Here is a 144,179-nt window from a genome sequence, read left to right as displayed (position 1 = left end):
AGTCTGAAGAAGACAGAAGTTCTCCACCAGCCTGCACCCCAGGAAGATTATCACCCTCCCTGCATCACTGTGGGTGAATCAGTTCTGAAGACAGTCCAGCAGTTCAGCTACCTAGGGTGCATCATCTCCTCAGATGCCAAGATCGACAAGGAGATTGACAACAGGCTGGCAAAGGCAAACCGTGCATTTGGCCGACTGCACAAAAGAGTGTGGAGCAACAAGCATCTGAAAAAAGGCACAAAGATCAATGTTTACAAAGCGGTTGTGATGACAACCCTCATCTATGGCTCCGAATCGTGGGTTTTATACCGTCATCACCTGCGACTCCTTGAGCGCTTTCATCAGCGCTGCCTTCGCACCATCCTCAACATCCACTGGAGTGACTTTGTGACCAACACTGAAGTCCTCAAGCGGGCAGAGGTTACCAGCATCGAGGCACTGCTGTTGAAGACGCAGCTGCGCTGGGCAGGGCATATTTCTAGGATGGAAAACCACCGCCTTCCCAAGATTGCCCTGTATGGCGAACTCTCCACCGGCCATCGAAATAGAGGGGCACCAAAGAAGAGGTACAAGGACTCCTTGAAGAAATCCCTTAGCACCTGTCACATCAACCATCACCAGTGGTCTGACCTAGCCTCAGATCGCAAAGCATGGAGGCACACCATCCACCAGGCTGTCTCTTCCTTTGAGAACACACGCATAGCTGGTCTTGAGGACAAAAGGAGATTGAGGAAGAATCGCACTGCTACAGCACCAACCCCAAATCAGACTTTTCCCTGCAGCCGCTGTGGCCGGACCTGCCTGTCCCACATTGGTCTTGTCAGCCACCAGCGAGCCTGCAGCAAACGTGGACTATTGCACCCTTCTTAAATCTTCGTTCGCGAAGCCAAGCCGAGAGAGAGAGAGAGAGAGAGAGCTTAGAGTTCCATGCCTCTCAGGTATGCTGGGCCATATTCTATGCATTCATTCCATCCACTGCTTCAGTTGTTCCCAGCTTTTCTCCCCAATGTGGATCACAACTGGGCTTGCCAGCCCCCAGGTAGGCCCCAGCAGGGGATTCCCTGGTTTTGCAGGCTCCTCCCTATCTCTAGCCAGCTGGCCAGTAGGGGAAAGCCCTGCCCCAACAGCCACAATGTGCCTGTAAACCTCAGCAGGCTTAAAACAACATTGCAAACTGCTTGTGTTTTGGACTGTGTGTGTGCCTTTAAATCTCAGCTGGAGGAAAGTTGGATAGGCGGGGCAAGCAAGCAGAGCCACATGGCTCTTCTCAGTGAGTGTGTGAACCATGTGAGAAAGGAAGAGAAGCTAGTACAGTCCCTTTGTTTTGAATTGGTTTCAGAAGTATGTATAGTAAAATTGAGTTAACTAGAACCAGATTATGGGATAGAGGAAAACTCCACCCCCTGGACTGCTCTCCTTTCATTTTCCTGTTAACCTGAAGAAGTTGGTTGAAATACAGCAGATGGTTACATTCAGCAACTCCTATGAGTAAATTGCCCCAGTGAGATAAGCTGCTTTCAAGCTGTTTATTTTGGTTTCTTTGTGAGGAAATGAAGACTGTATTCAGGGGATGAGAAAATGAAGACTGTGTTCAGGGGAACTGCACTGCTGTATTTTTTTTTTTTTAATTTTAGGGAATGGGAAAGTTTCCTGACTCCGTCACCAAAGTCCCCGGATATTTTCTGAGTTGGACCTGGCAACCCTATCCTCTTCTCTATTTCATCTTCATGATAACCCCATGAGTTGGGTTAGTCTGAGAATATGTTACTGGTTCAAGGTTACCTACCAAGCTTCCATGACAGATTAGAGAAATGAAACCTGGATCACCAAGATCCTAGCTCAACGCTCAAGCTTCAGCAGACCATGGCTTTGGTTATGACCATAGCACAAGTGTTTCAGCCTCTCCTCCTTCAAATGGTTCAAGGGTGCTCTTCACAGTTATTTCCTCCTCTTGTGCAAACTTATATGTAGCCATTGTGGCATATATGTTTCCCAGTGGAGCAAACAGCAGCTTCTCAGGGCTGTTTCAACTTGCAAAGACAACATAGTGGGGAAAGCTAAAGTCCCGTCTCCATGCATACTACCAGAATTTTGCCCCCACATACCTGGGGAGCAGAGGGCTTTTATTGCACAGAATGGGGTGTATCCTGCACCTGTCGTAATACTTTGCTGAGCAAATTCTGAAGCTTTTCTCCAACCAAAGTAATCTTCCCCCAACTGAAATGGTTCGTCTGTTAGACAAAGAGCCAATGAATTTGGAAGAAGTTTCCTTAGATTGGAGGAAGGCACCTTGGTGGATGGTTGGATCCACTCCAGTGTCCTCATGGCAGCTACAGGGCTATGTGTCAATTGAATCTAGACTGATCTCTTGAGCTTAGGTAATTCGTTCGTCTAAGTTAGTTTCCAGCAATATTTCAACTAGAGCAAACTTTGAAGGTGAATTTCAAGGTTCCTTTGGGGGTGGGGGATAAAACATTTGAGGAATTTAAAGAGAAGCTAGAAGATTTTTGATATGTAGTAAAATTTCTCAGGGGAAAGGGCTTGTTGCCACTGAATTTTGCCTGGAATGAGATGAATTTGAAGGTTCTAAGGGATTCTGAAAAGTGGAAAAATGCATAAAGAGTTTCAATAAGACTTAAGAAAATTTCTCAGGGGAATTTTACAGCTCATTAATATTGAGAGTCATTGGCTGGGCCTGGTCTCATGAAATATTTTAGATTCCTGTGACTGGTTTGTCTCTCAATAGGAATGCCAATGCAGAGCCTTGAAGGATGCTACAGTGCCTTTTATGCATGTAAGTGGAGCAGGATATTACCATCTGAGATTTTCACTGAAGAATAACCAAATACCTATCCATCACACTTATAAGTGCATGAGGAAAAAAGCAGAGACCTTCACAGACTTGCGCGAGCTTTCCTTCCACCCCAGTATTGCTGCAGCCATGAACAATTTAAAAGTGAATCCTAAGGTCAGATGCATGGAAGAGGCGGCGGCGGCCGCTGCCGCCAAGACCGAGCAGGTGACGATCTGGGTGGCGCCTCTTCCATGCATCTGCCGCGCCTCCAGCCCCCTCCCCTCCAGCAGATGCCACAGCAGCCCCCAGCCCAGCCGGTCACCATCCTCCAGCAGCCGCCCCCCTCCAGGCCATGCAGCAGCCCTCCCTGCAGCAGAAGGTGCGCCTCAACCTGCAGACGCCCCCGCCCCCCCTGCAGATCAAGATCTTGCCACCGCCTGCCTTGCAGATCCAGCCCTAAAATCTATTTAATAAAAAAAAAAGTGAATCCTAAGGTCAGAACACTCCTAGGTGTGCCAAACTCCTGCTTGGGGCAGGCAATTCCCTGGTTTGGGGGGCCACAACTCACCAGCATGGAGCAGCCCATCAGAGGGATCCCCACACCCAAAGAGCCCCATTGTTGCATATGTGTCCTGTGTGATGACTTCACCTGGAAGTGATATCATCACACAGGGCATATTGTGCAAGGATGCTCTAGGATTCATGGTAAAACTCTGTGGTACCATAGAGCAACACTAGGACTGCAGAGGGACTTGGCAACTCTAAACACTCCTCAGAAATAGTGTGAGGGAATATAGTATAGAACAGGAAAACTGTAATGGCAGAAATCCCTGTTTAGCCCTTTCCAACCATGAAGAATGGGGTTAGAGCCAGCAGAATAGGCTCTTTCATACATTACATTTCTGGTGTTCCTTCCCCACAATTTTGGATAACAAAGAAGAATCCTGCTGGATCAGACCAGTGGTCCTTCTAGTCCAGCATACTGTTTCGCACAGTGGCCAACCAATTGCTCTCTAGCGTCTAGAAGGACAACAAATAGCATAAAGGTTTTCTTGATGCTGCCTTCTAGCACTGGCATTGAGGAGGGTGATGGAGGGCTACCACAGAAGGTAGGGGGGATTGCGCCCTCTTGTACATGTGGACCTGTTCAATGGAATCCAACCCACTTGCTGAATGTGACTGAGATTTTAATCCTCAAAAAGTGGTAACCAGAATGAAACCTGCAGCCTAGCCATATTTTTCAAATGAAGCACATTAGGCTGAATGCAATATCTTGCTTTCTCTTTGAATGGTTTTCTTGCAGTGGAGGTACACCTCACTTGACAGAGACAAAGGTCGTAAACATTTGTTGGTCCCTAGGAATATATATATATATATATATATATATATATATATATATATATATATATATATATATATATATATATTTTAAAAAGTAGCTTAATATCTTTTAATTAGGACCACTAACATAATCACTCACCTCTAAGCACACTCTTGAGTTCTTCATCAATGTTGCGTATGAAAAACAATAAAATGGGAAGGGAAAATCATAATGCAGGAGCTCTAGTTTGCAGCCAGTAGTGCCATAAAACAGAATTACAGTGTCAACTGAAGCCAGGCATGGCCAGACATTGCTTAGTGGGTGGAACAAGTATCCCCCATAAGCACTTTCTGTCTTCAGGTTTCTTGGTCTACTTTACTTCACACTGGTCAGGCTGGTACTCTGTCTTCTCTTTTTCCATTCACATGACTGTGATGTCACATGCCTGCCTGCTTTGTGGGTCCTTTGCTACCACACTTAGGACTGCCAACTAGAGTTCTCCCAGAATTATCTGATCCCCAAGTTACAGCTACCAGTTCTCCTGGAGGAAACTGCAGATTCAGAGGTGGCATTACATCCTTAGTGAGCGCCCTTTCTTCCCCAAAATCTGCTTTCTTCATTAAAGGGATTGCTTCCAAATCTCCAGGAATTCCTCAAGCTGGAGGACAACACTAGCCATGGGTCTTGAAGACTACAGCTTTAGGTGTCTTATATGAAGGTGGCTTATACTGAAGAGGATCATTGGTCTACCTAACTCAGTGTCTGCCAGGGCTTTTCTGTAGAAAAAAAGCCCAGCAGGAACTGATTTACAAACTAGGCCACACCCCCTGACATCACCATTGTTCTGCGCAGGACTTTTTTGTAGAAAAAGCCCGGCAGGAAGTTATTTGCATATTAGACCACACACCCAACACTAAGACAGCTGGAACTGCATTCCTGTGCATTCCTGCTGAAAAAAAAGCCCTGTCACTGCTAGTCTGGCTAGCAGCAGTTATCTGGAGCCCAGCAAGAGAAAGGTCTTACCTAAGGTTGCCAGGTCTGGGTTGGGAAAGAGCTGCATATTTGGGGGATGGGGCTTGGAGAGGGGAGGGGTATCACTGGGTATAATGCCATAGAGTTCACCTTCCAAAGTGGCCATTTTCTCCAGGTGAACTGATCTCTCTTGCCTAATTCCAGGACATCTCTAGCTACTAACTGGAGGTTGGCAACCTTACTCTCACCCAATAACTATTCCCTTGGGTCCTTCAACCAGAGATTTCAAGGACTGAAACTGTGGGACTATGGCATGCAAAATGTGAGATGTACCACTGAGCCAAATGACAAAATGAATTGTGGGTTGTTGCTGCTGTAAGCAACAATTCCTTCACTTTCTTCTCATCCCTCTTCCTCTCTCCTCCTTTCCCCCTGCCTACAGGTCATCATTAGAGACAGGGTGAGTAGGCCTGTGATTTAGAAATCATGACTTATTAAACTGCCAATTGCTTGTTTTATAAAGGATCACGGGAGGCACCGGCTTTACTGAAACTTCACGGGGACTTAAATTAAAATCAATGGGAAGCATGTGACTAAATCCCTAATGGAATTCTTTGCAAATTTAAGGGTTATTTTTAATTTGCTGGCAACTGCTTTATCCACTTTAGAGTGGGGCCTCATCATCTGCTGACTTCAGTTCTTTATCACTGTCTTCCCGCTGAAGCTTCGTCAGGCTCTTTTATTCAGTGTGTGTTATTTTCCCTGCTCCTGCAGTGTTAAATCACTTGCTATGACTTCTTTTTCCATATCTATAGCTTGGGCCTTCATGGTGAATCATGAGGAACTTCACCCACTCCAAACTCTTTCCCTCTCTTTTGACTCTTTAATCTGTCATGGACTGACTGTGACTAGACTTCCCTAACGGTTTCTCATCCAAGTACAAACCAGGGTCGACCCTGCTTAGCTTCTGAGATGTGACAAGATCAGAGTAGTCTGGGCTGTCTAGGTAAGGGTATGTGAGACTCTGACCTTTTCCACACCTCAGTGTGGCCACTGTTCCCTGGTGAGTTGAAGCCTCAATGGACACTCTGACTTTGTGGCACCCCTTCTGCAAAAGGGCATTTGTTTGGGGGGATTTTTTCTCGAATCCGGACCCGACCTTCCTCATATGTTCTGCACCTCCTTCGAAAAGGGGTTGTACAGCTGTGTCATAATGCACTTCAGCAAAGATGGAACCTCCATTTTTGTGCATATGCAGTAATGTTATAACATCATAATATTGTTTAAAAGGATGGATGTATCATGAGACTGGCATGGTTGCTGCCATTTCAGAGGTCCCCAGCTCCTCCTTCATCGTCAACTAACAAAATGGCAGGTGATCTTCAAACTGGGTATTCGAATTCATAATAGGATTGTTCAGTAATGATGAAGCTTGCTAAATGTGTTATCATGTACTTTGTCAACGACGGAACCGTCTTTTTTTGCATATGCAGTAATCGTATAACATTGTAAAAAAAAAAAAGAGCTGGGTGTATCAGCATGGTATCAGCTGGGTGTATCAGTTGCCACAATTTCAGAGGTCCCCTGCTCCTCCTTAGTCACCAAGAAAATTACCTGTGAAGATTTCCACAAAATCCTAATGAAAATAGTATTCCGTTTGCAATCGTGGAACTGGACACACCAATTCATAGCGGTGTTAATTATGAGGCACCCTACATGGAAACACTGCACGTGTTGAGTTTCCATGATTATCAAATCAATTATATAATTTAATTCCATTATTTTTAGATGTTTAACAACTGAATTGTCATTAAAAACACACTGGGAGCTATAGGGGTAGAGAACGGAAACGGGAGAATGAAGAAACAATGCAAGTGCAAGGCGACATAACCTACACACACACTAGGGTTGCCAAGTCCCCTGCAGCCTCCAGTGGGCGACTTTTTTCACGCATAATATTGTACCATAGATTTTTCCCTCCCAAATTGCTAGAGCATCCAGAAAAAACATAGGGCGTTTTCGCACTGACCTTAATCAGCAGCGACGCCCCTCTTCACCGCGCAGGATCGGCGCGGATTTCGCACTAATTGCCGCGGAGCACCCGGAAGAGCCGGAAAGTCCCGCGGCTTTTGCGGCGCAAACGGAAACCGCCAAAAACCAGTTTCCATTTGCGCCGCAAAAGCCGCGGGACTTTCCGGCTCTTCCGGGTGCTCCACGGCAATTAGTGCGAAATCCGCGCCGATCCTGCGCGGTGAAGAGGGGCGTCGCTGCTGATTAAGGTCAGTGCAAAAACAGCCATAGAGTTTTCCTGGAAACAACTAGAGCGGCTGGCATGCAGCATCACTGGCATGATGAAGGGAAGGGGTGAACACACAACACTGATGGCACAAAAGAGTGGCGGGAAACCAAATTTGAAATCAGGAATTCCTCGCTGGAAAAAAAAATCATGGGAAATGTGTATTTGGAAAACTCAAGGTAACAGGACACTAAATTCAGATCTACTCCTGAAGAGGCAAAAAGTTGTGCAGAAGGTTTTACAGATGATAATTAATAAAGAAAGCCAATGCAGAGGTTTGCACTTGTGTGGAAATGATCTGTACCTAGTATTTATGCACCATTTTATGGAGTTGCAGTATCCTTACAGGAGGCTTTAAGGTTTGCATGTTATATACCTGAAACCTGACTCAAGGTTCTCAGCTCTGTGTAGGTATAGGTTCTGCATTTTTCAGTTAATAAGTTTTTGCACAGGGATGCAAACCTCCCCCGCCCCCCGCTCTGTGCAGATACAAGCATAAAATGGCTTCAGAGCCATGGTAAACAATGACTGGTTGGTTCAGGAAACACATCAAGTAGGTTGACCTGATTTCCTGTGGCATAGTTTTGGTGGCTCAGGACCACCAGTTGTTTGCTGACCAGCTGCAATCTAATTTTTGGGTCTCTTTAGCAAGGCTTCATGAATGTCCAAGTGGATGATTCAACTAGGGTTGCCAATCCCCAGGTGGGGGCAGGGGATCCCCCGGTTTGTAGGCCCTCCCCCTGCTTCAGGGTAATCAGAAAGAGGGGGGGGGAGGGAAATGTCTGCTGGGAACTCATGATCCCTATGGAGGCTTATTCCCATAGAAAATAATGGAGAATTGATCAGCAGGTATCTGGGGCTCTGGGGGCCCTGTTTTTTTGAGGAAAAGGCACCAGATTTTCAGTATAGCATCCAGTGACTCTCCCCAATACACTCCCTAAGTTTCAAAAAGTTTGGACCAGGGGGTCCAATTCTATGAGCCCCCAAAGAAAGTGCCCCTATACTTCATTATTTCCTATGGAAGGAAGGCATTTAAAAGGTGTGCGGTCCCTTGAAATGTGATGGCCAGAACTCCCTTTGGAGTTCAATTATGCTTGTCACACCCTTGCTCCTGGCTCTGCCTCAATGTCTCCTGGCTCCACCCCCAAAGTCCCCAGATATTTCATGAATTGGACTTGGCAACCCTAAATTCAACACATGTCCAACTAGGATTGCCAGGTCTGTGTTGGAAAATACTTAGAGCCTTGGGAGTGGATCTGGGAGAGGGTGGGGCTTGGGGAGGGGAGGGGCATCAGCAGAGTAGAATGCCATAGAGTCCACCCTTCAAAGCAGCCATTTTCTCCAGAGGAACTGATCTCTGCTAGCTGGAGATCAGTTGGAGGCTGGCAATCTTATGTTCAGCTGCCAAAGTTGTTGATGCAACCATCTTAAGTCTTTAGAACATTTGTGTCTGTGCCTGGCAATTAGGTTCTATCTACAGCATCCCATCCCAAACAGATGCCTCCGCCTGGAAAGTACCTGTGTTAAATACTGGCTTCGATGCATGAGGAGGCTCGTAGCATAGTGATCACAGCTCTTTATTAGTGATTATAGCATTGCGCTGGAAACTAAGGCTGACTACTGGGCCAATAAGGCCAACTTATATACTGATCAGGTTCCCGTGCTAAGATGCCATTGGATCATTCGAACCAGCAGGGGGCTATCTATTGGTCCAGGGAAGTGAAGATTTGGATCCGGCTCTCCAATGTCTCAGCGTCCCCAAGCTCAGTCCTAGCGGCTCCAATGGGCCAGGCAGGAACTAACAAACACCTTAACTCCACATACATAACAACCTGACATTCTGGTTTGGCTGACCATTGGTGTTCCTGAGTGTTACTGAATGAAAACTGTTGGCCTAGCTTGTAAACTCCATGGTCTGGAAATCATTTCCAGGCTTGGCTGTTGTAGCTAACAGTTCTGGGGCCATCTTCATAAATAATATCCAGAAAAAGCAAACTTAGCATCTTCATGATGTCTGCTTTCTCTAGAATCAAGCACAGATGATCTGTTCTCCATTTAAAAGGAACATAATTTTGAGTTTGTCTCTGTGCTGTTAGTGGCGTTCTCTAGCACATCAGTGGTCAGGCATTGTTGGGTTATGCTCAGAACATATTGGGTTGATGGGTTTAGTGGAACTTGTAGTTTTCTTGGTCCTTTGATTACACTTGTGAGGCTGAAAAAGTTAGGGGGCCTTTTTAAAAATTCAGGGGGCATTCAAAATTTTTTAAATCCCCCAACCTAAAAAAAGAAATGCTGGCTATGCCTCTGAGAGGTGGGGCTGGCAGGTCGGGTCTTCCCACTTCTCATAGCTAGCTGGCTGTGAAAGCACAAAGACCTGCCACAGCCGCCTCTCGCCCCCCCCCTTCCTGCTTTGCTGGGTTGGGGGCCTGGAGACAGGGTGCCTCACCTGGAAGTTGGGGTGGGGGCCCCCAGAGACCTCCTCCATAGTGACGGGCCTGGGAAGAAACTACAATTCTCATGAATCTTGACAGGCAAATCATGCTGGGGACAATTGGCACAAGTTAATGCACAGGAATGGTAAACCTTCACTGAGACTGTCCATTGTTTACAGAGGTACTTTTGAGCACTACTTTTGATCATCCCTTCAGGAAAGTAGTAGGTTGGATCAGACAAGCTGTTTCCATTGATTAAAAAAGGAGAGGATCACCTTTGATTTCCCCCCCCCCCCCCACACCAGACTATGTTGGGGCTCCTGGGAGTTCCATGTACAGAAGCTGTGCGTTATGGGGGCTGTAGCAAGGCGGGGAATTGGATAGGACCAGGTCTCGGATTCAGTGGGAGCTCCTGAACCTTTCTGAGAGTTCCACCTCCTCCCTCTGAGAGCTCCACCTCCTTGTCCATTGAATAGTATGTGCAGCTGCATAACAATCCCTGGATGAGCTTCACTATTTTTCTACAAAACAACCCCTGGATAGGACTGAGTGAAAAACCTGGCTGGATCTAACCCTACACACACACACAATGTCTGGATAATAGTTTTTTCCCTAATTTCCATCTGATCAAAGCTCTTTGTTTACCCAGTTCAGCCTGGTAAACAGGAATAATCTTTTTAAGTCTCTGTATTATTTGTAGCTTTGTTTGTTTTCCTTGATATACTACCCTAATGTGGGTTCATTACAAATGTATCAACAAAAAAATGATCATCGTAGAATCAATTTTGGCTTTGACGTATTGTTATCCAGAACCAATTTGGAAAAGCTCATTCTTTTATTTCTGTCCGGATTAACTAGCATAAATCTTCTTTTCTCTAGCGTCCCCGAGAGGTGCACTCTAAAGGCAGCCTCCATTCCGAATTCTGCAGCATGCTTCAAATCCTATCAGAAATACCCTGAATCCTTAGATTAGCTCTTGATGAGGTATCTACCGTAACTGATTGCAAAGACTGGTTGCTTGCATACCACATCCCCTCTGCCTCTCCTGACAGCAAGGATTTTGTACTTCCCCCTCCCCATCCTTTGCTTTCCAACAACATCAGCCTTGTAGAAGTGAGAACATCTACAAGGGCTGTATTGCAGTCTGCATTTAAAGAAAAGTCTCCAGTTAGACAGCCATTGCTGTTAATCAAATGACTGATATCATGCCTGAGTGCTTTTGCAGAAGCATTAAAAGGCATACAATCAAATCAAGGGCCACATTTGGGCTACCTGCACCACAGGTAAAAAGGTGGCAGATGGACTCATCCTGTTCTGGGCCACTTAAAAAACAATGACAAACTAAGTACAGTTGAATGCCACAAGGGTATGCCAATGGATACCATTGAATAGCCAATAGGAGCAGTATGCTGTAGTGGCTAGAGCACACAGGTCTGAATCCCTCCTCTGACATGGAAGCTTGCTGGATGACCTTGGGCCAATCACTTTCTCAACATGACCTACCTCACAGGGTTGTTGTCAGGACTCTTTTGCAGAAAAGGCCCAGCAGGAATTTATCTGCATATTAGGCCACACACCCCTAACATCACCATTGTTTCACATAGGGCTTTTTGTAGGAAAAGCCCAGCAGGAACAAATTTGCATATTAGGACACAGCCCCTGGTGCCAAGCCAGCTTGAACTGTGTTCCTGTGCATTCCTGTTCAAAAAAAAAAAGCCTGGTGGTTGTTATAAGGATAAAATGGAGGTGAGGGAAATATGATGCTGTTACCTATAGATCTCTTGATGCTGTTACCTATAGATCTCTGTCACATTTATAGCCTTGGAGTTTTCTTTTTGCATGAAATCATTCTCAGATGCAGGCCTCAGATTCAGCAGGAGCTCACAGGAGTGCAGCTCCTGAACCTTTCTGAGGGTTCCACCTCCTCCTCCCCACCTTGTCCATTGAATAGTAGGTGCAGCTGCATAACAATCCCTGGATGAGCTCGACCACCTATTTTTCTACAAAATGACCCCTGCTCAGATGTATTAGACAAAGTGGTTTAAATTCTTAAAAGCTTCTGTCCTGGAAATCTTGTTGATCTTAAGGTTCTACTGGTCTTGAATCTTGCTCTTCTACTGCAGCCCAACATGGCTACTCACCTGAAGCTCTCAAAGAGAAGCCAAGGTGGCATCACTGTAAAGTGCTGAGTAAGAATGGGAGAGATTCAGGTTTAAACCACTGCTCAGCTATGAAGCTCACTAGGTGTCTTTGTAGACTTGCTCAAAACATAAGAACATAAGAGAAGCCATGTTGGATCAGGCCAAAGGTCCATTCAGTCCAGCACTCTGTCATACAGTGGCCAAAAACCCCCAGGTACCATCATATCACCTCAATTTGACTCAGGTCTTTCAACACCCCTCCCAAAATCAGTGGTTCTGGAATAGGCTAGCACTTCTCATCTTCCATAGTGAAGACGGAGGCAAAATATGCATTCAGCTTTTCCCTATCATCCTTCAGTAATCCTTTTACCCCTTGGTCATCCAAGGGATCCACTGCTACCCTGGCTGGTTTCCTTCATCTAAGGTATTTGAAGAAATTTTTATTGTTGGTCTTTATGTATTTTGCAATATGCTCCTCCTATCCCTTTTTGCCTGCCTGATCACAGTCTTACATTTTATTTGCCACAGTCTGTGTTCCCTTTTATTAACCTTACTTGAACTTTTCACTGCTTAAAGGACTCCTTCTTGCCTTTTACAGCTTCCATTACTTGGTTTGTTAACCATGTAGCCCTTTTTCTATACCTATTTGTGCCTTTCCTGATCTGCAATATATATTTTATCTGAGCTTCTAGGATTGCAGTTTTAAATAGTCTCCAAGCTTCCCCAAGAGTTTTGACCCTTTTTACCTTTCCTTTCAGTTTTCTCTTCACAAGCCCCCTCATCTCAATGAATTTACCCCTTTTAAAGTTAAAAGTGATTATGTTGGTCTTTTTGGGCAACTCCCAATTTATACAAATGTTGAATTAAATGACATTATGGTCACTGTTCCCAAGCAGTGCAGTCACTTTTACATCTCTCACTAGGTCTTAGAAATTACTTAGGACCAAGTCCAAGATTGCCTCTCCCCTGGTAGGTTCTGTGACCATCTGGTCCATAGCACAGTCATTGAGAGTGTCTAGAAACTCAATCTCTTTCTCTCAACTTGAATACATATTGACCCAATCAATGTGTGGGTAGTTAAAATCATGTATTACTACATGGTTATTTTGTCTTGCTGCTATCTTTCATCATTTTATAATCATCCTATATCTTTTGATCTGGTGGGCGATAACAAACTCACAGAGTTAAGCTTCCTTTTGGGCCCACTATTTCAACCCATAGCATTTCTAGAAGCGAATCTAATTCTCTTACCTTCTTAGTGTTACTGAACTTTATACCCTCTCTGACATACAGAGCCACAACACTTCCCCCCCAATTTTTCTGATTTTCAGGAATCACCGTGCCCCACTGATTTTCTTCATCCCACCAAGTTTCTGAAATGCCCATGATGTCTATGTTTTCCCTCCAGCACTAAGACTGATTTTGCATTCACCCTTCGCCGCTCTGACATTCATCCTTTCAGTGCGATGTCCTTCCAATTTCCCACTATCTGCCCCGGGGCTTCAGCCTGCATCGCCGTTTTTGCATGGCAAAGAGAAACTGCTAAAAATCAGTTTCTCTTTGCCACGCAAAAACAGCAATGCAGGATGAAGCCCTGGGGCAGATAGTGGGAAATTGGAAGGACGCCGCGCTGAAAAGAGGAATGTCAGAGCGGTGAAGGGTGAGTGTGAAATCGCTCTAAGTATTCCAACTCCCCAGTTTTACCTAGGACACTTCTAGCATTTGTATATAAACATCTATGATTTCCCAGGCATGTAAGACCCGCAACCTTCCTCCAGCTGCCTTGAGATCTTTCCAGGTAGTTCATATTGTTTGTCACTGTCTCAGTGGACAACTCTAATCCATTGCCCTGTAGAAAAGTAAGAGCTAACCCTTCATCTCTTTGAGATGAGCCATCCCGAACCAGAGACATTTCATCTCCTGTTGGCTTCCCCCCAGTTCCTCTCTCAGTGACACAGAAGAACAGTTTAGACCTCTGAGTAATTATGCTAATTGAAATCAATTGCCTCGGGCTGTACTTAACCCTTTCCCTCATGGTAAATGACCTTGGATGAACCTTCTTCCACACTGCAGTGCCATCCTTAAAGAACAGCTGTCTTACTATTTTTTTTTAAGTTAGAAATATCAATTTTCACTAGGGTTGCCAGGGCAAATCTGTCAACTGGTGAGAGGATTTGGGGCAGGGGCATCATGGAGGGGCACTATCATTGGCATAACGGTATCAGTTCTGAAGAAAACCCAGAAGTGATGGTGCATAGCTTTTGGAATAGCTGGAAACACTGGTAAAAGAGTTTCTGGCAATTCCTAGAACTACCTGCTATCACTTTGGGGGTTTCCCTTCAAAGTTTAACAACTCCTCCTGCCTCTCCAAGCAGTGGCAGGCAATTGGAGCTTGGGACTGGGGTTTCTGTGTCCCAAGTTGGGGCTTGGCAGCCCTAATAGATCTCTGAGTATATGGGCTGGCCTTTATTTTCTGTTCTGTGCTTAAATTCAGCGTGCAGCAGATTTTGACCTAATATTCCAGTGACAATGATAGTGATTGCTATGTGAAGTGCATTGTATAAAACAGTTTACCATATAAGCTAAAATGCTACACTGCAGGGTTTTTTGTTTGCTATTTCCACACACACAGAGTTGTTTGGATGTATGCCAAAAATGCAACATCCTGGGTGGTTTAGTAGCTCCCCCCACCCTGGTCAAATGTAAGGCTTTGTTCAAATGACCCTTTTGCTGTGCAGCTGAACATTACCATATGTCTCTACCCACTTGCAAAGCTCCTATTTGTGACCCAAGAGGAGTGAAAACAAATGCTTAGGAGCCCTTTTGGCTCCCTCAACTCCACACTGCCCCAGTTGCACAGGAAGCAGCAGGAGCTGTTTTGTTCTCCTACAAAGAGATACAAATATAGATGGCTAACAGGGGAGATGTGTGAGTCATCAAAGCTGTCAGGCTGAATTGTCAGGGAGGCATCCTAAGACCTGCTCATCACACTACACAGAATGCCTTGCAAGAGTTATTGGGCTGTAGAAGCAGGAGGGAAGCATGTGCCTTCCTACCCATTAACAAGGTGGCAACTAAAGGCTCCCTGAAAACCTTTGGGAAGTCCTAGTTGACTGCATGCAGGGAAATATTAACCAGAGATAACATACCGATCCCCCGCACCCAGTAGTCAGATACTTCCCATCTAGGGTTGCCAACCTCCAGATGGTGGCTGGGTATGGTTGCCAAGTTCAATTCAAGAAATATCTGGGGACTTTGGGGGTGGAGCCAGGAGCAAGGTTGTAACAAGCATAATTGAACTCCAAAGGGAGCTCTGGCCATCACATGTAAAGGGACCGCACACTTTTTAAATGCCTTCCCTCCATGTGGAAATAATGAAGGATAGGGACACCTTCTTTTGGGGCTCATAGAATTGGACCCACTGGTCCAATGTTTTTGAAACTTGGAGGCTCTTTTGGGGAGAGGCACCGGATGCTATCCTGAAAATTTGATTCTTCTACTTTAAAAAACACCCCCCCGAACCCCAGATACCCACAGATCAATTCTCAATTATACCCTAAGGCAGGGGTCCTCAAACTTTTTAAATAGGGGGCCAGTTCACTGTCCCTCAGACTGTTGAAGGGCCGGACTGCCGTTACTGTACAAGGCCGCGGGCCGTCAGTTCTCCGTCTTCTGCATCTCTCTCCCTTCCCCACACCACACACCCCGGCCTGGGAATTCACCTCACCTCGGTATCACCTCACACTCTGTCTCCGCTGCCTCAGCCCAGTGTCGGAAGTGTGCGTTGCTAACGCGAGTTTAGGTCGAACGTCACTTCCGGTCTGATTTTGCTATAACCCGGCGGGCCGCATAAACGTCCTCAGCGGGCCGCATCTGGCCCGCGGGCCGTAGTTTGAGGACCTCTGCCCTAAGGGAATCGGTCTCCACAGGGAATAATGGAGTGTCTAGAAGAAGATATTGGATTAATATCCCACACTCCACTCTGAATCGCAGAATCTCAGAGTGGCTCACAATCTCCATTATCTTCCACCCCCACAACAGACACCCTGTGCGGTGGGTGGGGCTGAAAGGACAACCTCTGCCACAGCTATGGCTGACCCAAGGCCATTCCAGCAGGTGCAAATAGAGGAGTGGGGAATCGAACCTGGTTATCCCAGATAAGAGTCCGCGCACTTCACCACTATACCAAACTGGCTGACATTTCCCTCCCCCCCTTGCTTTCTGATGTCCCTGAAGCGGAAGGAGGGCCTTCAGATAGGGGGAGCCCCTGTCCCCACTTGGGGATTGGCAACCCCATGGCTGGGGATCTCTTGCTACAACCACTTGATATCCAGGTGACAGAGATCAGTTCCCCTGGAGAAAATGGCTGCTTTGGAAGATGGACTCTATGACATTATACCTCATTGAAACCTCCACTCCCCAAGCTGCACCTTCTGCAGGCTCCACTCCCAAAATCTCCTGAGGTTTGCAACCTGAAGCTAGGAACCATATTCTTATCCCTTGTGCACAGAGCTTTAAGAGCTGTGAGAAGATTTCTGCAATGTGAAATATTATAGCTTTGAATGCCTGCCATCTCCTGGCTGTTATTTATATTTTAAAAGTCAGCTTTCTTTCCTCTGTTAAATCCATGTTAAAGAGTTTGAAAAGAGATGATAGAGAAGAACCCTCAGAAATAAGATTCCTGCAAGACGGTCACCTTTCTCCAAACCAACCCCAGAGCCATTTGAAGTATAGGCAAAAAGGATACTTTGCTCTCAGTATGAGGTAGTGATGAATAGTAACCACCACTATTAAATCAGCTTACTGCTCAAGAGCATTGGGTTGAATGAGTAGTTTCCTTTAAGTATTTTAAATACATACATTGATTTTAAAAAGTAGGTTAAAAAAAGTTATCAAATCAGCAGATGTAATCCAGGGTACAACCAAAGTCAAAACGCTTGAATGGTTGTGTCTTTGGTGGTGCAGGTCAATCCACCCAGCATGCCATCTTGTTGAAAGCAATGCTGATGACACATTTCAATTTCTGACCTTCCAGCCTAAAGAAGCATTTTGGCAGACTTTTCTTCTTCTTGCTTCATTTATTTACGTCATCCATAGAATTTCAAGACAGTATCTAGTCTAGATAAATCATAATTCAATAAATAATCCCTTCAGTGCCCGGATCAAACTAAAACAAGAGTAAAACCAATTTATCAAAATTATCAACAACAGTAAATGGAAGCTCAGAACAATATAAGAGACATAATGGCTGCTAACAGATGGGCAGTTTGGGGTGCATGGGAGGCATCCCAAATTGAGCTTCCTCAGAGAAAAAAAAAAAAAGAAGCGTCCTAACCCATCCACTTGCTCCCCCACAAGCTGTTCCCATCCCATCTGCGAGGCATTATCCCTTAGCTTGGTTTGGGTTTGTTTTTAAATTAAAAGCAGCAATTGGGATCAACCTGAAGTAGAACTATGGAACTACAGAAGGTAGGTTACCACTTATTCCTGATATGGAACCAACCCCCCAACACCATAGGTTATTTCTTTAAAAAAATGGAGACATCTAATATCAGTAGATGGAGCATTGAGTAGAGAGACCATGAGCACCCATCTTGTGGTTATCTGAATTTTTTTGATTTTGAAAAACAAAGTATTTATTGTTGCAATTCCATCAGGTCCGCAGAAAAATTACAGACTACAATGACAATTATATATGTCAGCATATATAGCATATATGTTAGCATAACACTGGTAATTAATGACCATCTTAAAACAAGTACCAGATAATACAGTTCACTGTGATGATGCCCTTCCTTTCTTCATACAATCCAGAATTTATATTAAGAAAATCTCTGATATGATGCAAACCCAGATATTTTATTGACTCTTCTTGTTTTGGTTCTGCCAAAATGCATCCATATCCCCTAAGCTTGCTTAAATGAAACTATTCATTTGACCAAATGGCCTTGAGTAGTACCACACTAATAGGGTTAAAAACAATCCTAATAATCTGACTCGAGATTCACTCATTTATTTATTCATATTAGGGCTTTTTTTGAGCAGGCATGCACAGGAACACAGTTCTGGCTGGCTTGGCATCAGAGGGTGCGGCCTAATATGCAAATGAATTCCTGCCTGGCTTTTTGGTAGAAAAAGCCCTGTATGAAGCAACGATGATGTCAGGGGTGTGGCCTAATATGCAAATGAGTTCCTGCTGGGCTTTTTCTACAAAAAGAGCCCTGCTATTATTATGCCTTGCTCTAGCTTGGGAAACAACTCTGCAGCAGCCACGGTGACCTTGTGTTCAATACCTGCTCTCAGTTTCTCTCCAATAAAGCAATATGAGTAACACTTGGGGATATTTTTGTTCCTGGAGTAAGTTGTGTTAACTCCAACGGACTTGTGTCAGATTTTGCATCTAGCACTTTGTTTTGAGTTTCAAAGTGACTCTGAGAAACACCAGGTATAAAATCACTGAGTTTGGAAACGGACATTTTTTTTTCCTGTGGTGAAGACAGTATACAGTTTGTATTGCTTTATGAAATAATGCAACTGAATCTTTCCAAATTGTAAACAAGTTTATTTTCCATAATTCTTGTGCACAGTAGTTTTTGTTTTTCTGTTCTCTCAGCTTCTCTCCAGCAGTAGGTCTATTTGTTCTCCCTTGAAAAAGTGGCAAAATCCATAATTATCTTATAACTGAATAAAACCCACATTCCAATGTATCAGTTCACTCCAATTGACCAAATATAATCCTATTCGAGTAAGGATGCCCCTTATAGCAACTATCTATTACCTGAGAAGATATGTCAGAAAATCCCTTATATCTCACACTGTGTCTGACCTGGAAATGGCTTGGGTGAGCCCCAACCATTACAGTCAGTTGCCGGAGCGGGCGGGAGGGGGGGAGCATTTGTCGGGCTGTGCTTCAGCCTGGGTCTATTCAGCCCAGCCAAGTCCATCTGAAAGTAGTTAGTTTAGCAACGCCAAGCATGGACCCAGCCAAATGGTTTTGTGGAGCTCTGCCAAAGGAAGGCAAGAACAGGGACTTGTATGTTTTTGAGATGAAAGAAGGGCTTAAAAAAGAAAAGAAAAGAACAGAATCGGAAAGAAGTGTAAGTAAAATTGCAGCTCCTTCACCACAGGAAGACATAATAATGCCAGGTTTTCTACCCCCTTTCATATCAAACTTCTCAGAGATTCATGCAAGTTAAAATTTAGCTTTACAATTATATGTATTAACCTTTAAGTGGAACTTTCCCCCACTTTAAATGTCAAGTCTGCTATCAGGGCTACGCATGTGGGTTAATTGGCTTCTGCTTTATTCTCACAACAGTGTAGGAACAGGGAGGCTTAGTTTCAAAATTCCCCATCAAAAATGAGGGTTGCTGAGTGACCTTGGGACAGTCATTCTCCTTCAGCCTAATCTCCTCACAAGGATATTATTGTGAGGATGATACACAGGAGAAGAGAGCTCTGTACATTGCCTTGAGTGCCTTGGAGGAACAGGAGACTAAAGATGTGAGAAATGGAGGTATGTTAGGTTGGGAGAGATCTCAGAAGCTAAGCAGGGTCAGGTCCTGGTTAGTATCTGGATGGGAGAACACCAAGGAAGTTCAGGGTTGCTACACAGAGACAGGCTATGGCAAACCACCTCTGAATGTCTCTTGCATTGAAAACCCTACATAGTTACCATAAATCTGTTGTGACTTGAAATCACCATCATATTGGGATAAGTTTGTTGTAGTCTCTGTGGCCTGGGCAATTGATAACCAGAGCTAATGCTCAGGAACAAAACAAATAAATTGAGCTTCATTTATTGCCAACAATTTATATGGTGATTTTAGGGCTGCCATCCCCCCAGTCCAGGCAGGGAATCTCCACGGGAGGTTTGCAACCTGCTGGCCCACATTGGGCCAGCAGGGGGAACGTCTCCCTGTGATGCCGTCACCCAGAAGTGATGTCAAAATGGCAGCCCCCCCCCCCCCCCCGTGCAGGGCCACTCTAGGTGTTTCCGGGAAAACCATAGAATTTTCCCGCAAGCGCCTAGACCAGCCCCACATGGGGGGCGCCATTTTGATGATGTCACTTCCAGGTGACGGCATTCGTCATGCACACGTCGCGTGCGTGAATGTCCCCGCCAGGAGTTGAAGAGGATTTGGCAACCCTAGGTGATTTTTCGTTTTGTGAATGAATGCGTTAGGTTGTAGCACATTGCAGGGAGGGAGAATGATGGATTGATTATGTCAGTACTTTTTTAAAAGAAAAAGTCCAGAAGGAACTCATTTGTATAATAGGCCACAGCCCCTGACACCAAGCCAGCTGGAACTGGGTTCCTGTGTGTTCCTACTCAAAAAAAGCCTGGATAATGTGTTGTACTTAAAGAACTGGATCTAGCCAGTCTTTTTGTATCCAGGTACTTGAGGGAGAAGAAGCCTTGGGGGAGGGCAGAAAGTGATGCAATCAGCAGCCCAGCATCTCTGGGAGAATTGGTTGTAATGAAAAGAGGAAGTCTCCTATTTAATTAGGGAAATTGGCTGAAGGCAATAGACCAAAAGGCGGGTAACTGGGATCGTCACCAATGTATACTGGGATTTATTCCCTTTAAGAAAATTCTTGAATAAACCAAGCAGATGTTCAGCCAGAATGTTTTTTTTTTTTAAATTGAAAATAAATAGAAATGAGAAAAACACATACACAAACAAACTGAAAATATGCACAGGGCTAGCAAAGAGGAAATCAGGGAGAAGAGGGGAAATAGCTGAGGGGGAAAAGGGCCATAATTGCCAGATCTTGTAGAGGTCCACAGAAGCAGCAGCAAAACAACCAGTGTTTCACAGGGAATAGAGATGAAACTTGATAGGTTTTTCAGAGTTGGACAATGATTTGGGAAATCTTGATGGATTTACCTGAGGGTAGTGATTCTCAATGACACTGTAAGCATGGGACAGGAAAAGCATCAAGTTTTGTGAGTTGTGTTAAGAGTTACCCCCATTTAGTGTAAATGGCTGAGGAGAAGTAAGGCTGGGTACAAGGTGAGGCAAGATGTTTGTGGGAAACCCTTTGTCCTAAACTGTGCATCTCATTAGAGTGGTGAAGAGGAGGTCAGCTGCTCTTTTTCACACTTCTAACTATATATGTCCAGACTTGTCCCCGGCTGGTATCCATTTTTTTTGTCCTTTTCACCTCAGACAGTGCTTTGTAGCTTATGATATTTGAGCTTCTCTATATATGGAAGGGTGTTTATGATTTTCTAGCTATCAACTGCCCCCCAGTCAGAGCAGGGGTCTGACCACTAACAAGGATTGCCAACTTTGAGGTGGGGCCTGGAGTTTTTGCAGAATTATGACAGTTCTCCAAACTATATAAATTAACTCCTGTAGGGAAAATGGTAGCTTTAGAAGATGAACTTTATGACATCACATCTCTGGTGAACACCAACCCAGGCATTTCCCCAGTCTCCAGATATTTCCCAAGCCAGATGACCAAGTTGTGGCCTTCCAACTTGAGGTTTCCATGTACAGCCCCAAGCTTCAAAGTCTTCAGCTCTGCAGCTGTACCTCACTGAGTTCTAGGGATGTCAGCCTCCAGGTGGGATCCGGGTTTGCCCCAGAATTACAGCTCACCTCCAGACTATAGTTATTAGCCTCCTGGAGAAAATGAATGCTTTGGAGAGTGGACTCTATGGCATTACACAATAGAATGTATGAATTTAGCAGGACATTGTGCGTTGATTTCAACAGAGTTTTTTTTCCCCCTGTTGTGGAAAACAGGAAGGAGAAGGCCAACAAAAAAATTATTCTAGAGATCCTGGGATCTGTATCAACAGAAATCATGTGAGATGGGACAGTAGTAAGGAAGGGAACTGGATGAGTCTGATGACTCAATCCAATGCTTTGAGCAGGATTATGCAGAAATTAGGTAGCAAAACCAGGTGATGTGTTTAGCTGGCTGATAACTTGACTTAGACCAGCAGGACTAGGGGGAGGGGGGGGAAAGTATTATTTCTAGAACAATGTGTTCAAGGTCAATCTAAACTGCAAGCTCAGTTCTAAGGGTGCAGGTGTGACTTCAAAGTGTGGTTGAGCATGCACATTGCATTACGTGCCCATGCACATTGGTCCTCGAAGCATTCCCAGTAGGTGTGGCCACATCTTGTCCCCCGAAACCACTGATTTCTTAATTATATTCAAAATCTTCTGGTTTGCACATATTCCTCATGCGTTCAGGATAATTGCGAGATTTCCATGTTCTCTCTAATAAACTGAGAGACAGAAACCAATTTTGCACTCACCGTACACTGCTCTGATGTTCTTTTCAGTGCAGCATCCTTCCGATTTCCCACTATCTGCCCCAGGGCTTCAGCGTGCATCACTGTTTTTGTGTGGCAAAGAGAAACTGGTTTTTAGAGTGGCGTAGGGTGAGTGTGAAATCGGTCAGAGAGACAGAGAGACTATGAATATAAGCACATCTGTAGAGTAATGTAGAGAAAAATAGGAGAGCAGTGGAGGGGAAAGCAAAGATCTTGTAGATTCCATGCTCCTTGTTTCTCTTGTTGGTCTATTCATGCCAGCAAATATACCACAAAGCTGTGAATATTTATTTAGTTCTCATAATAGTTTTCCCCCCTAATAGGGAATTATTTGAAGACAATGAAAGACATTTGTAAATTAAGCAGATAAGCCCTGTGGCAGACAAGGAATGTTTTGTTCAAGACAAGAATTGCATTGTCCATTGCCTCACTTGTCAAGAGCCCAGAGCGCTGAGGATTTATGAGGATGCTACAATGGCCTTTTCAGTGCACCGTCTACAAAGCTGTGAGATTCGGGATCCTCTGCTTTTCAGACTCTAATCTTTTTATCATGCAAAGACAATGCAGGATTCAGATGGTTCTTGGGACCCAGGACTGTCCTTTTAACATCAGGCACTGTGAAGTAATTACCATGGGGGACAATGGACTTCTCTGACCCTTTTTCGCATCCCAATTTGGCAAGAGTTTTAGTATCTCTATGGTTGCCACATTGTGTAAACCAACTCCTTTAGACCATGGCATATTTTACAAGAGAAATAGATAATCTTGTTGTTGTTTTTTTTTGGGGGGGAGTAGCTGTATGTCAAATCTATTGGGAATGTGAAGGTTGTTTATTGGTGATTTAATGATGATTTTCTGGAGGTTATATTTGAGCTTTGAACACTGCATTCGGAATTCTCTGGACTGTTCAATTAAAAAAAACTAGTGCTAATATAAATCTTCAAAGCAGTGCTTGAAAACAACAACAAACACCAGTGGTTTTTTCTTACAAGAGAGTGGAGAATTTAAAGATGTTAAATTAAAATAAAGTGGTAAGGACCAGGAGATGCTCTTTTAGAAGATGTAATAGGCATCTAAAAATAATAGTTGCAGAAATAATATCAGCAATTCCCCCCCTTCCCCTGGAGACAATGGAACTACAGAAGATCCAAAATGCAGTTTTCAATTGATTATGAGAAATTATTGACTTTCCTTTTGCCCTAGGGGAGATTCTAGTGGTTAGGTGGGATTTATTAAAAGGAAATACCAGTATTAGTAATAAAGCTCCAAGTCAAGATAAAGGGGAAGGGGGGGAAATCCATGTTTTCCAGTCTGAACTCCTTAGAAGAATGGAATAAAAACATGCTAAATAAATAAACTCAGGGAGTAGTAGAAGGACAGTAGAACAGAATACCATATAGCTGTGCAGGAATTGTGGTAGAAATGACTTCTGCCAGAACATCTCCATGTTACTGGCAATGTGTTGACATCACTTCCTATGTGCCGGAAGTGACATTATCACCTTGCTGGCAATGCTGACACAGGTCTCTAGTTGCTGCTGGTAATTCCTCCTAACCACATACATACCAGACAGTTGCCTGGGGGTACCTGGCGACCCTATGGGACATGGCCCAAGTAAATCAAGCATCTTTAATCACCTGCAGGTAGGGTTCCAACCTCAATGTAGGGACTAGAATTATTTTAGAATTACAACTGATATTCACATTACATCTCTCTCTCTCTCTCTCGGCTTGACTTCGCATACAAAGATCTAAGAAGGGTGCAGTAGTCCACATCTGCTGCAGGCTCACTGGTGGCTGACAAGACCAATGAGGGACAGGCAGATCCGGCCACATTGGCTGCAGGGAAAAGTCTGATTTGGGGTTGGTGCTGTAACAGTGCGATTCTTCCTCAATCTCCTTTTGTCCTCAAGACCAGCTATGCGTGCGTTCTCAAAGGAAGAGACAGCCTGGTGGATGGTATGCCTCCATGCTTTGCGATCTGAGGCTAGGTCAGACCACTGGTGATGGTTGATGCGACAGGTGCCAAGGGATTTCTTCAAGGAGTCCTTGTACCTCTTCTTTGGTGCCCCTCTATTTCGATGGCCGGTGGAAAGTTCGCCATACAGAGCAATCTTGGGAAGGCGGTGGTTTTCCATCCTAGAAATATGCCCTGCCCAGCACAGCTGCATCTTCAACAGCAGTGCCTCGATGCTTGTAACCTCCGCCCTCTTGAGGACTTCAGTGTTGGTCACAAAGTCACTCCAGTGGATGTTGAGGATGGTGCGAAGGCAGCGCTGATGAAAGCGCTCAAGGAGTTGCAGGTGATGACGGTATAAAACTCACGATTCGGAGCCGTAGATGAGGGTTGTCATCACAACCGCTTTGTAAACATTGATCTTTGTGCCTTTTTTCAGATGCTTGTTGCTCCACACTCTTTTGTGCAGTCGGCCAAATGCACGGTTTGCCTTTGCCAGCCTGTTGTCAATCTCCTGGAAGATTACACATATCAGTCTCCCTGGAAGTAGGCTTCCTGTTTGCTTGGTAGCAGTGCACAGTAGGGTTGCCAAGTCCCGATGGTGCACCAGAAGTGGGTGAGAGGGACCTTTTTGGGAGTGCAGAGCAGCACTGCTGCAAATGACGTAGGCACATTATGGTTATTTCCAGCTTATTGGAGGTAGCCATACTTTGTGAAAGTGGGTTTAACATATGTAATGAGATAAAAGATTGGTGGGGGGGGGGATGAGTGCCTGAAGGCAGAAGACCTCCACATGGACCAGGGGTTCTGGCAACCCTAGTGCATGGTCTCCAGACCACGATCACAGTTCCCTGCCCTTGATCATGTGAGGAGTGGGAGAAAACATGGGGAAGGGAATGGTGATCTTGAGAAATTTTCCACAGACTCTTGGAAGATTCCTAGAACAACATCTGGGAGTAGCATCACATCCATCTACCCTCCACCTGGAAGTGAAATTACATCCTCCATGCCACTCCATACAGATAGGGGAAATTCCCAAAGCATTTCTCAGAAGCAGGGGTGGAATTCTAGCAGGAGCTCCTTTGCATATTAGGCCACACATCCCTGATGTAGCCAATCCTCCAAGAGCTTACAAAAAAGAGCCTTGTAAGGTCTTGGAAGATTGGCTACATCAGGGGTGTGTGGCCTAATATGCAAAGGAGCTCCTGCTTCCATCCCTGCTCAGAAGTTACATCAGAACTCACCCCACGGCTGTTTTTTGTAGCAGGAAATCCTTTACATATTAGGCCACACACCCCTGATGTAACCAATCCTCCAAGAGCCCTGTAAGCTCTTGGAGGATTGGATATATCAGGCGTGTATGGCTTAATATGCAAAGGAGTTCCTGCTACACACACACAAAAAAGCCCTGCTTCACCAGAATTCTACCCTCCACAGGCACCTCCTAAAATCTCCTGGCATTTGCCAGCATAGGGCTAGCAACACTATTTAAAAGGTGGACTTTATGACAGACATCGTATCCCTGCTGAGATTCCTCCTCAACATCTGCCCACCCCAGCATCTTCAAAATCCTGTTTACAGGCATTCAGAAGCTTTCATCCATTTGATAGGATGTTAATGCACTGCAAAAGCAAGTTAGTTGATTGAAAGTAATAGAAAGAAATATTGGATGAAGGAGGCACTAGTTCCTTCTTGCTCCTCAGTAGAATTATTAATTATTCTATTGCTAATAAGTCTGGATCAAAATGAGGGCATTTCTTTCCCGGAAGTTTTTCCTGTCCAACTAATTTACCTTTTAGTGTGTTGCATAAATATATACATAATTCTAGTTTGCCATTAGAAGAAAAATACATTAAAATATAGCAGAAGATGGGTTTAGTATATGTATGGTGCATTCACACTACACTAGATAATGCATTTTACATCTGGATTTTTGCTATTCTTACACAGTAAAAATCCGGATGTAAAACACATTATTTAGTGTAGTGTGAATGCACCCGTAATGAGATAAACAGTCAATATCCCTTGTTTGAGTATGTCAGTACAAAATCATTGTTCTGATACACTATCCTAAAAGAGAAATACACTGGAATAATGTGGATATATAGCCATACTTGGTGAAAGTGGGTTTAGCATATGTAATGAGATTTTTTTTAAAAAACAATATCCCTGTTCAGTCCTGGGGAGGTGTTTGTTCCAAGTTTCATTATAATTTGTAATTCAGGAATTTCGCTCTCCATTCTGTTCTTGAAGTTCTTGGATCTATCAACATTATATGCTTAGAATAGGGTTTCCAGATCTCCTGCTATGGCAGGATACTGCCTGCAGCTGCTCTGTTGGCCAGTGGGAGAAAAAAATAAAGTTAAAAATTGCTATTGGCACCATGACATTATGTCACTTCTGAGGAAAACCTGGAAGTGATCTCATACCTCTCTAGGATTCACTGGAATTTCGGTGGTCTTACACAGAAAAACAGAATGGAGAGTTGTTGTAAGAAAAGAACAACCTTACCCTTGAAATAATGTTTGTGGCACATTCGACTAGGAAACAAAATCACCCATGCATACACATTGTCTTGTCTCTCTCCCTAATAAATCACAAACACTTACTCTGTGAAATCCCCCTGTAAAAACAGAGGCAGCTTCTTTGAAGGATCTTTCTGCTGCATGGCGGGCTGATTAACATATCCATCACCAAGTCATCACTCAGTGGTTGATTGTTCAGGCCCTGTTGACAGATTTACCATTCTGGCAATTGTGTACATGACACAGGGGGATGAAACTAGATACCAGTTGATGTCTTGCTGGAGAGCTGAGTCTTGATAACTTCTGTGCCCTGCATCCTAATATATTAGCTCAGGAGTGTCAAACTCATTTCTTATGAGGGCCGAATCTGACATCAGTGAGACTTTGTCGGGTGAGGCCACTGTCATAAAATGTAATGCCAGGGAGCAGAGATATAAACTTTATAAAGGATGCAGACAAACACAATAAAAAAATAAAATAAAACATGCTTACAACGTTAGCACTTGGTGATATTAAAGGTACTTCCTTTGTATCTCTCCCATGGGATCCAGGGAACTGGATAAAGGAAGCTCTGGATCCTTCCTTCCTTCCCCAGGGGACCAGGAGGGGGAGGAGCCTCAGCCAATAGAAGGGAAAAAGGCTTGGTTCAATAGCTGTGCTGTGCAATTGAGAGAGTCTGACAAAGCAAGCTTCCCCACTTTTCTCCCCAAGGGAGGATCTAGCCAATGGAGAAAATGAGGTTTTGCTCTGTAGCTTCGGTGTGATTGAGCAAGCCTGGCAAAGCAAGCTGTGATGCAGAAGGAAGCAAGAGAGAGGGAGAAGGGTGCAGATGACAGCCAGTTCCTCAGGGGGCTGATAGGAGCCATCCAGGGGCCTGATTTTGATCCTGGACCACATGTTTGACACCCCTGTATTTGCTGGTTCGGGGCTAATCCCACTGCTATTCATCTATAAAACGGCAATAGTCACTGGGTGCTCCAGTGGGCTCTTTGTGTGTGATTCTTTTGATGTCAGCATTTCTAATGTTGACTACCTAATATAGGTTTTTGTTCTTTTGTAAGCAGATCTTCCCAGTTTGTAACTCCAAGAGGCTGCCATATTGTGAACCTTTTGTGTGTGTGTGTGGGGGGGGGGGTAATGTCTAATTTGTATTAATGGGCTGTAATGTTCTTTAAAAAGAAGCTTGATTACATAAACCTGATGCTTTCTCGCGCTTGTATAGTTAGAAATAGGGCTTTTTTTGGTAGCATATTAGGCCACACACCCCTGATGTATAGGCTTGCCAATCCCCAGGTCCCACCGGGGATTCTTCTGCTTTCCCAGGCTCCTTCTCGCCCCCAGTCAGCTGGTCGATGGGGGGAAGCCCTGCCCCCACATCCACCATGTGACTTTCCACCTCTGGAGGCTTCAGTTTCCAATTGGAAAGGCTTCCTCTTGGGATGGTGTGTCTGTGTTACTGTGAAGAAGTTGGCAGCAACTCGTGAGTAGAGATGCCAATCCCCCGCTTCAAAGTCGCCAGAAATGGGGGGGGGAGGGGGGGGAGGAAAGAAGGAAATGTCTGCTGGGCACTTCATTATTCCCTATGTGGAGATCGATTCTCATAGGGTATAATCGGGAATTGATCTGGAGGTATCGGGGGCTCTGGGGGGGGGCTGTTCTTGAGGTAGAGGCACCAAATTTTCAGCATAGCATTCAGTGCCACTCCGCAAAGTACCAGCCAAGTTTCAAAATTATTGGACAAGGGGATCTAATTCTGTGAGCCCCAAAAGAAGGTGCCCCATCCATTATTTCCTATGAAAGGAAGGCATTTAAAAAGGTGCACAATCCCTTTAAATGTGATGGCCAGAACTCCCTTGGAGTTCAATTATGCTTGTCACACCCTTGCTCTTGGCTCCACCCCCAATGTCTCCTGGCTCCACCCCTAAAGTCCCCAGATATTTCTTGAATTGGACTTGGCAACCTTAGCTGGGCACTTCATTATTCCCTATGTGGAGATCGATTCTCATAGGGTATAATGGGGAATTGATCTAGAGGTATTGAGGGCTCTGGGGGGGCTGTTTTTAGAGGTAGAGGCACCAAATTTTCAGTATAGTATCTAGTGCCTCTCCCCAAAATACCCCCCAGGTTTCAAAACGATTGGACTAGGGGTCCAATTCTATGAGCCCCAGAAGAAGGTGCCCCTATCCTTCATTATTTCCTACAAAAGGAAGGCATTTAAAAAGGTGTGTTATCCCTTTAAATGTGATGGCCAGAACTCCCTTGGAGTTCAATTATCTCCCTTTGCTCCTGACTCCACCTCCAATGTCTTCTGGCTCCACCACCAAAGTCCCCAGATATTTCTTGAATTGGACTTGGCAACCCTACTGATGTAGCCAATCCTCCAAGAGCTTACAGGGCCAACTGTAGACTCTTGGAGGACTGGCTACATCAGGGGTGTGTGGCCTAATATGCAAAGGAGTTCCTGCTGAGGTTAGAAACATAACCAGTATATTGCTCCGCATGGCCCCACTCAGGCCTTTTTTTTGAGCAGGAATGCAGTTCAGGCTGGCTTGGTGTCAGAGGGTGTGGTCTAATATGCAAACGATTCCTGCTGGGATTTTTCTACAAAAAAGCCCTATGTGAAACAATGGTGCCATCAGGGTGTGTGACCTAATATGCAAATGAGTCCCTGCCTGGTTTTTTCTACAAAAAAGCCCTGACACCACCTATTGAAGTACTACACCATTGGCTTGGTGGAACTACTGAAATGCGTAGCATAGTGCCACTGGGACATGGGAGATATGAATGCTGGATATGAAGGAGAGGAAACACAACAGCACGGATGCCATTTTTGCCAGCAGCCCCATGTTCATCACAGCATGTTCTTTTGCCGCGAGCACAGATATGAAACTAGATCTCCATGGTACAGACATAAAAGCCGCATCCCACATAGGGTTCTTGATTGTTTAGGTAAATGCTTCAGTTCAGACAAAAGAACAAACTGGGTTACACAAATTTGCCTTCCAGCACTTAAAAAAGTCTGGAGCCAGCAATATCTTCGAATCGGCTGCCGATTCCTAGCAGTGAGATTCTTTGCTTTTATTTTATTTTATTTACAATATTTTTTTCTTGTGGTGTCTTTTACACATGGTAATGTTCCCTGAGTGCATTTTCTTTCATGAGACTCTGCTTGTCTTGAAGAACAACATGTGGGATATTGACATGGCATCCAGCACTTTAATTATAGGAACATTCCCCCCCCCCCCAATAATGCATCTGTATTGGTTGCTTGTTAACGCTATTCTTGGCATATAGATATTCTTCCTTCTCTGCAGTCTCCCTAGGGTCCAGGGGGTAACTGTAAAGGCTTGCTTCTCTTTAATGCACATGTATTGTCACTTTGGATTGCATTTGCAACTAAGCTTTTCATTTTTTGTTTGCTTTTCATTCCTGTTTTTGCAGCAAGGTTTAGACTCTTGGATTTGTGGCAGCACCGAACAAGAAACATCTCTTGACACCACCGGCTTGCTCCAATGGGTAGAATATGCTTCTTCAATTGGCAGCAGGTTTCCAGTGGGTAAAGGTAAGATGCCTGATCACAAAAACTTGCCCTTGCCAATGCAATTTTACATATAGAATATTAGAATATTCAGGGATTTTTTTGTAGCAGAAACTCCTTTGCATATTAGGCTGCATCCCTCTGATGTAGCCAGTCCTCCAAGAGCTTACAGTAGGCCCTGTAAGAAAAGCCTTGTAAGCTCTTGGAGGATTGGTTACAGCAGGGGTATGTGGCTTAATATGCAAAGGAGTTCTGCTACAAAAAAAAAGCCCTGAGAATATTGGCTATATCAATATACCCGAGAGGTGCAGTGCTCAGAGTATCAGACTAGGATCTGTAAGACCTGGGTTGTTGCTACTCTGCCACATGGAAGGTTATCAGATAACTTTGGGCCAGTCATTGTCTCCACCTAACCTACCTCACAGAGTTGCTGTTCTTACGGTAAAAAGAGGGAGAACATAATCCAATGGTTTTCATTGGGGAGAAAAGTGAGATATAGATACCTTAATAAATAACAGTTAGAGTGCTCATATCAGAAATATGATTTCATTTGAAACGTGGTATTGAAGGAGACTTTTGTGGATACTGCGGAAAGCCCCAAAGACATACAAGCTAAAATGACCAAACTGAGGCTATCATACTTTGGTCACATTATGAGCAGTCAAGATATTGTAAAGTGAGTTCAGTCAGCTCTTAAGTAAGCAGCAACAGTTTATTCCAGACGTAGTCACAAATAGCACAGGCAACTTCACTCAATATATACACTGTGGCTGAGTTAGACCCCTTTAGTCAGAGGGGTCTCTCCAGGATCCTTAATTTGAATTTCCTAGAAAAAAATTCTCATGTCCTGATTGGCCAGTTCTAAGAGAACAGCCAATCGGAATGCAGGCATCAGGATCCTGTAGAGTAATGGAAAAGCTCAGGCCTACTAACAGTGAACACTGAATACAGCAAATACATAACACAAGAGTCACTGGCAAAGACCATAATGGTAGGAAACACTGGAGACCATAAGAAAAGAGGAAGACCCACCATGAGCTGGATTGACTTAATTCAGGAAGCCACAGCCCTCTGTTATCTATACAATAATTGGATCCTGTCGGAGCGGGAGTAGCAGAGTGAGGGAGATGACTTGCCCGACACAGGGCTTCAGGAAAGAAAATCAGGCCGACACGTGCAACTAGTGCCAAAAGGTGTATTAACATATATACACAACAAGTGCTCTCTTGTGCAGTCTATACAATATCACCTCCACGGACAAAGTGCTTCGCCTAACCACCATCTCACAGGGAGAGACCTGTGTGATGCACACACAGATCATATATAGTCCAAGCAGCCAATCCTGGCCATGCTGACTCAGCAGATTGCATCACTTGGCTTCTGCCGGCTCAAGCCGGTCTGCTGATCAGGTCACTGTGACCTAGCCTGGCAGCTAGATCACCAGCTGTCATACTGTGGCTGTCAGACTGGGTTTATGTAGATTCTTGCTCCAACACACCTCCTAATCTATTTAAACCCAGTGCACCAAAACACTTTACACAGTTTACATACATGTCCACCAGCAACATTACAGTTCATATTTACGTAGCTCGGAACCCTTTCCGGAATTCGTTCAGGAACTCATCATGATTGTAAAACACATCATCGTGTTCCTGTTCAGCCAGCTCTTTCAGACGCTTGGCTTCAGCCTCCTTCTCCCTTGCCTCGCACTCTGCCACCCAGGCTTTCCATTTCTTAGCCTTTTCTTTTAACATTTCCTCAAATCCGGGTGGGTCTGGATTGACAGTCAGAGTGACATAGGGACACTTGTACCTAGCGGGACGTTGGCCTTTGGTGGACCTGGCAGACACCCGTGGCCCTGTGCTTGGACCAGCTTTGTCTTCTTCGGGTTGCTCTGTTCCCACCTCCTGGGCTGGTTGCTCTGCCCCTGTAATTGGGTGTTGAACCTTCTGACTCTCACACTTTACCTCCAGTTCCTGCATTTGAGGCTCTGCCTCCTGACTCTGCTCGTCAGGCTCTGTGCCAGCATTCGGCTCACCTTCTCCAGCCCCACTGGGTGCCACCTCCTGGGCTGGAGTTCTGGGCTGCGCTCCAACATCGTTATCGCTACTTGGCAGCAGGACAAATTGTTTCTGCAAGGAGTGCAACCTTGGCCAGCTGCTTTCTTCATTGAACTGGGCACTCTTACTAAGTGTTATCTTGCTTTTGCTATTGCAGAAACGATAACACCTGGCCCTTGGCTTGTAGCCCAGAAAAATTAGGCTCTCTGCCCGGACATCCCCCTCCCCGCTACTCGTGGAGTGGATGCCAACCCGAGCCCGTGACCCAAAGACTTTTAAAGAACTCAAATCTGGGGTCTTGTTCAACAGTAACCTGTAAGGCACATTTTTCACAGTATTACACCAAACCCTATTTTGCAAAAAAACAGCTGCATGTATGGTTTCTGCCCAATAGGACATTGGCAGTTGTGCATCCTCTAACATGCAATACATCACATTCTGCAATACAGCCCCATGCCCATTTTCTCGGGGCGTTGCCGGGTTCGTCAGACGGTGGGCGATGCCCTTGTTCTCCAGCCAACGTTTCATCTGGTTAGATAAGAATTCCCCCCCTCTGTCGGTTTGTACAGCTAGGAGATTAACCCCTAATTGTCTCTCCACTGTTTTGACCCACTTGGTGAATGTCTTATACACCTCAGACTTATGCACCATGGTGAAAACCCACGCGTACCTCGTGTGGTCGTCGGTGGCCACCAAGCAGTATCTCCTCCCCGACAGACTCTTTGGCAATGGGCCAATAACGTCTAAATGGACTAGTTCCAGGGCTCGTGTGCTTTCCCTTGAGCTTTCTTTAGCAACAGCACACGCCTTGCTTTTGGTCTTCTTGCAGACCTGGCAATCCAAGTAACATTTGCAAGGATTTACTTTCAAACTAGGCACAAGCTCCAGGGTTTTCTTTAACGCCCTAAATCCGCAGTGCCCAAGTCTCCTATGGAGCAAATGTATACAATTATTGTGCACAGGCTCATTCGACACCTGAGCCACCTGGGCACAATCACTCTGGACCACATACAGTTTACCTTCCCTCTTTCCTGTCACAAGCAACTTTCCCCCACCTCCCAGGATTTTGCAGCAGGTTTTCTCAAATCTCACCTGGTATCCCTGGTCAAACAGTGTGCTAACACTCAACAGGTTAGACTGCAGTGAGGGTACATACAACACATTTTGCAACATACATTTCAGTGCAGGAAATTCCACATTGCCTGAGCAAACAGAATTGGCAGTGGTCCCATCAGCCAATCTCACATACTTATGCTCAGGACTGTCAATGTTTTTCAACAACTCCTTCTCGCAGCAGAGATGGCTCGTTGCCCCGGAGTCTAAAATCCAAGCAGACCCTGTGCTCTCTACTGCAGACGTGACCAGCCGGGTTGCTTCCTCACACGGGCTGGCGGTCCTCCGCTCTCGCCGCACACGCCCCCGCCTCTTCTCCCTCTCAGGGCAAGCTCGGAGCAGGTGCTGCGACGACCCGCATCCATAGCAGCGACGGACTGCAAACGCAGTCGGCTCCACTTCCTCCACCTTCGGACGCCTGCCAGCAGCAGAAGCTGGCTCATTCTTGGCTGTCTTCCCGGACACGCCGATAACAGCACGCTGCCCGGCCGACACCCCCGGACAGCTCACGGCCGCAATTCTCTCTTGGAAGTCAAGCAGGTGGGCACAGACGTATTCCATGGTCAGGGTCGCTACGTCCACCGTCTCCAGAGAAGTTATCAGGGGAGTGTACTCAGGTGGCAACGACGACAGCAAAATGTACACTCTGTCGTCTGGAGCTACAGTCTTGCCTCTTGCCTCCAGCTCAACGAAACAGTCCGTTAGCCGTTTGATGTGATCTTTCACACACCCTCCAGCCGGCATAACGGTGCGGAACATCCTCCTTGTCAAGGCCATGAGGGAACCAGCAGTGGTGCTAACATGCACCGCACTCAACGCGTCCCAGGCAGCCTTGGGAGTGTCCTTCCCTCGCACATAAACCAGCTGGTCATCTCCTATAGATAGCACTATGTTGGCCAGTGCCTTATCCGATAACACAGTCTCGGCAGGAGATAAGTCAGCAGGGGGGTTACTCACGAACAGCCATTGCCCTTCACGCTTGAGGTAGTGTTGCATTCTCAGGCTCCACACCGCGTAGTTGGCTGAGGTGAGCTTCTCAACGGCTACTCCAAGCTGTTGCTGAGCCATCGTGCCGACTCCTCCTCACGGCCGGCTGCCGACGTCCCTCTGGCTCTCAAACAGAGAACGGTGGTGCTTCTGTGTCCTTCACCGGCGTTCCTCGCCTCCGGCTCTTTCCAAACTCACAGTCAGCTCAACTCTCAACTCTCTCCTCCGCGCAGCGGAAGCGCCCTGGGCCCATAACCCTGTCGGAGCGGGAGTAGCAGAGTGAGGGAGATGACTTGCCCGACACAGGGCTTCAGGAAAGAAAATCAGGCCGACACGTGCAACTAGTGCCAAAAGGTGTATTAACATATATACACAACAAGTGCTCTCTTGTGCAGTCTATACAATATCACCTCCACGGACAAAGTGCTTCGCCTAACCACCATCTCACAGGGAGAGACCTGTGTGATGCACACACAGATCATATATAGTCCAAGCAGCCAATCCTGGCCGTGCTGACTCAGCAGATTGCATCACTTGGCTTCTGCCGGCTCAAGCCGGTCTGCTGATCAGGTCACTGTGACCTAGCCTGGCAGCTAGATCACCAGCTGTCATACTGTGGCTGTCAGACTGGGTTTATGTAGATTCTTGCTCCAACAGATCCAGCCTAAATTTTCTATCATCACAATGGAACTTTTCTTTCTCATCTTCCCACTGCAACCCAGTGGTCTCCCCAAAAAGCAATTCCTGGGGAAGAGAGAAGCCTGAGGAATGACAAGGGGGAGGTCTGCAGTATGAAGGGTGAATGGGTAGAAATGGCCAGGGCTTTTTTCCTAGAAAAAGCCCAGCAGGAACTTATTTGCATATTAGGCCACACCTTCTGACATCATCATTGTTTCACGCAGGTCTTTTTGTGGGGAAAACCCAGCAGGAACTCATTTGCATATTAGGCTACAACCCTTGATACCAAGCCAGCCAGAACTGCGTTCCTGCTCAAAAAAAAAAAAAAAAAAAGCCCTGGAAATGACCAATTTAGTCTGAAGGTTCCAGTGCTTTGGCCCTCCGGGTAGAACTTGTTTTCCCTTCTCTCAGTGTTTCTGCAGAAAATGCATAATTGAATGTGTATTTCCCCAACAATTTCCTTATATTTCCTATATTTCCTTATATATATATTTCCTTATATATATGTATATATATATATATATATAAATAAGCGTGGGAGGTTTTGTTAGGGGAAGCCGAGAGGGAAGCACCTGAGATGAGCTTCTGCTACCCAGAATGCACAACCTACAGGGTTTTTGTGTCTGGTGTTACATAGAGAAAGTCAAAGCTTTTTACAAAATCAGTTTGGAACTGAATTATGTGTGTGTGTGTGTGTGTATGATAGAGGGATCAGAGTGAAAGAATAACAACGTGTGGTTGGTTCCATCTGGATGTGTTATGCCAGTGAGTGGACCAATGAAAGTCTGTGGAGAAATTTGGTGATATTTGGTGAAATTTGGCCATTGTGTGGGAAGCAGTAAGGTGCTGTGTGAACCAGTCAGTAGCCCTTTTTAGCAGTGTTTCAACTACATGAAATGCCTTTGTAGACTACTGACAAACCATCTCATTTTAGGAAGATCTATTTAGGTCTTAGAAGGTGCAGTGTAATTTTTGGCAACCCTTCTAAACCCATTGATTTCAAGGGCTGAAGGGAGCTATAACTCTGCTTAGGATTGCTCTGCTAAAATATGATTGCTTTGTCTTGCATGTGAGTGTTCTCAATTTCTTGGTGGCTAAAATAGTAGTATGACAAGCAAAGTGAACCAGTTTGGTGTTACATTAGTCTAGGCTTGTTAGATCCTCACTAATGGTGGGCAGATTCCTGGCAAATATAGTTGTTGCCCATTGATGTTCCGCTGGCTAGCAGAAAGAAGCAGGGGAAGACAGTTATCATTGCCATTGCCAGGGCTTTTTTTTTGAGCAGGAACGCACAGGAACGTAATTCTGGCTGGCTTGGTGTCAGGCGACCTAATATGCAAATAGGGTGTGACCTCATATGCAAATGAGTGCCTACTGGGCTTTTACTACAAAAGAGCCCTGTGTGAAACAACAGTGATGTCAGGGGGTGTGGCCTAATATGCAGAGTTTCTGCTGGGCTTTTTCTACAAAAAAAAGCCCTGGCCACTGCACAGTCACATCATTCCTGGCACAACTCAGAGGCTCCTGCATTATGCCAGGGTGACACTCTAGCACTTGCCCCCAAACTCTATGGTTTTCAGAGTTCTGGATCAAGTGCCATGGTGTGTGCGATGCCAGGCTTCTGGGTCCCACCAGAAGTGATGTCATTGTATAGTGACAATGGTTGCTACCCCTCTGCAGTAAGTACCCACCAGCCCCCATCTCCTCCCAGCTGCCAGAGCATGCCTGTCAACCCTGTGTTAGTCCTTGTAGCTTTTAGTCATCTGTCTTTATGTTTATTTTTCCACTGATTCCTTGCTGAACTCATTCTATGGATTGCTGTCTTTTTCGAACCACCAGGTTTTGTGTTGTTGGGGTTTTTTTTTTGCTTTCTTCATTGTATAGCACAAGAGTTTGTTTTATTCACACTTGCCGACTAAACACTGAAAAGCACTGCTGAGAGCGCAAAGCTATTATGGTAAGGAGGCAGCTCATGTCTCTGTTGTTTGTGCTGCTTTGAAATCGTTCTCCATTCTGTTGTGCCAGCGGTTTTTTTGTAGCGCCTTAGACTTCGCAATCTCACAGGACCCCTATGAACGAGCAATAAGAGTTCACATATTTGGACATGCTCTACCTTTTTCTACATTGCAACAGTAATGGCACAATGGCAACTGCCTTCTTAGCAGTGTTTGCCATTAAACCATACACACACACATTGTAATGCTTATAATACAGCATGCCGATCTATGACATTAAAGCGCACTGCTTAGCTGACTCATTCAGATTGTTTTACAATCAGGGTAGTGGCGTTCTGCTTGACAGCTGCTTCATTTCTGCTCAAAATGTCCTTGAGTGTTGATAATCTCATTTCTGGCAGCTAAATGGCCTGTGCATTATAACATCCCTTTGAGAGAAAAAAATTCTGTGCACAGGAGAATATATATGACATTCATTTGCTGTTAAAGAGAGACTGCAGCAGACACTATCAAGCATCATCAGTGAAATGGATTTGCTAGTTAAAGAGACAAGTGCTGGTTTAATTATGGGAGGGGATCTACTGTCTGTGGTCATGTTTGAACCATTCTCAAAGTGTTCCTTGCAAGTTTAATGATAGGCTTGCCAATTCCCAGGTCCCAGCGGGGGCTCTCCCACTTTCCCAGGCTCCTTCCTGCTCCCAGTCAGCTGGCTGGCGGAGGGAAGCCCCGCCTCCATAGCCGCTACCTGCCTTTCCACCTCCAGAGGCTTCAGACTACACTTGGAAAGGCTTCCTCTTGGGATGATGTGTCTGTGTCTTTAAGGCTGACTGGTGGTGAAGGGGAGAAGGCAGAACAACATGGCTGCTCCCAGTGGATGTGAAAGCAGCCCAGACCCTCCACTGGCTGCACAATCTTTTCAGAGGTCGTTTGCATAGGAAAGGTAAACTTGAATCTTTGGTTGCTCTGTGTTACTTTGAAGCAGTTGGAAGTTCAGCAACTCGCAAATAGAGATGCCAATCCCCAGGTGGGAGCAGGCCCTTCCCCACTTCAGAGTTGTCAGAAACAGGGGGGGGGGGAGTGGGAAATGTCTGCTGGGCACTTCATTATTCCCTATGGAGTTTGATTCCCATAGGGTATAATGGAGAATTGATCTGGGGCTCTGGAGCGGCTGTTTTTTTTTTTTTTGAGGTAGAGGCACCAGAGTTTCAGCATAGCATCTGATGACTCTCTGCAAAATACTCTCCAAGTTTCAAAAAGATTGGACCACAGGGTCCAATTCTATGAGCCCCAAAAGAAGGTGTCCCTATCCTTCATTATTTCTAATGTAAGGAAGGCATTTTAAAAGGTGTGTGATTCCTTTAAATGTGATGGCCAGAACTCCCTTTGGAGTTCAGTTGGGCTTGTCACAACTTTGATTATGGATCCACCCCCAATGTCTCCTGTCTCCACCCCCAAAGTCCCCAGATATTTCTTGAATTGGACTTGACAACCCTATTTAAGGAATGGTAGGGAATATCAGACTACCAGGGCCAGTCCTAGACTGTCTGGCATGCTAGGCAAGGCTAACTTCTGGCACCTCCCGCCTGCACTGATAACATCTCCAAGTCACACAGAGACATCCAATTTGTTACCCCACAGAAGGCTGGCACCCTAGGCAATTGCCTAGTTTGCCTAGTGGCAGGGCCAGCCCTGAAGACTACCCATCTTTATAATAATAATAATAATAATAATAATAATAATAATAATAATAATAATAATAATAATAATAATAATAATAATAATTTTTATTTATATCCCGCCCTCCCCGCTGAGGCAAGCTCAGGGCGGCTCACAACATATAAATACAATGTACAGTAAAACCATAATACGCAATAATTACAATTAGATAAAACCATCATTAAATCAATTTATTAAAATTAATAAATTGCTATAACTCAGATCTTTGCTTTGAAATGTTCAAACTGGGTGGAGAGAACCTCTTTTCTAGAGGAGAAACATCTGTAGGTATTTAATCTTTACTATATCAGCAGCTTTACCCCTTTAACTTCACTCCATCTGTTTTATCCTAGATCCTGGGTCGAGAGGGTAAAGATGACTGGGAAGGGTTTATAGCCCCAGTCACCAATCCCAGGTTCAGTCAGATGTGTAGATCATCCCCCACCAAAGTTTTTTTTTTTAAAGGATTATATCCTCTAGATGAGAACCATGCTCCACCCTCATGATGGAAACCCGTGAGGAATGGCAAACAACTGCACATATTTGTATATCTCATCTCGTCAAAGAGTGTTTGTGCTTATACCCCCAACAGGCTTCATCATAATTAATTTTAGTTAGCAGGGAAAGTAATCAAGACAATGCCTTTGGAACTGCATAATATTAGAAAGTTACTATGGACACGTGGAGATCTGTCATGGGATTATTTATGGAATGTATGGAGACTATGTTTCCATGCGCTCCAAAGATAATTTCCATGTAATCTGGCTGGTCACGTTGGGCATGATACAAATTCCCTCTCTCCTGACTCCCACCTTTCATTTAAATTATGTCTGCCTTTTTATGCGATGGTGGAAAATGCTCTTGTTGCAGCTGATTTGCAGTGACTCCATGGCTTTTGGAACTTTTATTTAAGGGGGATAATCAAAGACCTGCACCCATTTCCCACTAGCCTTACCTCACTCTCACTCTCCTCAGTGGGGCTTCCGTTGGATTTCACACAAGCTGCCCCAAGGCTGCAACTCGCTCTGCCTCTTTCATGCAGCAAACAAGATCCTCTAAAAACCTGTTTCTGTTTGCTCCACCAGTCCTAGGGCAGATAGTGTGAAATCCGACGGAAGCCCAAGCAGCATAAGGGCTAGTGGGAAATAGGTCCTAGAATTGCATACAATGAGCTGCAGTTATCAAGTGGAAAAAGAAAGATTTGTATGCCTTAATTTAAGGGCATATTACAAACCCTTTTTGTACTACAGGAAAAATTCAGATTCTGTTTCTCTTCTAAGGACATTAGGATTACCATTCTCCTGGGGCGGCATTAGAAAAGCTCCTGCCCCCGTGCTCCAGGCCCTGCCAGATTTCAGTGTTTCAGAAAGAGCAAAGAGTAGGTGGGGGCAACATCATGACAACACTTCAGCTATGCAACAGGAAATGATGTCATAACATTCTACAGTTCCTCATATATCTATGGTAAAAACCATAGAGCAAATTCCTAGTGTCATGGTGTCACCAGAAATGACATCACATACAACGTCTCCTATTTTTGCCTGGGGAAAATAAGAGGATAGAACTTATTTATACTTGGCAAGATAGACCCCCCTCTCCCCAAATCTACTTTGAGTCAAGCAGCATCTAGTTCTGAGAGGCTTCCCATTGATTTTCTTAGGTAATTTGAAAGCTGGTAGAAGTAACCGTGGATGTAATGATTTCCAAAAGAAGGCTCCCTAGGCGATGATTTTAGATGTCCACTCTGTCAGGAATTTCAATAGCCTCCCTGCTAAGAAGAGCAAACAAGCACCTCTTCTGTTGATTGTCATGTAAACCTGGATGTCCATATGGCCCTTTATGTTCTCTGTTTCATTTTTCAGTTGCTTTTTTTTTCTGAGTTGATTTCACTCCTACTGTATTCATTCAGGAATGTAAATTTCCTGTTTCAGTCCCTAAATCATCAAAGAACAGTCAAAGTTGAAGCTTTCAGATTATTATGAAGACAAAGTACAGAAATAAATGCTCCCATCAAGTTTCTTGAAGGTTCTCATCATCTATGTTTTAGTTTTGCTAATACCAGAAATGAAGATGTCAAAAAAGAAATACCCAAACAGGACTGGTTAGGGATGATTTTGAATTTGTAGTTCCCAGATAGTTCTGTGTTTTGCAGTTCTGATATGCCTAGTCTTTTTTTTTTTTTGAAAAGCAATGAAGGATTGTAGTTTTTAATTGACACATTTTTGTATGAAACATTCTGTACGTGACACTTGCCACAGCTTTTTTTCAGTTCATGTGTTCAGTTCTTTTGTCTTTTCTACATTGCCAATATGTAGGCCTCATTTTGGGCAAAAGCTCACAGGAGCAGAGCTCCAGAATCTCTAAATTTTATTGTGCTCTTTCTTTTTTACCCCTTCCCAAATACTTGCTTCTGGGCTCCATTGTTCAAACAATTGTGAGAAGTTTGACAAACTTTCTAATATTTCCCCCCACAAAAAAATGGGAAAATAACCTAAACATATAAAGCAGAGAGATGGAATTCCTTCATCATGCCATTGTGGCCACATAGGAAAAAGTAATTTTTAAAAATACGATGGGAGTAAGGTTTTATTATGACAAGTATCATTCCAGCAGCATTTTAAGGTAGACGCTGAGCTGATATAATTTAGTACACCTGCTAGTGATGTCAGGGGTATGTGGCATATGTGAATGAGTTATGCGAATGAGTTGTGGTGATGAGCTCTGGGACCTCTTTTTCTATGAAATGACCTCTGCCAGTATGCATGAATACATGAGTAAAACTCTGTGAAAGAGCAATCATAGTGTGGTGGTCCATATAGATTTTTCAAGATTCTTTTCACATTTAGCATTTTACCAACATACAGGAGCACATATACATATCCATAAACTCCCACAATCACATCAGGATGCCCTTTTTTGGCTCTGACCTGAGTAGCTCAGGCAATCCCGATTTTGTTAGATCTCAGAAGCTAAATAGGGTCAACTCTGGTTAGTACTTGGATGGGAGACTTCCTTGAAATACCCAGTTTGGAGGATGGGGCAGATTCTACTCAGCCGCCTCTCTGAATATCCTCCAGGCCCTCAGTAGGGGTCAGTCACCAGAGGTCGACATGACTTATCAGTGCAGACATGCACACACACACACACACACACACACAAATTTACAAAAAAAGATGTTCTGTTTTTGGAGCAAATTTCATTTGGTATCACAGGGCTCTTCCCACAACAGAAGTGACGAGGCAGCATTTACTGTATATGGCCAAAAGCCATTACAATTGATTACATAGAACTTCCGCATAGTGTAGACGTTTGGAGCTGGAAGATCACCTGGTCACAAAACTGGAATCCATTTAGTCCTGCCCTGATTCCCTCCAGTGACTCTAATGTGGTCAGAACGTGGTCTGCCTTGAATCAGGGCATGTGCATATGTTGTCATGCTAAGGTCCTTGAGAAAGCAAAGGAATCATACTACTAGTCTACTTTCCAGGAAGTATCTTGCAATGATATAGAAAGATGCTTCCCGGGTAGCTTGCTACAATGATATTCTCCTCTGGGGGTAACCAGAGTGTTTTCATGGCCAGTACCAGTATTTGGGACTAGGTGTTTTAGTGTGATGCTGCTATAGAAGTTCCTAGGAACAATTTGATTTGATAGAAGCTGATGCTCGAAAATACTACAGAAGAAATATAGAATGAGTGCACAAATCTCCTATGCAAGAGACTCAGACTTTGGTGGTTGTGGCCAGAGGATATGCTCTTAAGCTCTTTGTAGAGATGGGGTTTCTTCCCATTGCTGACTGTGATTAAGAGCAATACTCCCTCTAAGCTGTGGAGTCTTGTGAGAAGAAATTCTACTTTGTGAGCTACTGGCATTAAAGCTGTGAGCTACTGCATAATATAGTTTGCTCTGGGACCATTTTTCGTGAGCTAAGACAAAAATGTGTGAGCTGGAGGCTAAAAAAATCTGTGAGCTAGCTCACACTAACTCAGCTTAGAGGGAACACTGTCAAAGAGCCTAGTTGGAAGGGCACATGGTGTAGCAACATTGTTGAGTAGGGTTGCCAAGTCCCTCCACATGGCGCAATGACTTTACCCAGAAGTGATGTCATCACACCAGGGATGTCACATGGGTACGTTCTAGGACTCACACTAAATATTCCATGGTACCGAAAATGCTCTAGGAATTGCAGTAAAACTCTATGGTACCATAGAGTTTTTAGTACGAGTCCTAAAGTGTCCCCGTGCGATGTCCCTGGTGCGATGACATCTCTTTCAGATGACGTCATCGCACCGACGGGGCTCTTCAGGGGCGGGGATCCCTCTGGCAGCCTGCTCCCTGCTGGCAGGTTGGGATCTTCCTGGGTGGGGGATCTCCTGCCCCCAGTGGGAGATTGCAGAAACCCACAAAGAGCAATGCAGATGATAGAGCAGGGAATAAAGGTAAAGCACCTCCGTGAAAACCAGCCTCTAGAATGAATACATAAAAGTCATAGTTTAAACAAATTTTAGAAAAATATTCAGTGTATTCAAAGTCATGAAACATAAATACAGGTAAAGACCATATACCCTGACCCCAAAGTCAATCAAAGACAACTCAATATCCACAATCTTTCAATTGTTGGATGAAGGTAGAAATTCAAGTGGCAAAGTCTCATATGAAGAACGATGCTTCCAAAAGAGATGTATTCCAATCAAAAATTTTGGTGAAAAATACCATTTCAGAGAACTCTTCTTCTGTACAGCAAGGCACATAAATTGTATAACATGACGTGGTAGTACTCAGATCCCATGTTTCACACTCTCGCTTCTACAAGCTTTCTTCAAATACTGACTTCATTTTAATGCTGCCGCTTCCAATATGCTTCAAAAGGTATGGTCAACTTCCCAGTGGGAGATTGGCAGCCCTGTTCTGAGACTGGGCTTGGTTGGGATGGTGCATGGACGCAGGAACTCATGAGGACCCTACATATGCCTTCTTGAGCTCCAGGATGGGGAAAGATATGATATACAAAATGCAATAATAAGTAGTAGTAATATAGTGAACATGAGACTGACTCATGGTTAGCAATGTATTTTGCTTGCATATGTGAAACTCATTTGGCAAATTAAAGCAATTATCGTTTACCCTTTGATTGGTATTCTAAGCTATAAGCTATAGCAGCTGCATTCACTTATAGGCAACTGCAAGTCTTCTTTTAATTAGCGTTTAGAGGCAACATGATAGAAGTAAACTAGAATTTATTGAGTTGCAGACAGACATGGGGTTGGATCCAGACTAAGTTTTTCACTCATGCAAGAAGACACTTCTGCTGGTGCAACACAGCTCTCCCGCCTCCCCCTCCCACTGCAGCCTGTTGATTTCTCTGCAGTGCTGCCCCCAGTGGGCAAGGGACTTTCTGAACTAGGATTAGGGACAAATCCAGGATCTGGCAAGTAGAGGGAGCCCCATCCCCGAAGAGCACCGACACGCTGGACATGACATTATCGTGCCAGGCACATCACAGGGGAATGCTCTAGAACTGGGGGGGGGGGCTCTAAGATCCCCCACTGGGAGCCAGGTAAGACCTGGCAACCCGATTATTGATGGACAGTATTGCATGAATAATCTCCAGTGAAAAGCAAAATCTCTGACACGATAGAAATATTGTCTGTACAGTCTGTGATAGCCCAATGGGAAGATGTTACTGGATGAGCAACGTTTGTGTTTGACTCGGCACACTGACCCCATATTTAAGCACCAAATTGTTGTACGAGAACATAACTTCAGCATTTGCCTCTGGGAAGCTGTGTGCCTTCCTGAAGGCTGGGCTAGGTAAGAAAGATTCCATGGAGAGTGGTAACATTAACTTGGTATCTGACATAGTGAGCTTTGATTTTTAAAATAATAATAATGCATGCATGAGCCCTGAAAGGATCTCTGCTGATTTCCCTTGAAGAGCCTTATTATGCCTCTATTAATTTACTAATTATTTAGACAATTTTTCAGGCTTGCAGGGATGAATTTCTAATAGGAAATATTAGTGAATCCAGAATGCAGTAGAGTTTTCAGAAATCTATGTGCTACTTTGCATATAAATAAGGCTTTAGAAATGCGTATTACTGAGGTAAGGTATCATAATATGAGTGGTCTAAATTAAGACAAAAGGAGGAAGGTGGCACAGCCATCTGTGTTCATTATATGTGAAAAAAATAAACATGCAAAACACCTATTTTAATGGGCATCACTAAGAGGGAATGTGCTGAAAGTCATTGAAACATTTCTCAACAGTATTGCATTTCCTCTAACATGGCTTGGAAAGTTTATTTTGGTGGCAATGTCAGTACATGGCAGAAAGTCTCTTTAGTTGTCAGTGTTGGAACGAAAGCCAAGATGTTGATCACAAGACAAAGTTTGGTGTAGTAGTTAAGAGCAGCAGACTCTAATCTGGAGCCGTGTTTGAATCCCCACTCTTCCACAGGCAGCCAGTTGGGTGGTCTTGGGACAGTCACAGTTCTCTCAGAGCTGTTCTCTCAAGTGGAGTTCTTGAAAAAGCTCTCTCAGCTCCACCTATCTCACAGGGTGTCTGTTGTGAGGAGAGGAAGGGAAAGAGATTGTAAACTACTCTGAAACTTGCATGGTGGAGCCCTGGGGAAAGTGGGGTTTGGCGAGAGGAGGGATCGCAGAAAGGTACAAAGCCCTAGCATTCACCCTCCAAAACAGCTATTTTCTCATTGGGAACTGATCTTTATTGTCTGGAGACCAGTTGCAATCAAAGAAGGTCTCTGGGCCCCAGCAACCCTACTTCCCCATAGATTCTTCCATATGTGACCTTACTAGAGTTCCCAGCCTCCTGCTGGGGGTGGGGTTTCCCCTGGTTTTGGGGCCCCAAATTCACCAGCACAGGGCTGGCTGGCAGGGGGATCCCCACCCCTAAAGAGCTCCATCATGCCTGATGTGCCTGACACAATGACATCACCTGGAAATGACATCATCGCACTAGGCACATCATGCAGGGACGCTCTAGAAATTTGGGTAAAAACTCTATGGCTGGTCAGTGGGGGAATCCCCGCCCCCAAAGGGCTCCATCATGCCCAATGTTCCCAGCACAATGACATCACCCGGAAGTGACATCATCATGCCAGGCACATCATGTGGGTACGTTCTAGATATTTCGCACCATGGAGTTTTTACCCAAATTACTGAAGCATCCCTGTACGATGTGCCAGGCGTCATGATGTCATTTTGGGGTGATGTCATCACATTGCGTGCATTTTGTAAGCATAAGAATCTCCTCCTGCCAGGAGCCAGGTAAGACCTGGCAACCCTAGACTTTACTAATTTCTTCATAGTAGTATAAGATAATAAAAATGAGACAGCTGAGGGGGGGGGGGAGAGATACAACTTGGAAATGGGGAAATCTAGAAGAATGAATTTCTGAAAGCAGTCTCCCACTTTGTTTCTGACATCTTGCCTTTGCAGCTGTTCTGTTCGCTCTTTGTAACACCAGCTTTTCAATTATACTCTAGTGCTGTAGGGGAAAGGTGTCCCCCCCACCCCTCGATTTTTGACAGAGGCACAGCATAAACCATTTATACTGCAACTCCATCATAGTTCCCTTAGCTAAACCAGACTGGACAGTTCATTAAATAGAAAAATTAATAGCACAAGGTTGCAGGGAAACAATAACAGATTATGACTGGCCTGTGGCAGCCTGCTAAATTTCACGCACCTGAATAAAAATGATTCCTCCTATCTCATAATGAAGGTTTGTTTCCAACATTTTCGACAGAGTCCATCTTTCTAATTCTATAGAAGAAACAAAGAAGCTGCTTGGAAGGTGCCTGCTCAGATAGGAGGAGACAAGTGTCATAGGAACTACGCAAGAAGACCTATATAGTTTGTGAGCCGCTGAGCCAAATGCCAGCCATGTTTGGCAGTATGCTAGATGCTCAATAGACTTCTGTTCTCTCTCTTTTTTTGCAGAGTGCCTGCACATTAAGAACATAAGAAAAGCCCTGCTGGATCAAACCAATGGTCCATCTAGTCCAGCATCCTGGCTCACACACAGGGAGGTTACAAAGCACCTACCAAGCCACAATACATAGCTGGGGGGGGGGGGCTATGTTCAATTTAGTGGGTTACAGTTTAGGTGGGGCCTGGAATATGCCCAAAATTACAACTGATCCCCAAACTGCAGACATTAGTTCACTTCAGGGCTTTTTTTTCCTGATAGAAAAAGCCCAGCAAGAACTCATTTGCATATTAGGCCACACCCCTGACACCAAGCCAGCCAGAACTGCACTCCTGTGTGTTCCTGTTCAAAAAAAGCCCTGGTTCCCCTGAACAAAATGGCATCTTTACAGGACAGACTCTGTGACATCACATCCCCACTGAGGTCCCTCTCCTTCCTAAACTCCACATCCCCCAGTCACCACTCCCACATATTCTGGAATTTTCCAAGCCAGAGTAGACAGTACTGCTCTAAAAATGATGTATTTGCTTGGTTTGAAATGGAAACACTTCCAAATTCCATGACCACGTTGTTTCAGTTTTAAACTCTGTCTCTCTCTCTCCTTCCTGATATGGGTTCTCCCAGATCACTGAAATTTAAACACAGGTGCCTCCTACCACTCCCAGCCATATGAGTAAAATTCAGCAAAACTGTACTCTATAAAATGACACCTGTTTTTACAATCATTTGCATATAAATGGCATAAAATTTGTGTTGGAAATGGCAGAAAATAAATGGATTAATCAGCAACACCAGAAACTAGAGTAGATTAAAGAGAGAGAGAGATTTGGAATGGTGACATGCATACAGAAATGAATAAAGGTATATCAATAGAGGTCCTAACTAGGGATAGGCATGAACTGAGAAAATGGAGGTTCATTCCAATTCCTGCTTCATGAGGTCCCACAGACCATGAACTGGGATGAACCTCCAAACCAGTTCAGGGCTGTGGATCCTCCCTTCTTTTCTCTCTGCTGGGGACAGCACCCCAAGGCCAGCAGAATGCAAGGAGGGAAGAGCTTCCTAAAGCTATTTAAAGGGAACATTCCCTTTAAAAGGCTTTTGAAAGTGGGCACCTTGTGGGAGTGGAGTCCAAGTGGCGAATTCACCCAGCTTTAAATGGTTTTTGTGGTGGCAGCACAACTTGCAAATGAACTTGGAAGGCATTTAAATACCTTCTCAGTTCACTTGTGAGTGGTACTGCAGCAGTGGTGGTAGTGGCATAGCTTGGTGAAGGCATCTAAAGGGATTTAAAACTGCCTTCTTCAAGCCAGCATATCTGCCAACACAAACCACCTGGGAGGTTTGAGGGAGATACATGGGAGCTTGTGGGGGCAGGATGGCATGAACCAAGGTTCACAAACCACAAATAGGGCAGGATTTATGATGGATTTTTGTTTGCAACTCAATTAATGCCCATCCCTAGATTTTGGAAGCTGAGCAGTCTCACCCCTGGCTAGTATTTGGATGAGACCACCAAGGAGTAGCAGGGTTGAGAGGCAGAGGGCAGGCAATGACTAACCACCTCTGAATGTCTCTTGCCTTGAAAACCCCATAAGTAATCACCATAAGTCAGCTGTGACTTGATGGCCAAAAATTACAAAGGATCCACAAGGAGGCAGAGCATGTCTTATTTCTCCTTCCTTCCTTCCTTCCTTCCTTCCTTCCTTCCTTCCTTCCTTCCTTCCTTCCTTCCTTCCTTCCTTCCTTCCTTCCTTCCTTCCTTCCTTCCTTCCTTCCTTCCTTCCTTCCTCCCTCCCTCCCTCCCTCCCTCCCTCCCTTCCTGCTGGTCAGCATACTCCTTGTGTCCAATGACAGCAGGTGTCCATGCATTGCTGATCTGGGCCATTACAAGATTAGTACTGAAGAATTAGTACTGGTTCTTCCCATTTATTTCCTTTTATTTAAATATTTCAAAGATGGATACAGTCTTCCAGGTAACGGCATCCAACCACAGCATTGGAATTATTTGGGGAACGTGGTCATAATTGTACCTTTAAGATGACCGATCGCCATCAATCATACAGAGGAAGTCCATTGTTCACTTTAAGAGACCCCTGCATTAAAACTAACCAGAGTGCTAAATATAATAACTATTTCAATGTTTGGCACGAGTGCATTAAACGATGCAAGATTTGTTTAATTTATACACGTAATGTAATTAAGAACATAAGACAAGCTGTGCTAGAACAGAGCACAATGGCCAGACAAATGCCTGCGGGAAGCCTGCAAGCAAAGTACAAAGGCAGTAACCTAACCTGGTATTCAGGCATTCCGTGGTGCAATTCTCTGCCGCTAATTAGGGAGTCTGCATTTAGTGAGCTTGGCTAGTAGCCACTGAGAGGCCTGGTCATCCCCATGGATTTGTCCAGTTCCCCTTTAAAGCACTCTAAGTTAGTAGCCTTTGCCATATTTTTACCAGGGTTTTTTCCCCTAGAATAAGCCCAGCAGGAACTCATTTGCATATCACCATTGTTTCGCATGGGGCTTTTTAAATAGAATAAGCCCAGCAGGAACTCATTGGCATATCACCATTGTTTTGCATGGGTGTTTTTAATAGAAAGGGCCCAGCAGGAACTCATTTGCATATTAGACCACACCCCCTGATGCCAAGTCAGCTGGAATTGTGTTCCTACTTAAAAAGAAAAAAGAAAGCCCTGCCTTTTACCCACAAATTCCAAATTTTGATTTGTGTGGGGAAGTAGAATTCAATTTTCCTGGATTGTAATTTGTTGTATTTGGATGCAGATTTTTAAGAACATAAGAGAAGCCATGTTGGATCAGGCCAATAGCCCATCCAGTCCAACACTCTGTGTCACACAGTGGCCAACCCCCCCCCCACCCCCAAGTGCCAAAACTTTAAAATGTACAGCTTCATAAAATTAATGTTTAGGGAATACTTCAATGAGAGGAAGCCTTCAGTAAAACAGGATGCCATCTTTAAGCCCTTAGCAAAAACTCACTTTTCTGTCAACCTGTTTAAATCCATGAATGGCTACTCCAGCTACAGAATTTGTCCTACTAGAGCAGGTAAATCAGCTTTTACAGTTCTAGTGTAATCTGAAAACATCCCTATTCTGTAAGGTCTTTGAATGAATGTGTTTATTGTCTTGAGATGTTGTCAGTTCTTTAATGATAGTTTTGGCTTTCATTGCATAGCTACCTTGGACTCTTCTTTTGAAACAGAACAATGGCATACATTTTTAAGTGATTACATAAGCTGTTTAAATGGCTTTATTTGCTCAAGAAAACTTGAGAAAAACATTGTATAAAGACAATTAATATAGATCTGGGATACACAACAGAAGCTTGCAGATTCAATGTGGTATAGTGGCATAGAGGTTAGAATGTTGGACTAGGATGTAGGAGACCCAGGTTCGAATTCTCACTCTGCCATGGATGCTTACCAGGTGACCATGGGGCACTCACTTTCTCCGACCAAATGACCTCATACGGTTGTGGTTGCAAGGATAAACTGGGGAGAAGGGAATGGCATAAGCCATGTTGAGTCTTCACTGGGGAAAAAAGCAGCAAATGAATTAAGTGAGTGAACAAATGTTCTTACAATACATTGATTTTTGCAGTTTAATATTAAATATATCCATGAACAGACCATGCAGTCTTGCACAGAACTTTGCCCTACATCCTGAGTTCTGTGTCCCCTCCATCACTGGCATCCAAAACAGCATCCATGTAATCAGCTAGTCAGGGCTTTTTTTGTAGCAGGAACTCCTTTGCATATTAGGCCACAGCTCCATGTTGTAGCCAATCCTCCTGGAGCTTACAGTAGACCCTGTACTAAGAGCCCTGTAAACTCTTGGAGGATTGGCTACATCAGGGTGTGTGTGGCCCAATACGCAAAGGAGTTTCTGCTGCTGCAAAAAAAGCCCTGCAGCTAGTATTGAGACACATCAGAAAGCTTCTTTAAACTAGTAGAAATTGTCATGAGGCCATCACTGACTTGGGGCAATCATGTAGGGTTTTCAAGGTAGTAGAGTGGAACATTTGCCTGCGTAGCAAATGAGGACGCCCTTGGTGGTCTCCCATTCAAGTACGAACCAGAGCTGACCCTGTTTAGCCTCTGAGATTTGACGCCATTTGACTATCTTGTTATTTGTCATAAAACTCGATCACACAGTTGCAGGAGAAGATTCTTAAAACAGGCATTCACTAAAATGCTTTTTCTCTGAATTCTTTTGCCTGCTGTAGTAGTAGAAGAAGAAGAAGAAGATATTGGATTTATATCCCGCCCTCCACTCCGAAGAGTCTCAGAGCGGCTCACAATCTCCTTTACCTTCCTCCCCCACAACAGACACCCTGTGAGGTGGGTTGGGCTGGAGAGGGCTCTCACAGCAGCTGCCCTTTCAAGGACAACCTCTGCCAGAGCTATGGCTGACCCAAGGCCATGCTAGCAGGTGCAAGTGGAGGAGTGGGGAATCAAACCCGGTTCTCCCAGATAAGAGTCCGCACACTTAACCACTACACCAAACTGGCTCACCAAACTAGTAGTGATTCCTAAAGTGTTGTGTGCACAGCCAAGAGGACTTTTTTTGGGGGGGGGGGGAGGTTTCTCTTCAGATCACATAAATCTTTCGCCTTTTACAAGAGGACTTTTTTTTGAGCAGGAACGCACAGGAACGCAGTTCCAGCTGGCTTGGTGTCAGGGGGTATGGCCTAATAAGCAAATGAGTTCCTGCTGGGCTTTTTCTACAAAAAAGCCTTGTGTAAAACAATAGTGGGATAAGGGGGTATGGCCTAATATGCATATAAATTCCTGTTGGGCTTTTTTGGTAGAAACAGCAAAGTAAGCTGAAAGAAACAGTGTACTGTACATGGCATATTTCAGCATTGAGGATTGCAGTAACGTTTACAAGTCTCTCTTTTCCTTTTTTTTTTTTTTTTTGCAGGAATCTCCCCCCCCCCCCCACTCTCCTTTTCTCTCCTGTTGATAAACCGAAGAGAAAGAGAGACCCTTACAGGAAGCAGCCTCCCATTCAATGAATCACAATGTTTAAATGGCACCAAGTGGAGTTGAACAAAGATCCTGTTGTGTTGCAGTGCAGCCAAGCAAATAACTCGGCCATGACTGCTAGTTTTGCTGCTTTTTTGCAGCATAAACAAAATGATACAACAGAAGCTGGTTCAAGATGTTTGCCTGCTGGGGTCTCTCACTTCCTCCACCCCCATTTGCGAACTTGTATGAAGCTGACTTCTTGGTATATGCTTTCAAACTGAAACAAGTCATTCTCATCTTGGTCTTGGGGGGGCTACAAAATCAACGTAGGGCTTTTGTGCATGTTCCCTCCCTGGTCCCATGCTGCCTCAGTTTATCTCCTGATTTCTGCACACATTTTTGCACCTTTAGTTTTCACTTTAGATTGTTTTGTTCTATTATGTTTTCCCCAAGGGGGTGGGGCGTCTGCTTCAATGGAGTCGGACACATAGTGGCTGAGCTCCGTTCCGGATTGCCCCTGTTTCCCCGTGCCAACGCAGCTTTTTTAAAAAAAAATCTTATTCAATCAGAGCATGGGTAGAAGATCTGGGCAGAAAACCAGAACTAATACTGCTGGAAATCGCAAACTTGGGGAATTTCTTACTGTGACCGGCCCTTCCACAGATCCCACTGTGAAGTTCCTATTGGCCTCAAAAATGGCTGCTGGTGAATCTCCCGTGCTCAACTCAGCCTCGTCTGACATATCTACCCTCACAACTCAGGTATTTCAAGATACAATTGCTGCCCTGAGAAAGGAGCTTTTGGGGACCCTTCAGCCCCTTTCCGAACGCATTGATTCTATGCAAGCTACTATACATGAGGTGGCCATCATGGCTGAAACAGCCATGCAAAATGGGTTGGCCAATCAAGATAACATTAAAAGCCTGCAAGCTTCAGAGTCTTGGGCAAGAGAAAAATATTTATTTATGGATAATAAACTACACGAACGCAATCTTAAATTTTGCGGGTTCGAAGAGCGGGACGAAGGAAACACCCAACTCTCTATATTCATGGCCACTTGGCTAGCGTCAGTTCTGCAGTTGGAAAATGGCGTAGCGCCGATCATTATAAAAGCCTACACAGTACGTGCCCCTTTCTTCGGCAGAGCCCGCAATCCTAGAGACATAATAATCGAACTGGCTGATACCAGGGTTAAAAATACTATTTTGGACTTTGCACGTAAAAAGGAAAAGCAAATCCAGATATTCCCAGACATCCCAGCCAAAGAGTTGTATAATAGAAGATTGCTCAAACAAATTACTCAAAAGCTTATGGCTGCTGAAGTGAGGTATAGATAGTCTCCATCCGGGAAAATGCTTGTATGCCACCACAACAAATCATGGACTATTGAAGTTTCAGAGGCTGGTCGCACACTGCTGAAAATGCTTGATCTAGAGGCTCCAATGGATCTTGACAAGAAGTCTCAGAAGAGGAAGCTGAATGTCTCTTCTCCTCTCAAAGGAAATAAGGTCCCGGTTCATTCCTCCTCAATAGAAGACCTTCGACAGGACTCATCCATGACTACCTGAATAGATTGTAATGTTCTTCAAGCAGGCTGTGTTGGACTAATACTATGCTATTGCATAAGGTTTATTATATGTTGTTTTGTTGCTAGCAGGGAAAGTGGGGCATGATGGTTTCGTGAGTACTCAGTTATTCTCCCCCCTTAGAATGGGACGATGGTTGGGAGGGGTCAATGTTACCCCATCCTGGTATGTACTCTGAGACTTACTTGTTTTTCCCTTACAATTTATTATTTTTTCACTCCTCACTTTTTTTTGCTCAACTGTCAATTTGAAATGCTAAAGGTGCTGAAATTGGAAGTACTATTTTCTAGGAGCGAGAGAGGAGGGGAGGGAGGGTGACATAAGAAAAATTGGGGGTTGGGCGGGAGGGGGGTTGTATTGTTATTGTTATTGTATTTTGAAGTTCAAACAGTTCAGATTTATCTTAACGTTACTAAACTAGTGCAAAGTTGCTGAAATCAAGCTCTTCTTGTTGAATGCTTCATCTATTTTTAGCAAATATTATTTTCCTTCTAACAATACAATGGCTATTTGTAGGGTGGTCGCCAGAGATGAGATACCTTTACTTTGTTTATATGAGATAGGTAAGAGGGGCATCTGTTGTAAGTCCCCAGATTTGTTGCTTTTATGGAAGTTGCATATCATTATTTTTGGGTTAGTTCTTTCTTACCTGATTGGGCTCCAAGATAAACTTTATATCCATGCACTGCTATTTCTCTTTTTTATTTACTCGCTCAATAGTCTCAATTCTTTAGGAATTTCTCTCCATGATTACTGTTCTTATTCTTCTTCAAATCCTTACTCTTACCTGAAACATAGCTGATCTGCTGAAAATTGCCTCCTTAAATTGTCATGGGGTTAACCAAGTAATCAAAGCAAAACGCATTCACAACTATCTGAAATCTCAACACACAGACATCACGTTTCTTCAAGAGATGCATCTTTGTAATAATAAAAACTATCTTTTAAACGCTCAATATTTCCCCTTAGCCTTTGACACTCCAGGCTCTGCTAGAGCGAGAGGCGTGGCCATTCTCCTCTCCAAATCCGACAGATTTACATGCCAAGCTATCGAGAAAGATGTCCGTGGTAGATATATCTTTGTAAACGGCATTCTCAATGATACTCCAGTCACCCTAGCAGTCATTTATGCCCCAAATTCTGGCCAATTAACTTTTATTAAGGAAGTCATTACCAAGTTGGAATCCTTCCAAACTGACCCTCTAATAGTGGGAGTGGATTTTAATTATCTCTTAAACAGACATCTAGACAGATCTTCTAAGACAGCCCATCACCTTCCTTTAAATCAGGCTCAAACTTAGATCTCAGATTCGGGCCTTCAGAAAATTATGAATGATATGAGCTTAGTGGACTCTTGGAGCAGGAGTCCAAATCCCCCCACATCTATCTAAACTGCTCTCTGTCAGCCACATGACGATCTCTAAAAGATCTGTTCTTGTCTTGGAATCACAAGCATCTTACCCTTCTTGAAAGAATACAGGTGATTAAATCTCTAATCCTACCAAAAATGATTTTTTTTTTATTTCAGAGCACTTCCTATCTCTCTCCCACCATCTCTCCTTAGAAAATGGCAATCTGAAATAAATACATTTATTTGGGCCTTTGAAATGCCCACAGATTAATTTTTATACTCTGTGTAAACCCTGCAACGAAGGAGGGCTCTCAGCTCCTGACATCACCTTATATCATGATGCAATAATCCTTGCTAATTTAGTTAAACAATATAGACTTTCCTACAGAGCCGGCTGGAAAAAAATTGAAGATTTTTTTTTATACCCCAGGATCTTCCAAAAAGAGATCTGGACAAAAAATAAAAAAAAAATCTCCCCCAAACATCTCTGCTAACCTTTTCTTAGCTGCAACGCTTCGAGCTTGGAGGAAACATCGACCCTTATTAGTGCCTCCAACATCCCCTCTAACTTCACTGGACAAAACTGGTTCTTACCTGCAGTGCTTCCATCTTCTTTTTTGACCTGGAGACGAGCCGGCATCACAGGTTTTCATGATATTCTCAATAATGGCCTCTTGCAAAGTAAATCAGACCTAGAAAGTAAACATAATATAATCATACCATGGTTTGAATATCTGCAAATAAATAATTTTTTGTCAACACACAAATTCACCCACCCTCTAAGAGTTTCGCTTCCTGTTTTTGAAAAATATCAGTTTACAGATGCAAAACCAATAAAAGGTTTAATCTCCAAAATTTATAAACTACTATTCTCTAATAAAACCACAGAGGTGATACATTATCAAAAAGCTTGGCACTCAGATTTACAATACGATTTATCTGAATTCCAGTGGCTACAGATTTGGTCATCTTCTACACTAACATAACATTCTCTTAACATTCAACTTCAGGCATATAAAATGGTAGCCTGCTGGTACCTCACCCCAACTCAACTCACTCACATGCAAACTTCAACCTCCCCACTCTGCTGGAAAGGGTGAGGGGCCAATGGCTCTTATTTTCATAATTGGTGGTTGTGTCCACAAATTAAAGCTTTCTGGAGACAAATTCATGATAAGATCCAATTGCTTACTTCTTTTTCTATCCCTTTTACTCCAGAACTTTTTCTGCTTTCTCTTTGGGAAGCCTTCCCCCTACCTCCTCATACACAGGAACTCATTGATTTATTCCTCATGGTGGCACAATACGCAATTGCCAAGACATGGAGATCTACAAACCCAACAACATTATATTGTTGGTCTTCAAAAATGTGTGAATACTTTGTCCTTGATAAGATGACTCATGATTTAAGGCGACCCCAAAAACCTTCTCGTTTTTATTTCTTCTTAGCTAAATGGCAGCCCTTTTTCAGTACAGAATGTAATCAGGATGTAGTTAATATCTTGGCCTTACATTAGTTCTATTGTAACTTTTGGCTAGCACTGGTAAAACATACAATTCACAATTTACAATCTATAATGTATACACTATTTTTTATTTTTATGGTTAATTAGATTTGTTATTTGTATCTTTAGCTACTTGAACTTCAATTGAATATATCTTTGTAACCTAAAAGTTTACATGACAGATTCTCTTCTTTACTTTTATTCTTTTTCTCCTTTTTTTTTCTCCTCCTGTAACCTCATAAATTTTCTTCAATAAAGTTTTTGATTTTTTTTTAAATGTTTTCCCCAGTTCTTCCCCCACCCCAGTTCTTTTGAGACCACTTTTACCATTTTTTTTCCTGGAAGCCAATTTTGAGTCATCCTTTTCTCATTTGCAACGTTTCTGTCGGCTTTTTTTGTCCCACCCACCTCCCGCCCACTTTTCAATGATTGGACTGTCATGATCAAACCACTCCTTTTCCTCTTCCCCACCCAGAAGACAAGTGGTTTCATTTTTAATGACACTAAAATATCAATATATATCACTAAAGAGTTCTAACCTTAGGCCTAGTAGGGTTGTTTTTTTTTAAAAAAATCACAGCTTTCATTTTTTTAAAAGGTAAATCTCTGGATTATTCCTTATGGAGATATATCTCCACAATGGAAGCAGCTAGAGGCTAAAGTCTATTGTTACAGTGCTCATGTGATATATCAATATTTTAATGCTATTTTTAATAGGGGGGAACTGCGATGCAGCCTCTCTTGTGAGGACAGCACCCTCATGAATTCCTCTCTCTTTTTGTTTTGGTGAGTATTTTTTGTGTGTGTGCACATGTATGTGTGTGCCTGGAAGTAGTAAAAGCTGACTTCTGGCTAGGGTTGCCAAGTCCAATGGAAGAAATAGCTGGAGACTTTGGGGGTGGAGCCAGGAGACTTTGGGGGTGGAGCCAGGAGATGTTAGGGGTGGAGCCAGGAGATGTTAGGGGTGGAGCCAATATCAAGGAAGAGCGGGGCTTTCCTGGCCACGGGGGAAGAGCGGGGTATCAAAATCTGCAGTCGCCTTCTTCTTCAACCGCAGGCAGTTGCAATTCCTTCCTTGCCGCGGGAGGCGCTTGCGGCGTAGCCGGGCTTGAGGTGGTCGCCATGGCGACGGGCGAGCGTCGGTTGGGCCGGGCCTACTGCTGCCGCCGCCGCTGAGGGGAAGGCATCGACGACGTGCGGGTGGAGTGGCTGGGAGAGCGGCTGCGGGTGACGCTGAATGTGGCAGAGGCGAAGCCCTTCGAGGAGCTGCTGAGCCGCGACGACGGTGAGCAGGCCGACACCCTCCTGCGCTTCCTCAACCGGCCTGCCGCCGCCGAGGGCGAGGCCTCCGCCCTCCTCCTCCGCCAGCAGCTGGCAGGGCTGTGCTGCGGGGCGGCCGTGCTGTACGGCACCTTCCTGCACCCCTGCAAGAGGTCCCTCACTGCCCTGGGCCGCGCCTGGCTCTGCCGCTCCGGCGCGCCCGTCCTCTTCGCCGCGCTCCTGCTGCCCCTCTGCTGCGCCAATGCCGCTGGCGAGGCCCTCGGCCGACAGCTCCTCCACCGCCGCCGCCTCCTCCTGCTGCTGGGCGCCGGCGGCCCGCCGCCTACGGCCTCACTGGGCGGGGAGGGGGCGGCAGCGGCGCGGCGGCCTCGCCCGCTGCAGGATGGGGCGGCTCACCATTTCCCCCTCCCCCCGCTTCCGTTTTTTTGGGGAGCGGGGCAAGAGGGTGGAAATCCTGGGGTCCCCCGCCAGGGCGGGAGGGTTGGGACCCCTACTTCTGGCAACCCATTCAAAGAGGTGGCTTGCTGCCTGCCTGTGTGTCTCAGCCCTGGTATTCCTTGGAGGCCTCCCATCCAAGTACTTGCCAGGGTCGGCCCTGCTTAACTTCTGAGATCTGATCATATCAGGTTTACTTAGGCTATCCAGGTCAGGGCAAAAATCCTCATTATTGAAGGCAGGTGCAGGGGAAAATAATCAGACGCCACAACTGTGAAAATGCAGAGGGAGGGCACACATGGGGAACAAAGGGGCCCAAATTGAATCCAGTGCTTGTGGATCGACTGCCAAGAAAATCAGGAGACAGTCAACTGTGCAAAACAGACAAACAAACAAACAAAAAACTCTTAGTTCCCTATTTTGCTAGAGCAACCTCAAGAAGAAGAAGATGATGATATTGGATTTATATCCTGCCCTCTACTCTGAATCTCAGTCTCAGAGCGGCTCACAATCTCCTTTATCTCCCTCCCCCACAACAAACACCCTGTGAGGCGGGTGGGGCTGAGAGGACATGTATTGACATGTGACACAAACCCCACATTTATCCAGGTAGTGGTCTCTGGTTTCATTAACAAAACAAATACACATTTGGCTCTACCTTATGATCAGATGTATTAATGTACAGGCACGATATACATGCATTCACTGTAACATGTGAACAAGGCTTCTGTGTACAGTGTACACTTGATTTTTCTTTATTGAGCATTTCTCATTTTACATTCAGCACTTGCACAGTTGAACATGTAATTAAAAGCACATATTTACCCAGTAGGGTTGCCAAGTCTGTGTTGGAAAAGATCTGGAGACTTTGGGGATGGATCCGGGAGAGGGCAGGATTTGGGGAGAGGAAGGGCCTCAGCAGGGTACAATGCCATAGAGTCCACCCTTCAAAATAGCCATTTTCTCCAAGGGAGCTGATGCCTGCTAGCTGTAGATCAGTTGTAAAAGCAGGAAACCTTTAGGCCTCACCTGGAGACTGGCAACCCTATTACTATGGGAGTAATTACTATGGGGGTAACCTCGGGTTGCCAATCCCCAGGTGGGGGCAGGGGATCCCCCGGTTTGGAGACCCTCCCCCCGCTTCAGGGTCGTCAGAAAGCGGGGGGAGGGGAGAGAAATGTCTGCTGGGAACTCTATTATTCCCTATGCAGATTTATTCCCTTAGAAAATCATGGAGAATTGACCTGTGGGTATCTGGGGCTCTGGGGGGGCTGTTTTTTTTGGGGAAGAGATACCATATTTTCAGTATAGCATCTAGTGCCTCTCCCCAAAATACCCCCCAAGTTTCAAAAAGATTGGACCAGGGGGTCCAATTCTATGAGCCCCCAAAGAAGGTGCCCCTATCCTTCATTATTTCCTATGGAAGGAAGGAATTGAAAAGGTGTGCCGTCCCTTTAAATGTGTTGGCCAGAAATCCCTTTGGAGTTCAATTATGCTTGTCACAGCCTTGATCTTGGCTCCACCCCTAATGTCTCCTGGCTCCACCCCCAAAGTCTCCTGGCTCCACCCCCAAAGTCCCCAGATTTTTCTTGAATTGGACTTGGCAACCCTAGGGTAACCCTATGGGGAATATTGTCCCCTGTTTTCATCTGTAAAGTGAATGCACGTTGGTTCTTCCTTACAAACAGGTGTACACACGTACCTGCAAGATGTGTTTGCCTTAACTGTAACAAGTGAACAGGCCTGTCAGCTCAGATTCAAGCCATTTCTTCACTCATTCTTTCTACATCTGTGGAGGCTGGTTCAATAAAAAGGAATCAGCATTACAAGGGATGATTTTGAATTTCGCAGTCCTGCGGTTTCATCCCCAAAGTCCCTGTTTCAAGTTTGTTTCTCTCTTGTGTGAGCTCAACTTGCTATTCTTCAATTCTGTGGCATTTTTTGTTTTCTTTAGCTGCATTTTCCCTCATAAAATGCACCTTGTATAATTATTTGTGTGCATACATGGTATTTATCTGTAATGATAGGGTATTTATGTGTACATCACTTACGGGTATCAATTGGATGCATTGCAAATATATACAATGCAAATATAAATACCATCCGATATGCATATATTGAACCCTTTAAGGTGTGTAAAGAATGCAAGCAAATCTAGACAACCAACACCAGAAAGTGGAAAATAGAAAGGTTGATAAAAATATTGAGTACAGCCCTGACTTAGATAGCCCAGGCAAGCCCAATCCTGGAAGCTAAGCAGAACTGACTCTGGCAAGTACTTGGATGGGAGACCTCCAAGGAATACCAGGAGTGGGAGGCAGAGGCAGGCAATAGCAAGCCATTGGCCGTGATCTGGGTAGCCCAAGCAAACTTGATCTCATCAGACCTTGGAAGCTAAGCAGGGCTGACCCTGGCAAATACTTAGAAGGGAGACCTCCAAAGAATACCAGGAGTGGGAGGTAGAATCAGGCAATAGCAAGCAATCTGCCTTGTCCTGGATAGCCCAGACAAGTCCAATCTTGTTAGATCTTGGAAATTAAGCAGAGCTGACTCTGGCAAATATTTGAAAGGGAGACCTCCAAGGAATACCAGGACTGGAACACAAAGGAAGGTGTTACAAGCCACATCTCTGAAAAACATCCTAGCCCCACTATGCGTCACCAGAAGTTACCTTGACTTCTAGGTATGCAAGCCCGTGTGCGCAATCACAGACAAACACACACGCACATGAACACACACACAATACTTTTAAAACATTGGGTACAAAACTGAAAATGATAACCTCTTTGTATCTCTTAATAAATGACAAATTCTGTTTTACACATTGCATTATACCAGTGAGCTGTATATTCTCTGACAGCACATCCCAAGCATCTGAGAATTTGCCAGTTTGTTGACATTATATAAGGGTCAGTTCATAAACACAGAAATTAGTAATAGATGGTTAACTGAATAGGAGGTTTGTCACATAGTCTTACAAAGAGCCATACCAGTCTAAGGTCATCAGAATCGATGGGCTTAGATTGGAGGAACTCTATATAGAAGTGTCCTATTTATGCAATCTGTTTAGATCTGTTCACAAATCCAAGTGGATGCACGTACAACCTGCCTGTGCATGTGTATATCTGTTTGCATGAAACAGCCAAAATGAATTAACTTTACAAATCAAGCCAGGGACCAGTACCTGGATAAATGGGAGGGGGGGGGAATCATGCACTGAGTTGTACATCCATTGAACATAACATATGAATTACTCAACACACATATAAAGAAAGATAGTGCACAGTGTGCTTGGATTGTATGCACATTCATTGTAACTTGAAAGCACATGTTCTTGTGCTTGATATTTATTTAAATGTTCATATTTATTTATTTAAATGTTCATACCCCACATTTCCCTTGTGGCTCACAAAGACTTACAAATCCTTAATGAAAAACATATACAATTAAAACTCCTAAAACCTATTATCATAACTCCAGAGGAGTTAGCCATGGTAGTCTGTTGCTGCAAAAGAGTAGAATCCAGTAGCACCTTTAAGACTAATAAATTTTATTGTAGCATAAGCTTTTGAGAATTACAGCTCTCTTTGTCAGATGCATTGGGAGCCACATGTGGCTCTTTCACATACACTCTTAAAGCCCCCCCCCACACACACACAATTGGCTGGCTTGGAGAAGGCATTTTTCTCTGAATCACTTTGCCAAGCCAGTTAACAGCTTGGAGAATTAATTTAAAGTTGCCTTCCTTCCTTCCTTCCTTCCTTCCTTCCTTCCTTCCTTCCTTCCTTCCTTCCTTCCTTCCTTCCTTCCTTTCCTTCCTTCCTTCCTTCCTTCCTTCCTTCCTTCCTTCCTTCCTTCCTTCCTTCCTTCCTTCCTTCCTTCCTTCCTTCTCTCAAACACCTGATGTTTATTCTATGTGGCTCTTACATTAAGAAAGTTTGGTCACCCCTGCTGTAAAACCTATTAAAAGCTCTCACAATTTACATGGCCTTACAATGCCTGCAGAAAAATCTCTAAAGGTGAGGCTTCCGATACTTTCTCAGCAAGACTATTCCACTAGGTGGGAGCCACTATAGAAAAAGATCCTAGCAGATACCAAACAGGCTACCACAAATGGGGAAACAGCCTGCATGATCCTAAAACAGTTCACCTAAATACAACCTTGATAGTGCAGTCTTAAACTGTGTTACACTCTTCAAAGTCACTTGAAAGTGGACTTAAAGGATGTAATGATGTTTAGGGCCCTGACCCAGATTGTTAAGGCTAGCCTGATCTCATCAGTTCTCAGAAGGTAAGCAGGGTCAACCCTTCTTAATACTTGAAATGGAGAAGACCAAGGAAGTGCAGAGGGGCTATGGAGAGACAGGCTTATGTTTGTCATTCTCCTTGAAAACCCTGCAGGGTCATGATAACTCAGCTACAACTTGACCACACTTTCCATACCAATGCAGTTTTAGGGGTGCCCTGTGAGAAGAAGACGACTGCAGATTTATACCCCACCCTTCTCTCTGAATCAGAGACTCAGAGCGGCTTACAATCTCCTATATCTTCTTCCCCCACAACACACACCCTGTGAGGTGGACGGCGCTGAGAGAATTCTCATAGAAGCTGCCCTTTCAAGGACAACTCCTGCGAGAGCTATGGCAGGCTAACCCAAGGCCATTCCAGCGGGTGCGAGTGAAGGATGGGGAATCAAACCCAGTTCTCCCAGATAAGAGCCCGCACACTTAACCACTATACCAAACAGGATGTTACAGAAAGAGACTCACAAGCCAAATGATGCTTCTTCACCAAGTCAAATTTTATGGTGTGGAGGGAAAGTCACCAGACTTTCTTCTTTATATCACCAGACCTGTTCACTTACATTAGCAACATTTCATGAAGATGTTGCACCTTTTTATGTTTTCCAATATGGAACAAATGCGATGATAACTTTGAGTTGGCTGTGGAAGAGTGCCACACGTGTAAAATGTACAAGCTGAGCACTCGGAAAAAAGGTGGCTGCACCTAACTGCGAAGAATTCTGCAGAGTTTAATTAAACCTCACTTAATAAGTTAACATTCTGTGAGTGTTTATGTTGTTATTCTTAGTATATTGTCACTTTACTGGAACATGAACAGTGTGGGAATTCGGTGTTCTGTTGTGAAGGTACCAATATTTAACGCTTTGGGTATGCAGGGTATAATCCAGACTGAGTTAAGCATGTTAAAAGTTCAGCTAATTTCAGTTAGATGCCTGAGAACCTAACATAGAGAGCTGTTGCTGTAAGGATGAAAAAGGTGAAGGGGCAGGCCTCATTTTGGGCAGGAGCTCACAAGAGCGGAGCTCTAGAACCTCTAAATCTTATTGTGCTCTTTCTTTCTTACCCCCACCCTAATACTTGCTTCTGGGTTCCATTGTTCAAACCTCCTGTGAGAATTCTGCTGAACTCTCTAAAATGAAAAAGGTGACAAACTTTCTAATATTTCCCCCCCACAAAAAATGGGAAAATAACCAAAGCATATCAAGCAGACAGATGGAAATCTTCTTTATGCTACTGTAGCCATATATGAGAAAGTAATTAAAAAGTATGATGGGAATAAGATTTTATTCTGACAATTATAATTCAAGAAGCATTTTAAGGTAGATGCTGAGCTGATATAATTTAGTACACTTCCCAGTGATGTCAGAGGTGTGTGGCATATTCAAATGAGCTATGCAAATGAGTTGTGCTAATGAGCTCAGGCACCTCTTTTTTCTACAAAATTACCCCTGTGGAGGGAAGAACAATGAGTTCCAATTGGGGAGAAAAGAGAGATATAGATACATACATGCATACAGGGCTTTTTTGTAGCAGGAACTCCTTTTCATATTAAGCCACTCCCCCCCAATGTAGCCAATCCTCCTGGAGTTTACAGTAGGCTCTTGGATACATAGATATGATAAGTTTACTTCCCAGCCAATCTTTTCGCATTATGTCACCTAATACCTTCTTAATACAGCCCTTTTTTCCCATGGCTCTTGTCCATGCTAGTGCTAGTGATCTTCAACATAAATTGTTTCGGTCAAAAGGGACACTTGCTCAGTGGAAAATCTGGTTGGATCTAACCCATAGTAATCAATGTTATATACTTAACAGAGCCAGGGCACCCTATGCAGAATGACTCCATCCTGTCTAAGTCCACTGAAATCCTGAGGAAGGAAGTTGGATATGGTAATTGCAGACCATATTTTCTGATAAATAATTACTGATGAGATTTAGAAGTCTTTGTTTACTCGTATAAATTCCATTTCTGGATAAGGCCTTTTCTGCCTCAGCCATCTATTCACTCCTAGCTTGAGTCTGACTTTCCATCTCTGTCTTGTATTTTGTCTGTTGTGGGGGAGGAAGATAAAGGAGATTGTGAGCCTCTCTGAGACTCTGATTCAGAGTGTAAGGTGGGGTATAAATCCAATATCTTCTTCTTCTTCTTCTTCAAAAGACAGCCCCCCCATCCCCAGATACCCACAGATAAGTTCTCCATTATACCTTTTATGAGGATCAGTCTCCACAGGGCATAATGGAGTGCCCAGCAAACATTTCCTCCTGTCCTCCTTAATGATAACCCTGAAGCTGAGGGAAGGCCTCCAAACCAGGAGATCCCCTGCCCCCAGCTGGGGATTGACAACCCTAACTGTGGCCACTATGATAAAAAGATCATTATAACCAGTAACAAAGCCACAAACATGGCTGCAATACTAAGGAAGGAAGCAAAACTAGGAAACATGTTACACAAATGACACTCATTTTGTTCCACACTCATTCCATTTTGCTGAATCAAGTGTTCCATTCCACATCTTCGTGATAATCTGCTGCAGAGTTCTGTGAAAACTTTTTATTTGTATGGGTATGTACACAACATACATTTGTGTGTGGATTTTATGCGTGTTTCATACATAGTCAATACAATCTGTGCTTCCATTGTGCCTCCTAACAATGCTGTCTATTCAAATGAGCATCCAATCAGGGAAGAATTTAGCAGCATCCCAAGATTTCTCATAACCCTGATAGACAGCCGGATGATATTCAGCCAGTCACTCTCTTTCAACTTCTTTCATTAGAATTGTTGTGAGGACAAAATCATATACATTGTTCTGAGGGGAGAACTATATATGCCACCCACTACATATTTCTCAGTTGTATCTGTGGAAAACAAGGTGGCACATGTTTGCTCTGGAAGGGGCACTAGCCCTTAAGTTGAGGTGCTCTGTATAGAAAAGGGAAGACAATGGTGTATAACTCCTACAGCCATAAACAAGAATAAACAAAGAAAGCTTTCAACAGAGAACTCTGCCAGCTACCTATCAACAATTACGGAATAAGAGTAGCAAAGTCTGCAGCCCTCTCCTGTTTACACATTTAGATTTGAAGTACATAAACATGTGTACACTTAAATTAGCCTTCCGTTTGGCCATGAAATTTCTCAGATATAGATGGCTGGAGGCCTCCTGAGATTACAACCGATCTGTTCGCTGGGAGAAAATGGCTGTTTGGAAGGTGGACTCTAGGGCATAATACCACATTGACGTCCTTCCCCTCCCCTAACCCCACCCTGCTCAGGCTCCACCCCCAAAATCTCTAGGTATTTCCTAACCCAGAACTGGCAGCCATATATATAACATGCAATATAACACCATAAAATGAAGTGTGTTGAGAGGTTCCATAGTTAATAGTGACTTGCTTCTATGTAATAAAAAGCATTCAAAACTCACTTAAAATATGAATGTGACATGGAATAACTGGAGTTTCTGGGCTGTGATTTCCCTCTCAGGGTCTCATATTCAGCTGCTTACTTATATCATAGAAAGAGTAAGCACTGGAATTCTTCACAGGGCTCTTCTTACAGGGCCTACTGTAAGCTCTTGGAGGATGGCTACATCAGGGGCCTAATATGCAAATGAGCTTCTGCTACAAAAAAAAGCCCTGGGAATTTATCTGGGCACTTGATCTGGTGATGTTGGATTATGAGGGCACTGTAAATTATAAATTTTCCCCACTTAGTTCCCAAGTTGCCCAAGAACACAATTATTATTTAAAATAAACTCCTCCAAGAGCCTAGCCATTATTTCAAATGACACCATCCATCACTGTGTTCTTTAATAAGACTGCTTTGGTATGTCGGCTGTTTTCCTATAGAATTTAGTGTTTTGTTCTTTCTTTCTGTTTGTTTGTTTTTTATGTAGACATTCTATGCCACATTTATCTGACGTGCTGTGCATCCCCCTGAGGCTGAAAAGGGATGTAAAATTCTCTCTGCTACCATTTCTCATTTCCCAAATCTGTTAGTCTAACTCTCTTTCAAGCCCATTTCTGTGTCACTCCATGTTCAGTCTGTTTTGTTTTCTGTATATTTTTAAAGCAGTGCATGTACTAGATACTCTACATGGCAATTTTGCCCTCTTTGAATGACTACAAATTAAATTCAAATTGGAGAGACAGAATTAGGGAGGAGCAGCTGTTCTCTATTTCTGTTCCTTTTTTATATTCTTTTATTCTTTCTGCTACTGGCTTTGTAGATTCGTTTGTATAATGACTGCATGTTCTGATGCATGAAGAGGACTTAAAAGAAGACTGACCCCAAATGAACCTTTGAATAACAGCAGACATATTGTAAAATCCATGCTTTTGTTATCCCACCTTTCTTCCATGGAGCTCAGGGTGGTTGTATACAAGGTTAGATTCAACCAGCTTTTCTGCTGGTGAAAATGAAGGGGGGGGGGGGTCAAGGACAGAAGTTAAAGGACAACGGTTAATAAGAAGAGGAACCAGGCAAGATTAAATGAAGATCTAATCAGATCCAACTAGGTGAGATTAAGTGAAAGTCTGATTTCTTCGCTCAGTTTTTTCCTCACAGCTGCCCAAGGTCACCTAGAGACCTTTATGGCTGACAAGGGCTTGAATGCAGGCTTCATCTTTCTTCCATGGAGGTCAGTGCAGTGTATACGAGGTTAGATTCAACCAGCTTTTCTGCTGGTGAAAATGAAGGGAGGTGGGTCATGGACAGAAGTTAATTGGGACAAAGGTCAGTAAGGAGAGGAACTAGGTGAGGTTAAGTGAAAATCTGGTTGGATCCAATGCATCAGGGGTGGCCAACGGTAGCTCTCCAGATGCTTTTTGCCTACAACTCCCATCAGCCCCAACCAGCATGGCTGATGGCTGGGGTTGATGGGAGTTGTAGGCAAAAAACATCTGAAGAGCTACCATTGGCCACCCCTGCAATACATGTTTCTTCACTCAGTTTTTCATCACAACTGCCCAAGGTCACTTGGAGAGCTTCATGGCTGACAGGGGTTTGAACCCAGGCTCCCCCACTCCTGCTTTCTGCTAGCTTATATTTATTGAATCGCACATGGGGTTTCAGTTATATATTTATCATTAACCCATTTCCTATCAAACTGCCTTAAACCATCTACCTAGGATTGCTAGATCTTACCTCCTCACCACCTCCTACTGATGAGGAAGTAAGACTTGGCAACACTAGATAAGTGGTCATGTGGGATTGTAACTGTTGGGGGTGGGGCTTGCTCCCACTGGCTAACTGGCTGGTAGCAGGCAGGAGCCTACAAAATTGGGAGATCCCCCACTCCCACCTGGGGACTGGCATCTCTACATACACTATACACCAGTTCAGGATTGTCCATTCTGACAGGCTGTGACTCTCTAGACCTTCAGGAAGGGCATTCCCTAATAACTCCTGCTTGAGATCCTTTAACTTGAGATGCCAAAGACTAAACCTGAGACTTCCTGCATGCAAAGTCTTTCTTTTATCACTGAGCCAAAGCCCTGCCTGATGACATGAAGGTGCAACTTCTGCTGAGTCAGTCACCCTTATGTTGTCCATCTGACCTTATGATGTTTGGCAGCAGCTGTCCAAGGTCAGATCAGGATCTTTTCCAGCCATGATCATTATAAACTGAAGCCTCTAGGGATGGAGTCTGGAACCTTCTGCATGTCAAGTGAGTGCTCTTTCTCAGCTATGAGGCCTCATGCAATTAGTCAGTTAAAAGACAGGCAATTAATCAATGCAAAATCCTCCATCAGTTGGCAGACTAGTATCTATTCATGAGGGTCACTTGCAAGAGGCATCCTGCGTCTGGAGAATGCAGCATTCAAATTGGCATTTATTCCATCAGTTCAGTATACAAAATATCCAACCAGCCACAGGGGGAAAAGTGACTATGAAAAGCTATTTTCAGGAACAGCTGGGGATTACTGGGTTTAAGTGTTTATCCAGTATGAAACCAAGAGAGATAATTTTTTAAATGCACAGGATTAAGATTTGCATTCATAAAGTTGCACAGAATGGGATTTTTTTTCCAAAGCACCCCATGAGATCTTCATGGGAGGGGGGACAGAAGAGTGGTTTTTAAGAAGTCTCTAATCCTTTCAAAAAGTTTTATGCAGAAACACATAAATCCTGTGATGGTCTAGGGGAGCAATGAGGGCCATGTTGGGGATGGGAGGCTGTCAACTGTAGGTTGTGAAATTGCTGGAGATTTACATAAGAACATAAGAGAAGCCATGTTGGAACAGGCCAATGGGCCATCCAGTCCAACACTCTGTGTCACACAGTGGCCAAAAAACCCCCGAGTGCCATCAGGAGGTCCACCAGTGGGGCCAAGCCACTAGAAGCCCTCCCACTGTGCCCCCTCAAGCACCAAGAATACAGAGCATCACTGACCCAGACAAACTGTGGCTAATTTGGGTGGCGGAGGATTGGGCTTGGGGAAAGGAGGGATCTTAGCAAGGTATAATGCCAGAGTCAACTGTCCAAAGCAGCCATTTTTTCCAGGGGAACTGATTTCTACAGTCTGGATATGAGTTGTGTTTCTGAGAGATTTCCATGCCTCACATGTTCAATCCTATAGGGATGCCATGAAAGGGGAAGCATTCCCCAGCAGGTAGTGTTGGATTTGCTAACCCTCAGCCTAAATTATTTCAGTTTCTTGGTGCAGGTTGTTGGTTTTGATAGGTAGGATTGGATCCAGCCATTTTTTTAAACTCTGTCTTGCTCAGTTCCTTTTCTTCTTTAAAGCCCTACCTCTCCACCATCAAGCAAGTCCCATGTTCACCAGAATAGCTTATTTTTTATCCCTCCCCCCCCCCCCCCTCAACAGCAGGAGAAACATTTTGGATCCAACCCACAGACTTCATTGCCTTTATGTTTTGTACATTTCACTAATTGTAAATTGGAAAACTTGGGTCAGTTGCCCCAAAGAGTTCTGCATCTAATCTAGTAACTTTGTAGAGGGAAAGGAATAAAGAACAGGATTGTGTAAGTGCTGTCAAGTTGCTTCCAATTTATGGCAATCCTATGAATTAATTACCTCCAAAACATTAGATTGTTAACAGCCTTGCTCAGGCCTTGCAAACTGTAGGCCATGGCTTCCTTGATTTCATGTTGAGTCTTCCTCTTTCCTTGTTGCTTTCACCATTTCCTAGCATTGTTGTCTTTTCCAGTGAGTCTTGTCATCTCATAATTTGACCAAAGTATGATAGCTTCAGTCGGGTCATTTTAGCTTCTGCAGAGCGTTCAGGCTTGACTTGATCTAGAACCCACTTATTTTATCTTTCTGACAGCCCTTAGTATCTGTAGAACTGTCCTCTAACACCATGTTTCAAATAAATATTAAAAGCTATACATTTATTAAATATTTTTTATAAAGAACTCAGTTACACATTTACACAAACATGACCCCCCAGATGTTAATGCCATCAAACCTCTCTGGTCTCACAGCTGCCACTTGGACCCCAGTTCATCCCTGCCTCCTCTACTAACATTGGCTGTCCCTGATAATCAAAAAATCCATTCATCAGAGCACGGCTTTTTTTGTAGCAGGAACTCATTTGCATATTAAGCTTAACCCCCCCCCCCCTAATGTAGCCAATCCTCCAAGAGTTTGCAGGGCTTTTCTTACAGGTTTGCAAGGCTCTTCTTACAGCTCTTAGAGGATTAGCTACATTAGGGGAGCAAACACTACAATGATATAGTGACAAAATCCCTTACCCTATTCCTCTCCTTTCACTGCTGTTACTGCAATGTAGATCCAGTGATGGTAAAATATTTTTGATGTAGGAGTGAATTAATCTGGTTTGGCTGGTGAGTTCAGGGCACTTTTTTTGTAGAAAAAGCCCAGCAGGAACTCATTTGCATATTAGGCCACACCCCTGATATCTCCATTTTTCCACACAGGGCTTTTTTTGTAGAAAATGATCAGCAGGAACTCATTTTCATATTAGATCACACCCCCGATGCCAAGCCAGCCTGAACTATGTTTCTGTTTGTTCCTGTTAAAAAAAAAAAGCCCTGGGTGAGTTCATTAGTGGGAGAACACCAGAAAAGCCCACTGCACATTTCATGATAAAAGAAAGGTGGGGTGTAAATGTAATAAAGCTAAAAACATCTGGGGATGCTCGGGCTTGTTATGCACGCTTCGTTTTGCTTCCCAGTTCCACTTCATTCTGGATATATATATATATATATTGCAATTTCTCACCCTTGCTGTTTCAAGTTTTAAAAAATTAGCATTTTAATTTCACTTCACAATCAAACCTGTGATTCTTTATTCTCACACAATTTTTGTTTCTTTACAGTAGTTCCTCCCAATAATAACATATACCATTTTCAATATTATTTGTGCATCATTAAATCAAGATTGCAAATTGCATATCATACATGTAAATGATCATCTGGGTGGAATGTGCATCAAAACTGTGCAACTTGAACATCACAGCATCACACAAACGCTGCTTCCGGGCACATAACTGGAAATGATGCCAAGGCACTGTGCACTAGGATCTGGGCAGGGAGCTGGAGGTTCTAGTGGAAGCACCTCAAGAGCCGGCTCCTTCATTCATCTCATGTTGAGTCTTCCTCTTTCCTTGCTGCCTTCACAGGGCATTTTTTGGTAGGAAAAGCCCAGCAGGAACTCATTTGCATATTAGGCCACACCCTGATGTAATCATTATTCCACACAGGGCTTTTTAATGAAAAACCCAGCAGGAACTCATTTGCATATTAGGCCACACCCCCTGACACCAAGCCAGCCGGAACTGTGCATTCCTGCTTTAAAAAAAAAAAAAAGCCCTGTGCCTTCATCATTTCTGATGGTGCTGATAAGTGGGGATCCTAGGGGGGCTGCTGCAGTGTAAGGGTCCCCCTGACTTCCCTACTCTTCCTCAGGTGATATTCCAAACTCCTCAGTTCCATGAGCTCAGAGTCTAAGTATGAGTTGATGGATCACCCAGCAGGGGTCACAACATTGCCCTACTTCAAGGGAATGCAAATAATTCTCCACAGGGGGCCATTTCAGCTCAGGGAAAGGTGAAGGTGGGGTTGGCAACCTCCAGGCAGTAACAGGAGATCTCTTGCTGTTACAACTGATCTCTGGGCAACAGAGATCAGTTCACCTAGAGAAAATGGCTGCTTTGAAATTTGGACTCTATGGCATTATGTCTCAAACCCAGCCCTCTGGAGGCTCCACCCCCAAAATTTCCAGGTATTTCCCAACCTAGAGCTGGCAGTCCTAGGTGGACGGAAGGTGGGAGCCCCCTCCTCCCTCCATATCACTATTGTGAGTAAAATAGGCTTTAAAAAGTGACATTCCCTGCAACTGCTGTGCCACTGAGGTGAAAGCTAGTTGGATCGGTGAACCCAAACACAATTTGTAAAAAACAACAAAGTGTAGTGTGGGCCATAACCAAACAGAAACATGTTGCTGCTTTGAGAATAGCTATGGAAAAGTGGGATATAAATTTCCAAACAACGATGCAGTTGAACAGCTTTGGCTCCATGGTTTTAATCCAGTCAGACTGAGGCAGCACCGAGCTGAGGCAACATTCTTGAGCTCACTGCAAAATGCAAATCTGTTAATAGCTAAACTGATTGAAGCCACAGTTTTTACTTTGCCTCATAAAAAATCTCAGCGGGGGAAAAGATTAAACACCTTTCCACAACATTTCTCTGAAACAGAAGGTAGGAACAAAGCCGTGCATTTATGCCGAAGTAGAGTAGGTTGATCCGGATAGTATAAATCATCCAGGCAGTGCTGAATATTTGTCAATGGGCTTTCCCATAAGGAACAATCCTCAGCATTCAATTACATCTAATTTTCATTAATTCACTAATTTCATTGTTTTTTAAAAATTCTTTTTGACTCTAGGTGTCACTAATTAGCATTATAGCTATGGCAAACCCTAATGAACGAACTAGCTGTCCTTAAAAAGATACCTCTCCACAGGGCTTTTTTTTTTAGAAAAATCCCAGCATGAACTCATTTGCATATTAGGCCACACCCCTGACACTAAGTTGACTGGAACTGCATTCCTGTGTGTTCCTGCTCAAAAAAAGCCCTGCCTCTCCATACAAGTTTATTTAAAATGCACATACCTAACTTGTTTAACCCCATTTTCTTCCAGTTACATCACTTTATAGACTGCAAAAAAACTAGTCTACCTATGGAGGAATCTCAAGTAGTTGGTTGATGAATGTCTACACACACAATTTATTTGTTTAAAATATGTTTACACTGGGTTTTTTTAAGGTGTTCAAGGCTGGTAGCAGCAGGAACAGTTAACATAACAGTAATGTAAGAAGCAAAACCCAATTAAAATATCAATAAAATCAAAGGATCAAAAAAACCTTCTAATTATTCTGTCCATTTTCATCTAAAAACGGTTAAAAGTGAAACATTTCACATCCAAAAATTCAGGCAGCCTGTGTTTTTCTTTATTTTCTTTATTTTTCTTTGTTTTGATGTATTTATATTATTTATAATCTCTCTTTCTTATGGGGGACAAAAGGCAAATTGCATATAGTGAGCTGGTACAGTCACAAATATGGGACATTCAGTAACCAAATGCATTAGGGTTTTAGAAGTCTGGAACCACCACACTGGGTCTGATGCTTTTTAACCTGTTCATTAATGATTTGAAGTTGGGAGTAAACAGTGAAGTGGCTAAGTTTGCAGATGATGTTAAGTTGTTCAGGGTAGTGAGGCACTCCAAAGGGATCTGTCGAGGCTAGGCGAGTGGGCATCAACGTGGCAACTGAGGTTCAACATGACCAAGTGCAAAGTAATGCACATTGGGGCCAAAAATCCTAACTATAAGTACAAGTTGATGGGAATTATTAGGAAGGGAATTGAAAACCAATCAGACAGTATCATAATGCCACTGTATAAATCAATGGTGCGGCCTCATTTGGAATACTGTGTACAATTCTGGTAACTGCATCCAGTTGAATACTGTCACACAGTGGCCAGAAAAACCAGGTGCCATCAGGAGTTCTTAATTATTTTCCAGGGCAGCTCGTGATGCAGTGGTCAAGCTGGAAATTGTTAAATTACAGCTTACGTAGGGATGCCAGCCTCTAGATGACACTTGGGATCCCCCGGAATTACAGCTTATCTTCAGACCTCAGAGATCAGATCCCCTGGAGAAAACAGATGCTTCGAAGGGTGGACTCCATGGCGTTCTACCTCACTGAGGTCCCTGTCCTCCCCAGGCTTCATGTCCAAAATTCCCAAGAGTTTCCTAACCTGAATCTGACAAAAAAAATGCCCCCCATATCCTGCTGGTGGCCAGGGGGGACCTAGCGATGACCATAATCCATGTCCACCCATTGTCTAACTCAGGGGTGGGGAACCTCCGTCCCAAGGGCCGTATGCGGCCCTTGAGGTCACTTGGTGTGGCCCTCGGGGATTGCTGGGCCGAATCAAGCCATGTGGCAGCCTCTCTGGGGCCTGGCTGGCCAGCGAGGATCGTGGGGCCCAGCCGCGCTATGCAGCAACCTCCCCAGGGCCAGGCAGGGATCACAGGGGCCAGATGTACTGTACGGCAGTCTCCCTGAGGCCTGGATGGCTGGCCAGAATTGCTGCAGGGCCTGGAAAAGTTACTGTCACAGTTCAGTTTGCACTTGATTATCCCAGGTGGCGTAGCCTAATATGCTAATGAGTGTGTGACCTAATATGCTAATATTAGGGGATGTGATCTAATATGCTACTGAGTTCCTGCTGGGCTTTTTCTACAAAAAACGCTGGACCTATGCATTTGCCTAGGGCAGCAGGCCAGGTGTGTGTGTGTGAGTGTGTGCCAGATTAGGCTCCCCCACATGACTTCAAATAGAAAAACAATTATTTGCATTATTTTGCTGGCCTGAATCATTCTCCCTCGGTGGAGCACTGTTTTTTAAGTTGATAATTTTTATGGCCCGTGAATGATGTTATAAATATCCATATGGCCCTTGGCAGAAAAAAGATTCTCCACCCCTGGTCTAACTGCAGATGAGGTTCAGTTATTTTTACCTCTGTGTTGCCTTGAATATTCCATTCCCTATATTCCTACGAAATGTCTCTGAATTATGCTATCCATCATAATGTCATTATACGGCATACTTTTGAAGTCTGTCCTGTTAAATATGCATCCCTGAGGAATAACTGCTATTTAAATGTATCACGCAGACGTGCCAACTAGACAAATCCAATGGATTGTTTCGTCTTCAGCACATGGTGTTTGAAATAAAGGCACTCACTGGAAATTTGTTTACTTCCTTTGAGATTCGGTATGTTGTGTATAGTGCATACTTGAGTACCATGAGGTAGACATGGTTTCCTAGATGCTAGCCTTATCATCACTAATCCCTCTCCCCACCCCCTGTAATTCATTTGTTAGCATTTTTCCCAAGGAAATTTAAAGTGGGGGGGGGGATTTGAAAGGAGGAGAACAAATTTGAAAGGAGGGGAAGATTGTAATAGAAGTGTGGGGATTTTATCTTGACATTTTCTAGGTTAATATTTTTGGTATTTATTTAGGTTTAAGAAGCCACCCTGAGCCCCCAGGGTTAAAATAAATGCAATTTATTTGTGATATTCTCTGCCACTAGATTTTTTTCATACTTTCAGCTACATTCAGCTTCTGTAAGAGAGACCATAAGTTCTGCTAGTTTGCCTAATTTAAAGATCATTTTAACTGACTCTGCAATCCAATATAACAGCTGGTTTCAGTAAATGGCCACTTTAAACATTCATTTTCCATCCATCCATGAAGCTGCTTGGAAACATCATGGCTCCATTACTGGGAGGTTACCAAATTTTGCGAACATGCCATTTTGATGTGAAAAGTTCAGTTTCTGATAGTCATTAGCCACTCAGCCTACTTCCACACAGGGGCTGATCCAGATGAATGAAGTCGTTCTTGCTGAGCTATTCATGTAGGATTGTGATAGAGTATATAACAGTGTGCTTGCTGCTCATGGTGTTTTTTTACATGAATAGATCACATGACTTTAAGGCTAAGGCATAGCCAGTTCAAAATGACCTTCATGTTCCTGAGGTCTACTTGCTTCGATCGCTGGTATGCAGTGATAAAACTTTCCTGTGTGGAGAAGAAGAAGAAGAAGGAGATGATGATATTGGATTTATATCCTGTCCTATACTCTGAATCTCAGGCTGGTTCCGCACTGTGAAATTGACATGATTTTATCCCGTTCTGAAAAAATCCACTAAGGTTTGAACCGTTTCTGGGCAAACAAACAGCTGCAGGATCCCGGCAGCGGTCAGTGGTTGCTCATTCACATTGCTAGCCCAGCTCAACCACGAACCCGCTGCAGAAAGGGTTGTCTTTTTTAAAAAGGCCCCCGTCTGTGCACTCAATCGGAGAAGCACACCCCAGAGAGGGGTTGGGGGGGGGGGGAATCCCAAACTTGCCAGAGATGGCTTGGTGCAATCACACAGCTCTTCCGCTTATGAATCACCCCAGGGCATTCAGACAGCAGCCGATTATGTGACTTGCATCCAATTCAGGGGGATGGTACCAGGAAAATCCAGGTAGCTTTTTGATGTGGATAGGAGGCGTCTGGAGACGGGGTGAGAATGGGTGCAGCTCAGAGGGTAGATATGCTTGTGTGATCGTGCACTTTTAATCCGAATGGGAGGCGGGGCTAGGTCGTGCCAAATCTCCTATGTGAAACCACCCTCAGAGTCTCAGAGCACACATTCTCCTTTACCTCCCCCCCACCACAACAGACACCCTATGAGGTGGGTGGGGCTGAGAGAACTCTTGCAGCAGCTGCCCTTTCAAGGACAACTCCTGCGATAGCTATGGCTGACCCAAGGCCATTCCAGCAGGTGCAAGTGGAGGAATGGGGAATCAAACCCAGTTCTCCCAGATAAGAGTCCGCACACTTAACCACTACACCAAACCGGCTCTCCGAGAACTGGTTAACTGAAAAAAAGGGTTACCCATGTTAGGACTTTCTTTAAAAAAAAAAATGTATAGGCCCATCCTTTCCTCTGCGCAGATTTTTTTTTTAAATAGAGATTGAAGGCAATTACCACATTAAACCCTAATTAGTAAATTAAGGATAATAGCTTAGATGTGTGGTTAATGTTTTGTGTTTAGTTCTTCATGCCTGAACAACTGATTGTAAACACTTCCATATATCTTCTTGTCTTTTTTATTATTCTGAGGAGTTCCTTGGTAATTAGATAATAATCCCAGTAATGAAGTTATGTTACATTTTACACTGGATACTTGCAGATTTTCTCATACCTATTGTCAATGGCATCATCTGAAATTAATGGTCAGTGAAAGGAAATTTGCTTTTCCATTTTGCTCTTTCTCTGTATTCTGTAAGAAGCAGGTTATATAGCAACATGAAAACTTTCCTGTTAAATGTGGGTTTTGGTGACCTATGAGAATCCATCACTATGATTGGGGCACCTGTTTCTGCACTCTGTAATAGAGGCCCTCTCACTCTTTTGACCCCACTAAATTGAGACCACGGAGCCATCTTTTACTGGGTTAGATCACTGATCTATTCAGTTTCTCATTGCCCACAAAGACTGGCAACAGTTCTTCAGGGTCTTAAGGAGATGTCTTTTTGCGTCGCCTCCTAGCCAATGCTATTAAGCAGAGTGGCCAGGGACTGAACCTGGGATTTTCTGCATGCAAAGCCAATGCTCTACCTGTAAGCCTGTTTTAATGTAAGAATGTGTGCTGGAACAGGCCAAGTGTCACTGTAGTCCAGGGGGGGGGGGCAAACTGCTCTAATCTACCATTCTTTTTCCCAGGGCTTTTTTGGTAGAAAAAGCCCAGCAGGAATTCATTTGCATATTAGGCTACACCCCTGATGCCAAGCTAGCTGAAACTGCATTCCTGTGTTTTCCTGCAAAGAAAGAAAGAAAGAAAGAAAGAAAGAAAGAAAGAAAGAAAGAAAGAAAGAAAGAAAGAAAGAAAGAAAGCCCTGCCTTTTCCTTTATGATATCTAACCAAATGCTTTCAGCATGCCCATCAGCAAGGGATAGGACACTAGTTTCCCAGCAACACTCAGAAGAACACTGCCTCAACTAGGCTGCTATACATGTAGGGTTGCCAGCTCCGAGTCAAGAAGTATCTGGGGCTTGGAACCAGGAGCAAGGGTGTGACACACTTGATTGAGCTCAGAAGGAAGTTCTGGCAATCACACGTAAAGGGACCTTGCTTCTTTTAAATGCCTTCCTTCCATAGGAAATAATGGAGGATAAGGGCACCTTCTTTGGGGGCTCATAGAATTGGATCCCTTGGTCCAACCTCTTTGAAACATGGGCTTTTTTCCCAGGAGCGGCACAAGATGCCACATTGAAAATTTGGTGCCTCTATCTCAAAAAAACAGCCCCTCCCCCAGAGCCCTAGATACCTATGGATCAATTCTCCATTATTCCCAATGGGAATCGGTCTCCATAGGGTATAATGGAGTGCCTAGCAAACATTTCCCCACCACCACTTTCTGATGACCCTGAAGTGGGGAGAGGGCCTCCAAAATTTGGTGCCTCTACCTCAAAAAACAGCTCCCTCAGAACCCCCGAAACCTCCAGATCAATTCCCCATTATACCCTATGAGAATCGATCTCCACATAGGGAATAATGAAGTGCTCAGCAAACGTTTTCCTCCCCTTTCCCTCCCCCCCCCCATTTCTGGTGACTCTGAAGGGGGATTGGCTTCTCTACTCACATGTTGCTGCCAACTTCTTCACAGCAACACAGAAACACCATCCCAAGAGGAAGCCTTTCCAATCGGAGCCTGAAGCCTCCGCCGGCCAGCTGACTGAGGGCGGGAGGAGTTTGGGAAAGTGGAAGAACCCCCGCTGGGACCTGGAGATTGGCAAGCCTATCTCCAGTTCCCAAAGAGAAAGTGGCAGCTTTGAAGGCCGGACTCTATGGCAGTTTACCTGCTGAGGTTCTTCTCCTCTCCAAACTGTTCCCCCTCCAGGCTTTACCCCTGAAATCTCCAGGAATTTGCCAACTTGGATCTGTTCCTGCAGATAACAATACCATGAGGTCTCTATGCTTCACTTAGAAGCTGGCAACTCTACACTTAAGCCCTCAAAGTATAGTCCCAAGTGGAGAATGGATTCTTGGCATTATAGCCTGCCAGTGTTCTTCCTCTCCCCAAACCTACCCTCAAACCCCCAGGAATTTCCCAAGTCAGAGTTGGTGACCCTAATTCAATTGTTGCCTGTTCCATTATGAAATTATAATGCGTTTAGATCGGACTAGATAGGAAGGCAGAACGAAACCTAACTTTCTTTCCTGATTTCTCTTTTTTCTGTAGGGATTAATTTGGGAATCTGGATGGAACTGAAGTAATGCACTTGAAGAGAATGGACATCTTGTGTATGGAAAACTACATCTGAAATTTCTAGAGGATTATACTGTTCCTTTTTTGGACTATTGTGGGGTCCCTGCAAAGAAGGAATAGATTTGGGGATACTCTTGGTGCCTGTACCTTAACCAAAAATGAAGGAGGACAACTGTTTACATGCTGCCCTTCTCTGCTTGGGAATGCTGAGCTACACCCTGGCCATGGCAACGGGAAGGCTGAATTCTTCAAGGCCATCGCTCCATGGACACCATGAAAAGGGAAAGGAAGGGCAAGTTCTCCACCGTTCCAAAAGAGGATGGGTTTGGAATCAATTCTTTGTAATAGAGGAATACACAGGACCAGATCCTGTACTGGTGGGCAGGGTAAGAAACCATTAATGTTATTTGAATTTGATATTGCTTTGTGTATTCCCCATTAGCAGCCTGAAAACATAGGTTTAGATATAGGGAATCTCAAGTTCTGGTTGCAGAAAAGGATTTGTCTTGCCATGACTCCCCAAAAGCCATTTTTAGAGGCTGCAAACCCCTGGAAATAGCACTGGTAGGGTTGCCAATTCTGGGTTGAGAAATTCCTGGAGATCTGGTGGTGGAACCTTGCCCTGGAAAGAGGAGGGAGCTCAGTATAGATGTGATACATAGATTGACGCCACTCTCCAAAGCTGCCATTTTCCCCAGGGGAACTGATCTGTGTAGTCTGGAGATGGATTCTAATTCCAGAAGAATTCCAGGCTCCAACTTGGAGTTTGTCAGCCATAAACCCATAGCAAAATAACTGCTGAAATTGTTAACAATAAAACTATATAATACTATATTTAAAAAATTCTAAACAAAAGAGAAATACATAGGACAAGATTAGCTCATAAGCATTGAATGAATGGTTATTTATTTATTTTAACTTGTATTCTGCCCTTACCTGTGAGTGGGCTCAGGGTGGATAACAACAAAAGGTAAAACAATTAAAAACCATCAAAATACAATTAAAACAAACAGCATCTATGTCATAGGAGGCAGTTTTCCATTGGGCACATTCTATTAAACCAATACAGCTGTAGGCCCCAAGATGTAATAATAAATTAAGATAGTATTAAGATAAGATAGCATACCTCCATTAGTCCAGATTTATTAATTTATTTATTGAACTTATATTCCACTCTTTCTCATAACAGGCTCAGGGCAAGTCACAGCATAAATCAGACAATAAAACCTACAAATTCAAATTTAAAACAATACAATAAAACCAAAACAGTTAAACAATAAAACAAAATAAGGTGCATCACCGGCAGAAAGGGCACATTTCACAGAGTAGTTTTTGGCTCAAGAAGAAGTGATGGAGATTCTGATAGCTCCTTCCAAAATTGAATATATTGAAGGTCAAATCTGGATCGCAAGCAGTTTCTTTTTCTTTTGCAAAAATACTCGTTACAGGCTGAGACCATGACAGAAGAGGAAAGTTTTAACTCATCCCGCCTCCCATACTCTTTTCTGATATTGAGGGAAACATCTTTGTTGTAGGGTTTCCAAGACCTGTGACTCACTGGTGGGGGTAGGTGGGAGCAATCCAGGAGAGGGGCAGGGCTTTGCCCCCAAGCAGCAACTTCCCTGACATGATGATACCGTGTGGAAATGACATCATCATGTCAAGGATATTGTGCAACACCTCTGTGATTTGAGAGCAAAACTCTATGGTAAAATTACTTTCAAAATATTGAGTTTTGCCCTCAAACTACAGCGCTGCTGTGCAACATCCTCAAAATGATGGCATCACATTCATGTGATGTCATCACATTAGGGCACCACATTAGATCATTACATTAGGGCTCCGAGTGGCTGGTGGTGGGCTGAAGCCACAAAAATCAGGTAATCTCCCACCTCCACCTGGGGAATGAGAACCCTAGTTTGTTTTCTGTATCATATTTGTATATTTATGTCCAGAACTGAATGGGAGATGGCATTCCAGGGCCTCCTAATCACAATAGAGCCTATGGATTTGGGGAACTTGAATAATGTGATTTGCTTTGTTTGGGTTGGGTTTGGGTCGACAAATTATAGCAGCTTTGATAGTGTGGTGGAAAACAGCCTTGTTTCCTCTCATCACAGTCCCAATCCAAAGTCAGGGCCTCTTGTAGCTTCAGTTTACCAAGAAACTGAATTGCGATGGATGGTTTTCTTAGCATCTGGTCTGTTTGATCGTGAGTGCCTTCCTGTTGACTGAAAAAGCCCAGGTTCAATCCACCACTTCTTAGCATACTTAGGACAGTAACAGTCTTGTTATAGTACATTTTATGAAGAACACTAACAAGTCATAGCTGAGGAGGCTTCAGAATAGCACCCTACAGAAATCAACATGTGTAGAGAGAGAGCAGATATGTCTCCAGCTATGCCCAATCACTGATTTGAAGGCTGCTCATGAAGAAAGTTTATCTGTGACTGGACTGGAGCATTTGAAAAATCAGAGCTTATTATTATCTGGATGGAGATTATGCATTCAGACTGTGCTTTCAGACCAGTGATCACATGTTGGGGGGGGGGGGCGGCGACCAGCATGCTCATACCTCCTCTACACACAATGATTTCAGTGTCTGTAGAGGCTCTGACCTGAATGGCCCAGGTCAGCCAGATCTCATCAGTTCTTGTAAGCTAAGCAGGGTTGGCCCTGGTCAGTATCTAAGGAGACCACCAAGGAATACCAGAGTGACTACACAGAGGCAGGCAATGGCAAACCACCTTTGAATGTCTCTTGCCTTGAAAATCCTACATGATCGCCATAAGTTGGCTGCAACTTGATGGCAAAAAGAAAAGAAAAAGATCAAAATTTCAGAGGGTGCATTCCTCATCTGTCCTGAAATCAGGGTTGCTAAACTCCTGCTGGAGGCAAGAGTTCCCCTGGTTTGGAGGCCCCCAATCCGCTGGCATGGAGTGGGCCACCAGGGAATCCCCACCCCCAAAGAGCTCCATCACCATGCAACATGCCCTGCATGATGACGTCACCCAAAAGTGAGGTTATCATGCCAGGCATGTCACATCAGGGATGCTCTAACATTCAGATTAAAACTCTATGCCACCATAGAGTCTTTATCCCAAACGCTAGAGTGTCCCCAGTGCAATGTGCCTGGTGCAATGACATCACTTCTGGGTGACATCATCACACTGCCCACATGCTTTGCACTTGTGAGATTGATCCCCCACTGGAGTCAAGGTAAGACTTGACAACCCCATCTGAAATACCCAGGGGACAAGGTGCAGAGTACAAAATTTATTTGGTTCTTATGAATCCCAGCTTGTTTCCTAGTAAGCTTTGACAAATAACCTTGAACTATTGTTCAAGGTGGGAACTTAAAAATTTCTGTAGAAGATTTCCTGACAAAGCTTACTGTAAAACATATTGCTCTCTGCACCTTGCTCTCTCTCATCTTCTCCACTTTTTGTGAAATACCCAGGGCATTCAGAAACACCCACTTAGGAACTGAGTGCTCTACATCTTGATTCAAGGCTTGATTTGCTAAGAATGACATAGGCTGAGTTGCAGATCACCAGCTATCTCATAAAGACCTTTCCTATACAGGAATTCTCTCAAAGAACATCACATCTTCCACAACCATCACAGTTTGCTTAGATGCCATCTCCAACACAGACACATCCTAGAATCTAAGCATAAAAAATCCTCCTCTGCTGCTTAAATGGTAGCTATGCTCTTGAGGTTGCTCACAAATTAACCCTCATCTGAGCGGCAATTTGTGTTGTTTGACCCAGAATGTAACTCATTTTGCAGGAAACATCAGAAAGCCACCCTCAAGTGCAACTTTCCTCAAACCAATGGGCTTTAACCAGTGTAAAGCAGATGTGATGGATATGGCTCATTGAGTAGTGTGCTCTCATTATTGTATCAGCTTAAACAGCATAAAATATGAGAAAGCAAAGATGGTCCAATTTTATATATTTCATATTCATACCAATTCATAGAGCCAATGCCTGTAAGCATTATGAAAGTAAGGGGAGCCAAGGAAGTGGGACTCACATTTCATTTCATGCGTTAATTGCTTTAGTGCCATTCATTATTGCATCACAATGGGCATTAAGTATCGAAGAAATTGGAAATTAGTTGGAACCCAATGGGTGGTTACTTTGTTGCTGCTCCATAAATCACAGATCTACTTTATTTTGAAAAGTAGCTTATTAAAATAATCATGAATATAAAACCTTTCATAAAAGATATACTACTTTTTCTCCTCTTAATCTCAACAACTGCTGATCAGTTGCATACATATATTTGAGTGAATTCTGAACTAATCCTCAATGTTCTTTTCTAATTCTCTCATCCGGCAATTTAAAATAGCTTGCTAGTCGTATTAGTGATGGAAAGAGCAAGTCACAGCTGATTTATAGGAACCCTATGGGGTTTTCAAGGCAAGAGATGAACCAAAGTGGTTTGCTATTGCCTGCCTTTGAATAGTGACCCTGGACTTCCTTGGTGGACTCCCATCCAAATACTGACCAGGGATGACCCTGCTTAGCTTCCCAGATCCGACAAGATCAGGCTAGTCACAAAAATATCTGGAGATGCCATTGAGATATAAATCAACAGAGATCTCTAGACTGTGGCAGTCATGTACAAGCATTGTTCCTCACACACTATTTTTGTTCCATAATTTTGCAATATCAAGGGTCCCATTCCTTAGCCTTCCAGAGATCTATTGTGAATTTCTGTGGATTTTGGATGACTACGCATATGATATGTGTGCCTGCCACTAGGCAAACTACGTGATTGCCTAGGGTGCTGGTTTTCTGAGGGCACCAAATTGGGTGCCCTCCATGTGGCTTAGTGACATTATTGGGGGGAGGGGGGACACCAGAAGTTAACCTTGCATAGGGTGCCAGATAGTCTAAGGTTATCCCTGTATGTACATATGTGCTGTCAAATCACAAGTGAATTATGACGACCCCCAGCAAGGGGCTTCCAAGGCAACTGAGAAGCAGAGATGATTTGCCTTTGCCTTTCTCTGCAAAATCTTCCTCCGAGGTTTCCCATTCAAGTATTGACCCTCCTTAGGTTCTGAAACAAGTTTGGGCTTGCACATCCTTCACACACATGATACTGATGCCTATTTATGAGTTCCAGATGCATGTTGCAACCTGCGCTTCTGTTGTACCTTGATAAAGATAATGCATGTTACAATGAATATTAAAATGTTTGTCCAAGGTGCCCCACACTCCCCCAATCCAGAACACACAAATGGAAAGTCAATCAAAATTAGGGCTTTTTTTGTAGAAAAAGCCCAGCAGGGACTCATTTGCATATTAGGCCACACCCCCTGACACCAAGCTAGCCAGAACTGCATTCCTGTGTGTTCCTGCTAAAAAAAAAAAAAGCCCTGATCAAAACTATACATTCAGTTCTGTTCTAAGACATGGGAGAGGATGCAGGCTAAATTGACAATTTCCATTGATTTCCCCTTCCCACTGCATGTTCCCTCCTCATGTCATTCCTCAGGGTTCCCCATCCCCCAGGACCAGCATTTCATGGAGATAAATAGATTGCAGTGGGAGGGAGCGGCAAGGAAGTTCCATTATCCTCATGTAAAATATAGTCTGGATCCAACTCATGGACAGTTCAGATTGGAACAGGATCTTCCAAGGCATATTGCTATTGGGGCAGAAATCAGAATCATTCTTAAACCTTTTTCGCACACAGCTTACCTCGCAGTCACAATCCTGTTCCCTCCACAGCATCTGTCAGATTTCCCACCATCTGCGCCGGAGTTACAGGAAGTGCCGCGGCTTTTGCGTAGCAAATTTAAACTGGGTTTTAACAGTTTACGTTTGCTATGCAAAAGCTGCGGCACTTCCTGTAACTCCGGCGCAGATGGTGGGAAATCTGGCCAGACGCTGCGGAGGGAACAGGATTGTGACTGCGAGGTGAGCTGTTTGCGAAAACGGTCAATCTCAAATAATGATCACTTTCAAGTCAGTCAGCGTTAACCAGCCATAATTACTGGTTTTTGAAATAACAAACATATCTGCTTTGCATTTCACAGCTTCATTCCGATATTGATTCCGGCGATGGGAACATTAAATATATTCTCTCAGGTGAAGGAGCAGGAATCATTTTTGTCATTGATGACAAATCAGGGAACATCCATGCAACAAAGACACTGGATCGGGAAGAAAGAGCTCAGTACACTTTAACTGCCCAGGCTGTGGACCGGATTACCAACCGACCCCTGGAGCCACCTTCTGAATTCATTGTGAAAGTTCAAGATATTAACGACAACCCCCCGGAATTCTTACATGAAAACTACCATGCCAATGTACCAGAGAGATCCAACGTAGGTATGTACACAAAAATGTACTACAGATTTCATGATAAGATAAGAAGGGAGATCCAGGGATAATTCATTTATACTTGATCGCTAATTATAAGCATTCAGTCTAATGTGTATAGTGTTTCTGATACATCTCTATGTATTTTGCCTTGAGGATAAGCTTCTTACACATTTAGGAATGTGCACATGTGTTAAAGCTGCCATACTCTAGTTCAGTGTTTCCCATTTGCAGGGTCATGACCCGGTACCAGGCCACGGAAGCCTCACTACTGGGTCACAAGAAAAGCCAAAGCTAACCCCGCCTCCAGCAAAGCAAGCCCCGCCCCATCTCTGTGTTGTACAGAGAGGAGCTGGGTTGCCTCTCCTTCCTTCTCCCCTGCTCCCAGTGTTTGAGAGAAAAGCTAGCATCCAATGGCACTTTAGACCCATGAAGTGTTCTTCAGGGTATGAGCTTTCATGTGCCTTGCAGTATGTTCTTTTGGGGAGATTTCCCCGTGAGGCCTTGGCGATAAAGAAAGGTATGTGTGTTTTTTCAACCGGGAGGGGTGGGAAGTGGACATTCCAGTAGCTATTTTTTTTTACCAAACGACCCCTGGGCAGAATTTTTGCTGGCTGGGTCCTCTGATGGTGAGGAAGGCTTCTTTCTTTCTTTCTTTCTTTCTTTCTTTCTTTCTTTCTTTCTTTCTTTCTTTCTTTCTTTCTTTCTTTCTTTCTTTCTTTCTTTCTTTCTTTCTTTCTTTCTTTCTTTCTTTCTTTCTTTCTTTCTTTCTTTCCCTGCAAGTGATGCTCTGTCTGTATTCTTGGTGCTGGGAGGGGGGGAACCAACAGTGGGAGGACTTCTAGTGCCCTGGCCCCACTGGTGGACATTCTAGTGCTTTTTGGGCATTGTATGAGGAATTTTGGACTGGATAGTTCACTGGCCTGATCCAACAAGGCTCCTCTTATGTTTATGATTTTTTTTTCTTGCCATGTCTTTCTGTTCTTTTCCTTTCCTTCCATTTCATTCTTTCCCTTTCTTTCTTTCCCTTTCTCTTTCTTTCTTTCCTTCCATTTTTACTGGATGAAACTTTTCTGTTCATCATACTGTTGTTGCTGACATAGGAGCTCTGCCAATGAAAAGTTGGCACCCCCAGTTGTAGCCAGGTGGCCTTCTATGAAATTTCTGTGCGAGAGAGTGAGAGTAAGAGGTGTGGGGCAGAAAGAGATTATTGGAGATTACTACGGTATATCTCAACAGCACTGGAAGAGATGGTACTATGAACTTGGCACCATTTTACTGGTCCTGCTTTTAACAGCTATCTGACACCAAAATTAAACTCCTCCTGTAGATGTTAAAAAGGATGAAAGTAGTTCACTGGCTAAGTATCTGCACAACAGGTTGCTTTTAAAGGCATGGGAAATACAGCCAGTAAAAAGCTGCAAGCCCCTCATAAATATCCTTTTTGGGATAACTGCAGAAAAGCTTGTATGAACTTCATATAACTTGAAATTAATTCATTGATTACAATACAATTCTCTGGTACCTTTCACAGCAATTTCCCCATGTTACAACCAAAGAAAAGTATGAAAAATAGCTGTCGAAAGATTTTCTTGAAACCAAGCAAGGTTGGTTGTAACTTGAGGCAGGGTTCCAGTAGTAGCAGCTAAAGGAAGGGCCTACTAAATGTGTCAGCATATTTTGAGTTAGAGCAGCTGCCAGGGCCCAGTGTGGGTGGTACACAGTGCTGGCATTCCTGATGGCAATGGCAACAGCACTCTCAACTGCATACACTGGCCAGTGCTGTTGAGGAAGGGATGTGTAGGTGGTGCAGGCAATTGAAAATGGGCATCAGGAGTGCTTGCAAACTGGAGAAGAACACACAGATAGGTGCATGCAGGTGTGGGGGTGGAAAAAGAGGACCGCCCACATTCCACTCCCATTTTGGCTCAGCATGGGTTTCAGAGAGATTTTTCTGAAAATGAATTTACTTCCGAAGAAGAGACAGGTTTGGGGGAGTGCCCTGGAAGTGACATCACAGGAAAAGGTGGAGTTTTGGTTCAGTGTGCCCCAGAAGTGACATCACTTGGTCCTTGACACCACAGGAAATGACATAATTCCTGTCTCCCAGCTCCACCCCCAAAGTCTCCTGGCTCCACCCCCAAATTTTAGTGGGCCACGAAGGAAAAGTGTAAAAATAAATGGGCCATGGGAAAGAAAAGTTTGGGAAACCCTGCTCTAGTTCATGAAATTGAGACAGCTTAATTTGCATACTATGCAAATTCATAAGCATAGAAACCAAGGACACAAAAACTTGTGCCCTTGAAAGAGCAGAGGATTTTTTTTAACCTGACAGTTTCCTTATTCCAAGATTTAATTGTGTTTTCAGAGAAGAGACACAAGGACATCGTAATGTACTGAGTGACGAGACGTGTTGAAGGCAACATACTTTATTGGCGAGTACATCACAAGAGAGAGAAACGCGGGCCGGGTCTCGATTATATACATGCCCCGGAACAACCCTCCTTCTGGCCAGGTCCAATCCTGGCCAGTTAAACTTCCTGCCACAGATCTTGACTGGCGGAGCATATTAGCGAGCTACATCTGGGGGCCATTGCGTTTCCACTTGTTGCCTCTGTAGCGTTCGCTGTGTTATACATCAAGACTTAAATGCAAGACATAACAGACATGTTGCTTATAGCTGTATCTTCCCTTTTTGGCTGTAAACATGGAAACTTGGAATAGGCTTCTCTCTCATTAAAGTACAGGACAGAATGTTGTTTATTTTGCTTTGCATGCTTGAGTTTGCAAGGAGGATTTACCTTTGTTTTTTTAAAAAAAATGAAAACTGGAATCCAGGTGAGCTAATTGTTTGAATGGCCACCAGGTGGCATGCCCAAAATTCAGTCCTCACACAAGAAAGCCATATGGCATTCCTAACACATATGCAATAGCTGAGGTCTGCCAGCCTCATCCCTACCCTATTACCAACCTCCAGGTGGGATGTGGCGGTCTCCCAGAATTACAAGTGATTTCTAGACTACAGTTACTAATTCCCTTGGAGAAAATGGCAGTTTTGGGTGGCGGACTTTACAGGATACCGTGGAGTCTGGGAGAAATACAAGTTGCCAGGCACTGCCTAGGGTTGGCAGGTCCCCTCATCCATCTGGCAGGGGGATTTGGGGGGCATTCCAGGGGTGGTCATGAAGATCACACAGAGGATGCTCTGGTATTTGGATGAAATGCTATGCTTTTTTCACCCTCAAAACCATAGAGTTTCCCCAAATACAAGAGCATTGCTTTGTGATATCCCTGTTTAAGGGAGGGATTCCCCTGCCAGCCAGCTGGTCCACCATGGAGAGGAGCCCCCAAAACTGGCAGATCCCCTACTGGGACCTAGGGGCTGGCAAGCCCAGCACTGCCCCCGAATCTACATGAACTTCCCAAACCAGCAACCTTAGACCACATTTTGTTTTTTAAAAAATCTGTCTCAGTGCATCCATAGTGATCTAGAAAGTCTCTGATACACATCTTATTTCTACCATTTCTGTTATTTCTCTGTACAGAATTAGTCAAACCACTTTCCCTCTGTTCTCGTCATATGGCCTTGCTCTACAAAGATATTTCAAGGGCTGTCTCAAGATTATATGTGTGAAATTCTATGAGTTTCAGTAACAATATATACAAGTAAAATGCCATCATTATGTAAGGGGGAGGGATATCCTCCAGACATTCTCAAGGGACAGAAGAGGCACTGTGAATTGCAAGTGGTGTGCATTAGAAAATAGGAACTGTTCTTGTTAAACCAGAATCATTGTAGTTCACTTGAGGACACAGCTAGGCCAAGGTTTAAACTGAACTCCAAAGGGAGCCCCAGATACCAGTGGATCTATTCTCCATTATACCTTATGGGAATCGATCTCCTTAGGGAATAACGGAGCACTCAGCAGACATTTCTCTCTTCCCACCCCCCCGCTTTCTGATGACCCTAAAGCAGGGGGAGGGCTTGCAGAAAATAATGGAGCGCTCAGCAGACATTCCCCTCCCCTCCCACTTTCTGATGACCCTGAAGCAGGGGGAGGGCCTCCAAACCGGGGGATCTCCCACCCCTACCTGGGGATTGGCAGCCGTGTTGTGCATGCATAGATTGGGACACACACATACATACACATATTGTCTTTCCTATTTTGGATTTTTCCACAAATCTGGGCATTCTCATGGGATTGCTGATTCCTAAACTGTAGCCCTGGGTGCTACATGGAGTTGCCCATTAAATACAGCAATATCATAATATATTTCATGATTCATACTGGGTGAAATTGGCTCTGGAACATATGAACAGATTCTGAATATTTCTTTTTTTTCCTCTTGTAACTCGGCCAAAGAAATTTTCCACTTACTTTGGTAATTATCATGCATATAATTTCCAAATACTGGTAAAGGAGGTTTTGTTTTGTTTTGTTTGCAGTTTTTTTTCCCACAGAGAAGATGTGTATAAAATGAATGTCCCAAATAGCAATATTAAGTCGTTGCCAAGAAAAGAGAGAAAGTATTTAGTGAAATAGAATTTACTGAACTGTGTACTCCAAGAAATTAATTGGTCAGAGATTTCCCATAATCCCTGGCACAGCTGGTAGGTATCCACTGGTGATTTACTAGCAATACCTCTTGTAAGGGGATAGCACTTTTGGTTTAATTTTCTAGTCCCTAATTATGAAATAATCTCTGATTGCAGGTTTTTTTCAAAAAAAAAAAAACAATGAAAGTGAATTTTGAAAATGTTTTCTTTGCTTCCATTGGCTTTTAAAAAAAACCACCAAAAAAAACCAAAAACAAAAACACAATCATATTTAATTTTGAAATGGTCCCCTTTCTGTTTTTAGGTACATCAGTTATTCAGGTGACAGCCTCAGATGCTGATGATCCTACATATGGAAACAGTGCCAAACTAGTTTACAGCATTCTTGAAGGTCAGCCGTATTTCTCTGTGGAAGCGCAAACAGGTATGGCTACTAGGGTTGCCCATTCTGATTGACCTGGGGGTGGGCGGGAGGAAGCCATCCACAGGGCCAGCCCTGCCTATAGACAAACTAAGCAATTGCCTAGGGTGCTGGCCTTCTGGGGGGTGCCCCATGTGACTTGTTGACGTTATCAGTGCAGGGAGAAGCACCAGAAGTTAGCCTGGCCTAGAGTGCCAGTCAATCTAGGCCCGGCCCTGGCCATTCATGAGCATGGAGGGTGAAGTGACATCACTGCACATGTCTTTTTGATGACATCACATGAAAGTGACATCATCATACCGGGGATATCGCATATTGATGCTGTAGCATTTTGGCTGAAACTCTAGGATAACCATTTTGTTGGCCAAAATACTAGAACATCAACACACGACTTCCCTGGCATGATGACATCACTTCTGTGACATCTTGTGACACATCATGCCAAGAACATTGGCATGTTACAGACCTTTTCAGAAGTGGGGCTTCAAAGATCAGAGGATCCTCTGGCTGGACTGGTGGGTGGGGTCTGGCAGTGGCTACAAAAGAAAATATTTCAGCCTCACTGTCCAGGACGGCTGAGTGTAGATTACCTGTGTGGGTCTCACAGTTCTTTGCCATCTGGGAGCACTTGTATATCCTTCCACAGGCCTCCCAGCTGCTCATTAGACAGTGAGCTGTAAAAAGCTCAGTCCTTATCAAAGAGTGGTGCAGCAGGTATTGCCTTAGAGGCACCACATGGGTTGTTGCTTTGGTACATGGACAGTGAGTGTGAGTCCCAGGCTCCCCTCAGAGTCCGAACATTGGGGGGTTGTCTGGGTTCCTGACACTGGGCAGAAGTCTTTCCCTAATGCTAAATATTGTGAGCAGTTCCATCTACCAGCTCAACCATCTCTTTATGAGTGTTCCATACTAGGACTGATTTTGCCCTAGGGCTTGTTCTGGGTAGAGAGCCCTTTTGCCCCCGGGGCTTCTCTTCATTTTTGCATAAGCTGCCGCAGAGCTGCTAGTTGGCACACTGCTTTTCCACAGCAAGCAGAAACCGCTTGTCAGAGAATCTCACTTGCTGCAGAATAGCGGCACACCAACTGGCAGCTCCAGGGCAGCTTGTGCAAAAATGGAGAGAAGTCCCGGGAGCAAAAGGGCTCTCCACCCAGAACAAGCCTAGTGCGGAATCAGTCTGGGATTTTCCCAGAAGCAGAAGTGGGGAGTAACCTTTCTCCCACCTTTCTTCCATCCACGTGATGCAAATCTTTCTTCTGCACCACTTTTCTTCTTCCTCCTCCCCATACTGCCATGAAGATCACCTTGGGCCAGTCACACTCTCTCAGCCTGACCTACCTCACAGTGTTGTTATGAGGATAAAATGGTGAGGAGAGAACTCTAATTTATTGGCCTGATTTCTTTGAAGAAAGGTACCTAGAGCTGCCAGACTCCCACCAGGGACAGAAACCCTCCAGTCCTAGTTCTTTTCACCTGCCACCAATCAACTGGCTGGTGGGGAGACTAGCAATGAAGAGAGGTCTAGGCTGGCAACATCACTTCCAGAGGACACCAGAAGTGATGTAATAACCTTGCTAGCAACACGGGATGCTTTATTATTTTGGCAAAAGCTCTATGATAAAAGCAGCTTCTACCATAGAGTTTTTGCCCAAATATCACAGCATCCCACATTGTGGGTAACACAATGACATCACTTCCAGAGTGCACCTCCAGCCGAGGCCGCTCTTCACTGCTGGTAAGCCCCCTTGGCTGCCACTGGTTGCCTGAAGGGACCTGACAACCCTAAATGTGCCAGATAGTTTGATATCCCCAATGCCTGTCAACCTTGCTGTTTTTGTAGTCAGAACAAAGCAGCAAAACAGGACAGCTGTCAGGCCCCAGGTCATGCCTAGTTGTCTTTAGCATGATGGTCTTGGTTTCAGTTAGTGTAGCAGAGGAGCAGAGGGTCCCCTTGAGTGATTCTCTTTTGACTTTACTGGATTTATAAATGCAGATTCATAGACACTGTGTCTAGAGCACCGTCATTGTGGGGAATGTAGGCCACTGCTGATGCAAGCAAAGCATGTGACATCAAGTGAGATTATTAGTGTGCAATGAAGGTGAAAAAATGTTTACTTAGCCTCTTTTCTTCCCCCCTCTCACCATCTATCGGAAGGTATTATTAGAACTGCTCTTCCTAACATGGACAGAGAAGCCAAGGAAGAATATCACGTCGTCATCCAAGCAAAGGACATGGGAGGACACATGGGAGGACTCTCAGGGACGACCAAAGTGACAATTACCCTGACTGACGTCAATGATAACCCACCCAAATTCCCACAGAGTAAGTTTCCTGCTCTCTCTGGTAAATAATACAGTGTCTGTTGTGCTATTCCCCTGAGAGAGGGATTTAAAAAACACAGCACACATGGAATGCCAGGTAGCTATTTTGCCTGCCTTTGTCTCAGAAGGAAGTCCATAGATCAAATTATGTATTGCCAGGGCTTTTTTTGAGCAGGAACACACAGGAACACAGTTCCGACTGGCTTGGTGTCAGGGGGTGGGGCCTAATATGCAAATGAGTTCCTGCTGGGCTTTTTCTACCAAAAAAGCCCTGTGTGTTATGAACAACACAGGGAGGCCATCTGAGGCAGTATCTCTGTGTTTCAGGTCTCCTTCCCTGTTGCCTATGACATGGCGCACCACTATGGACATTTCATCCCTTTTGCCCTCCTCCCTGCAAGACCCATATCAGCCAGTGTGGTGTAATGGATTGAGTATTGAAGTAGAATCTACCATGGAAGCTCACTGGCTGACCTTGGGCCTGTCACAAACACTCAGCCTGGCCTACCAGACAGTTTGGTGTAGTGGTTAAGGAGGGCGGACTCTCATCTGGGAGAACCAGGTTTAACCTCCCCGATGTTATTTAACATCTATATGCGACCTCTTGCCCAGATTGCCCGAAGGTACGGGCTAGGGTGTCATCAGTATGCTGATGACACCCAGCTCTATCTATTGATGGATGGCCAGCCGACCTGCGTCCCGGAAAATCTAGACCGGGCACTATATGCCGTGGCTGAATGGCTCAGACTGAGCGGGCTGAAGCTTAATCCTGCGAAGACAGAGGTCCTTTGCTTGGGTCGCCGTGGTCCAGAAGGGGGAATCCCCCTACCAGCCTTTGACGGTGCGCCGCTGATAGCGGCGGACAGGGTCAGGAGCTTGGGGGTGCTGTTGGAGCCTTCCCTAAAGATGGAGGCTCAGATAGCAGCCGCTGCCAAGTCCGCGTTTTTTCATCTTAGGCGGGCAAGGCAGCTGGCCCCCTTTTTGGAGCGCGACGACCTAGCAACAGTGATCCACGCTACGGTCACCTCGAGGTTAGACTACTGTAATGCCCTCTACATGGGGCTGCCCCTGTCCCGAACTCGGAAATTGCAGCTGGTGCAGAATGCCGCGGCCCGGCTGTTATTAGGTCTCCCAAAGCGGGAACACATTCAGCCGGGTCTTCGGACCCTGCACTGGCTTCCAGTAATATACCGAGTCCGGTACAAGGTGCTGGTTATCACCTTTAAAGCCCTATATGGCTTGGGACCTGTCTACCTGAAGGACCGTCTTTCCCCGCACGTTCCCCAGAGAGTACTGAGGTCGGGAACACAAAATCTCCTTACTATCCCTGGGCCGAAGGAAGCCCGGTTGAAGTCCACCAGAGAAAGGGCTTTCTCTGTTATGGCCCCTACATGGTGGAATCAGCTGCCGGAAGAGGTGAGGGCCCTGCGGGACCTTGTTCAGTTCCGCAGGGCCTGTAAGACGACCCTCTTCCGGCTAGCCTATACTTAGCTTGAGAATTTTACTGTAACTTGCTGGATTCCTTTTATATATAGCTGAAATATTTATGTGTATTAATAACTAGGGTTTTATCTGTTTTATCTGTTTTATCTGTTTTAAATATGGATCCCTTTATATGTGTAATTTTGATGGATCTACTATTGGAAGCCGCCCTGAGCCACTTGTGGGAAGGGCGGGGTATAAATCTTAAATAAATAAATAAAAAAAAATAACCACTACGCCAAACTGGCTCACGAAACTGGCTCACGAAACTTCATAACCCCTTTCCTAGTAGTCCCTAGAGCTGAGCCTGAGGAAAGAAATGAGGTGCTGCATTTATACCAGACGTCGTTACCATAGGGTAACTGATCACATAAACAAAAACCCCTCTCTTTCATTAAAAAGAAAATTGCTAAAGGATGCCCAGAAAAGTTAAACCATTTGCCCGGTGACACACAGAGAATCATTTTCAAAGGCAGGATTAAGACACAGGAGGAGGTTTCTGGCCAATCTGCTTGGCTTTCAAAACATCCTGGACGATGATGTTTTAAAAACATGCCCCCGCTGAGATCAATGGGATGTGGTCTAGACTTTTCATGGACATGCTGGAGAACCCCTTAACTGAGACAGTTGAGGCTGGGCTGATGAAAGCAATGAAACTGTACTTCAGAGAAAAACATATACTTTTAAACAAAGCAGACTTTTTTTAAAAAAAAAATGTGTTATTATCCTTCCCCATCTTATTGTTAAGAATTCAAGCACACTGTGATAGTGACAAGGACTCTTGTCAGTAAAAGCAATCTCTGTTGCAGCTTCTTTTCAAGTTTTCTGTCAGAACACGACACAACAATTACAAAACACCTTCATCAGTTGCTGTTTGTGTTTCCCTTTGGTGGATTTGTCCATTTGATAGGAACTTTGATTTCCACATTTCTCAGGACTATTCCTTGAACATTTTTTGGTTTGCCATTCTCCAGAGGAAATACAAAATACATGTGCAGCACATCAAACATGAAGCATGCATGCATATATGAATTGTCTATTTATTTAAATATTTACCTGCCCACTCTCCACAGACAGGTGATGCCTGAGGTGGTTCACAGCAGCATACAAATCAATTATGAAAGGAAGGACATAATTAATAAAGAGTAAAATCTAAAAAAAAAAAAGTTAAAGTCAATGTAAAATAACTGAAGCCCAGATAATGCTGCCTCATACTAGGCAGGCTTTTGTATATCAGGTAGGGTTGCCAGGTACAGCTTGAAATATCTGGGGACTTTGGGGGTGGAGCCAGAAGCAAGGTTGTGAGAAGCATGATTGAACTCCGAAGGAAATTCTGGCCATCACCTTTAAAGGGACCATGTTTTTAATGCCATACTTGCACTAGAAATAAACGAGGGTGGGGGCACCTTCTTTGGGGGGTCATAGAATTAGACTCCCTGGTCCAATCTTTTTTTAACTGGGGGGTGGGGGGTTTGACGAGAGGCACCAGATACTATTCTGAAAATCTGGTACCTCTACCTCAAAAAAAGTCCCTCCCCCCATTCCCAGATCCCCACAGATCGATTTTGCATTATAACCTATGAGGATTGGTCTCCATAGGGCATAGTGGAACACCCAGTGGACATTCCCACCCCAACACTTTCTGATAACCCTGAAGTGGGGGAGGGCTTCCAAACCAGAGGATCTCCTGCCCCCAACTGGGAATTAAATAACACAACAAGAGAACCACGGTGATAGGTAGCAAGAAAATAAAGCACAAAGCTTCAGTGATTACCAGCCTCAGACACTAAAGAAACAATAGCAATATTATCAAAAGCTTAGTGTATTCTGTGTAACATAAAGCACAGACACAACTCAATAATTTAGGAAACAGAAATCCCAAAATAGCCATCAGGAATGAAGTCCAGTTTTTAAAGCAGTCCAATGCTGTTTCCTTGATGAAAGGTCTGATGTAGCCCTGGAGAAGAATGATGAGTGATGTCCAAGTAGATTCAAATTTTAAGGCAGCCAGCAGTCCAATTACTGCAACAAGCATGTACTATTGCCTTGTTGCACAATAGCTTCTTCAAGCATCAAGTAATCAATTTCAGATACAAGGGTATGAACGCCAAGAAATTCAAGTCTCCAAACTTCAAGTCACTGTGAGCAACTTAGGGCCTACTGTAAGTTCCAGGAGGACTGGCTACATCAGGGGGTGTGGCCTTATATGCAAAGGCGTTCCTGCTACTAAAAAGCCCTGTCATTAAGCAGTCAAATTCCCATTCGCTTCAAGCAGTTTGTTGTACACCTTATTCTCTAATTCTGTAATCCTAGTTCTATTGTTCATTGGGGTTTAGACTCAGCCTTCCATCCTTCCGAAGTTGATAAAATGAGTACCCAGTACAGCTTGCTGGGGGGAAAGTGTAGATGACTGGGGAAGACAATGGCAAACCACCCCAGAAAAAGTCTGCTGTGAAAACGTTGTGATGTGACGTCACCCCAGAGTCGGAAACGACTTGTGCTTGTGCAGGGGACTTATCTCTTTGGTTTAGGGTTGCCAAGTCCAATTTCAGAAATATCTGGGGACTTTGGGGGTGGAGCCAGGAGACTTTGGGGGTGGAGCCAGGAGACATTGGGGTGGAGCCAAGATCAAGGCTGTGACAAGCATAATTGAACTCCAAAGGGAGTTCTGGCCATCACATTTAAAGGGACAGCACACCTTTTCAATGCCTTCCTTTCATAGGAAATAATGAAGGATAGGGCACCTTCTTTTGGGGCTCATAGGATTGGACCCCCTGGTCCAATCATTTTGAAACTTGGGGGATATTTTGGGGAGAGGCACTAGATGCTGTACTGAAAATTTGGTGCCTCTACCTGAAAAAACAACCCCCCCAGAGCCCCAGATACCCGCAGATCCATTATTTTCTATGCGAATTAATCTCCATAGGGAATAACAGAGTTCCCAGCAGACATTTCCCTCCCCCCCCCCTGCTTTCTGATGACCCTGAAGCAGGGGGAGGGCCTCCAAACCGGGGGATTGGCAACCCTACTTTGGTTGTAACCTCCAGGTGGAGGCTGAAGATCTCCCGGAATTACAACTGCCTTCCAGGTGATGGAGATCAGTTCACATGGAGAAAATGGCCACTTAGGTTGACTCTATGGGCGTTTTCACACTGACCTTTTACTGGTGCGACCACCCTCCTCACGCCGGTGGATCTGCAGGGATTTCGCACCAGAAGCGCCGGCGCAGCCAAAAGAGCCGGCTACTTCCGTCGCGAAACCCGCTCAAACGTTTTCCTGCCTCTTGGCGGTTTCCGTTTCAGCTGGTTTCGCGACGGAAGTTGCCGGCTCTTTTGGCTGCGCCGGCGCTTCTGGTGCGAAATCCCTGCAGATCCGCCGGCGTGAGGAGGGTGGTCGCGCCAGTAAAAGGTCAGTGCGAAATCAGCCTATATGTTATACTCCACTGAACTCACTCCCCAGCCCTGCCCTACTCAGGCTTCTCCCCCCAAATCCCCATGTATTTCCAACCCAGAGCTGGCAACCCCAGCATAGCAATCATGGACTTCCATGGTGTTTTCCCATCTGGGTTTTTTTTTTGTAGCAGGAACTCCTTTGCATATTAGGCCATACCCCTCTTATGTAACCAATCCTCCAAAAACTTTTAGGGCCTACTGTAAACTCTTGGAGGATTGGCTACATCAGGGGTATGTGGCCTTATATGAAAAGAAGTTCTTGCTACAAAAAAAGCCTGCACCCATCCAAGCACTAATCAGGCCCAACCTTGCTAAGCTTTTGAGATTTGATGAGATTCATCTAGCCTGCACCATCCAAGTCAGGCTAATGAACTTCCTGCCTGATTCTTTCAAATGGAGATATCAGAGGTCAAGCCTGGGAAGCTCTGCCACTGAGCCATGGCCTTGCTAAACCCAACTAAAGTACAGTAGCAGCCAGGGCTTTTTTGTAGCAGGAACTCCTTTGCATATTAGGCCACACCCTTCTTATGTAGACAATCCTCCAAGAGCTTACAGGGCTCTTATTACAGGGTCTACTATAAGCTCTTGGAGGATTGGCTACATCATGGGGGTGTGGCTTAATATGCAAAGATGTTCCTGTTGCAAAAAATGCCTTGGCATCAATAACTAAAACAATCAGCTCCAAGCACAGGGCAGCTGAAAGCAAAAACTCAAAAGGAGGAACAAAAGTATGCACCAAGCAATTAATTCAAACGTCATATCTAACCCATGATTTATAAACCAGGATTTATCATGACATCCAAATGTCATCTGTTTCTCTTTTATGCATTTGGGTGATTCAGAGGCACAAAAACATCCTTACACTTTCCCTACCATGGACCTCATCAGAGAGTGCTAGGGATCCATTGTCATTCTTTCTAAGAAAAAGCCACAGAGCCAAATCAGAGATTTATTCCTGTTGGTGTTTTTAGCTGTAATATCATATCCATTCCCTTTGATATAATTTGTGGCTTCTGGATAAATGGCCCTGAATAAATGATCTGAAGCCTTCCTAGGACTGAAGGTCTACCGTGATTCATTTTAAGCGTAATTTTCTCTGGAATTTTACATTAACATCTGCAACGTGAATTACAGCCTTTGTGTCAGAATAAATTCTGCATTTTGGCTATGCAGTCATATAGTGTCGAGGTGGAAGCTGGGACGTACATAATTGAAAAAGCAATTTCATAGGTTAGACTGCAGGGGAATGGAATGTGTGGTTTATTGGCCCATGTTTGAATCCTGAGAACAAACTCCCAGGGAGGTCTAGCTCTTTTATCTTCATCTCCTACACACATGAAGATTTGTGTTTCCTATATGTTGATTAGGCTTGGCCAATAAAGGTAAGGGGCAGGGCCCTTTTCACAACCATTTGCTAGGGTAAATATGCTTATTGAGAACTAGTGCAATGGTCTATGCACTCACTCTGAACTGGCTATGTGCCAGTATATATATCACTGAGGACGCCACTCAGTCTCTCAGCTTTACTGGCACAATTTGCACATCTCTTTTTCTTTCCTTTCAAGAAATCATAGCTGCCTCTCTATCTTTGATTCCACCCTTCCTCCAGTGTTGCATATACCATTCTCCCTCTTTTTTCTGATAATAATATATGAAAGGTCTTAGTAGAGCAGACTGAAGGTTCAACTAGGCATGGGAGTATTCCTGAGTCCACTATGTGGACACATCTGCCATTTTAGGGATGAAATTCCCTCTGATCACAATAGGCTTGCCAATCCCCAGGTCCCAGCAGGGGTTCTTCCACTTTCCCAGGCTTCTTCCCACTCCCAATCAGCTGGCCAATGGGGGGGGGGGAAGCCCCACCCCCACAGCCACCATGTGACTTTCCCCCTCCGGAGGCTCCAGTCTCCGATTGGAAAGGCTTCCTCTTGGGATGTTACTTGGAAGAAGTTGGCTGCAACTCATGAGTAGAGAGGCCAATCCCTCACTTCAGAGTCACCAGGAAACAGGGGGGGGGGGAGACTGCTGAGCACTTCATTATTCCCTATGTGGAGATTGATTCTCATAGGGTATAATGGGAAATTGATCTGGAGGTTTCGGGGGCTCTGGGGGAGCTGTTTTTTTTTTTAGATAGAGGCACCAAATTTTCAGTATGGTATCTAGTGCCTCTCCCCAAAATATCCCTCAAGTTTCAAAACAATTGGACCAGGGGGTCCAATTCTATGAGCCCCAAAAGAGGTTGCCCCATCCTTCATTATTTTCTATGGAAGGAAGACATTTAAAAAGGTGTGCTGTCCCTTTAAATGTGATGGCCAGAACTCCCTTGGAGTTCAATTATGCTTGTCACACCCTTGTTCCTGGCTCTGCCCCCAATGTCTCCTGGCTCCACCCCCAAAGTCCCCAGATATTTCTTGAATTGAACTTGGCAACCTTAGATCACAAACACCACGGGGGGGATGATCCTATTTGGGACTGCAGCATGAGTGGGGAAGAGAGGATCCTGTCCCTCACTCACCATTTTCAAGACTTCAAATGTCAGGGGATTGGGCATGTTGAAATTGGCATTTTGATAATGGCATGTGAACACCTTGAAAATGGCATTTGGAGAAACAGGATACCCTTCCCCCAGCCACACTGTTGTCCTGAGGATTAGGCCCACATCGCCTCATCTTTAAAATGGCAGAGGCATCCATATAGTGATTTTAGGGATGCTGTCATGTCTAGTTAATTTCTATGATTACCATAGAGCTTTGGCCAAAATGCTAGAGTGTCACTGTGTCATATGCCTGGCATGATGATGTCACTGTACAGTCCATCATTCTACTTCCAACAGCAAGAGCCTCTGACAGCTGGCATCACTCCTTTCTGCAACATCTAACACTCCATGGTGTACATAGATTTTCTGAGTGCTGCCATGGCTTACAGTTTATCTATAGCCTAACTTAGACTTCTAAACATGTGCAGTGAGTGTGGGAAGACCGTATTGTTTTCTCCAACATGTTATCCATTCAGTTAAAATCTATGGTATCCTCTCCACATGATTTGGAGTCCCCAAAGCCATATTACCAGAGAGAGCTTTACATGCTGCATGCAGATATGCAAGGGGTATGCATTGTTCATGTTTAGAGCTTATTGTCACAATCACCAGAATAGTGTAGTGACTTGGACTTGGGAGATCCAGGCTGAAATCCCCTCTCGAGAAGGGCTCTGTGGCAGAACATCTGCTTTGAATGCAGGAGGTGGCTGCTTCAGTCCCCAGCATCTCCAATTACAAGGCTCAGGTAGGAGGTGATGTGAAAAAGAAGTGAGCAGTGACTCACAAAAACTCCTACCCTGCTACAAATTTTGTTAGCCTTTAAGGTGCTGGTGGATTCTTGCTCTTTTCTACTGCTACAGACAGACTAACATGGCTACCCATCTTGATCTATCTTGAAAAACTCTTTTTTTGTGTTCCTGGAGAGGCACTAATAGCTGGTTTATAGGATACTGTCCTTGATGGACCAGTGTTCTCATTCAGTACAAAGCAGCTTCATGTGTTCATGTATAGCTTGCTGGATGACCCTGGGCCAGATAGTCTCTCAACCTACCCTACCCTACTGAGTTGTTGTAAGGATACAATAGAGGAGGGAAGAATGATATAGACTGCCATGAGATCTGCAGAGCAGGAGCACTGAATAAATTAACAGGAAGGAAGGAACCCTACACTTACTAAGTTCGTTAACTGTATGTGCTTCAAACATCTCAAAAGGGCTTTTGAATATGTCTTTACTTTGCCATTAAAAACCATTTTGCTGTACTCCTTGAGCACATATAGATTATGGAAGCAGGGGTATCATGCATAAGCACTTCACAGTCCATTTACAACTAAATGTTATTTACCTAGGTGTTTATCAGATGTCAATATCAGAAGCGGCTGTCCCGGGGGAAGAAGCTGGAAGAGTAAAGGCCAAAGATCCCGATATTGGGGAAAATGGCTTAGTAGCATACAACATTATCGACGGGGATGGTATGGAGATATTTGAAATTACAACAGATTACGAGACTCAGGAAGGCGTTGTGAAGCTTAAAAAGGTAAGCAATGCGACCCCTTCATTCCTGTTAATGGATAATATACTTCATTTTCCTTCCATGCATCGTAGAAAATATAATAGCGATAGATTATCACTCATAGTAAGAAAATCACAGCAAATGCAGTTTGGGATAATTTGTTTATGAAGCTATGATTAACTTCCAGCATTCCATTTTACTCTTATCTGCTAGTGCCGGGAGCCAGAATGGAAGGAAAGAGATTATGAAAAGAAGGCATCGATGCATAGAGGCTTCTTAACATCTTTTTAAAGTGAAGAAAGCACATTATTCTTTTACTGATCTTCCACTTGAGAAATCAACACCATTCGCTCTTCAAAGCCTATTGCGTATTAACTTGGAAATAAATGATGGGATTGCTTTGGTTATCACCAAGCATTCATTTTAAAGTTGGCAGCGCGGTGTGAATTTTCAGATAATGTGAAAATTACAAGGGATTTTTCTGTGCGTGCGTACATGTGTGTGTATGTGTGCATGCTCACGTCTGCTTTTCTGATGCAAACTGTCAATATTCCTTCCAAACGGATTCAGTGCTGAGAGAAAGAAAGGGAGAGAAAGAAAGAAAAAACTTGAGAAGAACAGCATTATGTTCCCATCAAGAGATTCAGACTGCCTAAGCCACTTATCTGCTTTCAGCTTACAATTCAAAAAAAGGAGAGAGGCTGCCTTTTATTTCTCGGCTGATGTCACTGCAGAAATCAAAGTGAACATCTTAACATAAAGCCCCAAAGAAAGGCAGCAATGTACAGCTGCATTAATAACAAAAGTTTTAAATAGTTCTCTATGGGACAGAAGACTATGTGAAGCAACCTGATTCAAAGTTGCGGGTGGCCCAACAGAGAAGAGCCTTATTCATGAGGAAGTGCATGAGCAAGAGTGGTACTGAAGTTAAAATGACAGATGAGAACCAGAGAAATCAGGAATCCAATCCTCACTAAGGCACAAAGCTCACAATACAACACTGGGACAGTCACTTTAAGCCTAATCTTAGAGGACGGATAAAAAAAGTAAGGTATAGATAATGGAAAATCCCATGCGGAGACCAAAGCTGCTGAATTAGGAATATAATTGGCACCGGCTTCACTATTTGGGGGCTCCTAACACATTGACAGTGTTCCACCTGAACTGAAAACTCTACAAATGGAATCTCATGCTACATCTAACCTTCTATGTTATGCTACTGAAAACTGGAAATGTCCGTTTTGGATCTTTTGGCAGATCTGGAACCCTGGCACATGTTTATTCTTGCTGCCCTCTGAAGTTAGACCTTCTTATTACAAGACAAGTAATGGACTGAAAATTTTTGTCTTCTGTATTATCCTTTGGGCATGCAAAGGCATAATCAGAAGATTTATTTCTTATTGGAAGGAGTTGGGGGGTCATGTTGCACAGTGTGCAACAACAGGATCAAATGCCCACCTTAAAATAGAAATGTTCCAGATGTGCACACACACGCACACACTGTGTACCACTGAAGAAAGGGATGAGGTCAGAAGTGGTAGGGGGCAAGAGATTGAAATGTTGGTTTCTAGATACCTATCTGTACAGGTTCTAGGCAGAGAACCAGATCCTCAGACAGTAACCCCAAATTTCTGCTGAGCCAGTAATGTGAAAGATAAATGTAAGGGGAAGAGTGCTGAGGAGCTGGGGTACATAATATATGCCAGAAATGGAACTTCTTTGCTTACAAATCATGGTAATCCTGAGCAAGTGAATATGTGTAGCCAGATTCTGGCTTCAGTTATAGGGCTTAGGACTTGAATTAAACAAAAGGTGTCTTCTTCTTCCTGCACTTGGAGAAAGCAGAAAGGAGCCCAGCAGAACTATCATATGGTACCTGACTGGCTGAAAATGTGCTTTGGAAATGAAAATGTGTGTGAAAGGGTTTTGGAAATGTTTCCAAATAAAGAAATGAGGAGTGGTCTAAGGGTGGGTAAGAGATGTATTGGAGGTAGTCTTCGTTAATTTACCAAACTGGGTGGGGTGGGGTCACAGGAGATTCCAACTAGCCAGTAGTGGGTAATTGTGAATGAAAATATTTGTTGGCAAGAAAGAAAAGTAAATACAATTGGATCCTTTGTTTCTGAATGTACCTCGATTAATTATTGAGACGTCCTGATTAATCGTTTCGGGCTAGCCAAAATGAGAAGCTTTATTTCCCGGTGAACATGACAAGATTAAAGCAGGCATGCTGCTGTTCCTAGCTCCTCCTTGGGCTGGTCTTCAGCCTTTGTTTCAGAGCAGTAGCTCAAAAGTTACAATCTGGGCCTCAAGCAACTGGCTCTCTGTACCTAGATGAAAAAAGAAGTCCTCTGGCAGACCAGCATTTATTTCAGCATGCACTTTTGTGAGTCAAAGCTCCAGATGCTATGAAGAGGAACCTTGATGACAAAAATCTCTACATTCTGTTTTTTCCCTCAAATACTGAACCACCAAAATATATCAATCCAAGGTATACTTCCATTTGAGTCCAGTGGCACTTTGTTTTACTGCTTCAGAGCAACACAGCTACCCACCTGAATCTATCTTCATTATTTTTGCCATTCAGCAACAGCTAACTTAAGGCAACCTCAGAATTTTCAAGGCAAGACATCTTCAGAGGTGGTTTGCCATTGCCTGATTCTGTATAGAGACACTGAACCTTTTTGGTGGTCTCCCATCCAAATATTAACCAGGGTCAAGATTGGGCTAGCATGGACTATAGCATCTTATTATTCTGTTTCCACACAATATTGATGAATATGCAGAATCTAATAACTGATGGTCCTCATCTCTTTTTCTGCTGCTGACTGGGTCTTCCTCCCACAAATTCTATTATCAGGGCTTTTTTTGTCACAGGAACTTATTTCCATATTAGGCCACACAGCCCTGATGTAGCCAATCCTTCAAGAACTTACAGGGCCTACTGTTAACTCTTGGAGAATTGGCTACATCAGAGGCGTTTGGCCTAATATGAAAAGGAGTTCCTGATACAAAGAAGCCCCGAGGAATGGTAAAAATCTTCCTCCCCTCCTTTGCAGACAGAAAAGCTGTTCTGTCAGAAGAGCCACTGCTGTGCTGATGAAACAACAATTTAGGATCCATGCCATAATATAGTCTATACTGTGGATGTATAGTCTATACTGTATATAATATAGTCTATACTGTACCCCAAACCAGTTCAGGATCTGTTTTAAAAGCAGCCTTAGTTATTATTTAATTGGCTTATTTCAAAATACTTACATTTTCTCTTTCCTCTACATGTGCTAAGAACTAGCAACAAGTTGGATCCAGACTGTTCTGGCAGTGTCCACTGATTTTCCCTTCCCTCTACAGACCCCCCCCCCCATGTTATTCTTCCCTACAGGGCCTTTTTTTGTAGAAGAAGCCCAGCAGGACCTCATTTACATATTAAATCACACCCCTGATGTCACCATTGTTTCACATGGCTTTTTTGTAGAAAAGGCCCGGCAGGAACTCATTAGCATTTTAGGCCACACCCCCGGTGCCAAGCCAGCCAGAACTCCGTTCCTGTGCATTCCTGCTAAAAAAAAAAAAAAAGCCCTGTTTCCATACCCCCTATATTCCCTTCCATATTCCATATCCCTTTTCTTAGGGTTTCCACTTCTGGGTTAAGAAATACATGGGGCGTTTTCGCACAGAGCTTACCCCGGAGCGACGTCCCTCTTCACCGCGCAGTGTCTGCGCGGATTTCGCACCAACTGCTCCGCAGAACCAGGAAGAGCCGCGAAAAGCTGCGGCTTTTGCATCGCTAATGTAAACTGGTTTTTAGCAGTTTACATTTGCGACGCAAAAGGCTCGGCACTTCGCGGCTCTTCCTGGTTCTCCGGAGCAGTTGGTGCGAAATCTGCGCAGACGCTGTGCGGTGAAGAGGGACGTCGCTCCGGGGGTAAGCTCTGTGTGAAATCGCCCATGGAGATTTTGGGGGTGGAGCCTGGAGAGGAGAGGGACTTCTGCAGAGTACAATGTCTTAGATTCCACCCTCCAAAGCAGCCATTTTCTCCAGGGGAACTGATCTCTGCCATGTGGAGATCAGTTTATAATACCAGGAGATTTCCAGGCCCCATCTGGACATTGGCACCCCTACCTATTTCCTACTTTTTAGGTGTTCCCCAGAGTATTAGCTACTTCCCAGGAGCTGCATTTCATGGAGATCTGCAGGCTTTAGTAGAAGAGGGAAGACAGGAAAGTTCCATTCTGCCATAGAGGATTTAGTCTGGATCCAACCTAATATTATTACTGAAGTCAACTGACAGACCATTTTCCTGTTTCTTTCAGCACCTGGATTATGAAGCTAAAAAGACATACAGTCTGAAAGTAGAGGCAGCCAATGTACACATAGACCCAAAGTTCATCAACAATGGACCATTTAAAGATACTGTGACTGTGAAAATTAATGTGGAGGATGCTGACGAGCCACCAGTATTTTTAGCACCAAGTTACATTTTTGAAGTGGAAGAGAATGCAGGCCCTGGTGCTCGAGTGGGGAGGGTACATGCCAAAGACCCTGATGCTAAGAACAGCCCTATAAGGTATGCTTCTAAAATGCCAATATTTAATTTTGTTCTGATGAAGCCACCCAGCATTGCCAACTTCTGTGGCTCTTTCAAAACCAAGAGAATTAAGAAGGAACCTAGGAGATGATTGGTTACTTCTCTAGTCTATATGGAGCAGCCCCACAGAGATGTACATTTTAGACCAAGGGCGCCAAACTCATTTGTTAGGAGGGTTGGGTCTGACATAAATCAGACCTGTAATGCCAGGTAGTGGAGCTGTAAATTTTATAAAGGGCAAGATAAACACAAAGATTTTTACTTAAAATAAAACATGCTTAAAAACATTAGCATACTTGCAATATTTTGTTTATTGGAGAGCCAGTTTGGTCTAGTGGTTAAGTGTGTGGAAGAACCGGGTTTGATTCCCCACTCCTCCAATTGCACCTGCTAGCATGGCCTTGGGTTAGCCATAGCTCTGGCAGAGGTTGTCCTTGAAAGGGCAGCTGCTGTGAGATCCCTTTCCAGCCCTACCCACCTCACAGGGTGTCTGTTGTGGGGGAGGAAGGTAAAGGAGATTGTGAGCCGCTCTGAGACTCTTCGGAGTGGAGGGCGGGATATAAATCCAATATCTTCTTCTTCTTTATTTAACAGTCTCTGATAACTGACACCACTTTAAATCCTGGATTTTTTTTCCATCTTCAGGATGTTTCTCGTTCTCTTTAGTTGTCATTTTAATGACTTCCATAGCTGGTTTATTCTGATTTTGAGGAAAGCTGTCATTGTTTGAATAGCCATTGTTGTTATTAATTTTATTGTTATTTATTTTTTCCCCAATGCTGGAAATTGCCTTGTGAATCCTTGTGGAAGAATGAGAGTACATATCAATCTGTTCAATACCAAAATAAAACCTGGCAACCACTATAATAATACCCTACTCAAATTCAGCACTCAAGCTGGGTCTTCTGTTGTTAAAGTTTCAAAAAAACCCACATGTAGCACAAAACATCCCATATCTGATAGATAATTTATATTTATGGTTTCATGAAGAGCGACAGACTTACATTAGGATAGGTCTAATGCTATTTTACTAAACAATACATACCAGTCTTCAGAGATGTCTTTAACAAGTGATGAGTGACTTTTTAGTGTTTATTATCAGATACAAGCACAAAATATGTCTTTCTCTTACTTCAGCACTTCCAGTTCTCAGCCTTGAGCAATAACATATTCTGGTTCCTAGATCTGAATTAGATTTCAGAACACAGAAATGTACTGTTAATAAACAAGCAACATTTCAATCATCTGCCAAACCACCAAGTGCATAATTTTGCCAGTTCTGATGCTGGTTCTAAAGTGATGGTAAGGGAAGTTTTCAAACAAATGGGAAATAGTATCTCTAAATACAAATGAAAAAAATGCATAGATTTTTTCACATAAAGCTGGATTGACACCTTGTTGGAAGCACGAGTCTGCTGCTACAAATGGCATTCCTGCCTTGATTTTTCCCTCAACACTTTTCCTGTGACACTTACCCTATGACACCACATGTATTTCTTCACTCTGCTGATGGTAACTAAAGATGTGCAGTAGAGGACCAGGGAACCACTAACGATGGTGTTGCATCATGTGGTAATTGCTACATTATGGGGGGTTAGGCAGCATAGTGGCTGCCCTATGTCTCCTTGTATGTCTGTACTCTAAGAAGTGCCTCTTAACACAGAAAGCCTGGAGTGAAACAATTGCTCTTCTGTAGCTGCATGTAAGCATTAGTAAGAAATGGAAATCCATTTCCATCAAGAAGTGATTTAGTGTGTCTAATTAAAATTCCCGTCCTGCTAAGCGTGCTCCCACAAAACTATTTTTAAAGTAATATGCACTACACTGTTTGGGAGACACTAAATGAACTGAGGCCATTGAATAATTCTCTTCTAATTACTTCATTTGCATCCCCTTTTAGATATTTAATTGATCGTCACACTGACCTCGACAGATATTTCAATATCAGCTCAGAAGATGGTTCAATTGTGACCATTAAAAACCTAGATAGAGAAGAAATAGCCTGGCATAATATTTCAATACTTGCAGCTGAAATCCGTGAGTATTCAACTGAAAATTATAGCTTTTAAATAATTTGTAATTAAAAATATTGGTGGAAAGTATTCATGTCATGAAGGGTGACGCACAGCAAACTTATTCAGCTGTGCTTTGTCTGACCCAAAATTGCCTCAAGTACATGATGAGAACCATGCCGGTCTGGAAAACTCCAAAGTGTATCTCGACATTATAGATATTAAGTCTACACATTATTAACTTTGCCTGTTCAATGAAGAAGCCCTGCATCCCAGACCTGGGCTCCTAATTTATTTATTTACTTTTGGGATTTCTATCCCATCCTGAGATAGTTTGAAGGTCTTATCAAAAGACATTTCCTTCCTTTACACTATATTATTTCCTAGGGTTGCCAGCCCCCAGGTGGGGCCTGGTGATCTCCCTGGAGAAAATGGCTGCTGTGAAGGGTGGACTCTATGGCATTGTACCCTGCTGAGGCTCTTCCTCTCCCCTATCCCTGCCCTCTCCTGGATCCACACCCATAGTCTCCAGGTATTTTCCAACACCAACCTGGCAACCCTATTATTTCTCCTGAGCAGAAACTTCCACATTCACCTCAGTACTTCACTACTATAGAGAGCCCCATGGCAGAGAGCGGTAAGCTGCAGTATTGCAGTCCAAGCTCTGCTCATGACCTGAGTTCAATCCTGGCAGAAGCTGGGTTCAGGTAGCCGGCTCAAGGTTGATTCAGTCTTCCATCTTCCGAGGTTGGTAAAATGAGTACCCAGCTTGTTGGGGTAAAGTATGGATGACTGGGAAAGGCAATGGCAGACCACCCCGTTAAAAGTCTGCCGTGAAAACGTGATGCGATGTCACTCCAGAGTTGAAAACGACTGGTGCTTGCACACCTTTACCTTTACTTCACTTCAGGCAAAATTCAGTGGCATCTGGGAGAAAAAGATGGGAGAGAAAGATGGCAATCCAAAACTCTTTCCCTGCTTGTGCCCCTAGATGGGGACATCATGCAGCTAAGCTGGTTTACCATATGGATGTTTGTGCAGCTGCCCAAGGTGTTAGACAAATACCGCCTAATATAGGCTTCTCTAACCTTGTTGAATCTGTATATCTTTGGAATTTTGGCAGCATGTAATGGGTGCCACCACAAAATATCTGTCAGAAGGACTAGGGCCAATCACCAAATGCCCCCCCCCCCCAAGCTAAGCATTCTTCTGTGATTGAGTCAGATGTTTCTAAATGTTCCTTGAAGATACAAAGGTCTCCAGGGCTTTTCTGAAGCTTCTCCTGCTTTCAGTTGTTTGATTATAAAATCATGTTTTCACATCTGGTCACTGGAACAGTTTCAAATTAATATTATTTCAGAAACAGGAGGTCAGGAGGTAGAAAATATTACCATTCATATAGCACAAGAAACCATGTCAAAACAGGAAGATAAAAACGGCCAATGAGTTCCATCAGTGATAATTCTGAGAACATAAAATTCTCACTTTGTCCTTTCATTTTTCTTCCATGTTGTGGTGGCATTCACCCCCATAACTGTTGTAGATAAATGGCATCAGGAAGCTAAAGTTCCAGTGGCAATCAGAGTCCGCGATGTAAATGACAATGCTCCAAAGTTCACAGACGCATATGAAACCACAGTCTGCGAAAAGCGTCAGAGCAACGAGGTAACCTTTACCAAACATGTTTCCCTTCTGAGTGGGACAGAGAAGCTGGGACAATGCTAAACATTTCAAAATAGACTCTCAACAGTTGTGTGTGTTTTAAATACAAAAGTCATTGTAAGATTTTTTTTTTTTAACAACTTGAATTTGGGATACATATATTCTATATTTTAAGATTGTGTTGGCTTGCTGTTACTACAGGTCACATTTTGGAGGAATTTGCTGGTTGTTCTGAGACTTTCTGCAATTCATAGTCTGTAGGGTGTTTTGCAGAGCTGGGTGTTTTGCAGAGCTTTTGCCAGCCTCCAGGTACCCAGCTCTGCAAAACACCCTACAGACTATGAATTGCAGAAAGTCTCAGAACAACCAGCAAATTCCACAGAACAATCAGCACAGTCAACAACCATCTTCCTTATCTTCAAACCCCTTCCAACCCTCCCAGCAATTAACACAGAACAATGGTCACATTCAACAGCCAGTTTCCTTATCACTACCCTTCCAGGAAGCCCCACCAAACAATGGGCACATCCACAAACCAATTGCTGTTTCATCACACCCCCTTCAGCCTAGAAATAGCAGCTCTCCAGCAGCCCTGGCCCCACTCAATGCCCAGCAGCCAAGAAGGTCAGAGCGCCTGCTCCAGCTGCAACGCCACTGAGGATGTTCTCTGCAGCTGAGAACGAAACGTCTGGAAGGAAAACTTTCTCCAGTAGAACACGGCACTTGATCCCGAAAGATTCTACAAACCCTAATGATGTTACCAGCCGTGAAAACCTGAAATCTTTGTTAGTTACCTTAAATAAGGTGTTAAGACTTATGATTAGAACATAAGAGAAGCCATGTTGTATCAGGCCAATGGCCCACCCAGTCCAACACACTGTGTCACAGTGTGGCCAAAAAACCCAAGTGCCATCAGGAAGTCCACCAGTGGGGCTAGAAGACCTCCTACTGTGCCCCCCCCCCCAAGCACCAAGAATACAGAGCATCACTGCCCCAGACAGAGAGTTCCAGCAATACACTGTGGCTAATAGCCACTGATGGATCTCTGCTCCATATGCTTATCTAATCCACTCTTGAAGCTGTCTATGTTTGTAGCCGCCGCCATCTCCTGTGGCAGTGATTAAGCTCCCCAGCATGGCAGTCTTGCCTCCTTCTTCTGCTTTCCATACCTTACTGCACCTTTCTGTATCTAGAGGCTCCACCCCTTCCTGTCTCATTCCATTATTTGATAGGGTAGGGTTGCCAGCCTCCAAGTAGCAGCTGGAGATATCTTGCTATTATAACTGATCACCAGGTGGGAGAGATCAGTTCCCCTGAAGAAAATGGCTGCTTTGGAGCGTGGGCAATATGGTATTATATATCCCACTGAAGTCCCTCCCTTCCACAAATCTTGCCTCCTCAGGCTGCACCCCCCCCCCCAAACCTCCAGATATTTCCCAACTGGAAGCTGGTAACAATGAGCTAGGAGTGACACTTGCTGTCAATACTTTTAGGTGAGTGGTGGCCAGAAGCAGGGCTTTTTCAGTAGTGGCACCTTAGCTGTTGAATGCCTTTCAGCTTAAGGCTCACAGAGAGCTTTTGCTGCCCTCTTTCAGGTGCCTGGCCAAAATGTCGGGGTTTTTTTTTTTAATCCAGACTTTTAATTAAGGGGTTTGCTCTGTTATCATGTTGATACTTTGCTATTAATCCATCAATCTATGCTGCTCAACATTTTGGTTTTCTGAATGCTGGATTTTAATTGTTAAATTGTATGTGTTGTTTATGTTTTATTTTTGTAAGCTGCCTTTGACAGTTTCCTTGGAGAGGCAGCACAGACAATTCTGGTCCTAAAAGCACAACACTCTGAATGTTCAGTTAACTCATGTAAGGGGGGACAGGATGAGAAGGGCTCCACTCCCTTACCTCTTGGTAATCATCAGCTCACAACTGCTTCATTTGTGTTCTCCCTCCCCAGGCTCCAGAGTAGGGTTGCCAAACCCCCTCATTTGCAGGGCCGGCAGCAGGGGGGAAATCCCACCTCAACTGGCCCAAAAGGTGATGTGATGATGTCACCTGAAAGTGATGTCATCATGTCGCTGACTTTGTGTGGTGAGGTGACGCTCTAGTTTTTGAGTAAAACTCTGGTGAAATCAGCTACAAACCATAGAGTTTTGCCCAAAAACTAGAGCCTCAACCCCCAATGTTAGCTATGCCATGATGTCACTTCCGGGTGATGGAAGCACATGTGGCAGAAGATCCAGGAAAGGACCCAGGATCCCCCCCACCCCCTCACCCGCTGCAAGGTAGAAGCTGGCAAGTGGCAGCCCTACTCCACAACCAGAGCTCCAGGAGTTTCACAACCCATAACTGGCAACCCCAGTTTATAGCTTGCATGAAATGATACAATGTTCCCTTGTTATTTAACTTTTAGGAATCCATTTACAAAAAAGGTGAAACTTTTAAAAAATGTGCTAGGTGCTTACAAATGCCTTTCTTTTTCAGCCATTAATTACAATTACTGCAGAGGACAAGGATGATACAGCCAATGGCCCAAGATTTATCTTCAGCTTGCCGCCTGAAATTATCCACAATCCTAATTTTACTCTCCGAGATAACCGAGGTATGTGCTCAGATTTACTGTAACAGATGGAAGTGAACTAAATGTCTGATATCATGTCACAGAACAATTGTTTCATTAGCTGTGCATGACGGCCTGGGCTGGAAGAGGCAAAAGATGCAAGTGAAGATTGGAGGCATTTGTTAAATGCGTGCTCTCCAGCATTTCTTTTTCTAGATGAGACCATGTATACTATAAAATCTATATGATAAATGCACTACTATTGCTTGCATGGGTAGGGGAAAAAAGCATAATAATTCAGATCATTATTCTTCATTAAACCTCTGCGGCCACCACAATTTTGGGAACTGAACACGTCAGCTCTTGAGTTGGACTGGATGAAAGGAAGGCAAAGCACTCTTGCCCTGTTTATTCCTTTCAGATTGTGGGAGAGCTGGGAGAATTTGTGGGTGAAAAATTACCAAGAACTAAGGACTGAGGCATGTTTCTGCCTCAACAAGAATCCGGGCTGGAGTTACAGAAACTCACTGAAGAAGAAATCTTTCAATAAGCAGCTTCTCTTTCTACTTATTACTATCAAAAGTATAATGACGTAAACAATGGGTGTACAGCAGCCCCGCATTGTCTTGATCCACTCACTTTGCATGCATCTGCCTAGGATTGCTATTTAAATAAGCTGTGTTAATGGATTCAGACTGTGTCTGTCTTCTAAACAGGCCAAGTTTTTTTTCACAGACTTTTTTGGTAGAAGCCAAGGGCTAGACAGCCCAGTTCTGTTCTACTAACACATATGTGTTTTCTTTAAACAGCCTCTTGTGTCAATGTCAAGCTATTTCCGCTGAAGGAAAGCACCTCTGTTGTTCTTTCAAACAACATGTGAGATCCATCCCCAAAATTAAAGAAAAAATAACATGCAATCATGGTACTGATAAAATTGCCCCATTTGATTGTAATTATAGACCAAGGCTGTGGGGGGCGGGGGGCAGGATTACAATCCTGTTTAGCTCACAACCCCCTCTTTAAAACAGTAAATAAAGTCTGAGGAAATGACAGTATTAGGAATTAGCTTATATGCTATGCCAAATTTACTTCTAGGGCTCCATTGGAATTCTGCCCGGTGACATAATGTCTGAATATATGCCATTTCTTTCAAGTGCTTGATAACTGAGATGCCTGCCAAAGGAAATACACTGAAAATATAAAGATGGGGGAATCTATTTATTTTGACAGCTAAATTTAGGTGAATTTTTAAAGCTGCATTTAGCGCTATCGTTTACGTCATTATACTTTTGATTTTTTTTCCCCAAGCGAGCATGTGATGTGAAGGGCAGCACAGTTAAAAGTCCACAGTGTGTGGAATCTTGTTCTTTGTCATCTCATAAGCAGACCTGTTTATTTCAGTGAAGCCAATATCTGAAACCTTGGAAATGAAGCTCAAAATGCCTTTAAAGAGGAAACACAACAGTGTTCACAAATACATTCAGGGGAAAGGGCATGAAAGAAGATCTGTGATTCTTCCGGAAGGATGAGAGATATATTTAGAGGTAGTAGGACTTGCATGGCACAGAACTTTGGGGCTCATTATTGTTATGACTGGAGTTTAATCCCAAGCTTCTTCCAAGATATGCAGGGTAGCACAGATAATTATTTCCCTTAAGGATGGGAAGATTGGAAACACAAGTTGGGGCTCATTAATCAAGTGGCCCTGAACACCCAAACGGAACACCCCAGAAAAACTTGCTGGAACTGAACCAGTTTAGGGTCCCTCTGATGATGCACATACGTTACTTCCAGGAGGTGTTGGGCACTGCCTGCAGCATGCCCACAACATCTAGAATTGACATAAGCATATCAGTCCTCTCGAGGGTTGTTTTGTAGAAAAATAGATGGTGGAGCTCATCCAGGGATTGTTACGCAGCTCCACATACTATTCAATGGACAAGGAGGTGGAACTCTCAGAAAGGTTCAGGAGCTGTGCTCCTGTGAGCTCCCACTGAATCCGAGGCCTGTCCTCTTAACATGTGCACATCATTTTGCGGTGGCATTGGGGTCTGCCCATTCCCTCCTCCTTTTATCTTCATAACCACCAAATATGAGGTTAGGCTGATACAAAGTGATACAGGTCACCCAGCAAACGTCTGTGGTGAATTTGAACATTTGAGGAGAAGCTGTGGCTCAGTAGTACAGCATCTGCTTGGCATGTAGAAGGTCACAGGTTCAGTCCCATCATCTTCCGTTGATAGGTGATATGAAAAACAACTACCTAAAGAAAGGACTGCCAATCAGAGGTGATTATGCTGACCTGGATTCCGATGATTTGAGTCAGTTGAAGACAATGTCATGTATTCCACATGGGCCTCCCAGTTTCTAGATCTCCCACTATTATCAACCTGTATCTGTGTATTACAGCTCTGCATCCATTCCGAACTGTATTGAAATGAGGTTCAGCTGCTCAAAAAATTCCTTTTTGTGTGTGTATGTTCCAAAAATGTAAACTACAAAGTAGAGATAATAATCTCTGTCTGAAACACGCGGTAGATATACACCAGGGAGCTATAGCCAATTTTAGCTGTCTGGGGACTGCCTGTTGCAAATCTCTTTAGTATCTGGAGATTTGTATCTCTGCTAATTTACATCTGTACTGCAGTAAACACTAGGGCAAAAATTGGCACATCCTCAGTGTTGTATGAAGAGTGAGCTACATTTTATGAATAAATATTTTTAGCTGCCCTTCAGAGATTGTATTTCCTCATCCTAATGTAATTATGCAGCGAACCAAAATGTGAATGTCATTAAGTCACTGAATGAGAGTCCATAATGCAGGAAAAGAAACTTGAAATTTAACCAAAAAGGTGCTTCAGTTGAGTTTGATCTCTAAGGGAAAAGACATTTAGTGATGTCAAGCCCTGGTTGGAGCTTGGGATCCACTGCTCCAAGTTCTCCTTGGGGGAAAAAAATTAAAATAAATTTTAAAAATTAATCAACAAAAATTCACCCATCATCACCCATGAAATGATGTCACTTATGGTGAATACCTGGAAGCAACTAGAGAGTTTTCAGTGATTAGAGTTTATGATAGTTTCTGGTAATTCCTAGAGCTACCACTGTTGCTTCCAAATGTTCCTGGAAGTGGCATAATTGAACTGCTGCTGCTACCCACACCACTTCCCTGCTCCCTCTACTAATTACATTTACGGGGTTGGCAGGGGCAATCTGCTTGAAGTCATCACTTCTGAGCTACAGAGAGAATGACAAAAAAAAAACAATTGGCTGAGACTCATCCTTCAGCTGAAGTGTGCTCTTTTCAATATTGCAGTCCACCCTCAAGTAACTGAAGACAGCCATAGCGTGTGCCACACATTCTGTGTCAAAGGGCTGTCATGCCTTTAAGCAAAGAGGTGGTTTTGTTTAAAAAGGGCAAACATAATTTTCTTTTAGGGAAGGGACAAGACAGGCATAATGATTGTCTTATTTTCAACAGATAACACAGCAAGCGTTATCACGAGACGCACAAGCTTCAGTCGACAGATGCAGGATTTATACCTTCTGCCTATTGTGATAAGTGATGGTGGGAATCCTGCACTGAGCAGCACCAACACGCTCACAATCCGAGTATGTGGCTGTGATGGCGACAGGATCTCATGCAATGCTGAAGCGTACACCCTTAATGCAGGACTCAGTACCGGGGCTTTAATTGCAATCCTTGCTTGCATTGTGATTTTGTTAGGTAAGGAAGTCTCTGCATTTTGTTTATCCTTTTTGTTCCCCTACTTCCCCTTCCATTCAAATGCACTGAATCACAGGCGGCACAATCCAGTGAGATGCCCCGTTTAAATCAACAGATATGAGACGTGGTACTCACACACCAGGGGGTTGGATCCAGGCTAAATTTTCTGCTGATAGATTTTCTGCTAATAAAGTTTCTGCCTTGTGGTCAGTGGCCAGCCTCCATCAGCACTTCTCAGAAGGGCCAACCATAGTATCACTAGGAAGTGGTAATGAAAACCCTCACATTGGGTTTTCATTACTACTTCACTTTTAACGTTCTGATTTTATATGGTAAATGTGATACTGTTACAGGGTCATGATTTATGTGACCTTGTAACCTGTCCTAAGCCTGCTTGTAGGGATGGCGAGATATAAATTGAATAAATAAATAAATGGGAGATGAAATTTCTTCCAATTTCCTCTTCCTGTGACAGACCCCTGATTGAATTCTCATGATGTTTATGAGGGTCCCTGACTCCACAAGAACACCATTTGGGGGAGATCAACGAGCTGCAGCAGGAGGAAGGAATAAGCTCTCCCTTTATAGGATTCCTAGATTTACCAAAACTGCAAGAAGGTCATTATTGATCTATTACATCTCTCATTTGATTTTTTTCCCCCCTCATCAGTGATTGTAGTGCTATTTGTAACACTGAAACGGCAAAAGAAAGAGCCCCTCATTGTCTTTGAAGAAGAAGATGTCCGAGAGAACATTATCACTTATGATGATGAAGGGGGCGGGGAGGAAGACACTGAAGCTTTTGACATTGCAACTTTGCAAAACCCGGATGGCATCAACGGATTTATTCCTCGCAAAGACATAAAGCCTGAGTATCAATACATGCCCAGGCCAGGGCTTCGGCCTGCTCCGAACAGTGTTGACGTTGATGACTTTATCAACACAAGAATACAGGAAGCCGATAACGATCCAACAGCTCCTCCCTATGACTCTATCCAGATCTATGGCTATGAAGGGAGGGGCTCAGTGGCTGGTTCACTAAGCTCTTTAGAGTCAGCAACGACGGATTCTGATTTGGACTATGACTATCTACAAAACTGGGGACCTCGTTTTAAGAAACTAGCAGACTTATATGGCTCCAAAGACACTTTTGAAGATGATTCTTAACAATAACGTTTTGAATTTGGCCTTAAGAACTGTGTCTAACATTCTGAAAAAAAAATTCAGAGGAAAAAAATGTAAGCAGGTATTTTTTAAAATAAAATAAAGAAAGGTTCGTAGAAAATATTTAGGTTTGGCAGAGATGGGGGAGGGTCCTTTCATTTAAAGAAGGAAAAGAATAAGGACATCAAAGTGGTCAATACTGTGAAGTACCTTTTCTTGCAAAAGGCAAAATACAGAAGTTGGTTCTCAACTTCAACACAAGGGAAAAAAATAACCACTTATGAAATACAAAATATTTAAGCAAAGGAAAAATTCTAAAAGTCATCTGAGGATTGAGGGCAATCTCCCCCTCCCCTTTTTCTTCTTTTTTGTTTTGTTTGTGTGTATTATGAACAGCTAAGTCTTTTTATGTCAAAGAAGCTTCCACAAATTAGAAAGGATCACAGTTCTGAGCTGTAATTTCGCCTTAAACTATGGACACTCCCTACGTAGTGCATTTTTAAACTTGAAATATATAATATTCAGCCAGCTTAAACACATATGATGTATGTACAGGACAATGTACAATTTTGTCTCTTGAGCATCCAACTTGTTTCTGCTGACTCTTGTAAATCTTTTTTGCTTATACTTTCATCTTAAACTAATACGTGCCAGATATATTAAAAAAAAAACTCTGTCTTGTTGCAGTGGGAGGCGCCCTATTTCTATGTCATTTTTAAATGTATCTATTTGTACAATTTTAAAGTTCTTATTTTTAGTATACATACAAATATCAGTATTCTGACATGTAAGAAAATGTTACATCACACTTATATTTTATGAACATTGTAATGTTGCTTTAATATGGGCTTCAATATATGAAGCAGACTTTGAAATAAAAAAAAGGATTCGTTTTTTAATTCTCGCTTTTGTTCATTAAACATTTAAAGGGAAAGTTTTGTTCCCCATGCTCTATTTACATATGTATCACTCTAAACTACCAGTCTGACCTTTAAAATAGCCCTATTTGTTATGTGTTCATTGCTAAAACTGTCTTGTTAAGTGATTATTTAAAATCAATTATAATTTTTTTTTGAATGTGTATGGGGATTTGTTTAAAGAGAAATACCTGTAAAGTCTATATACAGCTTATGGCTGCTTCAAAAGCACAGTAGCAGCTTGAATAAGGGTGCTCTGGATTCAGATCAGTTTCTTCTTTCTAAGTACTGCCATGTTATACGCATGTAATTTACCTCTTAATAATCCCACTGGCTTCCGTAAATGGCATTATAATGTGCAGACATGTTCTGTACCTATAATTGCCTCCTTGCTTATTAAGCTGAATATCCGTTTTAGGATTCTGTGGGCTTAAAGAGACTTAAACCTGGGTCTGACCCCATTTTAGGTTGCTAAAGATTTTGTACCCAACTATTTACCTTAAGATTTGTATTAATTTTGGCTTGGAAATGTAAGTAGTATTTAGTTTGCTGAAGTGGTATCATCTAGTTTATTATTATTATTATTATTTAAAACAAGAAAAATATAGAAATGGTTTGTTTTATTGTTTTAGGGTATGCTTTTAATTTAATAATATAAAAGGATCTATAGGTTAGTTCTGGATTAGTTTTAGACAGTGGAACAGATCATGCTCAACTATTGTGTTCAACATCTGGACACAAAGGTAAAAATACTAAATTTAATATAATCAGTAGAGAACGGTTAGAGGTCTGCAATTGCAATATAGGGTGAGGCCATACTGGCAGCCAAACCTATTTCTTGATGTCTTGCAGCAGGTTTAGGGGGGGGGGGGGGAAATATCCATTATGACATTAAGAATACCAATTGCCAAAATGTGTGAAACTTGCCTTGTTTACAGTAGTATGAGGTTCCATATGTACTTAATTTAAATTATTCAAGAAGAAAGATAATAGGTTGGATCCCAACCTTTTCCCCACCTATGGCCAATAAAGGCATTTCCTCCAGTAGAGGGGGGAGTTCCACTGACTTTCACTCACCTTACTGACCCCTATTTCATACTCGCACTGTTCCTGAGGGCCAACTGTCCCCCAGGACCAGGATTTAGAGGAATTAAATGGCCTGTTACAGGATAGTGAAGTCGGAAAAGATCCATTTCACTAGTGGAACTCTATTAACAGTACTTTGAATCCAACCTAGAATCATTTTTTGTTGTTTTTTTTGCCATTATAGTCCTAATATTAGGTAGGTTTCCCCAAGTTATATCAGTATGAGGGAAAACTTTACTACTATACTATGTCCTATCCCAATATCATGTATTAGTAGATAGATAGATCAATATGTTCTATATTTTTTTTCATGCTTAGTTCAAATTTCTTCAGTTGTTGTTCTGGTTGTTGTTTTTTTCTATTTTTATAATCCAAAGACTATTTTGCTATATTTGCACACTTCTTCAATATGAATTAAAATTTTTAAAAAGTTAGCAATTGATGTAGAGGAAAAGTAAATCTGCTGTTCAAGGTTTCATCATTGCCTTCATCTTCATCATGACAATACTTTTTTGACATCGACATTTTTGCAACTTGCTAATGTACATTTGACTGCATTGTTAGGCAAATCTTAACACTTTTTTACACGCTTCTGTTTAATTTTAAAGGCAAAGTAAGACATTGTCAACTACTTTTTAAAATAATTTTAAATATTTGGTTTGGTTTTGGGGGGTTTTTTTGTTTGTTTTTTTTAAGTATCTGTAGTCCTTCCCTTCTTTTTACAAGTTTGGAAATAAATTTACTTTTCCTGCTAGTATTGTCTTTTTGTTTTAAATTTAGCTATCAATGTGGGATTGGAACCAAAGATCATTTTCTGTTGACGGAAACACTGCCATCACAATAAAAGGGTGATTTTCTCCTGTTCCCACTTCATAGCCCACACTGTTGCTAATGTCCACTGTTCCCCAGGAACAGCGTTTTGGGCAGATTTAGTGAGCTGCAATGGAAGGCAGGAAAATTCTGTACCTTTGGTAGAGTTCTATGCCTTCGATGGAGCATCACTGATGGTATTTTGGACTCGCCCCAGCTCTTACATTTTCCCTAAGTGTTATTCCTGTGTACTAAAGGTTATCTCATTGATTTTGCTGGAACCCTCTTTTTAAAAGTTGTTGATTATATCTAAAAAATGAAACTGTGTAAGATAGATAGATGATAGATAGACAGACAGTCAGACAACAAACAAACTCGGGCACTACTCGCCAGTGACTCAACAGAGCTATTTGTCTTTGTTCTTATAGTTTGAACCCCTTTATACATACCTCAACTAACAAGGCTCTCTGTGTGGTTGGTTCCACAATGGTATGGATTGATAAAACATTTCACCCATGTGGTTCTCTGTGACTGTGCTTCACATATAATAGAAGTAGTGCCTAACACAGTGGGAATGTGTGTCCTTTGCATTGTATGCTAAATATAATATCAGAAATACTACTTGGGTAGGGCTTTTTTGTAATAGGAACTCCTTTGCATATTAGTCCACACCCCCTGATGCAGCCAATACTCCAATAGTTTACTGTTAGTATAGAGCCTACTGTAAGCTCCAGGAGGATTGGTTACATCAGGGGTGTGTGGCCTAATATGCAAAGGAGTTCCTAGTACAAAAAAGCCCTGCTTGGGTGAAAGGAAGCCTTTACCTTGGTACTATGGGAGCAATCTCAAGCTGTATATATAAAGGATGACTTATTGTTATGACCAGGGGTAGAATCTAGCAGGACCTCTTCTGCATATCAGACCACACACTCCAGATGTAGCCAATCCTCCAAGAGCTTATAAGGCTCTTTTTTTGTAAACTCTTGGTGGATTGGCCACATCAGGGGTGTGTGGTCAAATATGCAAAGGAGCTCCTGCTAGAATTCCACCCATGGTTGTGAATGAAATTATTCCAGTGTGATCTATGAATCTGAAGAACTCGTCCGCACAATATGTTAGCAATGGGATAGGAACAAGTTGTTTTTAAGTTCACGGGGTTGTATCCAATCAGTTTTTCTGCTGGTGAGGAAGGAAGGAAGGAAGGAAGGAAGGAAGGAAGGAAGGAAGGAAGGAAGGAAGGAAGGAAGGAAGGAAGGAAAGCTACCCTTTGGCCACCCAAAAGAGCAGAGCTGGGGATCATGATACCTTCAGACAAAAATCATGCAGGATAGGTGCTGCAGAATAGGGAGAAATTGAATGAGAGTGAGTGAAAAAGCTGGTTAGATCCTACACATGGATCTTTTACAGCAGCTGGAAAAGTGGGGCCTTATAAACATACAGAAAAGGTATTCATTCCTTTAATCTCACACATCGCAATAACAATATTATAAAAGCAGTCTGTATGGTGCATGTTTAAATGTTAACATTTTCATGCTTTGAGAAATGTCACCCCCCTGCCTCACCCCCATCGCCATGCTCTAGTAAACATACATATATGAAAATATAAAACTTATCCCAAATCAGACCATTGGTTCATCTACTTCAGTATTTTCTGTTTCGACTGGCAGAAACTCAGAAAGATCACCAGGGACGGGGGGAAAGAGAGGAATATTTTTTTTTCTCCCCCTAAACACAATAACTTTGAATCCTTTGACTAGAGAAGATAAATACTTACATGTAGATCCTTCTGTGTTCAAAGCAGATTTTCTTCCACCAAGGATATAAAAAGAACAAAAGTGATTATCAGAACTCAATGAAATAAAGAAATCGGTTTGTAAGAGCAACACATAATCCTGGAGCTACACTCAGATTTCAGGGGGAGAAAAAGAGCAACGAGATGTAGTTTTTAATACTGTAAATTTAGTTCATTGTTGAGAATTAAAAATGCATCACTTCCCTCCTTGGTGTAATTCCCCTCCCCAATATATCTGGCACTATATCCATCCCAATAGTGTGACAACAGTCTTCTCTTCTGAGAACAGCTGTCAGAACACCCCAGCACCAAGGACTCTTTGGACACCACCTCCCCTGGAAGTCTGCTCTTCTTAGTTGTTTTAGATTCTCCAGCATGCCACATACCTTCTGCAGGAGCTTCCAAATTCACTGCACCTCTGGTTCGAGAAGATTTCACAGAGGGGAAAAAGGTACCTCTTGATTGTACTTCTATTCTTCATGTGGTATTTTAACACACAAATGTGCTAACTTGGAAAGAAAATAGGCTGGCTCAGCCGGATTGCAAACCATAGTCTGAGTCTTGGGTTAACTTTTACCATTATCCCCAGTCCCATTACCAATGTTTTAGTTTGCTATCTGGTTGGGTAGCCTATATTCTGTGTGCAGACTCCACACCACAATCAGAAACTGCAGAGTGAAGTGAGTTTCAATTGTGGCTTGAAGAGGAAGCACAGTTTGCCGACTTGGACATCCCCCCCCCAAACGGTGGTTTGCCCAAATCAGAAAGTCAGAGTGGAATTGACCAGTGAAGGGAAATATGTATTACTGTAATTAGCCAGGATTTTAAACAAGCTTCATTGTCACACAACTCCCCTATATCATCTGCACACTCCACTCTTGTGGTTAGCTCTTTCATTGTGTCATGTCATATAGCTGTGTAGAAAAAAAAAAACTACATGCATCAAATGCATTATTTATGGTGGATCCTGTCTCACCACTTAAGAACAGACTACTTCCAATATAAGAAACTCCATGGCACAGAGTGGTAAAGCTACAGTATTGCAGTCCAAGCCCTCTGCTCACAACCTGAGTTCGATCCCGGCAGAAGCTGGGTTAATGTAGCCGGCTCAAGGTTCACTCAGCTTTCCATACTTCCAAAAGAGTAGATGACTGGGGAAGGCAATGGCAAACCACTCTGTAAAAAGTCTGACGAGAAAATGTTGTGATGCAATGTTACCCCAGAGTCAGAAATGACTGGTGCTTGCACGGAGAGGGGGGGGGGGGCACCTTTACTTTTTTTTACTTCCAATGAACAGTCATTTGGAAAGATCATCTAAGTGTTAGGGGGTGGTGGAGATTTTTACAATTACTTATAAATGCAAGCCTTTTTTAAAAGTTATATTGAATGTATGTGCAATACATGTACAAAGCAGGCTGTTCTTTTAGCGGGAATGCAGTTCTAACTGGCTTGGTATTGAGAGTGTGGCCTAATATGCAAATGAGTTCCTATGTATCCAAACCCTATGTATCCAATGTATTGATACCCAGCTTCATTCATAAAGTGAAATGTACATTGTTCGCTATAACATGTAAACAGGGCTGAAAAGAAGTTCTGTGCCTGATCTGATAAGTAACAGATGCCATTAAGGATTTAAAACATCCCCAAAGCTGTGGCAGAAAGATATGAATTCTGACTTGTGTGTGTAAAGTGTCATCAAGTCACAGACTTACAGGGACCCCGGCAAAGGGTTTTCAAGGCAAGTGAGAAGAAGCAGAAATGGTTTGCCATTGTTGCCTTCTTTTTCTGCATCTCCCTTGGTGGTCTTCCATCCAACTACAACCCACTTAGTTTCCAAGAGCTGACACAATTGGGCAATACTATGCTGGAGGGCTTTTTTTTTTGGTAGCAGGAGCTCCTTTGCATATTAGGTCACACACCCCTGATGTAGCCAATCCTCCAAGAGCTTTCAGGGCTCTTAGTACAGGGCCTACTGTAAGCTCCAGGAGGATTGGCTACATCAAGGGATGTAGCTTAACACACAAAGGAGTTCTTGCTACAAAATAAATAAATAAATAAATAAATAAATAAATAAATAAATAAATAAATAAATAAATAAATAGCCCTGCCATGCTGCCTTCTGTCTCTGAATTCTAACTTAGGCAAATGAATATATTTCCAAGTGGAGGAGGCAAGGGTTTTTTGTAGAAAAAGCCCAGCAGGAACTCATTTGCATATGAGGCCACACCCACATAGGGATTTTTGCGGGAAAAGCCCAGCAGGAACTCATTTGCTTATGAGGCCACACACACACACACCGATGCCGAGTCAGCCAGAACTGCATTCCTGCTCAAAAAAAAAAAAAAAACCCTGGGAGGAGGACTCCCAATTTTTTGGAATCAAATGTTTGTAATCAAACAAGAAAATGGATATGAAGTGCTTTGACTCAAAGGCACTATTATATAAATGCCATGAAAGTACTCCTTGAACCCAAGGAGTCAGGGTCCCCTGCCCATTCTTAAACAAGCACCCTCCACCTCATCCTTTTTGTCATCATATGGGGTGAACCAGCCTTTTAGCTTACCAACAAAGTTTCCAGTCCCTGGAGGGCCATTTGGCACTGAGGAGCAAGCTATGCCAAGTGGCTTGTGTGGCACCAGGAGTGCCACAGTATCCACTCAAACTACATCAGCGGTTGCAGTGGAGAAATCTATGCCCATTACTGACATCACAACCCAGTGTGATGACATATCTCCTTTACCTTGCACAGACTTCCTGTGGAGCCTGGCAGATTCCAACTTCTGTGCTGCCCAGATTGGGATCTGCTTCAGTAGAGTAGATGCACCATGTGCCACCATCAGACCATCCCCTTGGCATTAGACATTTTCCTTCATCGTCTCCAATTTGACCAGCAACCACAGCCTCCCTTGCCTGCCAGCCTTCATCCCCTTTCCTCAAAGCTCAGAAGAGCCATGCCGTCATTAATTAACAGGAACGGTTGGATCATTTAATATGAAAAATTTATAGCAGCCTTTATATTGTGTGATGCCGCCCTAGCCTTAGTACATTCTAGCATTTATTATTACTTGGTTCAGATTCTCTTGTTTTTGTTCCGTTGGACAGCTCAGCAGCCTTCTCAGTGCTTGACATGGAACTGTTGACTGGCGTTCATTTCTGTATGTGTTGTTTTCTTTTTCTTTTTTGCTTGACCTTTGCATTAAAACAGAAATAGCTCACAGTATTAGCAAAGCACTGTGGTAACTTCCAGATTCAGCTAGTGTCTTAATATATTTTAAAGCTCTGTTCGATAATATCTGCAAGGTACAACCATCTGATGCCTTTGTGAGCAGAAATCGAAAGGACACTGTTACAAAAAAACCCCTCATAGTAATATTTAAAACACACACACACACACACAACTGATACCTTTTGTAATGTCCTCTCTAAAGACATCAAAGACTAACTGGCCAGGATGAACAAACAAAGAAGACTGTTTTGGGGGGGTGGACATGAAAAGTGTTCCCATCAAATTCAGGGCCTGCAGCCCAGAGAAGGAATACTCTTCACATTCATATTCTACATATAGAGACAGAATAAAAATGACAATAGCAGTTTCTAAACTGGGGGGTTAATATTTGAATTCCAAGTGTGGTGGGGTTCCTTCAGTTTACACTGGGTTCCTTCAGTCAGGTAAAAACTGAAGTGCTACAGTCCTTCCACAGGACTATACCACTCCAGCCACCATGAATGCCAGTTTGGCGAGAGCCAGTTTGGTGTATGGACTCTAATCTGGGAGAACTGAGTTTGATTCCCCACTCCTCTGCATGCAACTGCTGATGTGACCTTGGGTTAGCCACAAGTTCTCAGCAGAGTGGTTCTATGAGAGTTCTCTTAGACCCGTCTACCTCACAGGGTGTTTGTTGTAGGGAGAGGAAGGGAAATGAGATTGTAAGCTGCTCTGAGACTCCAAGTGAAAGGCAGGGTATAAATCCAATATCTTCTTCTTGAAATGACCCATGAAAGAATTCATTTGGACCAAGTGTTGAATTGTTTTACTTTCTGTGAAATGGTATCACCTGACATAAGATGGGATTCACATCATGGGGTTGGATAAAGAAATTTTTGTCTTCTTATGGAAGGAGTCTCTCCACTCAAGGGAGGACTTATTTCATGAGACAGTGCTGGGTCCATTATCTGCCTGCTCAGTAGTAAAATCCTGTTAGTAACATCATCAGTGTTGATGACAATGCAGCAGAATCCTCAATGTGTATCTGAATTGATAGTTAAAATCCTGCCCAAGCTGTAGTATCCATTCTACCTCCCTTATCTTAGGGCGGGCTGACAGATTAGATAGATAGATAGATAGATAGATAGATAGATAGATAGATAGATAGATAGATAGATAGATAGATAGATAGAGGGACACCTGTCTCATAATGAGTTCTTCTTTCAGTCAGGTAAATGATAATCATAACAAGGGGGGACACTTTTGATGAAAAATATATATAAATTGTGAGGACAATTTCATTGGGCTACATTTTCTGCTGTAACCAAGTGTAGGGAAAATATGTGATCTACATCACTTTATGAATGATAAGACCATAAGAAGAGCTTTGCTGGATCAGACCAGTGGTCCATCTAGTTCAGCATTCTGGTTCACACAATGGCCAAGGCAAAACACCAAAAAGGACATCAAAGTCATAGGCCTTGTTCTTCAGTGTTGTCAAAATAAAATAGTTAAGAATGACTCACAGAGAGCTCAAGAAGAAATTATGACTGGTTCAGCTCAAGCAGGTCTTGTCAAAATAGCAGGAATCTGAAAGGCGAAGGAGGAAAAAGAAAAATTGTGGAATTTGATAGACCAAATTCATCCCTGCAGTTACCCCCCTTGAAGCTGATGGAATTTCACCAGGGATGAGGTTGGCCATATGTGGACTTAATGCACTATCGTCTCACACTGCCAAAAATCATAGGAGCTTTACAGACTGCCAGCACATATTATTCAACTTTCATTAATTCAAGTAAGAACAAGCCAATGGATTTAATTTGGATTCTTGATGGAATTGACTGCAGACCATCTGTTTCCCATCCTGAAGAACTGATAGGCCAACATTTGAGACGAACATTTTGTTAAAAAGAGAGAGAGAGAAATCTGGAAAATGAAAACACTTGGATTCCTTAAATTTTTGTGGCTCTTAAAGGAGCGTGCATGTGTGTCGAAGCTCAGGTTCCTTGACTCAGTTTTGTTCTGACACGATCGTCAAATTAGATATTCCTCCCATGTTTGAAACGATTGAAGGGTTTTTGGTTGACGAACTGTTGCTGTGCTCCGGGGCCCATATGGCTGCTTCTGGAGTGTGTAAAGGTCATTGCTTCTGTTAATACAACTAATGCAAATAGCTTTGTGCCATATGACTCTGTTCCTCTTTACTCAGATTGTCAGCTTTTGCATTGACAATCTGGAATTTCTTTTCAGTGTAGGCAGTTGAGGTAGGTGTGAATGACAACCCAGTCCTCAGAGTTCTCTACCAACTAATGATCTTTCTGAAATGAAAGGATTTTGTGACAGTAGAACAGCTGAGGAACTTGGCTGTTTTTAACTAAATCAAAGAATGAACAGATTCCTTCACGTGTGTGTAGCGTGTCCCAGTAAAATGAGAGCATCTCATCATGAGGGGAAAAACCCTTTAATGAAATATTACCAAACCAATGCGCAGTTAACTATTGAATCTGTTAGGGGTTTTTAGCATACCAAATGTGTCAACTGTAAACCTGAAATTAACCACTTTCCACTGCCAAATACCTCCATGCTCCACTTGAAGCAATTCACAATAGATTGCAATTGGAAGTTCTGTGGCTTCCCATACTGAATCAAAAGGCCATGAATACTTCAGTTCCCACCAACCGCAGCAAGCAACCCCATAAATTCTTACCATGAGCCAATACAAGTTATGCTCCAGCCAATAGAGATGAGCACAACCTGGAAAAATTGTGTTTCAGTGGGTTCGTGGTTCATTTGATTGCCTGAACCAGTGGGCAGTGTTGGTTCATGATTCATTTGATTTCCTCAACCGTTTTGTGGTTTGTTTGGTTTGGAAGGTGTAGAACAGGCCTATCATGTTAGAGATGCCAAACTCACCAAGTGTCTTCAGCAGGCTCTTCTCCACTCACCCTCCAAGTTCAGTGAAGATTGAATTTTGAATGTATGAGTTATAGTCTCGTCATGCTGCAAAGTGAAAGCAGCTGAGTCAGGGTATCTGCTCCCATAGCGCAGAATGGGAGCTCCATGGCTGGCTCCTAGAGCTGCCTATCAACCTATGGACAACTTTTATGAGTGTTACTAGGGCTCCCAGAAGCCCACCTCCAATGTTGCCAGGAACTGATAGAATCAGCATGAAAATGAAACAAATGAAACAGAGAAAAAAAATGTGTTCTATTTTTGGATCAGGGACAACACAATTCCACAAGTCAGTTCCAAAACACAAAATGGCATCATTCATGCACGAACCACGATTCATTTATTAGTATATGCCCATCCCTAGCAGCTGATAAATATCACCACTTGTCTGGGTGCAAATATATTCAAACTATACTTCCTTATCAATTGCAAACAAATCAAATTAATTTATTGTGGTTTTGTCCTATTTTCCAGTTGCTCAAATGGTTCTCACAGCAGCTTATGACTCTTAAAAGCTAATACAAATACTACCTAAAATGTAATACAAAATCCTACTCAGGGAACTGGATTCTCAGCAAGACCCGGTTCCAAACATAATATAAGGGCCCATTACTGCCTCCCTCCCTCACAAGTCCTCAGTGGTAATGGAAGGGAGTGTGTATTCAGCTGGTTCTAACAGGATGGAGAGATTTTCTGGCTGACATTTCCCTTTTCTTTGATGAACTCACAAATGGCAATTGGTAACTGCAGGAGAAGTTTCTTGAGCCAAATGTGCCCAGGCATGTGGAAGGGTTCCTTCTTCTCTTTTGATGGCCCCCACAATTCCACCTGATAGCTGACAAGAAGGGGATCTCACATGCTTCTGAATCCAGAAATGAAGAAAATAATTTGAAAGCACTTGGCTTTCAGTTTCTTAGACTGAATAGTTCAGCCTACAAGTGTTATGTGTCAAGGATCCAGAAATCCTACATATGTACAAATGTGCCATCAAGTCACAACTGAGATATGATGACTCTGCTAAGAGTCTTTCAAGACAAATGAGAAGCAGAAGTGAAAAATAAAATAAAATAAATTTGCCACTGCCTTCCTCTGAAGAGCCTTTCTTGGAGGGCTCCCACCCCAGTATCGACTCTGCTTGGCTTTTGAGATCTGACTAGATTGGGCTACATCATGCTTGCTTCTCCTAGAAACCCTATGAAGCCTATTAAAGGAAAGGAAAGATCCCCTGTGCAAGCACCAGTCGTTTCCAACTCTGGGGTGATGCTACTTTCACAACGTTTTCACGGCAGACCTTTTTACGGGGTGGTTTGCCATTGTTTTCCCTGGTCATTACACTTTCCCCCTAGCAAGCTGGGTACTCATTTTACTGACCTCGGAAGAATGGAAGGCTGAGTCATCCTCGAGCCAGCTACCTGAACCAGCTTCCGCTGGAATCAAACTCAGGTCATGCGCAGAGGGCTCTGACTGCAGCACTGCAGCTTTACCAGGTATAAAAGGCATTTCTGCACACATTTATTCAGAATCTCAAGGAACTCAGCTTGAGTTACATCAAACAATGGTTAGCTTTGATGGAGACCTCTCAAGCCCCTGACTGGGTACACCCAGTCCTCTTGTTTTAATTAAGACCACAAGTATTTTCTCAACTCTCACACCCTTCTCCCTGGAGCAAAAGCCAAGCCATGTAGCCTCTCCACTGCACTGCCCTAGATTTTCCCTGAGTCCTCAGCTTTCCAACATTCCTCCTACTTATATTCCCTGGTTGTGCAGTTCCGTTAGTTTGAAGTAGAGTTGCCAACCTCCAGGTGGGGCCTGGAGATCCCCCACTTTTACAACTGATCTCCGGCTTGCAGAAATCAGCTCCCCCAGAAAAAAATAGAAAATTAACACAACCACCAATAAGCAATGACACTCTCAAACTAAATGTGTGTACATACATTCTTATTTAGTGCAATATAAGACAATATAAGACAAAAAAGGAACATAAGGAGTGATTCCCACCCCAATCCAGTCACTATAGCATTTAATCAAAGGCAACAACAGCCTTTATACAATATGCAACTCTGTGGTATTGGGTGGAGTCCTTTGTAGTTCCGCTCATGATTTTGTAATGGAGAGAATAAGGAACCATATAGAAAAGAGTCCTCACGGTTTCACTTGTCCGGTTCTTCCTCAGCCGGCAGCAGAAAGTTAGAGCATGTGTTGATCCGTGTTTGCAACAAAGTTACTGTGGCTCAATGAAACTGCGAGAGAAGAGACTGACAAGCAAAACCATTAGGACTCCTTTCTATATGGTTCCTTATTCTCTCCATTACAAAATCATGAGCAGAACTACGAAGGACTCCGCCCAATACCACAGAATTGCATACTGTGTAAAGGCTGTTGCCTCTGATGAAACGCTGTAGTGACTGGATTGGGGGAGGGAATAACTCCTTATGTTCCTTTTTTGTCTTATATTGCACTAAATAAGAAAGCATGTACACACATTTAGTGTGAGAGTGCCATTCTTTATCAGTGGTTGTATTAATTTTCCATATATACACCGGTACCAGTTATTTGTAAATGGCTGCTTTGAAGAGTGGGCTCTATGGCATTGTACCCTACTGAGGCTCCTCCCCTCCCCTCCCCAAGCCCAATCCTCTCCTGGATCCACCCCCAAAGTCTCCAGGTGTTTTCCAGCACAGACCTGGCCACCCTAGTATGAAACCACCCTGTTTCCCTTTGTGAAAGCCAATGCTTTCCCACCTCCATCACATTGGGTCAGAGCAGAATCGCTTTGGATGTTCATTAGGAAATATTAATTATGGCAATAAGCCTACCCAGACTGACACAATTAAAACTAATTCGCTAATCCCTTTTCTATCCAAATGCCTTCTCTCTAGTGAGATTTATTTTTAACCTTTTAAAGCCAAACTTGCCAACAATGGTGCTTCAGATGGCTTTACCAGTGGAAGTATGAGTCTGTAAAGATCGCACAGTGGAAAGTCTGCTGCGCTGTACCACTGATGACCAAAACGTGCAGTTCACTTTCCCCTAAATATAAGTTGCCTTAGACTGAATCAGGCTCCTGGCCCATCAAAGTCAGTATCTACTCAGACTGGCCTCAGCTCTCCAAGGCCACAGGCTGAGGTCTTTCACACCACCTACAGCTCCACCTGTTCCTTTAACTGAAAATGTCAGAGACTGAACCCGGGACTTTCTACATGCTAAGCAGATGCTCTGTCTCTTAGCCACAGGGTCACTCCAAATACAATACAATGTAGCATCCCAATGGAATTCATCCTGACATTGAAAATGGTTGGCTTCAGAAAAATAAAAGATGTTCATTTGCCACGTTTTTAAGATGGGGGAAGAGCAGACAATCTCTTTGTCTTATTCTGTTTGCATTGGACTAGACAAGAAATGAAGGAAACAAGGTCAGGTATTTTTTATAAGCATAACACATAAAACTTTGTTTAGATCAAAGAAGCTTTGAATGGACACACAGGAAGAAGCAGGATTGTACACAGTGCTCCTGTCCGGCAATTGTCTTGTTTTCAGAGCACGTCAGCAAGGTGTTGTGGTTAAGAGTGGCAACTCTAATATGGAGAACTGGGTTTGATCCCCTGCGCCTCCACATGAAGTCTGCTGGGTGACCTTGGCCAGTCGCAGTTCTCTCAGAGCTCTCTCAGCCCCACCTAACTCACAAATACAATTGTTGTATATTCACCAGCACTGTTTACACATATTTTTTTCACTGTGGCCAAAACGACAGCCGTCATGTTCTTATGACTTAGGGTTTCCGGGTCCGATCATCAAGCCAGCCAGGGGGGTTGGGAGGAATTTTGGGAGTGGTTTGTCACACAACATGCATATGTCACCAGAAATGACATACGCACACCAGTGAAGTGATGCTCTCATTTTTGGGCAAGATTCTGTGGTAAAATTGTCCTCAAACCATAGAGTTTTGCCCGAAAAACAAAGTCCCCCCCCCCAACATCCCCAATGTGCTTACATTACTTCCAGGTGGCTTCAGTGTGTCACACACAGGGGTCATTTTGTAGAAAAATAGGTGGTGGAGCTCATCCAGGGATTGTTATGCAGCTGCACCTACGATTCAATGGACAAGGAGGTGGAACTCTCAGAAGGAGGAGGTGGAACTCTCAGAAAGGTTCAGGAGCTGGGCTCCTGTGAGCTCCCACTGAATCCGAGGCCTGGTCACACACAAAATCACTGTTTGGTGGAGTGGGGAGAATTTCCTCCCACTGGCCAGCTAGCTGCGAGCAGGCAGGAGCCCATGAAAGCAGGGGATCCCCCACCCCCACCTGGGGAAAGGTAACCCTATTATGATTTCTGCAGTTGTGCTTAGAATGCACTTGACTTCCCTGTTTCTCAGATTTGTTGGTTTCAGCATGGCATCTGGATCTTGTTGAGTGGGTTGCTGGTTGACACAAGGCAATGAATTCTGGCCTCTTCAGGCACCCTCTGCCATCTAATTATGCATGCACATATTTATAGGGGTCCCCTTTAAATTCATGAGATCTGGTTGCATGTTATATTGATTCTTTGTACACCAAGAATCTAGAGGCCTCTCCTTGTAGAAGTTGCATCTCAGTATGTGCTTATCTCTTGCTTGGAACAGTGTCTGTACACCACAGCTTGTTCTCATTCCCTTTTGTCAGCTTCTGAGTTCTTCCAGGTGAACCCACAGATTCTCCTGAAAGCACTGGAATACTCCCACAAAACAAAATCAAAAGTCCAGTGAACCATGTGTCCCCCTCACACAGTGGGGTCAAAAATAGATAGGATCATCTGGAGGGAGGAGGTCTGCTGTTGTAAAATTCCAACTGAAAAGAGCCCATGTCTAAGCATAAGAACATAGAGCCCAGTGGCACAGAGTGGTAAAGCTGCAGTACTGCAGTCCTCCTAAGCTCTGCTCACGACCTGAGTTCGATTCCGGCGGAAGCTGGGTTCAGGTAGCCGGCTCAAGGTTCACTCAGCCTTCCATCCTTCCAAGGTCAGTAAAATAAGTACCCAGCTTGCTGGGGGGAAGTGTAGATGACTGGGGAAGGCAATGACAAACCACCCTGTAAAAAAGTCTGCTGTGAAAACATTGTGATGTCACCCCAGAGTCGGAAATGACTGATGCTTGCACAGGGGACTACCTTTACCTTTTTAAAGCATAGTCTGCTGGAGCAGACTAGTGGTCCATCTAGACCTGAATTGTCTCACATGGCCAACCACGTCTTCTGGAGGGCCAACAACAGGTCATAGAGGCTGAGATCTTCCCCTGATGTAGCCTCCTGGCACTGGGATTCAGAGTCTGACTGCAAAAAAATGTCCTCTCAGTGTTAAGAGGTACTTTGCACAGGTTTGTAACTGTGTATGGTTAGACATTACCTACTTTATTACCAAAATCACAGCAAAAGTCTAAATATCTGATTTTATAAAAGCTACCCAGAGTCTCAAATTCATTCTGTTCTAAGTAGTAAGCTAAGCTCAAAGTACTTTAGTCTTCTAAAAGAAAGATTTCTGATGCATGTTGCATCTCAGTATGTGTTGCATCTCAGGACCACATTTGCAGGAGACAGGAACCTACTGACTACCAGAAACCAGAACTGCATAAAAAAGGGAGTAATATCCACTTCAGTCAGCCATATGGTTTCTTGAAACAAGGGCAACTCATCAGAGAGCAAGAAATTCCTCTTGGTTTGGCTCACCATAATGTATCCCTGCTCCAGTATTTTAATACCAGAAAACTAAGCAAACTCCCTCCCCCCAATACTTCTTTTTCAATGTTTTTAAAAGCATGAATTATTGTTTTCTAGATCTCACCCAGTATTTTGAAACTGTAAATACGTCTCTTGAACATTTTCCACAGGCCTTTTTATGAGTAAAAAAGAAAAAAAAAGTTGAGAGTATCCTAAGGCTGCAGAAGTCAAGAAGGAAAGCCAGCTTTGATTCATACTTGTTTTTTATTATCATTTCTTGCTTCTTGTATAACTTCTGTTTCTATGCTCTCTCTCTCTCTCTCTCTTTCTCTCTCTCATTTGTTCTCCCCTTCTTTCTATAATGACAATATTGCTAAGTGACTGTAATGGGGGAAAGACCTATTCTCTTTATTTAGCTTTAGATTTTGTCTCTTGTGTTCTAAAATATGTTATCTTACATTTAAACTTCACATCCAATATGAATACCTCTCTTTTAACAAAATCACACACAGACAGAGTTGCAGATATTGGAGAAAGGGGTATTTGGTAGATGCAGGCTGAGAAGAAGAAAGCTGATTATAATCTATCCACGGGGTTGGTTGACTTCCACATAGGGATTTCCCCCCCTCATGCATTTAATACAGCAAACCCCCAAATTTTACAGAAGCTTCTGAACAATTGCATGCGTTTTATCACTGTCTCCCAGGGATTTCTTCTTTAGTCTAGCTCAAAGGAGGAACTGCAGCATAGCTGTGGGAGGAGCATTTATGTGAATACTCTGCAGCAGGCCTCATTTTGGTCAGGAGCTCCGGAACCTCTATATTTTGTTGTGTTCTTTCTTTCTTGCCCCCCTCCCCCAATACTTGCTTCTGGGTTCCATTCTTCAAACCCCCTATGAGGATTTTGCTGAGCTCTAAAATTTGACAAACTTTCTAATATTTTCCCTCATAAAAAATGGGGAAATAACCAAAACTTATCAAGCAGACAGATGGAAATCTTCATCATGCCACTGTTGCCACATAAGAGAAAGTAATTTCAAAAGTATGATGGGAGTAAGGTTTTATTATGACAATTATAATTCAAGAAGCATTTTAAGGTAGATGCTGAGCTGATATAATTTAGTATACCTGTCAGTGACGTCAGGGGTGTGTGGCATATGCAAATAAGTTATGCAAGTGAGTTGTGCTAATGAGCTCTGGCACCTCTTTTTCTACAAAATGCCCCCTGCACTGCAGCCAATATGGGCAGTCGGAGTTAGCAAAATTCCACCTTCAAAATGGATGAGTGGGTGGAGCTGATCTGTTCTGAACAGCTGTGGCTCTCCTAGGTCTCAGATCTGCCCCAGCATTCATCTGGCACTCTTCAAAGGTATTATACCACCAAGCTGCTCCCCATAGGACAAGATCTTCCAAGTGTTTTGAATGGTAATAGCAATCCTAAGGGACTTAACTACCATTCAGAGTCACTTCCCAAACTCAGCTCCTGGGGGCTGTCTGAGGTTAGGAATGTAAGTGGAAGGGTGAAACTTTTTTCCTGTTTTACCATTCTGATCCAAATCCACATAGCTGCTATTTACCTATAACAGGGGTGGCCAAACTTGTTTAATGTAAGACCCACATAGAATAAACATCAGATGTTTGAGAGCCACAGGACAAGAATGTCAGAAGTCTGAGAGCTTCAAGAAGGAAGGAAGGAAGGCCACTGTGTGACACAGAGTGTTGGACTGGATGGGCCATTGCCTGATCCAACATGGCTTCTCTTATGGTCTTATGAAGGAAGGAAGGAAAATAGATGGGGGAAGGGAGGGAGAGATGGAAATAAAGGACTTTAAGTTTAAAGAAGTGATTTAAAGAGACAAATGCCTTCTCCAAGCCAGCAGCTAAGGTGGTGGGGGCTTCAAGAGTCACACAACATGTGTGAAAGAGCCACATGTGGCTCCAGAGCTGCAGTTTGGCCACCCCTGACCTATAATAATACCATTCAGGAGATCAATTCACAAATCTCCCAGAATTTTGCTTAGCTTGGCCCAAAGAGGCCTATTTGAATTTCCTTTTGTCTTGTTTGAAGTCTTTTAATTGGAGCACGATGGTTAGGCGTTTAAAACTGTAAACTCTTCCACTTAACCATAATTTTCATCCCCTATAGATTAAGGCCGCCTTTCCATGGGGGAAGACACTCCCATCCCGACATAAGTTAATCTTCCTTCCTCTGTGGATTCTTTATTCTTGTTTTTTACTCTCGCCCTTTAGCATCATCTGTCTTGTCTCTGGTTTTTGCTTGAGTACTACAAAATGATCTTTCACTCTATTACTAGCCTTTGCAGGCCATTATCCTGCCCCAGAGGAAACTCTGTGTCTAATGTTTCTCCCTGGAATTCTACAATGCTTCTAACCTTTGGCTTGCTTCTATAAAGCAATGCACTCTGGCAGACTCGGGCTGTCTCTTATCTCTCCAATCCATACAAAGGTGTCAGAATGTCCTAGGGACCCATTAATCAGCAGACCTGGTCTGACATCAGCTCCTCAGAAGCCTTCTGTATACCCTTAATACATCTGGAGGGAACTAGAAGAACCGACAAGGAGGAAGCTTTGAGTCGGTGAGATAACTTTCATAGATCAACTAATGTGACGGATGGCTGTATTGAGAATTAAACATTTATGTCTCAGATGCCTGGAGATTGAAATATGCAATTTCAGTTTGTATGGGAAGCACTGTTAGGACAACTTTATCTTCTCCCCCTTTGAGGAAGGGACCAGGCTGCTGTGGCTATAACACCAATGCCTTCGATGATGCGAAATGAGGAATGATGGAAGAGGAAAATGGAAATCTGTTCATCACAGGCCTAATCTGTTTCTTATACTCATGGGATAATTAAGACTCCTGCTTCTTTTTCCTGCCTTTAGGTTGGGAAGATGAAATATCAGCACTGAGAGACAAAGTTAAGTGGGATTGCAGATGGTAGGAAAGATGACCGACAGTGTATCCGGTGTTCTCACCCCATACCAGTGAGTTCAAATTGAAAATTGACAATAGGGCAGGAGGGGATGGGCAAGAGGTAGATGGGAGCACACAGAAATACCCAGACCAAGCCCTGTGAGGAAAGGCTGAGGGACTTGGGAATGTTCATTCTGGAGAAGAGGAGAGGTGGGGAGATGACTGCTCTCTTTAAGTTGTTGAAGGGCCATCACTTAGAGGAGGGCAGGGAGCTGTTCCTGTTGGCAGCAGAAGAGAGGACTCACAATAATGGGTTTAAATTAAGGGCGGGAAGGTACCAGCTGGATATTAGGAAAAAAACTTTTTTTAGAGTAAGAGTTGTTCATGGAATCTGCTAACTGGGGAGGTCGTGAGCTCCCCCTCATTGGAAGTCTTTCAAGCAGCAGCTGGGCAAACACTTATCAAGTATGCTCTAGGCTGATCCTGCATTGGGCAGGGGGTTGGACTAGAAGGCCTATATGGCCCCTTCCAACTCTGTGGTTCTGTGATGATTCTGTGATTCTATATGAAGTGAAACAGGCCACAATTGTATTGATTACAGCAGTAAGAGCAGTGGTGCAGCATAGGGCACAGATCTAGGCATTGGGCGACCCACCTGTTGGCCAGTAGAACCCTTCCCACCCCACATACTAGGGTTGCCAAGTCCAACCCCAGAAATATCTGGGGACTTTGGGGCTGGAGCCAGGAGACTTTGGGGGTGGAGCCAGGAGACACTGGGGTGGAGCTAGGGAGGAGGGGGGAAACGGCGCCGGGGAGCGTGGTGAGCCACCCCATCTCGGAGCGGGTGATGCTGCTGCGCCACTGCCGCCTCTTCTCCGCTCACCATGGCTGCTCCTCCAAGATGGGCTCAGCAGTGGTGTGGTGGCCTTGCCTGCTCCGCTCCGCCTCTGGGGTGGAATCGGAGGTGGGGGGTGTGGAGGCGGACCGGGGGCGTGGCGAGCCGCGAGTCCGGGTCCTAGAAGGGCCCAGATTCATGGCTTGCCATGCTCCTGGCCTGCCTCGCCCTCCCCTGCGCTGCTGCCGCCTCTTGGCTGCTCCTCCGAGATGGTCTCAGCCTGGGCCCATCTCGGAGGAGCAGCTGCGGTGGGCGGGGATGGGGCGGCTCGCCATGCTCCCTGGCGCTGTTTCCCCCCTTCCATTTTTGGGGGAGCGGGGGAAGAGGGTGGAAATCCTGGGGTCCCCCGCCAGGGTGGGAGGGTTGGGAAGCCTACCACATACTGAGAGTACTCCAGAGTGGCAAGCCAATGGTTTTGCATTGGTGCAAGCATCTGAATGGTTCCCTTGCCACCTGAAAGTTGAATCAGGCAACCACGCCTAAGCTGGTTATGCCACTGCAAGGCTTGACTTCCAAGGCCTCTTAGGAGGGGTCACCAACCAAGGAAGGTAGGCACACACACACACAGCTTCCCAATGACAATAATTTATGTGGAATTTAACTTTAGTGCAACAGACAATAACACGCTTCACACTATAAGGTAGGGAGATACTATTTTGAATGTTCTTTCATTAGCTCCTTGCAAACCAAGAACTAATGCATTACAAAGCACCTACTAGCTTTACTAGATTTCTACTTATAATTGAATTTATTTCACAGGGTAATATTAGAAAATTAGAGTTGTTCAATAATAGAAAATTGTGATCTGTGCAGCCTGATTTGGTACAGTTCATTCTACTATCTTAGGACTCATTCTAACCTCATTCTACTGCACCTCGTTCTAACCTCATTCTGTTGCATTGCTGTTCCTGACCACTGATTTACCTTGGACAGAATTTAGATTTGGGGGTTCATTTTTACCTGCACACAAGCACACTTGGATTGCTCAGGCTAACCCAGTCTTGTTGAATCTCAGAAGTGAAGCAGGATTGGCCCTGGCTAGTATTTCGATGGGAGGCCAGCAAGGAAACTGAACATCACTATGCTGAGTCAGGCAATGGCAACCTCTGAATGTTTCTTGCTTCAATAGCCCTATGGGGTCACCATAAGATGGCTGTGACTTGATGGCACTTTCCACCACCAAGTAGAACTTTCAGCTCACCAGTGATCATGGTGGTAAAACAGCAAGTTTGCACATCTAACAGGCTTCTTAGGCTGATATAGTGGTTAAGTGCATGGACTCTTATCTGGGAGAACCAGGTTTGATTCCCCACTTCTCCATGTGCACCTGCTGATGTGACATTGAGTCAGTCACAGTTCTATCAGAGCTGTTCCTCTCAAGAACAGTTTCTGTCAGAACGCTCTCAGCTCCACCTACTTCACAGGGTGTCTGTTGTGGGGAGGGTAAGGGAAGGGAGATTGTAAGCCACTCTGAGACTCCTTCACATAGTGGAGGGCAGGGGGAAAATCCAATCTCCTTCTCCTCTTCATGATGTCACAGTATCTCTGCCACTAATATTTGCCCTGTTGTAACTTCTTATAACTGTAGTCAGCGGCATACCTATTGTAGGCCTCTAAATGGAAACAGCCAAATGTACAGTCATTTTAGGGTTGCAAAGTCTGACTCAAGAAATATCTGGGACTTTGAGGGTGGAGCCAGGAGACTCTGAGGTGGAGCTGGGAGCAAGGGTGTGACAAGCATGATTGAACTCTGAAGGGAGATCTGGAATCACATTTAAAGGGACCACACACCTTTTAAATAACTTCCCTCCATTTGGAATAATGAAGGATAGGGTCAACCTGTTTGGGGGCTCATAGAATTGGATCCCCTGATCCAGTCTTTTCTGAAACTTGGGGGGTGTTTTGAAAAGGAGCACTGGATGCTATGCAGAATATTTGGTGTATCTACCTTAAAAAAAAAAACAACCCTTGAGCCCAAGATGACTCATGGATCAATTATCCTTTATACCCTATGGGTAGACCTCCATAGGGTATAATGGGAGTGCCCAACAGACATTTCCCTCCCCATCTCCGCTTTCTGATGATCTTGCAGCGGGGGAGGCCCTCCAAACCTGGGGATCCTCTGCCCCTACCTGGGGATTGGCAACCCTAAATCTTATCGAGAGGGCAGTGGCGTTGCAGCTACAGAGTTTCCTGGAGGACGCTTCTATCCTTGACCCCTACCAGTCTGGTTTTCGCCCGGGCCACGGGACGGAGACGGTGCTGGTCGCCCTGGTGGATGACCTTCAGCGGCATCTGGATCAAGGCGGCTCGGCGGTGCTGATGCTGTTGGACCTATCGGCAGCGTTCGATATGGTCGACCATCGGCTTCTGGCGTGCCGCCTTGCCGACGCAGGGATTCAGGGGTTGGCCTTGCAATGGTTTTCCTCTTTCCTTGACGGTCGGGGACAAAGGGTGGCGATTGGGGAGGAACTGTCCCGGAGACACACGCTTGACTGCGGGGTGCCTCAAGGGGCGGTGCTCTCCCCGATGTTATTTAACATCTACATGCGCCCCCTTGCCCAGATTGCCCGAAGGTACGGGCTCGGGTGTCATCAATATGCTGATGACACCCAGCTCTATCTGCTTATGGACGGCCGGCCCGCCTGCGCCCCAGAAAATCTGGACCGAGCGTTACAGGCAGTGGCTAGGTGGTTTAGGCTGAGCGGGCTGAAGCTGAATCCGGCGAAGACAGAGGTCCTGTGCCTGGGTCGCTGCGGCCCGGGAAGGGAAATCCCCCTGCCAGTTTTTGACGGCGCGCCGCTAACAGCGTCGGGCAGGGTCAAGAGCCTGGGGGTGCTTTTGGAACCTTCACTGACAATGGAGGCCCAGATAGCAGCCACTGCCAAGTCCGCGTTTTTTCACCTTAGGCGGGCGAAGCAGTTGGCCCCCTTCCTGGAACGTGACGACCTGGCAACAGTGATTCATGCTACGGTCACCTCGAGGTTAGACTACTGTAATGCCCTCTACATGGGGCTACCCTTGTGCCGGACCCGGAAACTGCAGTTGGTGCAGAACGCTGCTGCCCAGCTGTTATTAGGGCTCCCAAGACGGGAGCACATTCGGCCGGGGCTCCGGGATCTGCACTGGCTGCCGGTAATATTCCGAGTCCGGTACAAGGTGTTGGTCATTACCTTTAAAGCCCTATATGGCCTAGGACCTGTCTACCTTAGGGACCGTCTTTCCCCACACGTTCCCCAGAGAGTACTACGCTCGGGTTCACAAAACCTGTTGGTAGTCCCCGGGCCAAAGGAGGCCCGTCTAAAATCCACCAGGGATCGGGCCTTCTCAATAACGGCACCTTATTGGTGGAACCAGCTGCCGGAGGAGGTGCGGGCCCTGCGGGACCTAGGGCAGTTCCGCAGGGCCTGTAAGACAGCCCTCTTCCGGCAGGCCTATAATACTGACTGACAAGGAAATCTTTTGGATGGAACGAAATGCATCTGTAGAACGCCGGTTTTATCTATCTTGTTTTTATTAATTTATGGTTTTAATTCTACTTGTAAGTGTTTTAAATTGTAGTATTAAATTATTATGTTGTAAGCCGCCCTGAGACACTTCGGTGTGAAGGGCGGGGTATAAATTCCAATATAAATAAATATAAATAAATAAAAATAAATAGTCTTTTCACCTTCACAAAATTCAGTGGCACTGAGAGTCTCAACTATCCTCAGCCCTATTGAAAATTGCATTTTTGGCAAGGGCAAAAGAGGATGAATTGGAAAGAGGGCAACAAGATCCCCCAAGCTTTCGTTCTAACATTGAGCACTCATGCTCCCATACACTAATCTGAGTTTCCAGGAACCCATTTATCTAGGACAAATAAATCATGACTATCTTCCTGTCTGGAAGCTTAGTTGGATGGAACTGCACTGTAAATCACATCTCTTCATGGTTGCATGTATCAGTAATGGAGATGAGTCTCCAGTAACCCTACAAGTTCAAGCGAATTTTAGTTAGCATTCTTGCAGAAACTTGTTTACAACACACAAAACAGCCAGTTTTTTATTCTTTTTTCCCATCCTAGATCGACAACCCTGCAATTTTTTTTTGTAAAGGTTCTTAAGAAGGTACAGTTCTCAGCACACATGGAGAAATAACAGTTTTTTTAAAAAAAAAAAAACAGTTTGAAAAAGAGAAGTGTTCAGCATTTTTTTCTTTTTCCTTAGAGCCAGTCTAAGCAGACGGTGCAGGGCTGAACTGTTTCTGGACTGGACCACTTCCAATTCCAATCACATAGCTTTTAAAAAATAATAAAAAGGTAAAGATAGTCCCCTGTTCAAGCACCAATTGTTTCCCACTCTGGGGTGACGTTGCATGTGACGTTTTCATGGCAGACTTTTTTACGGGGTGGTTTGCTATTGCCTTCCCCAGTCATCTACACTTTCCCCCCAGCAAGCTGGGTACTCATTTTACCGACCTCGGAAGGATGGAAGGCTGAGTCTAAACCCAAATAAACAATGCAATAGAACTAGGATTACAGAATTAGAGAATAAGGTGTACAACAAACTGCTTGAAGCAAATGGGAATTTGACTGCTTAATGCCAGGGCTTTTTTTGTAGCAGGAACTCCTTTGCATATAAGGCCACACCCCCTGATGTAGCCAGTCCTCCTGGAACTTACAGTAGGCCCTGTACTAAGAGCCTTGTAAGTTCTTGAAAGTTTGGGTGTATGCAAAGGAGTTCCTGTTACAAAAAAAGCCCAGTTTAGAGCAAATGGGAACTTGACAACCCTATTCCTGGACTGTTCTGCTACAGTTCTAATCTTTTTTTTTTTTTAATCCTCTGAGAGATTACTGTTTTGTACGTCGTGCAAATGGCATGTGGGATGATGCGTTTGGTTTTTTTGCACCCAGCATGCAAAATGGCCATGAAAAGCCCACCACCGCCACAAAGTGTACTATCTTTCTGGGTTTTCATGTTTACCTTGGGTTGGATCCATCTGCTTTTCAGCCAATATTCCTTGATCGTTCTTGTTACTATAGCCCTGTCCCACAGGCCTCATTTTGGGGAGGAATTCACAGAAGCGGAGCTCCAGAACCTCTAAATTGTATTGTATTGTGCTCTTTCTCCCCCCCCCCCCCCCCCAGTTCTTGCTTTTGGATTTGACAAACTTTCTAATATTTTTCCCCACCAAAAAAATGGCAAAATAACTAAAACATATAAAACAGAGAGATAGAAATCTTCATCCTGCCACTGTGGCCACATAGGAGAAAGTCATTTAAAAAGTATGATGGGAGTAAGGTTTTATTATGGCAATTATAATTCAATAAGCATTTTAAAGTAGATGCTGAGCTGATATAATTTAGTACACTTTCCGGTGATGTCAGGGGTGTGTGGCATATGCAAAGAGATTGTGCTAATGAGCTCCGGCACCTCCTTTTCTACAAAATGACCCCTGCTGTCCTATATTGCTTTTGTCCATCCAGGTCCCATAATCCCCCACATACCCTTGTTCTAACGGTTAAAAGGTTACTTCCTTCCTTCCATCACACTAACAAAAAATCTGGTTGGATACCACTCGTACATCCAGGGCTTTTTTTGAGAAGGAACACACAGGAACACAGTTCTGGCTGGCTTGGCTTCATGGGGTGTGGTCTAATATGCAAATAAGTTCTTGCCAGGCTTTTTCTACAAAAAAAGCCCTGTGTGAATCAAGGGTGAGGTCCGGGGGTGCAAAGGAGTTCCTGCTGGGCTTTTTTTCACAAAAAAAGGCCCTGCATACATCTAACTGCTTATTTCATATCAAGCAGTTTGACTAAAACTGCTAAACCTGCTGCAGCCCAAATTGATCAGAGAGAGGTACTTAAAACCCTTCTACAGAAAGGCAAGAGCTGAGAAACATTCCACTCTCTGCCAATTCCCCTATTTCAGCATTTCTCTTTTATTTAAATTGCATTGCTTCTTTTTATTGTGTAAAATCCTCCATCCATTTTTTTTTGTGTTTTGGGGAAGGTCTTTTTAATGAAGCATCTGCTTTTCTCCCCCATCCATTTGGGTTTGCTAGCAAACTATTAATTTGCATTTTTAGGCTTTAAGAAAATGCTTATGATTGGCAAAAAACTTTATGGTGCACCATTAAAGAGAAGGAAATTGGTGCCACGGGGAATTCATGTCTCCACTGCATTTGTGGGGAAATCTGACTGTTTGGGCTTTTGGGGACTGGTTAAATATTGTATAACCAACCTTCTGATTTCATCATTGAAAGTAAATTAGCATCATTCTGTTCCCGGAAAAAAAAAATCACCATTCAGATTAGTTGTGTCATTAGCTCTTCATGTTTTATTTCATGTTAATTAACAGTTTTTAAATTTAATTTCAGTTTCTTCGCTTGGAGCAATTAAGCTATTAATAAGCCAAAAACATGTGTTTTGTTTATATCTTGCATAAAGTTAAAAACAACTTACCATTCAGCAACTCAATCTTTAATCCATATACTTGGAAGCAAGAGACAATCTGTTCACTTTGATAAAGCATGTGGTGCAGACTGCAGAGTTCTTGGGTACGCATGGTTACCAGCCTTAAGGTGAAGCCTGCAGCCTTCCTGGAATCACAACTGATCTCCAGACTACAGAGATCAGTCCCCTCCTAGGAAACAGTAGTTTCAGAGGGTGGCTTCTATGACATCACATCCTCACTGAGGTCCTTCTTTTTCCTCAACTCTGCCCTTCTCAGACGCTACCTCTAAAGAAGAAGAAGAAGATGGTAGATTTATACCCCACCCTTCTCTCTGGAGCAGAGACTCAGAGCGGCTTACAATCTCCTATATCTTCTTCCCCCAAAACAGACACCCTGTGAGGTGGGTGGGGCTGCGAGGGCTCTCACAGCAGCTGCCCTTTCAAGGACAATTCCTGAGATAGCTATGGCTGACCCAAGGTCATTCCAGCAGTTGTAAGTGGAGGAGTGGGGAATCAAACCCAGTTCTCCCAGATAAGAGTCCACACACTTAACCACTACACCAAACTGGCTCTCGAGTTTATCAAGCCAGAGTTGGTAAATTTATGGTTAT

General features: G+C 43.8%; 1 protein-coding gene across 1 annotated transcript; it reads left to right on the top strand.

The window, feature by feature from the left end:
• The first annotated feature begins 30,169 nt into the window (after positions 1–30,169).
• Positions 30,170–117,753, top strand: CDH11 (cadherin 11). The gene is made up of 12 exons (XM_060253573.1): positions 30,170–30,293; positions 78,491–78,903; positions 84,573–84,867; positions 89,721–89,840; positions 91,993–92,160; positions 100,977–101,164; positions 105,458–105,711; positions 107,633–107,769; positions 109,288–109,409; positions 111,888–112,005; positions 115,445–115,690; positions 116,361–117,753. Exons 2-12 carry the CDS (start codon positions 78,676–78,678, stop codon positions 116,855–116,857), a joined length of 2,373 nt encoding a protein of 790 aa, XP_060109556.1. The 5' UTR covers positions 30,170–30,293; positions 78,491–78,675; the 3' UTR covers positions 116,858–117,753.
• The last annotated feature ends 26,426 nt before the right edge of the window (positions 117,754–144,179 follow it).

Source organism: Heteronotia binoei, chromosome 14 (genome assembly GCF_032191835.1).
Source record: "Heteronotia binoei isolate CCM8104 ecotype False Entrance Well chromosome 14, APGP_CSIRO_Hbin_v1, whole genome shotgun sequence".
Classification (NCBI taxonomy): domain Eukaryota; kingdom Metazoa; phylum Chordata; class Lepidosauria; order Squamata; family Gekkonidae; genus Heteronotia; species Heteronotia binoei.
The sequence above is the reverse complement of the archived record's forward strand: the minus strand, read 5'-3'. Positions and strand labels throughout refer to the sequence as shown.

Coding starts and splice junctions, on each gene's coding strand:
- CDH11 (XM_060253573.1), top strand. CDS start 78,676: ATGAAGGAGGACAACTGTTTACATGCTGCCCTTCTCTGCTTGGGAATG. Junction 92,161..100,976: donor CCCACCCAAATTCCCACAGA/GTAAGTTTCCTG, acceptor TTATTTACCTAG/GTGTTTATCAGATGTCAATA. Junction 105,712..107,632: donor GCTAAGAACAGCCCTATAAG/GTATGCTTCTAA, acceptor ATCCCCTTTTAG/ATATTTAATTGATCGTCACA.